The sequence below is a fragment of the Moschus berezovskii genome, chromosome 1 (genome assembly GCF_049115385.1).
Source record: "Moschus berezovskii isolate FMDL1 chromosome 1, NW_MosBer_1.0, whole genome shotgun sequence".
NCBI classification, from domain to species: Eukaryota; Metazoa; Chordata; class Mammalia; order Artiodactyla; family Moschidae; genus Moschus; species Moschus berezovskii.
In genome coordinates, this window is record NC_142460.1 from 87912698 (window position 1) to 88040718 (window position 128021).

Here is a 128021-nt window from a genome sequence, read left to right on the forward strand (position 1 = left end):
TTCGCATGAGGTGGCCAAAGTATTGCAGTTTCAGCTTTAGCATCAGTCTTTCCAATGAACACCCAGGATTGATCTCCTTTACAATGGACTGGTTGGATCTCCTTGCAGTCCAAGGGACTCTCAAGAGTCTTCTCCAGCACCACAGTTCAAAAGCATCAATTCTTCAGCGATCAGCTTTCTTCACAGTCCAACTCTCACATCCATACATGACCACTGGAAAAACCATAGCCTTGAATAGATGGACCTTGGTTGGCAAAGTAATGTCTCTACTTTTTAATATGCTATCTAGGTTGGTCATAACTTTCCTTCCAAGGAGTAAGCGTCTTTTAATTTCATGGCTGCAATCAGCATCTGCAGTGATTTTGGAGCCCAAAAAAATAAAGTCTGACACTGTTTCCACTGTTTCCCCATCTATTTCCCATGAAGTGATGGGACCAGATGCCATGATCTTAGTTTTCTGAATGTTGAGCTTCAAGCCAACCTTTACACTCTCCTCTTTCACTTTCATCAAGAGGCTTTTGAGTTCCTCTTCACTTTCTGCCATAAGGGTGGTGTCATCTACATATATGAGGTTATTGATATTTCTCCCGGCAATCTTGATTCCAGCTTATGCTTCTTCCAGCCCAGCGTTCCGCATGATGTACTCTGCATATAAGTTAAATAAGCAGGGTGACAATATACAACCTTGACGTACTCCTTTTCCTCTTTGGAACCAGTCTGTTGTTCCATGTCCAGTTCTGACTGTTGCTTCCTGACCTGCATACAGGTTTCTCAAGAGGCAGGTCAGGTGGTCTGGTATTCCCATCTCTTCCTGAATTTTCCAGAGTTTATTGTGATCCACAAAGTCAAAGGCTTTGGCATAGTCAATGAAGCAGAAATAGAAGTTTTTCTGGAACTCTCTTGCTTTCTCCATGATCCAGCGGATGTTGGCAATTTGATCTCTGGTGCCTCTGCCTTTTCTAAAACCTGCTTGAACATCTGGAAGTTCACGGTTCACAGATTGCTGAAGCCTGGCTTAGAGAATTTTGAGCATGACTTTATTAGCGTGTGAGATGAGTGCAATTGTGCAGTAGTTTGAGCATTCTTTGGCATTGTCTTTTTTGGGGATTGGAATGAAGACCTCTTCCAGTCCTGTGGCCACTGCTGAGTTTTCCAAATTTGCTGGCATACTGAATGCAGCACTTTCACAGCATCATCTTTCAGGATTTGAAACAGCTCAATTGGAATTCCATCACCTCCACTAGTTTTGTTTGTAGTGATGCTCTCTAAGGCCCACTTGACTTCACATTCCAAGTTGTCTGGCTCCAGGTGAGTGATCACGCCATCGTGATTATCTTGGTCGTGAAGATCTTTTTTGTACAGTTCTTCTGTGTATTCTTGCCACCTCTTCTTAATATCTTCTGCTTCTGTTAGGTCCATACCATTTCTGTCCTTTTTCGAGCCCATCTTTGCATGAAATGTTCCCTTGGTATCTCTAATCTTCTTGAAGAGATCTCTTGTTTTTGCCATTCTGTTGTTTTCCTCTATTTCTTTGCATCAATCCCTGAGGAAGGCTTTCTTATCTCTCCTTGCTATTCTTTGGAACTCTGCATTCAGATGTTTATATCTTTCCTTTTCTCCTTTGCTTTTCACTTCTCTTCTTTTCACAGCTATTTGTAAGGCCTCCTCAGACAGCCATTTTGCTTTTATGCATTAATTTTCCATGGGGATGTTCTTGGTCCCTGTCTCCTGTACAACGTCACGAACCTCTGTCCATAGTTCATCAGGCACTCTATCTATCAGATCTAGACCCTTAAATCTATTTCTCACTTCCACTGCATAATCATAAGGGATTTGATTTAGGTCATATCAGAATGGTCTAGTGGTTTCCCCTACTTTCTTCAATTTAAGTCTGAATTTGGCAATAAGGAGTTCATGATCTGAGCCACAGTCAGCTCCTGGTCTAGTTTTTGCTAACTGTATAGAGCTTCTCCATCTTTGGGTGCAAAGAATATAATCAATCTGATTTCGGTGTTGACCATCTGGTGATGTCCATGTGTAGAGTCTTCTCTTGTGTTGTTGGAAGAGGGTGTTTGCTATGACCAGTGCGTTCTCTTGGCAAAACTCTATTAGCCTTTGCCCTGCTTCATTCCATGCTCCAAGGCCAAATTAGCCTGTTACTCCAGGTGTGTCTTGACTTCCTACTTTTGCATTCCAATCCCCTATAATGAAAAGGACATCTTTTTTGGGTGTTAGTTCTAAAAGGTCTTGTAGGTCTTCATAGAATCTTTTAATTTCGGCTTCTTCAGCGTTACTGGTTGGGGCATAGGCTTGGATTACTGTAATACTGAATGGTTTGCCTTGGAAACGAACAGAAATCATTCTGCCCAAAGAAACGCAATGCCAAAGAATGCTCAAACTACCGCACAATTGCACTCATCTCCCACGCTAGTAAAATCATGCTCAAAATTCTCCAAGCCAGGCTTCAGCAATCTGTGAACCGTGAACTTCCAGATGTTCAAGCAGGTTTTAGAAAAGGCAGAGGCACCAGAGATCAAATTGCCAACATCCGCTGGATCATGGAGAAAGCAAGAGAGTTCCAGAAAACCATCTATTTCTGCTTCATTGACTATGCCAAAGCCTTTGACTGTGTGGATCACAATAAACTCTGGAAAATTCAGAAAGAGATGGGAATACCAGACCACCTGACCTGCCTCTTGAGAAACCTGTATGCAGGTCAGGAAGCAACAGTCAGAACTGGACATGGAACATCAGACTGGTTCCAAATAGGAAAAGGAGTACGTCAAGGTTGTATATTGTCACCCTGCTTATTTAACTTATATGCAGAGTACATCATGCGGAACGCTGGGCTGGAAGAAGCACAAGCTGGAAACAAGATTGCCAGGAGAAATATCAATAACCTCATATATGTAGATGACACCACCCTTATGGCAGAAAGTGAAGAGGAACTCAAGAGCCTCTTGATGAAAGTGAAAGAGGAGAGTGAAAAGGTTGGCTTGAAGCTCAACATTCAGAAAACAAAGATCATGGCATCTGGTCCCATCACTTCATGGGAAATAGATGGGGAAATAGTGAAAACAGTGTCAGACTTTATTTTTGGGGGTTCCAAAATCACTGCGGATCTGATTGCATCCATGAAATTAAAAGACGCTTACTCCTTGGAAGGAAAGTTTTGACCAACCTAGATGGTATATTAAGAAGCAGAGACATTACTTTGCCAACCAAGGTTCGTCTACTCAAGGCTATGTTTTTTCCAGTGGTCATATATGGATGTTAGAGTTGGACTGTGAAGAAAGCTGATCGCTGAAGAATTGATGCTTTTGAACCGTGGTGCTGGAGAAGACTCTTGAGAGTCCCTTGGACTGCAAGGAGATCCAACCAGTCCATTGTAAAGGAGATCAATCCTGGGTGTTCATTGGAAAGACTGATGCTAAAGCTGAAACTCCAATACTTTGGCCACCTCATGCGATGAGTTGACTCACTGGAAAAGACTCTGATGCTGGGAGGGATTGGGGGCGGGAGGAGAAGTGACGATAGAGAATGAGATGGCTGGATGGCATAACCGACTCGATGGACATGAGTTTGAGTGAACTCCGGGAGCTGGAGATGGACAGGGAGGCCTGGCGTGCTATGATTTATGGGGTGGCAAAGAGTCGAACATGACTGAGTGACTGAACTGAACTGAACCATCCTTGGAGTTTGAACCAAGGGTGAACATTGCCCAAGTAGGGCTCATCAAAATCTTTCAAGAATTTAGAATGGATACAAAGGTTCAGGGATTCATATGGTGTAGGACACTCAAACTGAATGATGTGTAGGCTTTAGGGGGTCAGTCGTGGTGTCAGTATGGCAATTTTTGTGTGAGCAAAAATTACACAGCGGTGAGATTAGAATCTTGTAAAAAGAATGTGGACAGCTGAGAGGACAGGTGAGCAAATATAGAAAGAAAAATTCAAGCATCAAGACACACAGCTTAGAAGTGAAACAAAAAGAGCGAGAGAAAGAGACAAGAACAGAAAAGAGGACAGACATCCAGGCAAAAGATAGAATGAAAAGAGAACAGGATATCAGGAACACAGGGATTGTAATGGTCATTCTAGGAGAATTCAGATGACTCCGGGAATCTGTTAACTGCAAATACCAATGAGCTCTGTTGCCATAAGTGTAGTCCCTTTACCCTTGACTGATGGTGCCATCCTTGCCTGAAGATCCTGAAATGACCCCACTTGAGGTGATTACCACGAAAGTGAGGCCAGTTCATTCCCTGCCCAACTCTCCTTCACTGCCTCCATATCTTCAGTGAGAGGCAGATCCTAAAATGCTTGTGGTGCCAACTACCCAGTCAATTTTGGGAGCAAGAGCCTTGCATGGCAGACGAGTTATCAAATTCCACTATTGCTGATCAGCAAAACCCTGGTGGAATATACATGGAGCTGAATTATGAGGGTATTACACTAGAAATAGAGGGGAAGAATTTCAATTAGGCTAAAAATATATACTGGAGTGGGTAGCCTTTCTCTTCTCCAGGGGATCTTCCCAACCCAGGGATCAAACCCAGGTCTCCCACATTGCAGGTGGATTCTTTACAAGCTAAGCCACAAGGGAAGTCCAAGAATACTGGAGTGGGTAGCCTAACCCTTCTCCATGAGATCTTCCCAACCCAGGAATTGAACCGGGGTCTCCTCCATTGCAGGCAGATTCTTTATCATCTGAGCTATCAGGGAAGCCCAAAAATTATTATATAGGTGCACTTACCAGAGATTCTGCATTCAATGTACTATCAAAAGCAGTTGGTAGAGTTCTAATTATTTTATCATTTTGTAGATTGAAAATTACATTTACTTTTCACCTAGGCTGAGTTGAGATGCCAGGAATCCACAATAGAGGAAGGAATAGAAAGATTTAGGGAGATGAGAATGCCAGAGTGGATTTGTTACCCTCTCAGTTATCCCTACCCCGAGGACCTGGTTGTCATAAGAACATGGAGAAATACATTAATGAAGGCAATGCCAATGTATTTGAAACATACCACATCTTCTATAGATCTTATATAAACACACAACATCTTCTGTTAATCAAATTCATGTCAATGTATGGCAAAACCAACCAATATATCAATGTAAAGTAATTTGCCCCCAATAAAATAAAAAGAAATGAAGAAAATAAATAAAAAATAAAATATATTTTCAAAATACAAATTTCCCAAACAAACAAAGAATATAAATAAATCAGAGATGAAGGTGGAAAATACTGATATTGAAATAGATTCTATGATTTAAATAAGGAGGATGACAGCATGTAGTGGCATAGATGATACAGAGCATCAAATTACCAGAAAAAGTTTGCCCTGGTTATTTTAATAGGCAGAAGGGCTGGTATGTGTAATCATAATTGTTTGACCCATAGGAATTCTTGGTGCTGAATAACTGATCACAGGTTCCCTAGCTCTGAAATAAGGAGGGTCATCATTGCTTACCTGGGTAAACAAAAGTTTCTCTGAAGTAAAGGCCCGTTGGTGAGCATTTACATAGGACCTATCTCACAATCTGAGTTCATTCTGAGAAATCCCTTCACATACCTCCTTTGCCAGACCAAACTGTTACCAGTCATCAGTATCTTGTTCATGTCCCTGACTACCCTGCCAAGTCATTTGCCCCTGTCCATGCTTTAGTATGAGAGCTGCTCCATAGACCAGCTTTCCTGTGGGGAAAATGAGCAATGAGATGTCCTATTTAAAATTCTGTCCATTGGATGGAATTTCCTATTCTTTTACTGAAGGGCCGCTCTTTGGGGGGGCCTGCTGCATTGCAGAAGTCATCTCCAGCTTTCATGCAAACCTGTGTATAAATCAGGCTCAGATTTTTTTATTCTTCAATTAACTGGCCCTGGAGAATACTCCATGTGGCTTAAGCATAGAGTGAGGGCAGGATGGCAATGCAGGAGTGAGAGCTACCTGCTCATCCAATTTACACTTGCTCAAGCCCAGTCTCAAATATACCACGTGATTCAGGAGTGTTACTGGGCATGCCTGATTCAATGGCTTGGTAGATCAGACACTCAATTCATGTGGGGCAGCTGGTGTTCTACAGTCAAATGAGGATTCAGTCTCTACCACAGCCCACTAGCAAGTCAAGAGTTCTCTCTCAAAATGAGGATAATTACTTTTCAAAATAGGCACGATTTTGCTCAAAACCCCTATAAGCCTCTACTCTGAATCTCCTATCAGGGCTTTCATAGAATCCATACAGCATCTTGATCAGTCATAGGTATTTTACAAACTATTGGTCTCACTGATCATAAATAATCATCTATTAAGGAAACTAGGACAGTCTTGAGAGTAAAAGTGGGCACTAGTAATAAACATATTGGGATAACAGGCATATATTAAAACTATCTTGAGATATATGACCATCCAGTCATAAAAGCCAAGTGATTAATTTGTTTACTAGGTATTTGTGACCAGTCAGAGTACACACTGAAAGATGAATCCAGGAAATTTTGATAGCTTTCAATTCTAAGATGTCTTGGATTAGGGTATTGAATTTCAAGGTAAGAAATTTTCAAGTATTCAGGCAGAAAAAGGAAATAATTTAATTAGGTCCTAAACTTGGATGATTTGTTATAACAGATTACTGGATTTTATACACAAAGTTCCCAATTAGCAGCTATAAAACAGGGCCTGAAAATTTGTATTTTAACATATTCCCATGTGATGTTAATGCTGCTGATCCAGGGGCCATACGTTAAGAACCAGTGATCTACTGAGAAGAGAAAAAAAAAAAAATCCCAGATTGTCATGCTTTTCCACAGCAACACTCAATACCAGAAGATAATGGAGCAGTTGCTAACATATTCTAAAGAAAAAAATATACCAAAGTATGGTTGAATTTTTAAGACCACTGATAGCTTTCATAAATTTAAGGAAGACTCCCTGTTTGAGAGAGAACCTCTTGCAAAAGCTGTGTGATGATGAAATCCAGATAAGAAATGATGAATAAAAACAAAGAACTCAGGAATGGAGAAGCTCACTAATTATGAGAATGATGACTGTAAAGCAGATTATAAACTCTGATAAAACAATACTTACTTAAATAAAGATAGAATAATATATCTCATCTGTAAGTGTTGAAATATACAAACCAAAATTTGAGCCTCTCCTTAGGAAGGGCATCACTGTTAATTTAAAAGGAAACTAAACAAGATCAATAAAAGGTCCTAAAAGTACTTTCTTTATTCAGACACTACGTTGTAAATCACTTTTTATTCTGATAAAAGAATCTAGAGAGTATAGTATATTTAGGACCTGAGTGTCTATGGAACAGTTGTATTTACTAACTAATTGAGGTTCAGATGAGGTCTTCATGAATACAAAACCTGACTATGCCCTATCTTACCTACAATTTCTCAGCAGTATTTACCTGCTAGTCAAGATAAGAAATTACTTTTGTGCTGTCAAACTGTCTTAAATGTCTCATCTGAAATGTAAATCTTTATGTGTGTCAAGAATTGTGAAATATGTTTGAGATAATGAAAAGAAGTATGAACACCTGACTAGTTCCTATCTTGATGTATCAGATCTTAAAATGAACACTAAGAACTCTGTGTCCATGACACTATTCCAAGAAAAGTGCATCATTTTACTCTAGAGTTATTAAAGACCAGAATAGCTTTTGATTTTTTAAGATTTTAATATTTCAAAGTATATTCCCAAAATATTGTATGTAGATTTTTTAAAAATAAACTACAGCCATTATCTAACCTAAATAATCATGATTCCCTGATTTTATCAAACATCCAGTCAGTGCTCTCATTTCCCATTTTTTTGAACTTTTAAAACTTTATTTGAATCAAGATCTAAGTAAAAACCACAAATTGTAATTGGTTACCCTTTAAATTTCTTTTCATCTATGGGTTTCTACTCTACCTTTCTCCCCTTCGCAATTTATTGGTTGATGAAACTATGTCAATTGTCCTATGAACTTCCCATAGTCTAGCTTTGCTAACTTCATTCATGGGGTGGAGTTTAATGTTCTTCTGAGTTTCTACAAATTGGTAGTTGGTGATCCAGGGTCAAAATGATTCTTGCTTGAATTTTTGGCATATACATGTAATATGTGAGGTTATGATGAGCCATTATGATAAGGTACTTAATGTCTAGCTGTCTCTCCTTTTGATATGTTTACAGTGATGGATAATTTACTAAAGGTTGCAAAATGGCACTATTCTATCATACCCTTTTCATTTATTAGTTGGAATATGTTTATAAATAAAAATTTGCAGCTTCTACTCTATGACTGCATGAGGGGAAAGACCATGTCATTTAGCTCTCCACTACACACTCAGTGTCTAAAATAGTGCTGACACACAGTAAATGTTCAATTAGTATTTATCTGATAAATAAATGATAATTTCTCTGCTTCTTTACTTCTGGAAAGTAGGGTGAAAAATTATTCTAGATGAGAGTGTGTGTCACAATAGGAAATAAGAAATGGATTACATTCATAATTCTTTTACAAGCTATGTAATTTTAGGGGAAAGTTGTATAAAGGCCATTAATTTTATCCATGTTCTGAATATACTGTGGTATAAAAGTAACAATAACATCAAAAAGTTGATTGCTGTAGTTACTCTTCATAATAATGAAAGTATTTTCTTCCTATTATTCTAGTGTATGGTTAAATAGGCGCTTAAATAGACATGAACTAACAAATATAACAATGATCAAAAAAAAAAGTGTCACATTAGATCAACAGAATCCCTTTAGTCCAATAAACTACCTTGGCCAGTTTCACTGAAAGGGCATGTAATCTTCATTGCTCCAACCTCAAAGGATAGTGCTCCATTCCTATACTTATTACTTTCTTTTAAAAGCCCATTAGATAATGTCACCCATAAATTCATGGCCTCTGAGACTGGTTAAGAAAATTTACCTTTAAGTCACTACAAAATTCTGGCATAGGTGTTTTTCTATTCCTACATATAAAATATATATGTATGTGTGTGTGTACATATATATACACATGACTCTTTGAGATTGCCTTTGACAGCAAGAAGATCAAACCAGTCAATATTAAAGGAAATACACCCTGAACTCACTGAAAGGACTGATGGTGAAACTCCAATACTCTGGTCACCTGATGCGAACAGCTGACTCAGTGGAAAAGACCCTGACACTGGGAAAGATTGAAGGCAGAGGGGAAGAGGGAGACAGAGGATGAGATGATTGGATGGCATCACTGATTCAACAGACATGAACTTGGGCAAACTCCAGGAGATGATGAAGGATAGGGAGGTCTGGTGTGCTGCAGTCCATGGGGTTGAGAAGAGTTGGACATGACTTGGCGACTGAACAACAACATGGATGTATGCATGGATGCATGTATGTGTGTACATATATATACATTTGAACAAGTTTTCAGTTTAGGCCATAATATCTTCTGTATGGTTTTACCATACTTTTGTGACTTTTATGTAGTCAAGCATAACAATCTTTCCCTCTATGAACTTCTGCCTTTGGTGTCATGCTTAGAAAGGTCCTCCCTACCCCAAGAGCTAAAATATAATATCCTAAATTTTTATACTCTTTTTATGATTTTATTTTACTTATATCTTCATTTACTTACAAATTATCTTCATACATATGTAAGTTATTTTTCTGAATGGTATATGATAGGAAGCTATATAGTGAGACGAGGTTATAGACTGGTGAAAAAAGAACAAATGCACATAGCTGTCATAAATTCCTGAGGTAATTTATCATGAATGGATACAAGAGAAGCAACTTAAAATATCACTTCAATATATTTTGGATTTTATTTAGTTCATTATTTGTTTCTTCCCAGGCTAAAACAATATTGTTCATTTAAATATACGCTTAGAGAAAATTCACATTAGAAGGTAAGCGTCACAAGGGCAAAACTCATACCATTCCTGGTGGCTGCCCTCTTATCTCTTTGGTTCACTGCTATATTCCCAGAGGTTAGACTAGTGCTTGGAATGTGGTATGTACTTATTATTTACACAGGTTGAAAGAATGATTAAATGCACAAACTTGGGTATTCCAAAACCTCAATTTCTTGACGCTCTACTTTTCTCCTTGTTATAAAATGGAAACCTCAGATTTAAAAAGTTGAAAGCCTTTTTAAAGTAAAGTCGGGTTAAAACACTGCTCCTGCCCTCTGGCTACCATAATAAAACATCACTGAAACATCACCATCATCACCAAACATGCCTAGGGTTCTATGCTAGATGTAAAAGTCTAGGATTTTATATAGTACAGATTCCCCGCTCACATTCTAGTTAGGAAATAAAAGTGTCCGCACACACCCATATATACACATAGGTAAAATAAAATAGGCATATATATGTTAAATGCCAAATAGGTAACAATAATGACCAGAGAGTCAGAGGACTAGGCTTCCATGAACAAGTTTTCTTACCTGTAAACAAAATCATAATTCCTACCTCATAAAATAATTCAAGATTTAGAAAAGAAAGCAGCCACCAAAGATGGTTTTTAATGTTTCATGACACTAAAGTCTCAAAAGTAATAACCATTCAGAGCTTTTACTTATGGCACAAACTATTTTAAATGCTTTCTTGTACTAACTCATCTGGGCTTCTCTGTTGGCTTAGAGGGTAAAGAATCTGCCTGCAATGCAGGAGACACAGGTTTGATCCCTGGGTCAGGAAGATCTCCTGGAGAAGGGAATGGATACCCACTCCAGTATTCTTGCCTGGAGAACTCCATGGACAGAGGAGCCTGGTGGGCTCGAAAAGAGTTCTCTGGGTCGCAAAGAGTCAGACACGACTGAACAACTTTCACTTCTTCGCTAACTCATTTAATCCTCTCAACAACTGTAAAGTATAAGTGCTATTATTTTTCCCCCAATTTTAATGATGAGCATACTAAACTTTGGTTTGCACAAGTCACGCTGTAGAGTATGAGGATAACGTTTCAAAGATTCTGGCTCCAGAACCTGAGTGCTTAAACCCACAGGAAACAATCTAAGTATACTTTAAAATAGCAGAATTTAGAGAAGCAGATAGGCTGAGGGAGCCACATTCATCTACCTGCCTGGAACAATAAATGAAAAATCTGGCGAAGATAGCAGTTAAGGAAGGAAGTTTTCTGAGTACACAGATCAGATCAGTTGCTCAGTCGTGTCCGACTCTCCGCGACCCCATGAATCACAGCACGCCAGGCCTCCCTGTCCATCACCAACTCCCGGAGTTCACTCAAACTCATGTCCACAGAGTCGGTGATGCCATCCAGCCATCTCATTCTCCGTCGTCCCCTTCTCCTCCTGCCCCCAACCTTTCCCAGCATCAGAGTCTTTTCCAGTGAGTCAACTCGTCGCATGAGGGGGCCAAAGTATTGGAGTTTCAGCTTTAGCATCAGTCCCTCCAAAGAACACCCAGGATTGATCTCCTTTAGAATGGACTGGTTGGATCTCCTTGCAGTCCAAGGGACTCTCAAGAGTCTTCTCCAACACCACAGTTCAAAAGCATCGATTCTTTGGCGATCAGCTTTCTTCACAGTCCAACTCTCACATCCATACATGACCACGGGAAAAACCATAGCCTTGACTAGACGGACCTTGGTTGGCAAAGCAATGTCTCTGCTTTTTAATATACTATCAAGGTTGGTCATAACTTTCCTTCCAAGGAGCAAGCGTCTTTTAATTTCATGGCTGCAATCAGCATCTGCAGTGATTTTGGAGCCCCAAAAAATAAAGTCTGACACTGTTTCCACTGTTTTTCCATCTATTTCCCATGAAGTGATGGAACCAGATGCCATGATCTTTGTTTTCTGAATGTTGAGCTTCAAGCCAACCTTTTCACTCTCCTCTTTCACTTTCCTCAAGAGGCTTTTGAGTTCCTCTTCACTTTCTGCCATAAGGGTGGTGGAGGTTATTGCTATTTCTCCCGGCAATCTTGATTCCAGCTTGTGCTTCTTCCAGCCCAGCGTTCCTCATGATGTACTCTGCATATAAGTTAAATAAGCAAGGTGACAATATACAACCGTGATGTACACCTTTTCCTATTTGGAACCAGTCTGTTGTTCCATGTACAGTTCTAACTGTTGCTTCCTGACCTGCATACAGGTTTCTCAAGAGGCAGGTCAGGTGGTCTGGGATTCCCATCTCTTTCAGAATGTTCCACAGTTTATTGTGATCGACACAGTCAAAGGCTTTGGCACAGTCAATGAAGCAGAAATAGATGTTTTTCTGAAACTCTCTTGCTTTCTCCATGATCCAGCGGATGTTGGCAATTTGATCTCTGGTGCCTCTGCCTTTTCTAAAACCTGCTTGAACATCTGGGAGTTCACGGTTTACATACTGCTGAAGCCTGGCTTGGAGAATTTTGAGCATGACTTTACTAGCGTGTGAGATGAGTGCAATTGTGCGGTAGTTTGAGCATTCTTTGGCATTGCCTTTCTTTGGGATTGGAATGAAAACTGACCTCTTCCAGTCCTGTGGCCACTGCTGAGTTTTCCAAATCTGCTGGCATATTGAGTGCAGCACTTTCACAGCATCATCTTTCAAGACTTGAAATAGCTCAACTGGAATTCCATCACCTCCACTAGCTTTGTTTTTAGTGATGCTTTCTAAGGCCCACTTGACTTCACATTCCAAGATGTCTGGCTCTAGGTCAGTGATCACGTTATCGTGACTATCTTGGTCGTGAAGATCTTTTTTGTACAGTTCTTCTGTGTATTCTTGCCACCTCTTCTTAATATCTTCTGCTTCTGTTAGGTCCATACTATTTCTGTCCTTTATCGAGCCCATCTTTGCATGAAATGTTCCCTTGGAATCTCTAATTTTCTTAAAGAGATCTCTTGTTTTTCCTATTCTGTTGTTTTCCTCTATTTCTTTGCATTGATCACTGAGGAAATCTTTCTTATCTCTCCTTGCTATTCTTTAAAGCCACCACTGTTAAGGCAACCATCTGTAAACGTTCTCTTGTGTTTCTCCTCTACTATAGCACATTTCTCTTCTTTACCCTTAAAGTCATGAACTTTTGACAGGGGGAAAAAAGACAATTAGTTTTCAATGATTAATGCTACTACCCTTCTGCCAGAGCACACGTTCTGGCCTTGATCTTCTGAGAATCTTTTCTACGAGGCCATGTCCTTAATGCCGCCAAGGATCTCTGTGAAGGAAAGAAATGAGGAAAGCAGGCAACCCAATGTTATCTAGCAGCAACTGATCCTAAGCATCTTCAGATCCTAACTCTGAACCTCTTTTACTCACCTTTCTTAACACCCCCTTCCCCACTTCAATCCCTTCCCCGATCCAAATAACAACTGCTGAGGTAACAGCCTCGCCTCCAGTCAGGTCCAGAGGCGCTCTGAGGTCACGGGCTCCTTTACTCCGGATTCTAGACCCGGCTTTGGCGCTACCAGGCTTAGGACATCAGACCTCGTGCCCACGCTCCGGCCCTCCCCCTCCTCAGTTTCCACACCACATCTTCTCAAAAAGGCCGGTGCTCCCTCTGCTGCTGCTAAGTCACTTCAGTCGTGTCCGACTCTGTGTGACACCATAGACGGAAGCACACCAGGTTCCCCCGTCCCTGGGGTTCTCCCTCTAAGAGCTCCCAAAAGCCCGGTCACTTGGTCCAGAAGCCTGTGATCCTACCCTCTGGGTATCCCGGGGCTTCCTCCTTCCCCAGACGCCACTTCACGCCGGCAACGTCATTCCCGCCTAGCGTAGCTCCACGAAAGAACTCGGCTCCAAGCGCGTACCTCAGAAGCACGGCCTCCCGGGGGCTGCGTAAGTCGCAACGGGTGAACTCGGCGCAGGGACCAGGAGCCTCGCGGCCAAGGGGCGGGGCGCTCTTCTCCAGGAAGCCAATCAGCGCCCAGTGGGAAGGCGCTCGGCGGGCGCGGGGCGGAGTCCGTAGTGGCCGCACTCGCAGCAGCAAGCGCAGCTGGTTCGGGCTGAGTTGGCATCTGGTAGTTGGAGAAGGCCGGAGAAGGCAATGGCAAGCCACTCCAGTACTCTTGCCTAGAAAATCCCATGGACGGAGGATCCTGGTAGGCTGCAGTCCATGGGGTCGCTACGAGTCAGACATGACTGAGCGACTTCAGTTTCACTTTTCACTTTCACACATTGGAGAAGGAAATGGCAACCCACTCCAGTGTTCTTGCCTGGAGAATCCCAGGGATGGGGGAGCCTGGTGGGCTGCAGTCTATGGGGTCACACAGAGTCGGACACGACTGAAGTGACTTAGCAGCAGCAGCAGCAGTCGGAGAAGGCAATGGCAAGCCACTCTAGTACTCTTGCCTAGAAAATCCCATGGATGGAGGAGCCTGGTAGGCTGCAGTCCGTGGGGTCGCTAAGGGTCGGACACGACTGAGCGACTTCACTTTCACTTTTCACTTTCAAAAGGTTGGAGAAGGAAATGGCAACCCACTCCAGTGTTCTTGCCTGGAGAATCCCAGGGACGGGGGAGCCTGGTGGGCTTCCATCTATGGGGTCACACAGAGTCGGACGCGACTGAAGTGACTTAGCAGCAGCAGCAGTCGGCGCTAGCGGCAGAGGCAAAGTCAGAGCTGCAGGAGAAGGATGAATGGAGCAGCTGGACCTTCGTATATTGACAGCCGCGAGCGAGTTCTCAAGTTAGGGGGCAGTTTTGAGAAACAACCGCGCTGCGCCTTCCACACTGTGAGCTGTGAGTGAGGGCACCCGAGGGGAAAGGGAGGAGTTCTGGTTTTGGGGGTGCAGAAGCACAACCCTCTCGTGTTCGAACAGATCCCCTTATTCTGTGGGAGAATGGGGTGCGCTGTTCAACCCGCTGTCTTATCCGGAAAGTGCGAGGGAGCCGGTGGAAGCGGGCGGATGGAAGCAGCAGGTGTGGGTAATTCTAAGTGAAGTGATTTAAGGGAGACCAGCAGGGCTTCCCTGGTGGCTGAGACGGTAAGGAATAGGCCTGCAAAGCGGGAGACCTCGGTTCCATCCCTAGGTTGGGAAGATCCCTGGAGGAGGAAATGGCAACCTACTCCAGAATTCTTGCCTGGAAAATCCCCATGGACAGAGGAACCTGGCGGCCTACAGTCCATGGGATCGCAAAGAGTTGGACACGACTGAGCGACTAAGCACAACAGCAGGTAGAAAGGGACGCTATGTGGGGTAGGTCTGCAGAAGCCTCTATGGATGGAGTCAGAGCTGACTGGTGGACGATTCAGAGGTGGAAAGGAAGGTACAGTTGAGCCTTGAACGACGCAGGGGTTAGGGGCGTCGACCTCGCGCAGTGGAAAATCCATTTACTGCTGTCTCTGCCTCAGAAACCAGGGAGTCGATACACGGCTCACCCGAGGTCCAGAAGCTGAAGCCGTTGGGTAGAATCAGACTCAGACTCTAGAGTTGTGATTCCATGTGTGTGACCTCTAATGGAGCACATACTTGTCCTCACACTTCATTAGTTTGAAGATCTGTAAGATGAAAATACAGGTATTCTGTTTAGTGGGGGGAAATTCCGCATGTAAGTGGACCTGTGAATCTCAGCCCCGTGCGTGTGACTCAAGGAACAACTGTAGTAAGGCACAAGTGGATGGGGGGGGTGAAGGGAAATGGGAAGGAGAATGCCTTTAGGTTGGTAGGGAAATACTCGTTCCTGTCTTCACTTTTGGTGTCTCTGACTGATGGGGGCTCTTATTTAGTATATTTCTGGGGAAAGATTCTGGATCATTCTTAGATCTGTATCTCTTTTGGACCCCTGATTTCATTCAGTCATTTATCAAATAGTGATGATCACAGTATTGAAGGGTGCACTGTTAGTTTATTAGAAAGCTCTTTTGTCGTCTGGAACTAGTTTTGATACATTTTTCTCTTTTATGTTGTTGAGGTAGGAAATAGAACTCTTGCTTTAATAGTTGGATGTTGTAGATTCCAGGAAGGAAAATGTAATATATTATGATTACATTTATGTAATTATTATGGTATGCAAAACATTCATTCTTTGCACAATAGCCCTCATAGAATTATAGAGAGGGAAGGAAACTTTGAAATTATTGAAGCATAACCTTTTATTTTTCTGTGGCAAAATTGTGAAGTAGGTATTTTTTCACTCCCTCTTACTAGCACTGCCTTTCCTTAGTGTCTCATCACACCACCTTTCTCAGTCGTTATATCCTTAGACTGTTTAGAGATTTTTAGTTTTTGCTCTGAAGTGTTCCTTGCTTCAATTAAAACTCACATTCTCCAAAAGTTTATTTAAGTTGTACACAATCTAATTACAGTAACTCACAGTGAAGATATGAAGAACCTATAGATTTAACTCTCTAAGGGTATATTTACATTTTATGAAAGGGTTTTTTATTAAGCAAAATTAATATCCAGTTGCTAGAATAAATAAGGGAGATATTTGCAAACAGATCTTCAACACTGACCCTTCTTTACCACACTTTGTGGTCCAAGACTTACCACAGTGAGATAGCGAGTGCTAGCTGTGTAGTTTCTTTCCTTGAGTCCCATTTTCCAGAAGTATGATATAGTTCTTACCTGGTTTCACCACACCTTTCTCTCAAATAACTTCCCTTGCCTTTCCTTTTCTTTCTCAGGTATTCAATAGCCTTAGTATTGATATTAATTTTTATAATTATAAGATTTAAGATTATACAAATGTCTTTAAAAATCTGCTTTCATGAAACTTTTGTATATATTCTAAGGGCATAAGCCCCAAATTAAGTGAATAAGAAAAAGGCTTCAAAAAGATCTTTGCTCGTGCTTCAGAGAATGTGCCAATTTATAAAAGTTCTCAAAATGCTGGAATTGTGTCTTCAGAATCAGAGTATCTATGATCCAGTTACAAGAATGAAAATAAATAAAACACTTCAGTCGTGTCCGACTCTGTGTGACCCCACAGATGGCAGCCCACCAGGCTCCCCCATCCCTGGGATTCTCCAGGCAAGAACACTGGAGTGGGTTGCCATTTCCTTCTCCAATGTGTAAAAGTGAAAAGTGAAAGTGAAGTCGCTCAGTCGTGTCCAAACCTTAGCAACCCCACGGACTGCAGCCTACCAGGCTCCTCCATCCATGGGATTTTCTAGGCAAGAGTACTGGAGTGGCTTGCCATTGCCTTCTCCGAAAACAACAGTAATAACCACAATAAACTCAGATGTTTGAATATACTTTTAGTCCTGTGAAGACATTAGAAAAGTTTTCTGCACTTAGTTTGTTCTTGTTAGAGCAGACAGAGTCTTTCTATATTGATTAAAATAAAACTAGTCATTGTCTTTGATGACATGTTCATTTCCCATATGATTCTCATCTTAAGGACTCAGATTGAGGGAGAGAAACTATAGACTTTCATAGAGGCAAGTGGAGTTGGTTTATTTTTTAAAATGGTATATTTTGCCTTCTGAAAGCCAAAAATATTTATTATTTTTAAATTATCATTACTATGCATAAAGATATATTTTTTCCTCAGGGAAAATGAAGAAGAACCTTTTTTCTATTTTTTAAAAAATATATTCATGTTTAAATCGCCAGTTCAGGGTCGATGCATGTTACAGGATGCTCGGGGCTGGTATGCAGGGATGACCCAGAGGGAGGATAAGGGGAGGAGGGAGGTGGGAGGGGGGTTCAGGAGGGGGAACTCATGTACACCCGGGGCAGATTCATGTCAATGTATGGCAAAACCAACAAATATTAAAAAAAAAAAAATATATATATATATATATACATGTTTAAGCTCTGTAATGAAGTAGAACAAAAATACACAAAATAATATATTAATTTCAACTTTTGTATTCAACTATGTAACAACACAATTCACCTTAAATTGCTGAGCTCATCTATAGAATGAAGCAATAAATTCAGCCATTCTATCATTTTTTATTAAAATTATGAAATGCCCTTAAATTGATAAGTATGTGAAAAATATATTTTCAGCACCAGTTTTACATAATGCTCAAAGCTTTTATTCATTCACTAAATGTAAAATTTTTATAATCTTCTAAATGTTTTTAACAGGTAAGGCTGTGAAAGTATAAATTGAAAATATCAGTTAGTTTGTAATGATGTTTCAAATATATTTTAACAAGACATTTATTTAAAACTTTTACTGAAACATAGTTGCATACAATACTATGTTAGTTTCTTGTGTGCTTTACAATGATTTGACATTAACATTCATTATGAAACGATAATAATATCTTGTTGTTGTTCATCATTTGGTCATGTCCAAACTCTTAATGACCCCATAGACTGAAGCATGCCAGGCTTCCTTGTCCTTTACCATCTCCTTGAGTTTGCTGGAAGGAAAGTTATGACCAACCTAGATAGTATATTAAAAAGCAGAGACATTATTTTGCCAACCAAGGTCCGTCTAGTCAAGGCTATGGTTTTTCCAGTGGTCATGTATGGATGTGAGAGTTGGACTATGAAGAAAGCTGATCGCCGAAGAATTGATGCTTTTGAACTGTGGTGCTGGAGAAGACTCTTGAGAGTCCCTTGGACTGCAAGGAGATCCAACCAGTCCATTCTAAAGGAGATCGATCCTGGGTGTTCATTGGAAGGACTGATGCTAAAGCTGAAACTGCAATACTTTGGCTACCTCATGCGACGAGTTGACTCACTGGAAAAGACTCTGATGCTGGGAAGGATTGGGGGCAGGAGGAGAAGGAGATGACAAAGAATGAGATGGCTGGATGGCATCACCGACTTGATGGACATGAGTTTGAGTGAACTCCGGGAGTTGGTGATGGACAGGGAGGCCTGGCGTGCTGTGATTCATGGGGTCGCAAAGAGTCGATCACGACTGAGCAACTGAACTGAACTAAACTGAACTGAGTTTGCTGAAACTAATGTCCATTGAGTCAGTGATGCCATCCAACCATCTCATCCTCTCTTGCCCCCTTCTCCTCCTGCCTTCAATCTTTCCCAGCATCAGGGTCTTTTCCACTGAGTCAGTCCTTTGCATGAGGAGGCCGAAGTATTGGAACTTCAGCTTCAGCATCAGTCCTTCCAATGAATATTCAGAACTGATTTCCTTTAGGATTGACTGGTTTGATCTCCTTGCAGTCCAAAGGACTCTCAAGAGTCTTCTCCAGCACCACAATTCAAATCAGTTTTTCAGTGCTCAGCCTTCTTTATGGTCCAACTCTAAAATCCGTGAGTGACTACTAGGAAAACCATAACTTTGACTATATGGACCTTTGTTGGCAAAGTGGTGTCTCTGCTTTTTAATATGCTATCTAGGTATGTCATAGCTTTTCTTCCAAGGAGCAATCTTCTTTTAATTTCATGGCTGCAGTCACTATCTGCAGTGATTTTGGAGCACAAAAAATAAAGTCTGTCCCTGTTTCCAATGTTTCCCCATCTATTTGCCATGAAATGATGGGACCAGATGCCTTGATCTTAGTTTTCTGAATGTTGGGTTTTAAACCAACTTTTTCACTCTCCTCTTTCACTTTCATCAAGAGGCTCTTTAGTTCCTCTTCTCTTTCTGCCATAAGGGTGGTATCATCTGTATATCTGAAGTTGTATATATTTCTCCCAGCAATCTTGATTCCAGCTTGTGATTCATCTAGCCCAGCATTTCCCATGATGTACTCTGCATATAAGTTAAATAAGCAGGGTGACAATATACAGCCTTGGCGTACTCCTTTTCCTATTTGGAACCAGTCTGTTGTTCCTTGTCCAGTTCTAACTGTTGTTTCCTGACCTGCATACAGGTTTCTCAAGAGGCAGGTCAGGTGGTCTGGTATTCCCATCTCTAATGTGTATATGAGGAGTGCAAATGAATGTCATTTACTTAGACTTTCAAAAAGCATTTATCAGGGCTTGGCAATACAAGCTATCAAAAAGATAGTCAGTCATGTGTTAGGGAACATGTGACCTGTTATATATGAGTCTGAGTGAACTCCGGGAATTGGTGATGGACAGGGAGGCCTGGCATGCTGTATTCATGGGGTTGCAAAGAGTCAGACACGACTGAGAAACTGAACTGAACTGAACGGACCTGTTATATAAATGATAAACTAGGAACTTCCCTGACAGTCAAATGGTTAAGACTCTGAGCTTCCAATGCAGGAGGCATGGGTTTAATTCATGTCAGCAAGCTAAGATCTTATATGCCACATGGTTCTGCAAAGAAAAAGAGTATGCAGGTAGACTAGATGTGGTAGATGTCCTAAAATATTACCATTCAATGAGGAAGATGGGCTTCCCTCGTAGCTCAGTTGGTGAAGAATCTGCCTGCAATGCAGGAGACCCGGGTTCAGTTCCCAAGTTGGGAAGATCCCCTGGAGAAGGACATAGCAACCCACTTCAGTATTCTTGCCTGGAGAATCCCATGGACAGGGGAACCTGGCAGTTTGCAGTCCGTGGGGTCATAAGAGTTGGACACGACTTAGCGACTAAATCCCCAATGAGGAAGATAGGAGACAAATTAGTAGTGTAAGGACTGTCATAAAGGTATACACAGAATATTATGGGAGTACAAAAGAGAGGTAATTCAGCCTGGAGAGGGAGAGGAGACATTAGTAATGCTGTCCTGAAGATGAGCTGAAATTACCCAGGTGAAGGAAAGAGGGAAGATTCTTCCAAGATGAATGTAGTCTGATTGTTTCCTTTGCATTTGATTAGCTCACGTGGGAAAATAGCCTACCACTTTCTTGAGACTTCAGCTTATTTTAGGACTAGAGTTCTATTTTAACACCCTATTTTAGTTTTAGTTTTAAATGAATTAAAATATTTATCATTGTAAACTTTTTTTACCCTGTTTTTGTTTTTGTGATTTTAAGCTTAAGTACCACCTTGTTTAATACTAATTTTGCCACCTTTGCTTTCTTTTTGTTTGCAAGTTCACAAAATCTAGTGTCTCTCACTTTTCTTTTTAGCTTACATTGTTTTAACTATATCTTTTGTTAACAGTGCATTTTGTGTTTCATTTTTAAACAGTTTGACACTTTCTATTTTTATTAGAATTCTATCCACATTTAGTTCAAAGTTGATACACTGGGTTTTTATTTCTCTTATAGTATGTGTTATTAGTTATTTTAATGTTTTTTTTTTCTTTTTTGTTCTTTGTTTTATAAAGCATCTCTTCTTTCTTTTCTTTTTCTTTGTATTCCCTTGTGTTTCTTTGGAAGTACTCTTCCATTCCATTACTGATTCCTTTTCTTTCTGGTATTCATTCTAATAAACTGTAGAAAGCTCTTAAAGAGATGGTAATACTATACCATCTTACCTGTCTCCTGAGAAAGCTGTATGCTGGTCAAGAAGTAATAGTTAAAACCCTCTATGGAACAACTGATTGGTTCAAGATTGAGAAAGGAGTATGACAGGGCTATCTGCTGTCACCTTGTTTTTTTTAATCTATATGCTGAACACATCAAGAGAAATGCTGGGCTGGATGAGTTACAAGCCGGAATCAAGATAGACAGGAGAAACATCAGCAACTTCAGATATGCGGATGATACCACTCAAATAGCACAAAGTGAAGAGGAACTAAAGAGCCTCTTGATGAGGGTGAAGGAGGAGAGTGACAGAGCGGGCTTAAAACTAAATATTAAAAAAACTAAGATCATGGCATCTGGCCCCATTGTGCCATCCTGTGCTTAGTCACTCAGTTGTGTTCAACTCTTTGCAACCCCATGGACTATAGCCCACCAGGCTCCTCTGTCCCTGGGGATTCTGGAGTCGCAGACTACTGGAATGGGTTGTCATGGCTTCCTCCAGGGGATTGTCCCAACCTAGGTGGGAATTGAACCTAGGTGTCCCATATTGCAGGAAGATTCTCTACTCTGAGCCACAAGGGAAGCCCAAGAATACTGGAGTGGGTAGCCACTCCAGTAGCCAAGAACACTGGAGTGGAACACAGGGAGTAACTCCCTGACCCAGGAATTGAGCAGGGGTCTCCTGCATTGGAGACAGGCTCTTTACCAGCTGAGGTACCAGGGAAGACCATATGGCCCCATTACTTCATGGCAAATAGAGGGGGAAAAGATGGAAGTAGTGACAGATTTCCTCTTCTTGGGCTCTAAAATCACTTTTGTAGCTGTAGCAATATATATCCTTGACATACTCCTTTCACAATTTGGTGACTGCAGCCATGAAATCAGAAGACATTTGCTACTTGGCAGGTAAGCTATGACAAACCTAGACAGTTTGTTGAAAAGCAGAGACATTACTCTGCCGACAGAGGTCTGTAGAGTCAAGGCTATAGTCTTCCCAGTGGTCACATACATTTGTAAGAGCTGGACAGTAAAGAAGGTGGAGCGACAAAGAATTGATGACTTCAAACTGTGGTGCTAGAGAAGACTCCTGAAAGTCCCTTGGACAGCAAGGAGATCAAACCAATCAATCTGAAGGGAAATAAATCCTCAATGCTCATTGGAAGGACTGATGCTGAAACTGAAACTCCAGTATTTTGTTTATCTGATGCAAACAGCTGACTCATTGGAAAAGTCCATGATACTGGGAAAGCCTGAGGGCAGAAAGAGAAGAGGGCATCAGAGGATGAGATGGCATCACCAAAGCAATGGACACAAACTTGGTCAAACTTCAGGAGGTGGTGAGGGATAGTGAGGCCTGGTATACTGCAGTCTTCTGGGTCGCCAAGAGTTGGACACATAAACAAAACAGTTCATAATCCAACATGCTAGGTTTGCCTGGCAGCAAATGGGAAACAAAACCAGAAGGAGAATAGGGAAGAGGATAACAGTAGTCTAGGTGAGCTGATGACTGGGTGCTGAAGTTGGGTTATAGCAGTGAACATGGAGGTGGCGGAAAATTCTTAAAGAGATGGGAATATCAGACCACCTGACCTGCCTCCTGAGAAATCTGTATGCAGGTCAAGAAGCAACAGTTAGAACCAAACATGGAACAACAGATTGGTTCCAACTTGGGAAAGGAGTACATCAAGGCTATGTATTGTCACCCTGCTATTTTTAACTTATGTGCAGAGTACGTCATGCAAAATGCTGGGGTGGATGAATCACAAGCTGGAAATCAAGATTGCCAGGAAAAATATCAATAACCTCAGATATGCAGATGACACCACCCTTATGGCAGAAAGTGAAGAAGAACTAAAGAGCCTCTTGGACACAGATGTAAAGAACAGACTTTTGGACTCTGGGAGAAGGCGAGGGTGGGGTGATTTGAAAGAAAAACACAGAAACATGTATTACCATATGTGAAATAGATCACCAGTCCAAGTTTGATGCATGAAACAGGGCACTCAAAGCTGATGCACTGGGACAACCCTGAGGGATGGGATGGGGAGGGAGGTAGGAGGGAAGTTCAGGATGGGGGACATATGTACACCCATGGCTGATTCATGTCAATGTATGGCAAAAACCACTGTAATATTTAAAGTAATTAACCTCCAATTAAAATAATTTAAAAAATTAAAAAATAATAAAGAGTCTCTTGATGAAAGTGAAAGAGGAGAGTGAAAAAGTTAGCTTAAAACTCAACTTTCAAAAAACAAAGATCATGGCATTTGGTCTCATCGCGGCATGGCAAATAGATGGGGAGAAAATGGAAACAGTGAGAGACTTTATTTTCTTGGGTTCCAAATCACTGCAGATGGTGACTGCTACCATGAAATTAAAGGATGCCTGCTCCTTGGAAGAAAAGCTATGACAAACCTAGACAGCATATTAGAAAGCAGAGACATTACTTTGCCAAGAGAGGTCCATATGGTCAAAGTTATGGTTTTTCCAGTAGTCATGTATGCATGTGAGAGTTGGACCATAAAGAAGGCTGAGTGCTGAAGAACTGATGCTTTTGATCTGTGGTGTTGGAGAAGACTTTTGAGAATACATGGGACTGCAAGGATATCAAACCAGTCTATCCTAAAGGAAGTCAGTCATGAATACTCATTGGAAGAACTGATGCTGAAGTTGAAGCTCTAATACTTTGGCCACCAGATGCAAAAAACTGACTCAATGGAAAAGACCCTGATGCTGAGAAAGATTGAAGGCAGGAAGAGAAGGGCACAAGAGAGGGTGAGATAGTTGGATGGCATCACCGACTCAAGGGACATGAGTTTGAGCAAGCTCCGGGGGTTGGTGATGAACAGGGAAACCTGGTGTGCTGCAGTCCATGGGGTCGCAAAGAGTTGGACACGACTGAACGACTCATCTGATGGATGGAGGTAGTAGTTCAGTTCAGTCGCTCAGTCGTGTCCGACTCTTTGTGACCCCATGAATCACAGCACGCCAGGCCTCCCTGTCTATCACCAACTCCCGGAGTTCACTCAAACTCATGTCCATCGAGTCGGTGATGCCATCAAGCCATCTCATTCTCTATCATCCCCTTCTCCTCCTGCCCCCAATCCCTCCCAGCATCAGACTCTTTTCCAGTGAGTCAACTTGTCACATGAGGTGGCCAAAGTATTGGAGTTTCAGTTTTAGCATCAGTCCTTCCAATGAACACCCAGGATTGATCTCCTTTAGAATGGACTGGTTGGATCTCCTTGCAGTCCAAGGGACTCTCAAGAGTCTTCTCCAGCACTACAGTTCAAAAGCATCAATTCTTCGGCGATCAGCTTTTTTCACAGTCCAACTCTCACATCCATACATGACCACTGGAAAAACCATAGCCTTGACTAGACGGACCTTGGTTGGCAAAGTAATGTCTCTGCTTTTTAACATGCTATCTAGGTTGGTCATAACTTTCCTTCCAAGGAGTAAACGTCTTTTAATTTCCTGGCTGCAATCAGCATCTGCAGTGATTTTGGAGCCCCAAAAATAAAGTCTGACACTGTTTCCACTGTTTCTCCATCTGTTTCCCCTGAAGTGATGGGACCAGATGCCATGATCTTAGTTTTCTGAATGTTGAGCTTTAAGCCAACTTTTTCACTCTCCTCTTTCACTTTCATCAAGAGGCTTTTGAGTTCCTCTTCACTTTCTGCCATAAGGGTGGTGTCATCTGCATATCTGAGGTTATTGATATTTCTCCCGGCAATCTTGATTCCAGCTTGTGCTTCTTCCAGTCCAGTGTTCCTCATGATGTACTCTGTAGGATGTATTCAATAGTTAATCAGGGGCAAAGACAGTTCATATGCTTAGGAGTTTCCTGGCACCTTAGTAGTTTAAGACCGCTTTGGGGGTATATGAAATAAGAGACAGGCAGAAATGGAAGTTTAAAATAAGATGGTTCTCAGTTTAATGAGGAAAATAATTTAATGAAAAAACTTGTTTAGAGTGTAGAAGACAGATACAGGGACTGCGGTGGCTTATTTAAGTTGTTTATGATTTTAATATGTTCATATTGTTCATATCCAACTTTCATTGAGTATCTATGAAGAGCTTAGTACTTTAGTTTGATTGGAGTAATTTAGATTGGAGCAATAAAAATATTTCTAAGCCAGTTCTCCTTTTTTAATGTTTTCTATTCTAAGTAAGAATACAAGTATTTTTAATGATATATTGGATGAATCTCTTTAATGTAATTTGGTACTCTTGGGTTGCTTATTGGGGTACCTTACTCACTTGTTTTCAACCAAGACATCTGAAAAATACACTTGCCAGCCAAGTAGGCCCAACTTAGTTTTGTTATGACCATGCTTCTGGCTCTCTACCTTACCAGGGCTTCTCTTAAGTGATCCACATCTCAGTCTTGTAGGGCCACTCCAGATGTGTCCTCATCTATATGCTATGCATGTTTGGCTTTCTGTGGATCATTTTTGTTTTAGAAAATACTGTTCCTTTCTTTTGGTTTCATCATTTTGTGTCCCAAGCTCTCAAAGTTCTCTAACTTGCCCCCCTTTTTTTATGGCATCCTCAATTACCAATTTATCTCACACTCCTCTTTGTGGTCATGTGTTAAAGCTTTAGTGCTTGTCAAATTTCAAAATATATGATATGACCTTTAGTCTTTTCAGAAGTCACCCTTTTCTAACTCCTAATATTGTATTTGACAAAATTATTGTAATCAGAGCTTTAAAAATTTAATGTCCTTTATAAAAGTTCAAAACCAAGCATTTAGGGGGAGCCTGGTGGGCTTCCGTCTATGGGGTCACACAGAGTCGGACATGACTGAAGTGACTTAGCAGCAGCAGCAGCAGCATTGTTTGTTTAGGGATACACTTATGTGGGATAAAATAAGTGAATGAGAAACAAAAAATTCATTAGGGTTGAGAGAGACAGGGACAAAGGATAGAAGAGGAACTTGTAGATAGATATGTTATTAGTAATGAACCAGGATTCTTTAACTTTTAATTATGAAAAATACAATAGTATAATGAACTGCTGTGTACTTACTGAGCTGCAACAATTATCAATATTTTGCTTATGTTTTTAATATAGCTTCCTATCACTTTTTTCCTGACATATTTTTTTAATTTTACATGATTTTATTATCTCCTTGAAATTTCCATTCCATTTAACTTCCCTCACATAATTTATCCTAATCATCCGGTCCCATCATTTAATGGCAAATAGATGGGGAAGCAGTGGAAACAGTGGCTGACTTTATTTTGGGGGGCTCCAAAATCACTGCAGATGGTGATTGCAGCCATGAAATTAAAAGGTGCTTACTCCTTGGAAGGAAAGTTAAAACCAACCTAGACAGCATATTGAAAAGCAGAGACATTACTTTGTCAACAAAGGTCTGTCTAGTCAAGGCTATGGTTTTTCCAGTAGTCATGTATGGATGTGAGAGTAGGACTATACAGAAAGCTGATCACTGAAGAATTGATGCTTTTGAACTGTGGTGTTGGAGAAGACTCTTGAGAATCCCTTGGATTGCAAGGAGATCCACCCAGTCCATCCTAAAGGAAATTAGTCCTGAATATTCATTAGAAGGACTGATGCTAAAGCTGAAACTCCAATACTTTGGCCACCTGATGCGAAGAGCTGACTCATTTGAAAAGACCCTGATGCTGGGAAGGATTGAGGGCAGGAGGAGAAGGGGATGACAGAGGATGAGATGGTTGGATGGCATCACCGACTCAATGGACACGGCCTTGGGTGGACTCCGGGAGTTGGTGATGGACAGGGAGCCCTGGCATGCTGCGGTTCATGGGGTCACAAAGAGTTGGACACGACTGAGCGACTGAAGTGAACTGAATATATTTTTATATTTCAAGGCCTTTTGTTGGTCACCCATACATATCTGCAAAAATATAGGTTGAAATAAATTTTCCTATAATCCTAAGTAATAAATCTTTTATTATTAAATTATTAGTAGACAGTTTATCAGAAGAGTGTAAAGTATTACACATTTTGAAAAGTAATTATTAAAAATGAACACTAGAATTTGGTTGGCAATGCTTTTCTTAAGTGAATTTGATTTTTTTTTTTTCCCCAAATTAGTTCATGAGTTAGAGGATGACTCTTACTTATAATGAGACAGAGTACAGTATAAATTTTATTCCTATAAATAAGGAAAAGGGAATGGAATGAGTGTCCAAGTCACAGGTCAAAAATCACATGGTGACCAGTCAATAAAAATTTTAATGACAAAATTTTTATTTATTTATTTTATTAAATTAATTTATATTAATTGGAGGCTAATTACTTTACAATATTGTAAAAGTATTGTAAAATATTGTGGGTTTTGCGTACATTAACATGAATCAGCCAAGGGTGCACCTGTGTTCCCCATCTTGAATACGCCTTCCACCTCCCTCCCCATCCCATCCCTCAGGGTCATCCCAGTGCACCAGCTGGGAACACTCTGTCTCATGCATCGAACCTGGAATGGTGATCTATTTAACATATGGCAATATACATGTTTCAATGCTATTCTCTCACATTATCCCACCCTCGCCTTCTCCCATAGAGTCCAAAAGTCTGTTCTTTACATCTGTTTCTCTTTTGCTGTCTCAGATGTAGGGTCATCGTTACCATCTTTCTAAATTCCATACATATGCATTAATATAGTGTATTGGTATTTTTCTTTCTGACTTACTTCACTCTGTATAAAAGGCTCCAGTTTCATCCACCTCATTAGAACTGATTCAAATGCATTCTTTTTAATAGCTGAGTAATATTCTATTGTGTATATGTACCACAACTTTCTTATCCATTTGTCTGCTGGTGGACATATACGTTGCTTCCATGTCCTGGCTATTGTAAACAGTGCTGCGATGAACATTGAGGTACATATGTCTCTTTCAATTTTGGTTTCCTCAGTGTGTTTGCCCAGCAGTGGTTGTCCATAGGTGTGTGGATTTATCTCTGGGCTTTCTATTTTGTTCCATTGATGTATATTTCTGTCTTTATGCCAGTACCATACTGTCTTGATGACTGTAGCTTTGTAGTAGAGCCTGAAGCTAGGCAGGTTGATTCCTCCAGTTCCATTCTTCTTTCTCAAGATTGCTTTGGCTATTTGAGGTTTTTTGCATTTCCATACAAATTGTGAAATTATTTGTTCTAGTTCTCTGAAAAATACCATTGTAGCTTGATAGGGATTGCATTGAATCTATAGATTGCTTTGGGTAGCATACTCATTTTCACTGTATTGATTCTTCCAACCCATGAGCATGGTATATTTCTCCATCTGTTTGTGTCATCTTTGATTTCTTTCATCGGTGTTTTATAGTTCTATATATAGGTTTTTGTTTCTTTAGGTAGATATATTCTTAAGTATTTGATTTTATGATATGCCATTTTATTAAAATGAAAGAAAAAGATGGTACATTCTAGTTTTGACTTTAAAAGAGATTTAATAGTTTGATTCATGGGGTCGCGGAGAGTGACACGACTGAGCGACTGAACTGAACTGAACTGAACTGAACTGAATAGTTTGATTGCTCACTATTGAAAACTACATTTTCTGCCTCAGAACTGGACGGCACTGAGGTGGAAACAGTTTTCATGATCGTTGACTTCCCTTTAAAGGGAAGTATTACAGAATTTCAGCAGCGAACATTATCTGGTTCCTACTCAAACCCCATCTCCAAGAAAACGTGAGAGAGAATCTAAAAATTCTGTTCAAGGCAAGAAGAAATTCCAAACTTGAACATTTCACTCCAACAATTTGGATATACCAGTGGCTCCATCACTGGGTAGGAATGATTACCAGCAGCCTTGTCACTGCCATTGCTAAATCTTATGTCCTGTTGTATATCCAAATATATGCACATAAAATATGTGTACAGATAAATTAGTGTTAATTAAAAAACTCACGTCTATAAAATGTCCTTCCTTTGTTCTGAAATCTATGTAATTGTTTTCCAGACTGGAAACCTAAACATCTTGGCTACATATTAAAAACATGCTGGAATGTACATATGCTATGGAAAACTTCAGAACTGACCTCTTAAAAGCAAACAAACTTAGAGTGCTTTTGTTATATAGCATAATCCTCTAATGAGACCTAAATGGAGACCACTAGTACTAAATTCAGGTATTTACCAAACAAACAGTGTTGATATCTACTAGCCGAACAGCCCTAATAAGCCAACAGCTGAACTTCAGATAGTCTTTCTCAGCTCTTTGTCTATTAAGAAGTTGAAGCATTTTCAATTAAAGTCTTCATTTTTCCAGTAGACTTCAACATGTGTGGCCCAAACAACACTCTCTTGGGGGTGGCCTCTGATTCAGACTTTGGGATGCCTTTCTCAGCTTCATCTTGACTATCTCTTCGATACTGATAAGCAAACTTCTTTTTCAGCGCCTCTGCTATGAGGGCAGCAGGGTCAGCAGCATCTGCTGGCTTGGGCTTTGTGTCTTGTTCTGACCTTTTTACTGATCGCAGTTTCACGCTGTTCATGTCTTTTAGGATCTCCAGCAAGTTGGGCAGGTCTGTTTTCTTTGGACTGTTCTTGACTGGGGTCTTCCCAGCAGAGGCGTTTTTCTCTCTTAGCTCTTTTATCAGATCAATAGCAGAAGTGCTCTGCTGGAGCCCCAGCGGTGGGAGGGGAGGCGGCGGAGGAGGGGGCGGCAACGGGGGCGCTGGCAGGACCGAGGGTGGTGCTGTGGCAGCAGGCCTGGTGGATTCTAAGTCACCTGCACTGAGGTTCTGCTGTTCCTGGAGGGTCACGATCTTGGCAATCTGAGCTCTGAGGGCAGCAAGCTCACTTTCAAGGGCACAGATCTTCTGCAGTGCGTCCTCATTGGCCAGCGTCGAGGTCTGCAGCGGAGGCTCTTCTGGAGACAGGGTGGGTAAGGACATTTGCCTGCTGTGGGGCTTCTCAAAGAAAGAAAGATCATCCTGAAGGGTTGGCCTTGACCAAACCTCTATCCTTTGTCTTGTTGAACACTCTCCTTCTTCAGCTACCCATCCCACATCAGCAAAAGACACCACTGCATCCTCTCCCGGGGGGCTGGAGCTCCATTCTGTCATAGGGCTGGTCAGCTGAAACTGAACTCTTGGACACTGGATCAGAGATAAATTGGTACCAATTTTCCTTACAATACTCCGAGATGACCCATATGGCTTCCCAGACCAAAGAACCGATTGCATGCTTCCAACCTGTTGAAAAATCATCCTAATTGGGCGTTTAATCCAGCCAAGCATTTAGATGGCAAAGTCGCTCCAAATTTGCATTTCAAGTACTTCAGGCATACATAGCAGCACATGGTCCATAAAGCACACTTTGAATGGGATGGGTAACAGGTGCAAGACAGCAAAAGGAGTTTTCCAGAGGGCGAGCAACTTTCTAGTTCTTAATCTGGGTGGTCACTGCATGGATGTTTGCTCTCGGCCGCGAGGCAGCCAGGAGCCTGCTCCGGCCGCTCAGTCTCCCTAAGTATTTTATTCTTTTCATTGCAATGGTAAATGGAATTGTTTCCTTAATTCCTCTTTCTGTTTTCTCATTGTTAGTGTATAGGAATGCAAGGGATTTCTGTGTGTTTATTTTATACCCTGCAACTTTACAATATTCATTGATTAGCTCTAGTAATTTTCTGGTGGAGTCTTCAGGGTTTATTATGCAGAGGATTCTTGCCACCTCTTAATATCTACTGCTTCTGTTAGGTCCATACCATTTCTGTCCTTTATTGAGCCCATCTTTGCATGACATGTTCCCTTGGCATCTCTAATTTTCTTGAAGAGATCTCTTGTCTTTCCTATTCTGTTGTTTTCCTCTATTTCTTTGCATTGATTGCTGAGGAAGGCTTTCTTACCTCTCCTTGCTATTCTTTGGAACTCTGCATTCAGATGCTTATATCTTTCCTTTTCTCCTTTGCTTTTCACAGCTATTTGTAAGGCCTCCTCAGACAGCCATTTTGCTTTTTTGCATTTCTTTTCCATGGGGATGGTCTTGGTCCCTGTCTCCTGTACAATGTCACGAACCTCTGTCCATAGTTCATCAGGCACTCTATCTATCAGATCTAGTCCCTTAAATCTATTTCTTACTTCCACTGTATAATCATAAGGGATTTGATTTAGGTCATATCTGAATGGTCTAGTGGTTTTCCCTACTTTCTTCAATTTAAGTCTGAAATTGGCAATAAGGAGTTCATGATCTGAGCCACAGTCAGCTCCTGGTCTTGTTTTTGCTAACTGTATAGAACTTCTCCATCTTTGGCTGCAAAGAATATAATCAATCTGATTTTGGTGTTGACCATCTGGTGATGTCCATGTGTAGAGTCTTCTCTTGTGTTGTTGGAAGAGGGTGTTTGCTATTACCAGTGCGTTCTCTTGGCAAAACTCCATTAGCCTTTGCCCTGCTTCATTCCGTGCTCCAAGGCCAAATTAGCCTGTTACTCCAGGTGTTTCTTGACTTCCTACTTTTGCATTCCAGTCCCCTATAATGAAAAGGACATCTTTTTTGGATATTAGTTCTAAAAGGTCTTGTAGGTCTTCATAGAACCGTTCAACTTCGGCTTCTTCACCATTACTGGTTGGGGCATAGGCTTGGATTACTATAATATTGAATGGTTTGCCTTGGAAATGAACAGAAATCATTCTGTCGTTTTTAAGATTGTATCCAAGTACTGCATTTCGGACTCTTTTGTTGACCATTATGGCTATTCCATTTCTTCTAAGGGATTCCTGCCCACAGAAGTAGATGTAATGGTCATCTGAGTTAAATTCACCCATTCCAGTCCATTTTAGTTCACTGATTCCTAGAATGTCTACATTCACTCTTGTCATCTCCTGTTTGACCACTTCCCATTTGCCTTGATTCATGGACCTAACATTCCAGGTTCCTATGCAATATTGCTGTTTACAGCACCGGACCTTGCTTCTATCACCAGTCACATCCACAACTGGGTATTTGTTTTGCTTTGGCTCCATTCCTTCATTCTTTCTGGAGTTATTTCCCCACTGATCTCCAGTAGCATACTGGGCACCTACCGACCTGGGGAATTCCTCATTCAGTGTCCTATCATTTTGCCTTTTTATACTGTTCATGGGGTTCTCAAGGCAAGTATACTGAAGTGGTCTGCCATTTCCTCCTCCAGGGGACCACATTCTGTCACAGAAGAACTGTACAAAAAAGATCTTCATGACCAAGATAATCACAATGGCATGATCACTCACCTGAAGCCAGACATCTTGGAATGTGAAGTCAAGTGGGCCTTAGAAAGCATCACTACGAACAAAGCTAGTGGAGGTGATGAAATTCCAATTGAGCTATTTCAAATCCTGAAAGATGATGCTGTGAAAGTGCTGCACTCAGTATGCCAGCAAATTTGGAAAACTCAGCAGTGGCCACAGGACTGGAAAAAGTCAGTCTCCATTCCAATCCCAAAGAAAGGGAATGCCAAAGAATGCTCAAACTACCGCACAGTTGCACTCATCTCACACGCTAGTAAAGTCATGCTCAAATTCTCCAAGCCAGGCTTCAGCAATATGTGAACCGTGAACTCCCAGATGTTCAAGCAAGTTTTAGAAAAGGCAGAGGAACCAGAGATCAAATTGCCAACATCTGCTGGATCATGGAGAAAGCAAGAGAGTTCCAGAAAAACATCTATTTCTGCTTCATTGACTATGCCAAAGCCTTTGGCTCTGTGGATCACAATAAACTATGGAAAATTCTTCAAGAGATGTGAACACCAGACCACCTGACCTGCCTCTTGAGAAACCTGTATGCAGGTCAGGAAGCAACAGTTAGAGCTGGACATGGAACAACAGACTGGTTCCAAATAGGAAAAGGAGTACGTCAAGGCTGTATATTGTCACCCTGCTTATTTAACTTATATGCAGAGTACATCATGCGGAACACTGGAAGAAGCATAAGCTGGAATCAAGATTGCCGGGAGAAATATCAATAACCTCAGATATGCAGATGACACCACCCTTATGGCAGAAAGTGAAGAGGAACTAAAATTCTCTTGATGAAAGTGAAAGAGGAGAGTGAAAAGGTTGGCTTGAAGTTCAACATTCAGAAAACAAAGATCATGGCATCTGGTCCCATCACTTCATGGGAAATAGATGGGGAAACAGTGGAAACAGTGTCAGACTTTATTTTTTGGGGCTCCAAAATCACTGCAGATGCTAATTGCAGCCATGAAATTAAAAGACGCTTACTCCTTAGAAGGAAAGTTATGACCAACCTAGATAGCATGTTAAAAAGCAGAGACATTACTTTGCCAACCAAGGTCCATCTAGTCAAGGCTATGGTTTTTCCACTGGTCGTGTATGGATGTGAGAGTTGGACTGTGAAAAAAGCTGATCGCCGAAGAATTGATGCTTTTGAACTGTGGTGCTGGAGAAGACTCTTGAGAGTCCCTTGGACTGCAAGGAGATCCAACCAGTCCATTGTAAAGGAGATCAATCCTGGGTGTTCATTGGAAGGACTGATGCTAAAGCTGAAACTCCAATACTTTGGCCACCTCATGCGACGAGTTGACTCACTGGAAAAGACTCTGATGCTGGGAGGAATTGGGGGCGAGAGGAGACGGGAACGACAGAGAATGAGATGGCTGGATGGCATCACCGACTCAATGGACATGAGTTTGAGTGAACTCCAGGAGTTGGTGATGGACAGGGAGGCCTGGCATGCTGTGATTCATGGGGTCGCAAAGAGTCGATCACGACTGAGCGACTGGACTGAACTGAACTGATGCAGAGGATTATGTCATCCGCAAACAGTGAGAGTTTTACTTCTTCTTTTCCAATCTGGATTCTTTTTATTTCTTTATCTTCTCTGATTGCTGTGGCCAAAACTTCCAAAACTATGTTGAATAGTAGTGGTGAGAGTGGGCACCCTTGTCTTGTTCCTGACTTTAGGGGAAATTCTTTCAATTTTTCACTGTTGAGGATAATGTTTGCTGTGGGTTTGTCATATATGGCTTTTATTATGTTGAGGTGTGTTCCTTCTATTCCTGCTTTCTGGAGGGTTTTATCATAAATGGATGTTGAATTTTGTCAAAGGCTTTCTCTGCGTCTATTGAGATAATCATATGGTTTTTATCTTTCAATTAGTTAATGTGGTGTATCACATTGATTGATTTGCGAATATTGAAGAATCCTTGCATCCCTGGGATAAAGCCCACTTGGTCATGATGTATGATCTTTTTAATATGTTGTTGGATTCTGTTTGCTAGAATTTTGTTAAGGATTTTTGCATCTATGTTCATCAGTGATATTGGCCTGTCGTTTTCTTTTTTTGTGTCATCTTTGTCTGGTTTTGGTATTAGGGTGATGGTGGTCTCATAGAATTAGTTTGGAAGTTTACCTTCCTCTGCAATTTTCTGGAAGAGTTTGAGTAGGATAGGTGTTAGTTCTTCTTTAAATTTTTGGTAGAATTTGGCTGTGAAGTCATCTGGTCCTGGGTTTTTGTTTGTTGGAAGATTTCTGATTACAGTTTATTTCCATGCTTGTGATGTGTCTGGTAAGATTTTCTATTGCTTACTGGTTCAGTTTTGTAAAGTTATACTTTTCTAAGAATTTGTCCATTTCTTCTAACTTGTCTGTTTTATTGGCATATAGTTGCTGATAGTAGTCTCTTATGAGTCTTTGTATTTCTGTGTTGTCTGTTGTGATTTCTCCATTTTCATTTCTAATTTTGTTGATTTGATTCTTCTCCCTCCGTTTCTTGATGAGTCTGACTAATGGTTTGTCTATTTTATTTATCTTCTCAAAGAACCAGCTTTTAGCTTTCTTGACTTTTGCTATGGGCTCCTTTGTTTCTTTTTCATTTATTTCTGCCCTAAGGCTGCCTGTATTTTAATGCTCAGGGTTATGTTCCTGCATTGCTGGAGAATTAGCATGATATTCTCTTTCTTATGCAACTTGTTGGCTCTTGGGTGGAGCTTGGCTTCAGTGTAGATATGGAGGCTTTTGGATGAGCTCTTGTCGATTAATGTTCCCTGGAGCCTTTAACTGTGTGGATCACAACAAACTGGAAAATTCTTAAAGAGATAGGAATACCAGACCATCTGACCTGCCTCTTGAGAAATCTGTATGCAGGTCAAGAAGAAACAGTTAGAACTGGACATGGAACAACAGACTGGTTCCAAATTGGGAAAGAAGAATGTCAAAGCTATATATTGTCACCTTGCTTATTTAACTTATATGCAGAGTACATCATGTGAAATGCCAGGCTGAATGAAACACAAGCTGGAATCAAGATTGCTGATAGAATTATCAATAATCTCATATATGCAGATGACACCACCCTTATGGCAGAAAGTGAAGAAGAACCAAAGAGCTTCTTGATGAAAGTGAAAGAGGAGAGTGAAAAAGCTGGCTTAAAACTCAACATTCAGAAAACTGGTATCATGGCATCCAGTCCCATCACTTCATGGCAAATAGATGGGGAAACAATGGAAATAGTAAGAGACTATTTTGGGGGGCTCCAAAATCACTGCAGATGGTGACTGCAGCCATGAAATTAAAAACCCTTACTCCTTGGAAGAAAAGCTATGATCAACCTAGACAGTATATTAAAAAGCAGAGAGATTACTTTGCCAACAAAGGTCCATCTAGTCAAAGCTGTGGTGTTTCCCGTAGTCATGTATGGATGTGAGAGTTGGACTCATAAAGAAAGCTGAGCGCCGAAAAATTGATGCTTTTGAACTGTGGTGTTGGAGAAGACTCTTGAGAGTCCCTTGGAGTGCAAAGATAGCCAACCAGTCTATCCTAAAGGAGATCAGTCCTGAATATTCATTGGAAGAACTGATGCTGATGCTGAAACTCTAATACTTTGGTCACCTGATGTGAAGAACTGACTCACTCGAAAAGACCCTGATGCTGGGAAAGATTGAAGGTGGGAGGAGAAGGGGACAGCAGAGGATGAGATTGTTGGATGGCATCACTCATTCGATGGACATGAGTTTGAGTAAGCTCTGGGAGTTGGTGATGGACAGGGAAGCCTGGCATGCTGCAGTCCATGGGCCACAAAGAGTGGGACACAACTGAGTGACTGAACTGATTTGAGAGGAAGGTCACAGTAGCAAATAGTAGCAAAAGTTCACTCATGTTTTCTTTTAGAAGTTTTATAGCTTAAATTTAGATCCTGGCTTCATTTTGAGTTGATTTTTGTGTATGATACATGATGTGTGTCAAAGTTGCATGGGGTATTGAATTACTTCACCACAATTTGTTGAAAACCTGTCTTTTCTCATGTATTTGACCATTTGTGAGAAAAAAAAACCCAACTCTCCATAAATGTGTGCATCTGTTTCTGGACCTCTTATTCTAGCACACTGATCTACTTGTTTATCTTTATGCCAACACCATATTGTCTTGCTAGTTTTATAATAATTTTTGAAATCAAGAAGTTTTACTCCTACAACTTTTTTCTTCTCTTACAAAATTGTTTTGGGTATTCTAGGACTCTTCCATTTTCACAAAAATTTTAGAATTAGCTTCTCAATTTCTTTAAAAGCCTGTTGAAATTTTTATTTTGATTACATTGAATCCATAGATCAATTTGGGGAAAATTGATATCTTAAAAATATTGATTGTTCTGCTCTATGAAAACAGTATCTCTCTCCCTTTATTTATATCTTTAATTTCTGTCATAAATGCTTTATGGTTTTCAGCATATAGGTATATCAAATATTTTATCATAATTATCTGTAACTATGTAATTTTTGGAAGCTATTATAAATTCTCTTGTTTACATAATTTTAATTTCTAATTGTTGGTACATAGACTGAGTTTTGTATATTGTTCCTGTGTATTTAACCTTGCTAAACTCACTATTCTTGTGATTTACTGTAGATACCATCAGGTTTTCTACATTTACAATCATGTTATCTGTGAACAGTGACAATTTTACCTCTCCCTTTCCAATCTGATGGTTTTTATTTCTTTTTCAAGACTTACCACACCAATTAGAACCTTCAGTACAACATTGAGTAGAGATGATCAAAGTGGAAAATGTCTTGTTTCTGATGCTAGAGGTAAAATACTCAGTTCTTCACTATTATGTATGATTTCAGTGGTAGCCTTTTCCTAGATGTCCTTTATCAGGTTAATTTCAAATTTCTATTATGCCTAGAGTTTCTATCAAGAATCACTGTTGAAATTTCTGCTGCTTTGAGATGTGTTTTAATTTTTTATTTTTAATATAGTGAATTATATGGATTGATTTTTGAAAGTTTGTATTTCTTGGAAAACCCACTTAGTCTTGATGTATTAGCCTTTTTATGTATTAGCATTTCTCAACCTCAGTAATATTGGCCTTTGAAATTGGACAGTTCTTTGTCAGGGGCTGTCTTGTGAATTGTAGAGTGTTTAGCAGCCTCTCTAGCTTCTAGATACTAGATGTTAGTATCACTACTTGTCCCCAGTTATGACAACCAAAAATGTCTCCACACATTTCCAGATGTCTCCCTAGGTGACAAAATCATAGCTAGTTGAAACCCTCTGGTATAGATGATTAAATTTGATTGGCTAAAATTGTGTTTGTACAGTTCTTCTGTGTATTCCCGCCACCTCTTCTTAATATCTTCTGCTTCTGTTAGGTCCATACCATTTCTGTCCTTTATCGAGCCCATCTTTGCATGAAATGTTCCCTTGGAATCTCTAATTTTCTTGAAGAGCTCTCTTGTTTTTCCTATTCTGTTGTTTTCCTCTATTTCTTTGCATTGATCACTGAGGAAGGCTTTCTTATCTCTCCTTGCTGTTCTTTGGAACTCTGCATTCAGATGCTTATATCTTTCCTTTTCTCCTTTGCTTTTCGCCTCTCTTCTTTTCACAGCTATTTGTAAGGCCTCCTCAGACAGCCATTTCGCTCCTTTGCATTTCTTTTCCATGGGGATGGTCTTGGTCCCTGTCTCCTGTACAATGTCACGAACCTCCGTCCAGAGTTCATCAGGCACTCTATCAATCAGATCTAGTCCCTTAAATCTATTTCTCACTTCCACTGTATAATCATAAGGGATTTGATTTAGGTCATATCTGAATAGTCTAGTGGTTTTCCCTACTTTCTTCAATTTAAGTCTGAACTTCGCAATAAGGAGTTCATGATCTGAGCCACAGTCAGCTCCTGGTCTTGTTTTCGCTAACTGTATACAGCTTCTCCATCTTTGGTTGCAAAGAATATAATCAATCTGATTTCGGTGTTGACCATCTGGTGATGTCCATGTGTAGAGTCTTCTCTTGTGTTGTTGGAAGAGGGTGTTTGCTATGACCAGTGCATTCTCTTGACAAAACTCTATTAGCCTTTGCCCTGCTTCATTCCGTGCTCCAAGGCCAAATTTGCCAGTTACTCCAGGTGTTTCTTGACTTCCTACTTTTGCATTCCAGTCCCCTATAATGAAAAGGACATCTTTTTTGGGTGTTAGTTCTAAAAGGTCTAGTAGGTCTTCATAGAACCGATTAACTTCGGCTTCTTCAGCATTACTCGTTGGGGCATAGGCCTGGATTACTGTAATATTGAATGGTTTGCCTTGGAAACGAACAGAAATCATCCTGTCATTTTTAAGATTGCATCCAAGTACTGCATTTCGGATTCTTTTGTTGACCATGATGGCTACTCCATTTCTTCTAAGGGATTCCTGCCCACAGTAGTAGATATAATGGTCGTCTGAGTTAAATTCACCCATTCCAGTCCATTTTAGTTCACTGATTCCTAGAATGTCAACGTTCACTCTTGCCATCTCCTGTTTGACCACTTCCAATTTGCCTTGATTCATGGACCTAACATTCCAGGTTCCTATGCAATACTGCTCTTTACAGCACCGGACCTTGCTTCTATCACTGGTCACGTCCACAACTGGGTTCTGGTTTTGCTTTTGCTCCATCCCTTTATTCCTTCTATAGTTATTTCTCCACTGAGCTCCAGTAGCATACTGGGCACCTACTGACCTGGGGAATTCCTCATTCAGTATCCTATCATTTTGCCCTTTGTTACTGTTCATGGGGTTCTCAAGGCAAGTATACTGAAGTGGTTTGCCATTCCCTTCTCCAGAGGACCACATTCGGCTGTGGTCCATGTGATCAGATTGGCTAGTTTCCTGTGATTATGATATCAGTCTGTCCGCCCTCTGGTGCCCCCTAGCAATACCTACCGTCTTATTTGGGTTTCTCTTACCTCGGTAGTGGAAAATCTCTTCACAGCCGCTCCAGCAAAGTGCAGCCGCTGTACCTTACCTTGGGTGAGGGGTATCTCCTCGAGGCCGCCCCTCCTGACCTTGAATGCGGAGTAGCTCCTCTCGGCCCTCCTGCGCCTGCGCAGCCACCGCCTGTTGGACGTGGGGTAGCTCCTCTCGGCCGCCGGCCCTGGCCTCAGGCGTGGGGTAGCTCCTCACGGCCGCACCTCTTTGCGTGGCTCGTTGCGCCGGGGTCGGCGTCTCTCGCGTCGCGTCTGCGCCGCCGGGGCCGGCGTCTCTCGCGTCGCGTCTGCGCCGCCGGGGCCGGCGTCTCTCGCGTCGCGTCAAAGTATATTAAAAAGCAGAGACATTACTTTGCCAACCAAGGTCCGTCTAGTCAAGGCAATGGTTTTTCCCGTGGTCATGTATGGATGTGAGAGTTGGACTGTGAAGAAGGCTGACCGCCGAAGAATCGATGCTTTTGAACTGTGGTGTTGGAGAAGACTCTTGAGAGTCCCTTATACTGTAAGGAGATCCAACCAGTCCATTCTGGAGGAGATCAATCCTGGATGTTCATTGGAGGGACTGATGCTAAAGCTGAAACTGCAATACTTTGGCCACCTCATGCGACGAGTTGACTCACTGGAAAAGACTCTGATGCTGGGAAAGGTTGGGGGCGGGAGGAGAAGGGGACGACGGAGAATGAGATGGCTGGATGGCATCACCGACTCTGTGGACATGAGTTTGAGTGAACTCCGGGAGTTGGTGATGGACAGGGAGGCCTGGCGTGCTGTGATTCATGGGGTCGCGGAGAGTCGGACACGACTGAGCGACTGAACTGAACTGAACTGAAAATTGTGTTTAAAGTTTTCAGGTCTATGTTTATATGGGTTATTGGGTGTTTGGTTTGTTAATGTCTTTGTTGGATTTTGCATCAGTAACTCTGGCCCTAAGGCATGATTTAGAAAGTATTCTTTCCTCTTTAATTATACACAAGAGTTTCTATCAAACTCCTATTATTTCTTCCTTAAATAACTGGTAGAATTCACTAGTGAAATCATCTATTTCTGGAGATTTATGTGGAGGGTTTTAACTATAACCTATACTTTTTAGAAGATTTGGGATATTCAAGTTAATTATTTCTTCTTGCATGAAACTTAGTAGTTTGTGCCTTTCAAGTAATTGATACATTTCATCTGATTTATTGAGTAAATGGGCATAAAGTACCTCACAATGTTCCTTCCTATTCATTTAATGCTGTAAGATCTGTAGTGCTGTCACCTCTTTCACTCCTGATATTAGTGACTTATATCTAGTATCGTTTTTTCTTGATAAACCTAGTTGAGTTTTATCAACATTATCTATCTCAAGCTATCAATTTATGATTCATTTATTTTCACTTTTTTCTGTTGTCTTGTTTTTTGCTTTTACTGTTTTTCCTTCTGCTTGCTTTAGTTTTCTTTGCCCTTCTTTCTCTAGCTTAAGGCACAGCTTAATTCCTTTAAGACCTCCTTTTTCCACCAATATAATTATTTAATGTTTTAAATTTCTCTCCTAACTGTACTTTATTTGCACAGATTTTGATAAATTCTGTTTTCATTTTCCTTCAATTAGATATATTTTCTGAAATTGTTTTCATTTCTTCTTTGACCATGGGTTTTTTTAGAAGAGTGTTTACTTCTCAAGTACTTGAAGATTATCTAGCTTCCATTTATAAATTTTAAATTTTGTTTTGGTAAAGAACATACTCTGTATAAATTCAATGTTTTAAAATGTACTGTGAGAGAAGATGACATAAATTTAACTATTTCTGCTCTTCCCCATAAAGTAAAGCTATAAACCCTGGAAATAATGCAAAGGATAACCAAAGGAGAACTCTGAAAGATGGAAAGAGGAAGGTAATTTGGTTAGAGACCCCGAAGGGCTAGAGGAGTAATAGCATAGTCAGGCATCTTATAACTTCCCCCTTCAGAGGATGACAGTTCATGCCCAGGATGTCCTGACCCCTAACTTAGCTACAGAAGGCATCTCAGATAGGCTTATCCTTCTCTCTGATTGAAAGGGATTTATAGCAATAGGCTAGTGCAGACAAGTATTGCTACCAAAATACACATACACACAGAATGTGTGTTTATAGGGAACTGTATGAGGTTATATGTTAATTAACTTGATGTGGCAATCATTTTACAATGTATACATAAATCAAATCATCATGTTGTGTATTTTTGATATGTGCAAGTTCTTTTGCCAATTATACATCAATAAAACTGACAAAATTCATCTCTCTATATTGTATTACATGTATTTGTGTTACATGCATTGGAGGAATAAGAAAAGAATTGTAGGATGGTTTCCATCAAAATAGATTTTAATTTTCACAGTTTAAAAGTCCATATTCTTTTTATATTTTGAGTTAACATGTGTATTTAAGTATAATGGTATAAGTAAATATGGTATTTAAATTTATATATTGCCTATGTCTTTTAATTTTCATAATCCAAACATTGAATATAGCTTGTTTTGATGGTAGAGTATCTTTTTATTTGGGGAGAGGTGGTATCCATGAAGTATGTAGTTTCACAGGTGGCTCAGTGGTAAAGAACCCACTTGCCAATGCAGGAGATGTGGGCTCAATCCCTGGGTTGGGAAGATCCCCTGGAGAAGAAAATGGCAACCCACTCCAGTATTTTTGCCTGGAAAATTCCCTGGACAGAGGAGCCTAGTGGTCTACAGTCCATGGGGTTGCAAAGAGCTGGACACAACTTAGTGACTGAGCACACATGCACATGGACTATGTATGTTGTCCATAGAACAGGGAAAAATAAGTACTACCAGAGAAGAGCTGGGAAAGAAAGGTTTGGGTCCAGAGATGCAATCCATTTATGCTAGAAAAGTTGTCATTTTGAAAAAATTCTTGGTTAAGTAGTGACAAAGACCACAGTCAAGCTCTAACAATAGGTGAGGTGTGTGTCAGAATCAAGAATGCTGGTTTTGAAGCAGAATTTTAAAACATATATGATGACAAGAAAGTGTTAAGAGTGGTTATTCTTGGAGAGTAGGGTTAAAAGAACTTGAGGGTAGGAAGAGGTATTATACATTAAATGCTATGAAAGTATGTTTAGTCTTATTTATTCCTCAACAAGTTCATTAGGAACTGACACATTTACATTTTTATCATATTTATTTAACCTAACTATGCTAAAGCTGAAACTCCAATACTTTGGCCACCTCATGCAACGAGTTGACTCACTGAAAAAGACTCTGATGCTGGGAAGGATTGGGGGCAGGAGGAGAAGGGGACGACAGAGAATGAGATGGCTGGATGGCATCACCGACTCTGTGGACATGAGTCTGAGTGAACTCCGGGAGTTGGTGATGGACAGGGATGCCTGGTGTGCTGTGATTCATGGGGTCGCAAAGAGTCGAACACGACTGAGCGACTGAACTGAACTGAACTATTAACTTGTTTAATTTTCAGAACTGAAAGCATAAGCTAGTCTAATGGACCAGAAGAGTAGTTGTGATAGTTCATCAGATTCTAAAAGTTCATCATCTTCAAGCAGTGAGGATAGTGCCAGTGATTCAGAAGGTGAAGAATGCGCATCCTCTCCTTCTGATCCAGGGAACTATGTCTGAGAACATCCTATGCATGTCTACTTTGCCACAATGCAGGATTCCTGAGATAGTGGCTCGTCAGAATAAGCATCATGACAACAATGGCCTGATGAATGCTCTAAGTAAGTATACATAAGCATGAGTAATTGAAAAACTAAGAATTCACAGTGGAGCCATACTGATTATGGTCTAAAATTTGGATAAGGAGAAAGATTTCTTTTTTTATTCGTCTAACAGTATTCACCATTACCTTATTAAATTATTCATTTTCTTTTGACTCTGTGACATAATAATGCCTTATTGGCTTTTCTCTTATCTTTCTAGATACTTTGCTGCCTTTTCTTTGCTGGTTTATAATCTTCTACTCAGTCATTAGAGCTATGTTTCTCAAAGCTTAATTCTATGTCTTTTTTTCTTTTTATTCTATTTTCTTTCCCCAGGTAATCTCCATATTCCAGTAACAATCAATACTTATATATAGGTAACATAAATTTTGCATCTTTGACCCAATAAATTTTCCATCTTTGACCCACACCTCTGAGCTGTAGATACAGAAGTCCTACATATCTCTTATTAAAAGGTATTTCAAATTCACCTTGTATAAAACCAGGCTATAATCTTTGGCTAACTGTGCTTCCTCTCAGAGAAAGGCAGGATTCATCTAATTAGGCGAACCAGAGGTGTGTGGGACTTATCTGTCTACAGCTCAGAGGTGTAGGTCAGAGATGCAAAATTTATAAGTATTTATAAGATTCTTGAGAGTCCCTTGGACTGCAAGGATATCAAACCAATCAATCCTAAAGGAAATCAGTCCTGAATATTCATTCATTGATGCTGAAGTTGAAGCTCCAATACTTTGGCCACCTGATATCAGTGAAGAACTGACTTATTGGAAAAGACCCTGATGCTGGGAAAGACTAAAGGCAGAAGGGGAAGGGGATCACAAAGGATGAGATAACGGTTAGATGGCATCACTGACTCTATGGACATGAGTTTGAGCAAATTCCAGAAGTTGGTGATGGATAGGGAAGCCTGGCGTGCTGCAGTCCATGGGGTCGCAAAGAGTTGGACATGACTGAGAAACTGAACTGAACTCATATACTTTTACCTATCTCAGGGACTTTACACAGACTGTCCATTTAGCTAGAAATCTGTCTTTCTTTTCATGCAGTTAACCTTTTCTCCTTTAGTTCAAGGTTTACTTTATCAAGAAAGCCTTTCCTGATTTTTCTGGAAAGATCACATCCCTTTTGTTATAGACTTTCGGAGCAATATCTTTTTTTATATCAATTGTCATTTATAAATTTGTATTTGGTTTGCTCTCTTCCAAAGTATAAGCTCCAGGAAGACAGTTATCTTGTTTAGTTTTCTTATCACTGAATACACAGTAGATGATACACAGTAGATGCTCTGTACATTCTTTTTAATAAAGGCATGCAGGTTGATACTCTCTGGGGGAAAATGGGACTTTCTGTATATTTAAAACTAATCTCACCATGTTAGTAACAATAAAGTAAGCATCTGGTAAAGACTGACGTGCTCTAGCTTTTTAACAGAACTAAATAAGGGAGGAGCTAAAAATGGGTGGTAAAGTAAAACTGTGGTTATGGTTGTGTAAAACTAGGAATTAATTAGGGACCAGGAAAGCTTTTTTGAACTTTAAGTTATTTATGTCTCTAGTGCTATTATTCCTAACTTCAGAGGTGAAATTGTAGTATCTGATTTCTTGAGTGGCCAAATAATGACAAAGTTTCAATTTTTAGGAGGATACACTGGTCTGAATTTGTATGCCCATAATAGTATACCTTCATGATGGATGTATGTACATATATTAAAATATGTAGTTACATATATGTATTTGTATAAATGAAAGATGAACAGAAATAGGTGAAATTGAAGTCTCTTGTAATGGTAGATTTAATGCATCTATAATCAAGGAGACAAAATTTATTATGGGGATGAAATCTTTTAACAACACAATTAACATGTCCATTCTTGAATAACGGAATTTCATTAATGTTATAAAAGTTAAATACAAAAAACAAAACTACTGCCAACATTATACTAATATATAGAAACTCCAGAAGCATTTCCATTTCTATTCAATGTTGTACTGAAAATTCTAGAAAATGCAGTATAACAAGTAAAAGGAATGAAAATAGCAACTGGAGACAGGAAATAAAATTATTCCTATTTGTAGTAGTTATTTGTCTACATAGAAAATCCAAAGAAACCAACAAACTATATAATTAATAAAAGAATTTAGAAATATTTTAGATTCAAAACTGTTTTGGAAAAATCAGCATTAGTCTTGTTATACCAGTAACAACCACTTGTAATTTCTTTTAAAAACAGTGGATTTCTTTTCATGGTATATTTATCCAAACTAAGTTTTTTAATAAGAGGAAATACACTCTTTTTTACTGTGACTGCAATCATCCTATTCTCAGCCTTAGCCAACTCAACATCCTCTTTCAGATAACATATTTTAAGTCCTCTTTACTATCCTGCAATGAATTTTGTAGCTTAATAACATCTAGGTACATGAATATTTAAAAAAATTTAATGTAATATTAATAATAAAAATAATTTAGAGTAAATAATATGTATTCTACTTATGAAATATTCAGGCATGGCCAGAAGATATAAGAGAGTGTCATAACTTTACACTTACTTTTAATTAATACATTTGGAATTAAAAGAAGCAAGGCAATAATCAACTCATATGTCAATAATTTTTCTTTTCATTTAACTTTTTAAGATAAAGATTGGAAAAGTATATATATTTATATTCATAAATTGCATACACAGATAAGTTTTGAGGTGCTGTGTTACTGACCCAAAGACAATGAGCAGCATATCTAAGAACAGCATACGTATCACTGCATTTTCAAAAACAATTTAAAAAAATCTTTATTAAGTTCTGGAAACTGCAATACTTTGGCCACCTCATGCGACGAGTTGACTCACTGGAAAAGACTCTGATGCTGGGAAAGGTTGGGGGCGGGAGGAGAATGGGACGACGGAGAATGAGATGGCTGGATGGCATCACCGACTCTGTGGACATGAGTTTGAGTGTACTCCGGGAGTTGGTGATGGACAGGGAGGCCTGGCGTGCTGTGATTCATGGGGTCGTGGAGAGTCGGACACAACTGAGCGACTGAACTGAACTGAACTGAACTGACTGAAGTTCTGGAAAAAAAGTGAAGTCTTCTTTCAGTTTCCATGATAGTTGCATCCTTATAAATTTCAGAGAATTTTAAATCTGTACAGAAGACTACTTTTAGTGTATAAAAATGCAATTAGTTCTGGCCTTAAAATTATCAACAGATCTTATAAGAAAATGAATATCCCACTGGATTTTCAGAAGTTTTGCAGAATGTAGAAGAGTTCTTTATTGTGCACGATTAGTCCTTGCATTGTAAGACATTTAAAATTCCTAAATTCCCCTTCTACTATATGTCACTCAGTTCAGTTCAATTCAGTTCAGTTCAGTCACTCAGTCCTTTCCAACTCTTTGCGATCCCATGAACTGCAGCACGCCAGGCCTCCCTGTCCATCACCAACCAACTCCCAGAGTGGAGTTTACTCAAACTCATGTCCATTGAGTCAGTGATGCCATCCAACCATTTTATCCTCTGCTGTCCCCTTCTTCTCGTACCTTCAATCTTTCCCAGCATCAGGGTCTTTTCAAATGAGTGAGTTCTTTGCATCAGGTGGCCAAAGTATTGGAGTTTCAACTTCAGCATCAGTCCCTCCAATGAATATTCAGGACTGATTTCCTTTAGGATGGACTGGTAGGATCTCCTTGCAGTCCAAGGGACTCTCAAGAGTCTTCTCCAACACCACAGTTCAAAAGCATCAATTCTTCTGCGCTCAGCTTTCTTTATAGTCCAACTCTGATATCCATACATGACTACTGGAAAAACCATAGTTTTGACTAGATGGACCTTTGTTGGCAAAGTAATGTCTCTGCTTTTTAATATGCTATCTAGGTTGGTCGTAACTTTTCTCCCAAGGAGCAAACATCTTTTAATTTCATGGCTGCAGTCACCATCTGCGGTGATTTTGGAGTCCTAAAAAATAGTCTGTCACTGTTTCCACTCTTTTCCCATCTATTTTCCATGAAGTGATAGGACCAGATGCCATAATCTTAGTTTCCTGAATGTTAGAAGTTTTAAGCCAACTTTTTCACTTGCCTCTTTCACTTTCATCAAGAGGCTTTTAATCTGCAAATCACCAAGACAAGCAACCCCTCAAGGTACATTTCTGTAACATCTCCTAGGGGGCAGTATTGCTCTCATTGAGAAACATTGGTTTAGGTATCGGAATGCATTTACCATGGGTAAAAACTCTTTTATTCTAAGTTATAATTTTGATTGAAAACCCATTTCCTTTACTAAGCATCTCATATTAAAAGGCTAATCTCATATCCTTAAAACTAAATATTTCAACTAACAGCATTATAATACTGTGCTTAGAACTTCCACAGAATGAAATCTATTAAGAAAAGTGGAACTCAGAATATTTGGGTTTTTGTCACTTGAGAAAGTTATTTTACAACCATCACATCAAGTTGAACATTCTTATGCCATACTATGGTTGTATAATAAGTAGAAACTTGAGCCTTGGAAAATGATAAAATGGTCCTGTGAACCACATGCACAAAAGAAACTTTAGCAGGTTTCCTTATCAAATAATGTAGTTAGTTCTGGAGTTCATGCAGGGGACTAAGGTATCTTACAATGACTTAATATGTGTCCTAAAAACTGCTCCTACTTAATTGGATATTAACTTCAAAATAGGCCAGCTTTTGTTGATTGTATAGTTTAAAAATACAGGAATTTTTTAACCACTGTGATTTACTACCCAAAAGATTTATCCAGTCCTATAGCTCCAAATAAACCCCCTGTAAAACTGCAATACTTTGGCCACCTCATGCGACGAGTTGACTCACTGGAAAAGACTCTGATGCTAGGAAAGGTTGTGGGCGGGAGGAGAAGGGGATGACAGAGAATGAGATGGCTGGATGGCATCACCGACTCTGTGGACATGAGTTTGAGTGAACTCCGGGAGTTGGTGATGGACAGGGAGGCTTGGCGTGCTGTGATTCAACTGAGCGACTGAACTGAACTGAACTGAATATGACTCCCAGATAGTTTTCAGGTCTAGCCTCTACCTTGAGCTTCAGACCTCTATGTCCAACTGTCTATCCATGCTGCTAAGTCACTTCAGTCGTGTCCAGCTCTGTGTGACCCCATAGACGGCAGCCCACCAGGCTCCCCCATCCCTGGGATTCTCCAGGCAAGAACACTGGAGTGGGTTGCCATTTCCTTCTCCAATGTGTGAAAGTGAAAAGTGAAACTGAAGTCGCTCAGTCATGTCTGACTCGTAGCGACCCCATGGACTGCAGCCCACCAGGCTTCTCCGTCCATGGGATTTTCCAGGCAGGAGTACTGGAGTGGCTTGCCATTGCCTTCTCCGTAGGACCTGGCATGCAATAAATATTAGCTGAGTCACTCCCGGAAGAGGCAGATGGGGCAGCGGGACACAGAGCTGGGCTCCAGTCCCAGCTCTTCCCCTGTGTACGCACGGCTGCACCCTTGGGTCCCCATTCTCACCACCTGCCACAGGGGATCGCTCGGGAGTTAAACAGGGGTGAGTGTGATAGTGTGTTTAGTAATGCTAAACCATGGCCATGCATTAGAATCACCCAGGGCACTTTCTTAGTAGTTCCTAAAACCCCCCAGATGACTCTAATATGGCCAAAGTTGAGAACCACGTGCAAGTGAAAGTGACCAGCACAGCACTCACACCAATCAACGTTCATGTTTTGAAATTTAAGAGTAGAGAAATATTATAGAGAAAACCAGAGAACCTGGCCCTGTTTATCACCAGTAGACCCAAACCAACTGCATTTTGTTGAAGTACCTCCAATTTCCTAGTAAAATACCCAAATCACTGGCCAAAGTGCAGCAGAGTCATATCTTCCTCTGAGGTTTGAAGGGTCCTTCTAAAGCCTCCCCTGAGCAGCCAGGACTGTTTTCTCCGGGTCTCAGCACCACTCCAAGGGCTGGGTCGGAAGGGCTGCTCCTCAAGGGGTCGGCCAAGGATCCTCAGTGAGTTTCCAGCAGACACGGAAAAGGCTGAGGATGGTGTCCAGCCTAGCATGTGCCAAATACTTACTCCAGCTCGATTTTCCATACATACCTGAATATTTACTAGGTATTTCATATGTACCATGTTAAAAACTGAACTTGTGATTTTTCTTACACAATCTTCTAATCTGGTGCTTCTCATCTCAATAAATGATACCACCATTTATCCAGTTGTTTAGATCAGAAAAGTTGGGGGCTTAGTCTTCACTTTTCTCTTTCTCTCATGCACTAAGTCCAATACTGTTAATAGTTCTGTAAGCTCTGTCTTCAAAGCAAATTATCAGTCTGGCCACTGAGGACCAACTTTACCTGAACCACCCAAGTGTAAGCCGATATTATTTCTATTTTCCCCCAGTTTTATTGAGATATAATTGACATACAGTAATGTGAAATTTTTAAGTGTACAACTGTTTGACTACATGCAACCTGAAAAGATTACCATAATTGAGGGAAATGATAAATATTAGACTATAGTTGAGAGTCACTAACCAGCAGCAAGTATTTTTTTAAAAATAATAAACTTTATTTTTAAGAGCATTTTTAGTTTCACAGAAAAATTGAGCAGAAAATACAGAGACTTCTTATATACTCCCTGTTCCCACACATATACAACCTCCCCTACTATGAACATCCTGCACCAGAGTGGTACTTTTTAAAAATAATTGATGAACCTATATTTACACACCATCACCCAAAGTCCATATTTTACCTTAGAGTTCATTCTTTGTGTTGTACATTCTTTGAGTGTCAGTTCAGTTCAGTTCAGTTCAGTCGCTCAGTCGTGTCCGACTCTCCGCGACCCCATGAATCACAGCACGCCAGGCCTCCCTGTCCATCACCAACTCCCGGAGTACACTCAAACTCATGTCCACAGAGTCGGTGATGCCATCCAGCCATCTCATTCTCCGTCGTCCCTTTCTCCTCCCGCCCCCAACCTTTCCCAGCATCAGAGTCTTTTCCAGTGAGTCAACTCGTCTCATGAGGTGGCCAAAGTATTGGAGTTTCAGCTTTAGCATCAGTCCCTCCAATGAACATCCAGGATTGATCTCCTTTAGAATGGACTGGTTGGATCTCCTTGCAGTATAAGGGACTCTCAAGAGTCTTCTCCAACACCACAGTTCAAAAGCATCGATTCTTCGGCGATCAGCTTTCTTCACAGTCCAACTCTCACATCCATACATGACCACGGGAAAAACCATTGCCTTGACTAGACGGACCTTGGTCGGCAAAGTAATGTCTCTGCTTTTTAATATACTATCAAGGTTGGTCATAACTTTCCTTCCAAGGAGCAAGCGTCTTTTAATTTCATGGCTGCAATCAGTATCTGCAGTGATTTTGGAGCCCAAAAAAACAAAGTCTGACACTGTTTCCACTGTTTTTCCATCTATTTCCCATGAAGTGATGGGACCAGATGCCATGATCTTTGTTTTCTGAATGTTGAGCTTCAAGCCAACCTTTTCACTCTCCTCTTTCACTTTCATCAAGAGGCTTTTGAGTTCCTCTTCACTTTCTGCCATAAGGGTAGTGTCATCTGCATATCTGAGGTTATTGATATTTCTCCCAGCAATCTTGATTCCAGCTTGTGCTTCTTCCAGCCCAGCGTTCCTCATGATGTACTCTGCATATAAGTTAAATAAGCAAGGTGACAATATACAACCTTGACGCACTCCTTTTCCTATTTGGAACCAGTCTGTTATTCCATGACCGGTTCTAACTGTTGCTTCCTGACCTGCATACAGGTTTCTCAAGAGGCAGGTCAGGTGGTCTGGGATTCCCATCTCTTTCAGAATGTTCCACAGTTTATTGTGATCCACACAGTCAAAGGCTTTGGCATAGTCAATGAAGCAGAAATAGATGTTTTTCTGAAACTCTCTTGCTTTCTCCATGATCCAGCGGATGTTGGCAATTTGATCTCTGGTGCCTCTGCCTTTTCTAAAACCTGCTTGAACATCTGGGAGTTCACGGTTTACATACTGCTGAAGCCTGGCTTGGAGAATTTTGAGCATGACTTTACTAGCGTGTGAGATGAGTGCAATTGTGCGGTAGTTTGAGCATTCTTTGGCATTGCCTTTCTTTGGGATTGGAATGAAGACTGACCTCTTCCAGTCCTGTGGCCACTGCTGAGTTTTCCAAATCTGCTGGCATATTGAGTGCAGCACTTTCACAGCATCATCTTTCAAGACTTGAAATAGCTCAACTGGAATTCCATCACCACCACTAGCTTTGTTCGTAGTGATGCTTTCTAAGGCCCACTTGACTTCACATTCCAAGATGTCTGGCTCTAGGTCAGTGATCACATTATCGTGACTATCTTGGTCGTGAAGATCTTTTTTGTACAGTTCTTCTGTGTATTCCTGCCACCTCTTCTTAATATCTTCTGCTTCTGTTAGGTCCATACCATTTCTGTCCTTTATCGAGCTCATCTTTGCATGAAAAGTTCCCTTGGAATCTCTAATTTTCTTGAAGAGGTCTCTTGTTTTTCCTTTTCTGTTGTTTTCCTCTATTTCTTTGCATTGATCACTGAGGAAGGCTTTCTTATCTCTCCTTGCTATTCTTTGGAACTCTGCATTCAGATGCTTATATCTTTCCTTTTCTCCTTTGCTTTTCGCCTCTTTTCTTTTTACAGCTATTTGTAAGGCCTCCTCAGACAGCCATTTCGCTCTTTTGCATTTCTTTTCCATGGGGATGGTCTTGGTCCCTGTCTCCTGTACAATGTCACGAACCTCCATCCAGAGTTCATCAGGCACTCTATCAATCAGATCCAGTCCCTTAAATCTATTTCTCACTTCCACTGCATAATCATAAGGGATTTGATTGAGGTCATATCTGAATGGTCTAGTGGTTTTCCCTACTTTCTTCAATTTAAGTCTGAACTTCGCAATAAGGAGTTCATGATCCGAGCCACAGTCAGCTCCTGGTCTTGTTTTCGCTAACTGTATACAGCTTCTCCATCTTTGGTTGCAAAGAATATAATCAATCTGATTTCGGTGTTGACCATCTGGTGATGTCCATGTGTAGAGTCTTCTCTTGTGTTGTTGGAAGAGGGTGTTTGCTATGACCAGTGCATTCTCTTGACAAAACTCTATTAGCCTTTGCCCTGCTTCATTCCGTGCTCCAAGGCCAAATTTGCCAGTTACTCCAGGTGTTTCTTGACTTCCTACTTTTGCATTCCAGTCCCCTATAATGAAAAGGACATCTTTTTTGGGTGTTAGTTCTAAAAGGTCTTGTAGGTCTTCATAGAACCGATTAACTTCGGCTTCTTCAGCATTACTGGTTGGGGCATAGGCCTGGATTACTGTAATATTGAATGGTTTGCCTTGGAAACGAACAGAAATCATCCTGTCATTTTTAAGATTGCATCCAAGTACTGCATTTCGGACTCTTTTGTTTACCATGATGGCTACTCCATTTCTTCTAAGGGATTCCTGCCCACAGTAGTAGATATAATGGTCATCCGAGTTAAATTCACCCATTCCAGTCCATTTTAGTTCACTGATTCCTAGAATGTCGACATTCACTCTTGCCATCTCCTGTTTGACCACTTCCAATTTGCCTTGATTCATGGACCTAACATTCCAGGTTCCTATGCAATATTGCTCTTTACAGCACCGGACCTTGTTTCTATCATTGGTCACATCCACAACTGGGTATTGGTTTTGCTTTTGCTCCATCCCTTTATTCCTTCTATAGTTATTTCTCCACTGAGCTCCAGTAGCATACTGGGCACCTACCGACCTGGGGAATTCCTCATTCAGTATCCTATCATTTCATATAGGATAGTTTCACTGCCCTAAAAATCCTGTGCTTGCCGATTCATTCTTCCACACCCCAACCCCTGTTAGTCAGTGATCTTTTTTCTGTCTTTTCCAGAATATCTTATAATTGGAATCATACATTACATAGCCTTTTCAGATTGCACTTAAATTTCCTAATAATATGCAGTTGAATTTCCTCCATGTCTTGTTCATGGCTTGATAGTTCATTTCTTTCTAGTGGGAATAATTATTTGTATGTATTATTATAAATCTACTAACTTACTGAAGGAATCTTGGTTACTTCATCAACATCAGTTCTTCCAATGAATATTCAGGACTGATTTCCTTTAGGATGGACTGGTTGGATCTCCTTGCTGCTGAAGGGACTCTCAAGAGTCTTCTCCAACACCACAGTTCAAAAGCATCAATTCTTCGGTGCTCAGTTTTCTTTATAGTCCAACTCTCACATCCATACATGACCACTGGAAAAGCCCACAGTAGTTGTGCAGTAAATGGCAGCTCTTATCACCCTGAAATCGATTTTAAAATCTGTGCTCCAGGCTATGCTTCAGGCATTGTATTCTTAACTATTTTCACTCATTTGCAATTCTCCAGCATTATAGTATCTCATTCCCTGATTTGTTAGTCTCACTTTCCTGACCTCTACCTTTTATGTAAACATTCTCTTGAATTAGTCTTTAAGACCCAATCCTTTCTTCTCCTATAAGAGGGACACTCACTGGGCACAGGGTTAAACCTAGTGCTCCTTTTTCACAGTAGCTGGCAGCTGTCCCAACTGCCTACCAAAGCCATATGCTTGAAGAGAGAGGGAGTGAAGAGCCAACCATGAATCCCTTCCAGAAAAATGAATCCAAGGAAACTCTTTTTTTACCTGTCTCCACTGAAGAGGTACCACCTCAATCCTCCAACTTTCCAAAGAAACCATCTCCGGTAAGTCCTGGGATTCATCTCTGCCTCTGACAGGAACAGACTTACTCTGTTGGTTCTCCTTTTTGGCCCCAGGAACTTCAGGTTGAGCTGTATTAGATATTAAAAACTTTTCTCTCTTGGAGCTAGACTGAATCTGTAAACCAGATCTAAACAGGACTTTCTTTTAACTTAGGAGAGGAAGCAGCAACAGGAGGTGGTCAGAGTTCTTCAGTGTGTATCCAACTTGGCTGTATTTCATTGTATATTCTGAGTTTCTAAGAAAAAACAATTTGCATGTCCAGGGAAACTTGGCAAGTACTCCTTTCTGGAGGAGTGTGTGTGGTTGTTCTTTCTTTACCAAAAAAACCTCCAAAACTTCAGCCTTTAGTTTCCCCTGTACACAGAGTGTATGCTGGACACCAAGAGAAGTTTTAGAATAGATCTGGCCTCTCTTACTGTGTTCCAGTGTACAGTAGGCAAAAAGAAAGAGAAACAAGGAAGTAACAATAGTGTTTTACTTTATACACTTGGGATTTAATCCTCATATCAAAATTCTGTAAGAAGAGAGCCTACAGCTAGTATTATTGCGTTCTTAATACTTTGGCTACCTCATGCGACGAGTTGACTCACTGGAAAAGACTCTGATGCTGGGAAAGGTTGGGGGCGGGAGGAGAAGGGGACGACCGAGAATGAGATGGCTGGATGGCATCACCGACTCTGTGGACATGAGTTTGAGTGAACTCCGGGAGTTGGTAATGGACAGGGAGGCCTGGTGTGCTGTGATTCATGGGGTCGCGGAGAGTCGGACACGACTGAGTGACTGAACTGAACTGAACTGAACTGAACTACAAGCAAAGAAGTAGTATTAAGTAGTATCTGAGATGTGGTAGTTTTTTGGAATAACAAAACTAAAATAGAAAGGCAGGTGTAGTGACGATGACTGGATCAGTATCTAAGTACCACCAGTGTTACATAGCCAGTAGAAGCGTGTGAAGTAAACTTCAGGTGGCAGGATTCTTAAGCTGTGAACTGGAAAAATAAAAAGACTATTCATTATGTCTTTCAAGCGATTTTTATTATATATTAATATATATTCATATTTTGGAGGGCTGTTTATATATCCATATGGATAAAAGAATGAGTACATTACTTTATCATTTAGTTAGTCATATATCTTCTGGTCCCAAAGAATTTAAGTCTGCTTACAAAGATGTATGTACATATACATCTTATATATGTACATATACACACATACATCCTATGTATATGAAAAAGCAATTAAAAGGAAATCTCATGATAAGATTCAGTTGAACCAAGGATACATACCTCCATCTCTCTCTCATGTTGGTTGGACTATCATAATGGGTAGGGATTTGAAATAAAACATGATATTCTTTTTATTCTGACTGATAAAGTCCATTGAAAAGCATAGTCCTTTTAATGCCCAAAAGGATAAGTGTGAAAATGTTACAGAACCTCTATTTCATAGAAAGAATGGACATTTAATTTGACCAGATTTAGGAATTCTCTGCCCAAGGTCAAGGGGACCAATCATCTTACATTTAGGAATCTGTATTGGGTTCTGTGCCTGGCAGGAAGTCTTCATATTGCTAAGATTCTTCCCAGCACAATGAATGCGCAAGTGGAGACAGATTAATCTACACAGCGGAGCTAAGCAGGGTACTGACATCTGAGTATAACTACCTGGACATCACGTGTTCCAGAGGCCAACTCTTTGTTCTGTTCCTAGAAATAAGGATGATTATTCTCTTGCCCAGTGCCCCAGGCTTTCCTTGTGGAAAGTGCTTGTGGAAAGATGAACAAGTCCTAGTGTCTAGTGTCAAGAAATGCCTGAGCAGTTCCATATTAAATGAATGATAGACAAAGAAATATTCAGAATGGTTTCTCTGACTGCTAAATCAGCAATGCAAGCACTTTTAGTAAGATACTGGCTGTTTCATGAAGAGTAGGGACCATTGCTTCTTCACATGGCCTATCATGATGACTTAAATGTTTTTTTCTGTTGTGAAACAGTATAATGGTCTAAATAGGGAAATATTGTTCACGCTTGAACCAGTGCCTTTTTGTTTCCTAGAAAATCTGTGGCTCCAACTATCCACTGAGTATTGTCTTCATTGTGGTGAATGAATTCTGTGAGCGCTTTTCCTATTATGGCATGAAAGGTAATTTTGTGTCTCCAATCCTACTTTTCTCCACTCACTCCCACCCCATATTTGTAACAACCTGTCTTATATGCACTTATTTCCCTTATCTATTCTGTCTGCCTTCATCCAGTTTGTCCTTCCTTTGGTGAAGATGTCGCCAAAAATACCTGATGGAATTTCACCTACTAACTCATAAAGACCAAAAACAGAAAGGAATATTGAAAACCAGAATACAGCCTATGAGAATATAAGTGGAAAAACTCTCATCAATGGCATTCCATTCTTTATTTCTGTTCTTCAGGTCTATGGATGATACTGTTGCTGGGAAGGAGAGTGGTGGTTTAGTCACTAAGTCATGTCCGATTCTTGGGGGAAGGAGAAGGAAGGGATATTAGAAGCCCCATGTTATCTTTCAGATTGACCTAAATGATGATATACGCACAAAGACTGAAGGCAGTATTGCATTTATAGACTAAACATCGCCCCTTTTACTACCACAACTCCCAAGGGCCCTTCTACTGCTCAACAGTCACTCCTCAGTTGCTTCACTGATTGGACTGTTGAAGGTCAAGATCACCCTCAAAGATCTTATCAAATGTTCTTTTCCTCCATAAATATTTTAATGTATCTATTTTGTTTTGGCTCTCTCTCTCTCTTTTTTTTTTTTTGCTTAGCTGTGCTGACCCTGTATTTCCTGTATTACCTGCACTGGAGTGAAGACACTTCCACATCTGTGTACCACGCCTTCAGCAGCCTCTGTTATTTCACTCCCATCTTGGGAGCAGCCATTGCTGACTCATGGTTGGGAAAATTCAAGTAAGGACGGTGGGAGGTTATGTTCCAAAAAGTTTCATCGATTAATCACACAGAGACTATCACACCTAGCCTCTTGATTCCAAGCAAGAATATACTTGTGTCATCCATGACAAATAAGAATCTGTTAGACTGACAATACAGAAAAGTTTTGTCTCTTCATAATCAGTGTTTCCAATATTTTTATCCCCTTTTCCATCAGGAGGCGTTTTTTCTTGTATCTAATTTTAACCTTCCATTCTGAAGTTTAAGACCAATTCTTGTTCTGATCTCAGGTGACAGAGATAGTTGACAACAAAATGCAAAATTCAATGTATTAATAGTAATTTGATACACTATCCATCTCTCCTCCAGATTGAGTCATTTCAACCTTTTTAGTATCTTCTTATAAGTCCCTCTTTGCAGCTCTTTTACCGTCTCTGTTTCTCTTTTCTGACTTCCTTCAATAGTTTCTTAAGAATACAATAAATATTTTCATGAGTTAGACTAATGGTCTATTCATTTCAATATATTTTAAGTCTCTGAAAATAGTACCAAGAGATGTTTGGGGATAATGTTATAGTTGTCTCCTGTAACATCATCCTCATGGATCAGAGATGGATCTCAGGTATCCATCACTCAGATATTTTCTGTGGCGTTGTCTCTCTGGAATTGTCTAAATTAGCATTTATCAAAGTCCATTTTGTTGAAAATTGGTTGCATAGGATCTGATGAATGGTATGTAGGAACATAAAACTCTCATAATCAAATAAGTTTGGGAAAATGTTAGGTTGAATAAAGCTAAAAAGTATCTTTACTGCATGATTTCTTGTAGCCTTGAACTTACTAATAAATATCAAAAATTTCTGAGAGAAAATCTGTTCGCATTTCTCAGATAATTCTTTTCTCCTCCAACTCTTCCTCCTCCTGCTTCATTTATCCTGGCACTGAGAACAGTATAAATTCTGAGTCTATATTACTCAAATATTTGAATTCTGTTTGTAGATTGATTGATTTCACTCTTTCAACAGGACAATCATCTACCTCTCCTTGGTGTATGTGCTTGGCCATGTGATCAAGTCTATGAGTGCCTTACCAATACTGGGGGGACAAAATTTACACATGTGAGTAAAATCATGGAATAAAACCTGAACCATTTTTTCTCCACTGGACAGGTAAATGTCTCATGCATTCATTATAGATGTTTATCTTCTTACCAGAGATGTCCCTTTATTTCTAACATACTGTTTTATTACCAAATTGATTAAGAAAAAAAATTGATCAGTTGAACTCTTTCCTGCATTATCTGAGCTCATTTGTTTTTATTAAATATTTGGGGACTTGTCGGATGCCCAGTTAGTATCCTTTCCATGAAAACTATTCGTATGCTTGAAGACATGAAAACTTTCATGTCTTCCATATTCCCTCACCTATTCATCCATCCACACTTTGTACTTTGAGACAGTCAAAAAAATATGCCTGTGATACTTCCTTATAATATAGTGTAGAATTCACATTCAAAGCTCAGATTATTTCTGTTTCTGTATAGTCCATATATTCCAGTTGCTCTGTTCCTCTTTATTAAGCTATTGATGCTTATGATGCCAAACTGTTGATAGGTCCTGATTTCTGTTGGTTCAGTTAGTAGAGAAAATTAGACTTGTCCAAGAAGCAGACAATATTTATTCTTGTTTATCATATGCTTATATGTATATTTTCCAATGAGTTAAGAATTTTGTTTGAGATTTTATGGATATTAGATACCTTATTATTGTTGTCCCAACAGAAATCACTGACAATTCTTCCATTAGTTATGACTAACTTAAGATTTTATTTTGTGTTTACTAAGAATATGTGGGACAAAGGTTCACAAGGACTTTCTATTGAAGTGTCCCTTTGACTATGATGATATTGAGAACAGAGTCTTAACTCTGGAGTTCCTTGAGTATTGGCTTTTATATGTTGCACACATGAGGTAAATGAAACTATCGGGGATAAAATCTTCCCACGTAATGATACTTTCTGGCAGAAACTCAAGGATTATGAAGATTGTAAATGCTCCCGAGTCTCTCCTAGGCGGAAGCCATTGGGAAATGCCCACAGTATAGAAATGTGAAGGAGGCCGTGCCCTTGTACACATATTTTTTCTCTTATAGCTCTATATTCCACATCTACAGTTGTGTTTAGTATCAGTATGGTTAGTACTCTCACCTTTCCATTTCAGAGTCCTGTCAATGGTCGGCCTGAGTCTAATAGCTTTGGGGACAGGAGGTATCAAACCCTGTGTGGCAGCTTTTGGTGGAGACCAGTTTGAAGAAAAACATGTAAGAGTCCTATTATTTCTATGTTTTAAAAAAGTAGAGCAGGCATTAAACGACCGGTGGCCGTTTGCCAAGAATGAAGTAACCCACTATCAGATCATATCTGAAGAGTTGTGTTCAGTGCTGGGTATTGGTCATTAATAAAGAGAAAAACAGAAACATTTCAAAGGACAGTGACCAAGGTGGCAAGTGCACTAAAAGGCATATCTTATGAGGAAAGGTTGAGGGAAACGGAGCTATTTAGTCTGGATAAGATAAGATTAAAGAGAATATTACAACTGTCTATAGATATTGGAAGAAAGTCATTAATTAATCCAAAGATCAATAAGAGAAAGCTATAGACAATCAGCTTTTTGCTTTATGGAAAGAAAAACTTCAAATAGCTATAGGTAGTGAGTTTACTCTCACTTGAGGTGTTTTAGAGATACTGGTCATCACTTTGGGAATGGGAGGTGGTGAGTACTGTGGAGATGATTTAAGCATATCTAGCTTCAGGATTCTATGAAAGGGGAAAATGGCCATTTGGGATAAAACAAAATGAGTTTCTCTAGATGAACATGTCTGGATGATCATTTCTTCTTTTCCTAAATACTTTCCACTGTCAGTGGGGAAAAAGCAGTGTGAATAAATGTAAAAATGGGTCTGTTAAGGAAGCAGTGACAACCAGGCAAGGGAAGTAGTCTATTCTTGGATCAGACAGCATTTCTAACTTCTTTTTACCTCTCAGTTTTCCTTTTTGATTCTCTTCATGTATTATTTCCTCTCTGGTGGCTCAGAGGTTAAAGCATCTGCCTCCAATGCGGGAGACCCCGGTTCAATCCCTGGGTCGGGAAGATCCCCTGGAGAAGGAAACGGTAACCTACTCCAGTATTCTTGCCTGGAGAATCCCATGGACAGAGAAGCCTGGTAGACTACAGTCCACGGGGTCGCAGAGTCGGACACGACTGAGCGACGGAACGGAACGGACAGATGGCTATTTATCATGTATCTGTTTTTCTGTTCTTTCTCTGTGATTTGTCCTCCTTCTTTCCCCTAACCCATCAGAACATTTGAGTTATTTTATATTCTTCATCTGCCCGAGAGTCCATAGAATATAATTGCTTGCTAACCTTGGAGAAATAACCAGCCTGTGGCAAGTGGGATTCTATGCATAATAAACTATACAAATGGGTGAGTAGAACAGATTTAAGTGGGGACCAGAAGAGGAAGCAAAATACACCATATATTGAAAATGGAGATTGTGCTGATGTGTCAGGAAAAGATATGGAAAGTCAGAATGAAGCACAGAAGTACATAATAAGGTGTCAACAACTTTATTTGAAAGCTACTTAATTTTGTAAGCACTCCACAAAGATATTCCAGAAATAGGACCATCCCACCTTCAAGTTTCCACCAGTCACTTCCAAGCCCACAGACTTCCTTTTCTACTCTCTGGCAGACTTCCCGTAAGTATTAGGGAAGCATTAGGAAAATTATCCTGTTTGATTCGGTTTACTAGAACCATGTTCTAGTCCTATTGCTACCATACATTCCACAAAATCTATTGAATTTTTATCTCAGTTATTCATTCACTTAATTCCATTAAAAAATATTTACTGAGTCTGTAACTCTGGGAGTTGGTGTTGGACAGGGAGGCCTGATGTGCTGTAGTCCATGGGGTCACAAAGAGTCGGACGCAACTGAGTGACCGAACTGAATTGAGTCTGTAATATAAATTAGGTGCTATAGTAGTAATGCTAGTTGAGATTCCAGAAAATAGTAAGTACAATTTCTGGCTTCTAAGAACTCTCAACCTACTGAAAGAAACAGACATTTAATGCAAGGAAACTAATATTAGAATAAATACATATGCAACACAATGCATAGATTTAGTATACAAGATAGGACTTGCCTGGGGGCTCAGATGGTGAAGAATCTGCCTGGAATGCAGGAGATCCAGGTTTGATCCCTGGGTTGAAAGATCCCCTAGAGAAGGAAATGGCAATCCACTCCAGTATTCTTGCCTGGAGAATTCCATGGACAAAGAAGCCTGGTGGGCTATACGTAATCCATGGGGTCGCAAAGAGTGGACACAACTGAGCTACTAATACTTTCACTCACTTTCATACAAGATAACCATTTTTGCCAAGATAAAGTGATAAAAATATTAAAGATGCTTGCTTGTACTAGTGTTTGAAAGATAGAGAAATATTTGTCTGGGGTCAGCAAGATATGTGTTAAAATATCTAATATGATAGTCACAAACTATGGAGGCAGTATCTGAATCAGTGTATGTACCTCTCACTTAGTCTGAACATGAGGTGGGGATGGACCGAGTAGGCACATTGAACTGATGATTTGTCCTTTTTATTTATTTGTTTTTTCAGGCAGAGGAACGGACTAGATACTTCTCAGTCTTCTACCTTTCCATCAATGCAGGGAGCTTGATTTCTACATTTGTCACACCCATGCTGAGAGGTTGGGATCTTTTCTGAGGACCTCTGTATAAGCTTTATTCTGGCCAGCCAGAAATCTGTTCAAGGCTTCTTACTGTCCATTCTCTTTTATAAGGGCTTGAAAATCTGAGTGTATTTCTTTTAATCTTGAATTGTCTACCCTAAAAGAAGGATTATAGATTAGGTGATGGGAGGAAAGAGGATGGCTATGTCTATGACCTCAAAAACCTGAGCTTATAGAATAGAACATCAAAGACTTAAGATTCAGGAATAATTTGTCTTTGTTTTTTCCTGTAGGAGATGTGCAGTGTTTTGGGAAGGACTGCTATGCACTGGCTTTTGGAGTTCCAGGACTGCTTATGCTGATAGCTCTTGGTAAGTGCAGTGGGGCAAAGAAACTAATAACCACTGATGCCTTCCACATGGAAAGCATGATGTAAGCACTTCGCACAAACTGTTGCATTCAGTCCTCATACTAACCTATTAGAATTTTTGATGATGGCCATTGTCAGGTAAATGTTATTTTAGGGGTTTCACCTAGACGTTGTAGATAAATTAACTGAATAAAGTCAGAAATCTCAAAAAAAAAAATACTGAAGTTTACATAACTAATAATTTTTCTAGAGACCTTTAAAAAGGACTGATCCTTGGATGCCATGTAGGACCAATTAAATGAGGATCTCTGTAGAATACAGCCTTGGCATTTGTAAATTTTTAAGTATTTAGGTGATTCTAATTGCAGTCATGGTTGTGATGTACTGATCTATATACTGCAGTATATAGTGAAGGAAAGAAAATAATCCTTCCACTCAAACTAGCTTATTTTATCTGATAACTATTTATCTAGTAATAGGAAGATATTTTAAATTCTTTGGGCCTTTTAAAGCTTCTAGATTTAGCTGTTTCTGCCCTGCTCTGCAATGCTCCCAAGAAGTTTCCTTTTGAGCAAAGAGAATAAGAGTAGTTGGATAAGTAGAGGAAACAGGTCAAAATGGCCATCAACAAAATATCTACAAACGATAAATGCTTGAGGGGGTATGGAAAAAAGGGAACCCTTTCACACTGTTAGTGGGAATAGAAACTGATACAGCCATGAAGGGGAACAGTATGGAGGTTCCTTGAAAAACTAAAACTACCATAGGACAAAGCAATCCCACTACTAGGCACATACCCTGAGAAAACCACAATTCAAAAAGATACATGTACCCCAGTGTTCATTCCAGAACTATTTACAATAGCCTGGACTTGAAGCAACCTAAATGTCATTGACAGATGAATGGATAAAGAAGATATGATGCATATATACAATGGAATATTACTCAGCCATTGAAAGGAATGAAACTGGATTATTTGTAGTGATGTGGATGAACCTAGAGTGTGTCATACAGCATGTAGTAAGTCAGAAAGAGAAAAACAAATGTTGTATATTAATGCATATATATAACATATATATGGAATCTTGGGAAAAAATGGTACTGATGAACCTTTTTGCAGGAATAGAGACTCAGACATAGAAAATGGACTTGTGGACATAGAGGAGGAAGGAGAGGGTGGGACAAATTCAGAGAGTAGCATTGAAACATATATAGATACTACCATGTGTGAAATAGATAGCTAGTGGGAAGCTGCTATATAGCATAGGCAGCACAGCTCAGCCCTTGGGGATGACCTAAAGGGGTGGGAGTGGTGAGAGGTAGGCTCATGAAGGAGGGGTATTGGTATGCACATAGCTGCATCACATTGTTGTATAGCAGAAACTAACACAACACTGTAAAGCAATTATACTCAAAAATAAATAAATAGGAGTTGTTTAAGTAGGGGGAAACTGATGCTGCATAGATCAAATGGCATTCATTCTCTTTACCACCAAGAACCCAACAATGGAAGAGGAAGAGGAAAGTGTGTTTTGCTTAGTTTACACAGTCTAAAGGAAAACTTGGACATGATTGTTTCTAATTATTGACCTGGAGACTTGTTCTTACACTGAGCCTTTGGGTGACATCACCCCTGGAGGATATCCAGTCCAAACACATAAAAAGCTCAATAGAGGATAAAAAGCCCAAAAGCTCAATGTTCCATCTGATTATTTTCAACCAAGGGAGGGAGCTAATAGTATTACTCAGATTAAAATTTCAATTCCAAGAAATTTATGCATTATTCTAGGAGCCCTGTGATAATACATTCTCTGTTTCCTTCTCTCTTCAAAGCCAAATTATCTTCCTGGTTTTCCTCTGATTAGTACTATGCCCTTTTCTTTGGATCATTGCACAATAATATTATTTATATATCAGAGTAATTATGAAGATCAAAAGAAATATTATAATGGAAATGTTCTATAAATTATGAAATATTAAACCAGTACTTATTGGCTCAGATTGTAAGGAGTCTGCCTGCAATGCGGGAGACCTGGGTTCAGTTCCTGGATGAGGAAGATACCCTGGAGAAGGAAATGGCAAACCACTCCAGTATTTTTGCCATGGAGGGAGGAGCCTGGCAGGCTATAGTCCATGAGGTCGCAAAGAGTTAGACACGACTGAGGAACTTCACTCACTCAAACAGGTATTAGCTGTCATTGTTAGACAACTACTTCAGTTTTCTGGGTACTAATTAGCCAGTTCTCTGACTTTTCACTATAATTTATTCATTAGATTTTTTCACTCATTAATTCAGTCAACAAACATTTATTTAATGAGCCTTTATGTGTTAGATTCTGTTCTAGTTATTGGGGTCACGTTGGTGAATTAGATAGCTACAGCATTCATGCTTTCAAAGAATTTATGTGGTCTAGCAGGAGGAGCGGAGAAGGCAATGGCTAGCCACTCCAGTACTCTTGCCTAGAAAATCCCATGGATGGAGCAGCCTGGTAGGCTGCAGTCCATGGGGTCGCTAAGGGTTGGACATGACTGAGCGACTTCACTTTCACTTTTCACTTTTCACTTTCCACTTTCACACATTGGAGAAGGAAATGGCAACCCACTCCAGTGTTCTTGCCTGGAGAATCCCAGGGACGGGGGAGCCTGGTGGGCTTCCGTCTATGGGGTCACACAGAGTCGGATACGACTGAAGTGACTTAGCAGCAGCAGCAGCAGCAGGAGGAGGGAAACAGACATGTAAACAGGAATTTTCAATATAGTATGATTACTGTCACAACTGGGGAAATACAGAGGAAGCTATAGGAATAAATAGGAGGGATATTTAAGGCTTTGAGACTCAGAAAAGCTTGGCCTAAAGAAATGAAATGGAAGATAAGACCTAAAGAATTAAAAGCAATTAATCACAATTAATCTGGCCATCACCAGATGGTCAACACTGAAATCAGATTGATTATATTCTTTTCAGCCAAAGATGGAGAAATCTATACAGTCAGCAAAAGCAAGACCAGGAGCTGACTGTGGCTCAGACCATGAACTCCTCATTGCCAAATTCAAACTTAAATTGAAGAAAATAGGGAAAACTACTAGACCATTCAGGTATGACCTAAGTCAAATCCCTAACAATTATACAGTGGAAGTGAGAAATATTTAAGGGACTAGATATGATAGACAGAGTGCCTGAAGAACTATGGACGGAGGTTTGTGATATTGTACAGGAGACAGGGATCAAGACCATCCCCAAGAAAAAGAAATGCAAAAAGCAAAATGGCTGTCTGAGGAGGCCTTACAAATAGCTGAGAAAAGAAGAGAAGTGAAAAGCAAAGGAGAAAAGGAAAGATATACCCATTTGAATGCAGAGTTCCAAAGAATAGCAAGGAGAGATAAGAAAGCCTTTCTCAGTGATCAGTGCAAAGAAATAGAGGAAAACAATAGGCTGGGAAAGACTAGAGATCTCTTCAGGAAAATTGGAGATACCAAGGGAACATTTCATGCAAAGATGGGCTCAATAAAGGACAGAAATGGTATGGACCTAACAGAAGCAGAACATATTAAGAAGAGGTGGCAAGAATACACAGAAAAACTGTACAAAAAAGATCTTCATGACCCAGATTATCACAATAGTGTGATCACTGACCTAGAGCCAGACATCCTGGAATGTGAAGTCAAGTGGGCCTTAGGAAGCATCACGATGAACAAAGCTAGTGGAGGTGATGGAATTTCATTTGAGCTCTTTCAAATCCTATGAGATGATGCTGTGAAAGTGCTGCACTCAATATGCCAGCAAATTTGGAAAACTCAGCAATGGCCACAGGACTGGAAAAGGTCAGTCCTTTCATTCCAATCCCAAAGGCAATGCCAAAGAATGCTCAAACTACCGCACAATTGCACTCATCTCACACGCTAGTAAAGTTATGCTCAAAATTCTCCAAGCCAGGCTTCAACAATATGTGAATCGTGAACTTCCAGATGTTCAATCTGGTTTTAGAAACAGGCAGAGGAACCAGAGATCAAATAGTCAACATCTGCTGGATCATTGAAAAAGCAAGGGAGTTCCAGAAAAACATCTATTTCTGCTTTATTGACTATGCAAAGCCTTTGACTATGTCAATCACAATAAACTGAAAATTTCGAAAGAGAAGGGAATACCAGACCACCTGACTTGCTTCTTGAGAAATCTGTATGCAGGTCAGGAAGCAACAGTTAGAACTGTACAGGGAACAACAGACTGGTTCCAAATAGGGAAAGGAGTACATCAAGGCTGTAAATTGTCACCCTGCTTATTTAACTTATATGTAGAGTACCTCATGAGAAATGATGGGCTGGATGAAGCACAAGCTGGAATCAAGATTGCCGGGGGAAATATCAATAACCTCAGTGCCTTAGCAGCAGCAGCAGATACGCAGATGATACCACCCTTATGGCAGAAAGTGAAGAAGAACTAAAGAGCCTCTTGATGAAAGTGAAAGAGGAGAGTGAAACCATTGGCTTAAAGCTCAAAAGTCAGAAAACTAGGATCATGGCATCCAATCCCACCACTTCATGGCAAATAGATGGAGAAACAGTGGAAACAGTGGCAGACTTTATTTTTTTGGGCTCCAAAATCACTGCAGATGGTGACTGCAGCCATGAAATAAAAAGACGCTTACTCCTTGGAAGAAAAGTTATGACCAGCCTAGACAACATATTAAAAAGCGGAGACGTTACTTTGCCAACAAAGGTCCATCTAGTCAAGGCTATGGTGTTTCCAGTAGTCATGTATGGATGTGAGAATTGGACTATAAAGAAAGCTGAGTGCCGAAGAATTGATGCTATTGAACTGTGGCATTGGAGAAGACTCTTGAGAGTCCCTTGGACTGCAAGGAGATCCAACCAGTCCATCCTAAAGGAAATCAGTCCTGAATATTCATTGGAAGGACTAATGTTGAAGCTGAGACTCCAATACTTTGGTCACCTGATGCAAAGAGCTGACTCATTTGAAAAGAGCCCAATGCTAGGAAAGATTGAAGGGGAAAGGAAAAGGGGACAACAGAGAATGAGATGGTTGGATGGCATCATCGACTCAATGGACATGGGTTTGGGTAGACTCTGGGAGTTGCTGATGGACAGGGAGGCCTGGCAGTCTGCAGTCCATGGGGTCACAAAGAGTTGGACATGACTGAGCAACTGAACTGAACTGAACTGAATCACAGAAGAGATTGCAAGTGAAACAGAAATAGGACATGGTTATCTATAAGACAAGGGATTGAAAAATAGTATGATATATTTGAAGGCCTTGAAGGAATTCAAATTGCCCAGAGCATAAATGAGAAAGATAAAGAGGAGAAACTAACAGAAACCAGATAATGAAAGGCTTTTAACTTATTGAGGAATTAGAATTTTATCAGAATAGTAGAGAGCTTCAAAAGGATTTTGAACAGAGGAATGATTGTTAGATGTTTATTTTTCAGTGATATTTCTGACTGTAATGTGGAAAAAGAATGGATTAAGGGTGAGACAAAGGATACTCTTTGTCTTGATTACTGAATTTTTGGTACTTAAATTTTTACTGAAAGTGAATACCTCCCTTAGCTCACCTTCCTCATCCCTGACAGAATTGACGAGCTTGATATGTTACATTGTGTGAAAGAAAGGGAAAGGATAAGTCAGGATTGAATGTAGGGTTCTGAGTTGAGTAAACAAGGGAGAATAGGTTTGGGGGCAATACTAATGAATTTAGTTTGGGGCATGTTACATTCTAGATGTCCTTAGACCATATAATTAAGAGTATCAAATATTTATTTGGAAATGCACTTTTAAAATTCAGGAGAAATTTTTAGGCTATAAATAGTTGGGACTATTAGTATATGGATATCAGTTAAGCATGAAAATAAATGGAATAACTAAGAGATAGTAAGAATAGGATAGACAGAAAGGATAGAACCCTGAGGAACCCAGGTATTTAAAAGACAAGCAAATGAGCTAGGCACTATGCATTAGAGATAAACAGGTCATAGAAATTGTTTCACAAGAAATTTTGCTGTCCTGGTAAAGATACAGAAAAGTGAACAATTTTCTTCACTTGATAAATGCAGAAATAAACATATCTAAAAGGAGGTGCAGCAAAGGTACAAGTAATATTCAAATCAAGATTCACTAAAGAAAAGTTGGGGAAGGGCTGTCCAGGTAGGGAAAAAACTGCAAATGGAGAGGCAGAAAACAGAACCTGTTATTTTAAGAACCACTGTCATTTCAATAATGCCAGAATCAAATCTCTTGGGGACAACCTCTATGACATAAATCTTTAGAATAATGTTTCAAATTATGTTTCAATGTTTCAATCTTAATGTAGTGAAAATTTAATACTGATTATTTTCTCCAGTATATAGATTGTCAAGTCTTTGATATGTTTATATTATTCATATTAAATGAGATTATTCAGTATTAAGCATACCTTTATACAAGTCAGCCTTTACTTATAAGCTGTTGTATTGCCTTTACAACAAAAATGTATTGAGTGAAATTTTGTGTTTGAATTAGGTAAAGGGTTAAAAAAAAGACAAGCAAAGAGGAAAAACCCATAAATAAGACTGAAAAAAAATGGCCAAAATGATAGTAGTTTTACCTTGGATAACAAGATTTTAAGAAGGGAATCATTCAGAGTAACAGATGTTACTGACTGGGAAAGCAAGATACTGCTTTCCCAGTTTTAATGTCTATTAAATACAGGGACACAAAGATCATTGACCTGATGATATCAGTTATGGTAGATTGGTGGAGATTCAAGACTAATTAAAGCAGAATGGGAAGCGAATAGAGGGATGAAAGGGAAGATAGTAAGTATTTATAAATGAAAGTGACATGAAGTCAGGAGAGGATATTGAGAATGGTTGAATATTATTAGAAACACTCCAGTGAAGAAAGATGTTGAAGATGTAAGATAAGACAGTATAATCAGTATGAAAGCACACATGGCACAATTACCTTTATACAGGAGGAGGAACATCACCTTCACCTAACTAGAGAGAGGAGGGAACAGATGTGAATACAGAAATTAATAGATGTGGTGGCAAGAAGCTGAGGGAGTTTACATTTGAAGCCTTCTCTTTTGTGAAGTAAGAGGCAACAATGTCCGCTCATGGGAGGAGATGGTAAAGAAACTCAGCGTCCCTATTTACCTTCTTTGGTTAGTTGGTCTTGAAATTTAAGTGTGACCTTGTCAAGGTCTTCTTTTTATCAGTCCATTGTCACTTTTTAGACCAGAATTCCTGAGAATTTCAGCCCCTTTTTAGGATCATTCTTAGTTTCAAGAGCAGTCTACTTCCTGTCCATAAACTTCCGCTTGTCTAGATACCTCTTTATCTGCGGACATGTCTCACAGGATTAGCATTCTTTCTGGGAACTATTTTTTCTATCAACAATAAGAAGACTGTGGTAGGTAAAGCACACTATTTGGGGAAGTTTGGTGAAACTGAGAGGATGAATAAAGTAAAAGTGGTAGAGTGAATCTGACTGAGACAACTGGAGAAATTAAAAAGTTGAGACAGAGAAAAGTAAAATGATTCAGGCCTTCTAGATGTAAGGATATTGGAAATTGGTACTGGTCACTGAGGAAGGCATCTTTGGTAGAGTAGCTGCTAGAGAGGCATCTTGCTGGAGCTGGGAACTCCATTCAGGAGGAGAGTACATCAGAGATGGTACCATGGTGGAGGTTTCCCACAGATTTTACTTAAAGTTGATAAACATGAACAAAATTACTTTTTATAATTGTAAATGTAATTTCTTATTTTGGCAATTTGGAAAATAAAGGAAAAATTCAGAAAATTAAATTCATCTATAGATAGCTTTGGAGATGTGATTAAAGATGAGGGTTAAAGGGAAGAGAATGAGCTCAAGAGCAGAAATAAAACAGAATTGTTAGTAGGAATGATGAACAGTGGTTAGAGGACAGAGTACCAAATGGAGAGTAATGAGGGAAAAGGGGGAAGTGGTAAGTTGAGAGGAGCTCCATTGCAAATAGGGTCATGTCTTTTTATACCTTTATTCTCTGTTCAGTTCAGTTCAGTTGCTCAGTCATGTCCGACTCTTATCCAGCAAAGGGCTTACCCAGTGGCTCAGTGGTAAAGAATCCACCTATAATGTAGGAGACACAGGTTGGATCCCTGGGTTGGAAAGATCCCCTGGAGGAGGAAGTGGCAACCTACTCCAGTATTCTTGCCTGAGAAATCTCGGACAGTGGAGCCTGGTGGGCTACAGTCCACGGAGTCACAAATGAGTCAGACACGACTGACTGGCTAAACAACAACAAAGTGTCCAGCAAAGTATGTGATACAAGAGTGAATGACTGACATGCTTTATGTTGGTTAAGAGTATACATTTTTGAGGCAACAGGCCTAAGGTCAAAAATGCAGTTTCTGGCACTTCACAGTTGTGAAATTTTGTAGAAATTGTTTGACTTTAATCCTTGATTTTTTCATGTGTAACTTCCTTGTCAGGTTAAATCAGTACTATTATGTAAAATGCTTAACACTCTATATATAATAGTAAACCTTCAAGAGATGGTTGATGATAATAACATCCATCAGGATAATAATGAATTTGGGAAGGCCTTTCATATCAGGAGTTTGGGCTTATTAGATAAATCCTGGATACAGCATTTTAATTTGGCAGCAGATAAGAAGAAGGAGAAGCAAACAGGGATTGAGAAACTAGGTGATGGCCATTTTGAAAATGTAGGGTAGAAGTTGTGAGGTTCAAAATGAGTCATAGTCTTGGTGATGCAGAAGAGGGGTAGGCAGGAAATACACTCAAAAGAAAGTTGGTAGTGTATCAGATGTAGAGATGAAGAAGAATAGTGTGAATTCAGAGGTGATTTTCATTTCTGTGATTACAGGAAAGTCTGCACATTGACCATTTTATTTTTCTCTTGGCTCCCATAGTTTTTATGACTCCAAAGTCAGGGAGCACCAGTCAGTTTCCACCCTTTATGAGATGTGTCAATCATTCCTACATTTCAGCAGTGTGTCCTTAGTGTTGACAACTAAATGTGCTAAATGAGAAGCTAAGAACTTTGTTTCTACTGCAGTTGTGTTTGCAATGGGAAGTAAACTATACAGAAAACCACCTCCTGAAGGAAACATACTGAATCAAGTTGTCAAATGTATCTGGGTAAGTTCATGAATTGTTTGCCTGCCTTTTTGAATCACAAGAAAAGAAATGCTGTTCTGAGCCTACAGGCCTTCAAACATGGGTACACACTTTTCTCAATGACCTCTGCGCTGCTTCTGTGACTTTTGGAAAGTAGGATTGATCAAACTTCACTCAATGCCTCTATTTAACCTTTAAGCTGAAAATAATATAATCATTTTTAAAAACTGGCAAAAGTTTTCTGAAATGTGGTTATGTATGTTGAAATTATATTTCAAATATTCTGAAATTCAATGTGTGATGAAATCAAAAGGTTAGATTAAGTCACTCAAGAGTATGTGTGTCTAAGGGAAAATACAGTGAAATGGAAAAGGCAGGGGATGGGTTTTTTCTTTGTTTTTTTCTTCTCCTGTTATCTCTGCTCTGCCCTAGTTTGCCATTTCCAGCCGTTTCAAGAACCATTCTGGGGACAATCCCAAGCGAGAGCACTGGCTGGACTGGGCAGCTGAGAAATACCCAGTAAGTTGAACTTCAGAAACATCTGCTGCCTCCATAGAGCTTTTCCTGATAACCAAACTGATTCCCTCCTGCTGTATTTGACCTCTTCTCTTACTGTTCTGGGCCATTTCTACTCCAAGCAAGAAATCCTTAACTGCCAATTGAGCCTATTCTTTCTTTCTCCTCTTTGCAGAAGCAGCTCATTATGGACGTGAAGGCACTGACCAGAGTACTGTTCCTTTATATCCCATTGCCCATGTTCTGGGCGCTTTTGGATCAGCAGGTAAGAATAGTTCTTTTGAAAACTACCTCTTCTTCCAGCCCCTTGCCTCTCACAGGAAAGGGATTTCCTCACATAGCATCTGTTTGCCGTAGGGCTCACGATGGACCTTGCAAGCCACCAGGATGAATGGGAATTTGGTGAGTAGAAGATATTTTTCCAAAGTCTATCATTTTCTTTTTAATCCACACTAAGGAAAAATTTCTTTATGTTTTTGCCTGAAAAGTGACATAAAATTATAAGAGAGATGCCTTTAGCATGAAGATACTGAGTAGGTAGACTAAGTAAAGAGAGTCTGGAAATAAAAGACAGAATCTTATCTTTAGAAATCAGAAATGTAAGGATGGAAAGTTTTCAGTGTATACAGGAAGCATTGAGAGGATAGCAAATGAAGTGATAAAGCCTGGGCATGGATATTTTCTTTTATCTAGGCCTGACCAGGGCACAGCAGGTTTGATTGCTGCTACAACACAACCAGTTGGACAAAAAAGAAGGCTGAGTGACAAAGAATTGATGCTTTCAAATTGTGGTGCTGGAGAACATTCTTGAGAGACCCTTGGGCTGCAAGGAGATCAAACCAGTCAATTCTTAAAGGAAATCAACCCTGAATATTCATTGGAAGGACTGTTGCTGAAGCTGAAGCTCCAGTACTTTGCCCATTTGCTACAAAGAGCCAGCTTCTTGGAAAAGACCCTGATGCTGGGAAAGTTTGAAGGCAAAAGAAGAAGAGAATGGGACAGAGGATGAAATGGTTAGATAGCATCACCAAACCAATAGACATGAATTTGAGTCAGCTCTGGGTGATAGAGGTCAGAGGAGCCTGGCGTGCTGCTGTCCATTAGGTGGCATAGTTGGACACAACTTAGTGACTGAGTGATAAGAACACAACACAATTGACCCAACTCAGGCAGGGCTCACAACAGAGGATCCAGAGGTGGATATTTTGTACGTAGATACAGAAATAATGAAAAAAATTTTAACATAATTTTTTATTTTTCTAATTTCCATACATTGACAAACTCTTCCCTCATTTGTTCCCACTGTCTAGATTATTGTATGTTCTCCTGCCATCTCAGTTATGAAGAAGGCAGAGAGGAATAACCCCAGGGTTTTATCAACCGGTCTGTTTGAAGCTTCCCTAATATAATTTCACCTTTTCCCTTCCTCTGACTGTCCAGGACTTACTTGGTTGTCTTCTTTTTAGACCCTCTGGAGAACAACTTTAGAAACACTGTGTGTCGATAAGACATCACCCTAACCATCATACCTTTTTGTCCCTCACATTATTACCACCTATGACTGCAGTTACTGGGATTAATAAAAACACACTGACTCTAGTCTCTTTCAAGTTAAAAAAAGCATAGCTCACGGAAAATAAGATTCTCCCTTATGCCCATCTGCCTTCAGAAGCCATAGCCTTAAGCCATCTCTAGACTATGCCCCTACATACCCTTACAAGGATAATAGTGGTCCTGAACAAAATATGTTATGCTTCTCACCTGCTAATTATCAATATTGTTGATTTTGTTGATTAGACTTTGTTTGTCTTTAGGCCATTATCTTAATGTGATTTGTTATCATGTTTTAGGGTTTTTTCATGCTTCAGCCTGACCAGATACAGGTAAGGGACTTCTCTATATTGCCAGGTACTTATTTCTTCCCTCATCTATAACTCGACATGCAGTAGGAGGATTACAAACCATAATTTGATGTTTTTTTCCTTGTATACTGAGGAGAGCTAAACAATAGGAATGAAAATATTCTTAAGCCCCACACTTCTCTTTTACATTCTCTGTTAGTAAGTAGCTCCTACTCAACTCCAAAGAGACTGAGTTTTGAGCTCACAAGGAAAGTGTAAACACTGGATTTATTTCCATGTCAAGTATCATGGAAATATTATCAAAGAAAGTATACAACTTAACTGTGTGAGCAACAAATTCAGAGTCTCTACTTGCTGGTGACTCCTAGTTATTTTTTAACTGCTTCTTCAACAATCCCCAATTCTTCTTTCTTTCCTCCCTTTCTCCTGACTATGACATTTTCCTTTTGGCTGTGGAACTGGAGGAGATAAATGAAATGGGAGGGAAGAGCTCCTAATCAATTGATAGAAAAACAGGTTTAGAATGAAACTGGTTCCTTGGGATATTTGGAAGCTAATGTGTTGTGCAGGGGAAATAGAGTCTTGGGTGTAAAGGGACTGAAAGATGTGGAGTCATTCTGTACATCGTTGATGAAAGTGTGTTTGGGTGTGAGAGTGTGCACACATGTGAATGAGAGCACATGCTCACACTCATAATAGAAAAACACTTGGAACTAATCTTTTTACCATGGCATTACAGGTGCTAAATCCCTTTTTGATTGTTATTTTCATCCCACTGTTTGACCTTGTCATTTATCGTCTGGTCTCCAAGTGTGGCATTAACTTCACGTAAGTGCTCACTATGCCTTTGTTGCTCCAGCCTGACTCAATATTTGTCCAGTTTGATAAAGAGTCAGTATCTTTTCTGATTAGTGATGATTTGTTTTGATCTATCATTTTTTTGCTTCTGTTTATCCATGATAGATTAAATGCCTATTAATGCCAGAGAACAGGGCTTCCCTCATGGCTCAGCAGGTAAAGAGTTTGCCTGCAGGCAAGAGATACAGGCGCAGTAGGTTCGATTCCTGAGTCAAGAAGATCCCCTGGAGAAAGAAATGGCAACTCACTCCAGTAGTTCTTGCCTGAAAAATCCCATGGCGGGCTACAGTCCATGGGGTTGCAAAGAGTCGGACGTGACTGAGTGACTAAACACAACAATACTGGAGAACAGGAATTAGATCTAATACTTGTCACAGAGAGTCCAATCCATTACTTCAGACTTACATACATGATGTTGAAGAATTAGGGCTATACTTTATGAAAAGTCAAAAATATATGGGATTAGGCTCCTAAACCAGTTTGTTGCTTTGTTCTTGAAAGTTGCCTCTTCAAAGAAGTCCAAAGTCTTTGATGAAAACTAATCCCCTTAAATTTCCTACTGTCCCTATGAAACAAATGAGGGACCTCAGAAGAGGACAGAATTGTCCCTAATTACTGCTTTCCCCCTATTCTAAATAGAAGTGTTATTCTTTGGAAAGTTTGACCGAGGAGGATCTTAAGTCTTCTATATTTTCTGATTTAATAGCAATTTCCTTTTGATAGCCACTTACCATATTCAAATGACCTTTTGTCATTTACTCATTCATTGAGCAGTTTATTGAGTTCAGTACCAATGGCTGCGGAAATGTAGAAGCACAAATCTTGCTCCTTACGAATTTACTTTTTAGTAAGGGAGCTAGAAAATATGCAAGATTAATTATTGAAAATGATGAATTATGTTAAGTGCTCTAAGAATGGAAGCAAAGTGCCAGGGAAATTCAGAGATGAAAAAGAGTGGCTAGGGTCAAGAAAGTCTCCTGAAGAAGAGGAAAAGAAGGTAATAATATACAGTGACAGGTATATGGTAAATGTTCAATGAATCTGGTTATATTACTATTATTTTTGTAATTATGACATAGTGGATAGAAAAAAACAATCATAAAGCGGGAAAAATTGGTGTGTTACAAAGAACAGTTCAGTGTGACTCAAGTAAAGGTAGAAAGGAGGATATATGAAGGGGAGTACTAAGAAATACTTTGAAAGTAATTGAGAACAAATTAAGTAAGCTTAGGAAGTTTAGCTTTTACTCTTTATAGTCTACAGTTTAGCTTTGACTGCCTCTCTGTTTCCTCTTCAGATCACTTAGGAAAATGGCTGTCGGTATGATACTAGCATGCCTGGGCTTTGCAGTTGCTGCTGCTATAGAGATAAAAATTAATGTGAGTACAGTAAATCTTAAGCTCCATGAGGGCAGGATGAAATCTGTTTTGTTCATTTCTCTGACTTGTTCAATCTTGATTCACTGGGCCCTACCACAGTAGCTATTTTTAAAAAGGTGCATAATAAGTGTTTGTGGCAAATGAGTAGATATAGAGGTAGAGCGAGGAAGAGGTAGATCGGAGAAGGCGATGGCACCCCACTCCAGTACTCTTGCCTGGAAAATCCCATGGGCAGAGGAGCCTGGTAGGCTATAGTCCATGGGGTCGTGAAGAGTCGGACATGACTGAGTGACTTCATGTTCACTTTTCACTTTCATGCATTGGAGAAGGAAATGGCAACCCACTCCAGTGTTCTTGCCTGGAGAATCCCAGGGACGGAGGAGCCTGGTGGGCTGCCGTCTATGGGGTCGCACAGAGTCAGACACGACTGAAGTGACTTAGCATCAGCAGAGGTAGAGCAGCAGTATAAAATGCAGCCCACCTCCCACCTGAGTGATGTAGAGTACATTGTTTAGGAATTTCCAAACACCAGTATACAAGATATAGAACCATTTCTTTCATACCTACCAGACATTCAAATATCTTTTGGCAGATTGAATAGCCACTATTGGGGAGTGATGTATGGGGCCACAACTGAGTCAAAAAGCATGGAATTTGTTACCTGGCACCAGTGCTTGCTACACTGAGCTGGAATTTCCTCCTCCAAATTGCCTTCAGAGCCTTCAAAGCCAAATGCTCTTTAGAAATAGAAAACTATGTACTCTTGACTAGATAAACTTGGCTATTGAAATAGGACTGAAGTATGTGTTCTCACTGTATTTGAAGGGTTATTTTCTAGTAATTCTAACACATGTTCTCTCTCCTAAGGAAATGGCCACATGCCAGCCAGATTCCCAAGAGATTTTCCTAAAAGTCTTGAATCTGGCAGATGATGAGGTCAAAGTAACAGTGCTGGGTGATGAAAATAATACTCTGTTGGCAGAGTCCATCAAATCCTTTCAGGTGACGTATGGACTTGAGTGAATTAGAAACACATTCAGATTATGTGCCAAAGCAGCAGCATATACAGTGGTTTACCACATGCACCTATGAAGTCAAAGTGCCCCAGTCTCTTTCCTGGTTCTGCCACTCCCTAACTGTAAGACCCTGAAGAAGTTGTTTTATCTATAAGTCTCAATTTTCGCATCTGTAAAATGGCAATACTTTTTATGTCATAAACTGTTGTGAGGATAAATATTATATATAAGGTGTTTAGCATAGTGTCTGGAACATTGTAAGCTCTCAATAGGTTGTAATTTGTATTGTTATTTCAAACTACCTCCTAACACACACCCTGTTGAAGAGTTTGGCTTACATATTTTCACTGCTATACTATACATATTCTGAAATATTCATTTAAAAATATTTTAAATAATAACAGTAATATACATTTATTGTTGAAAATTGGGGACTGTGTCAAAAGATCAAAAAATCACCTATAAATCTATCACACAGAGATAATCATAGTTAGCTTTAGCATTTTTTTAATAAATGAGTAAACTACTTTTTAAAAAGTCTTGAAGCACTATATGCTGTATTGACTTTGATTTTTTCCTTAGCATGATCATTATCAAAAGGATTTTCCCATGTCTTTAGATAAACTTTGAGAATGTGAATTGAACAGATACATAATATTCCATTCTATGGATATATCATAGTTTAGTAAAATATTTCCTTAATAGGCATTTAATTTTTTATTATTATACATATTTCTATAATGAATATCTTTACTCATAAATCTTCATTCATGCCTCTAATTACTCCTATAGTATATTCCTAGAAATGGAATTATGAGGTTAAAGGGTAATGTTGAAAGTATCTGAGGTCACCTGCCTGGGGTACTATGAGACTGCAGTGTTCAAGGTGGGGAAGAAGATGAATGTGACAGGCTCTTTATTCTGCAGAATATGCCACACTATTCCAAACTCCACCTGAAGACAAAAAGCCAGAATTTCCACTTTCAACTGAAATATCACAGTGTGTCTGTCTACACTGAGCATTCTATGGAGGAGAAAATGTGGTACACTCTGATCATTCGAGAAGATGGGGGAAGTATTTCTAGCATGATGGTAAGTTGAAGAATGGCCTAGTTTCTAATTATCTTACAGTATGAAGACTGATTCATCAATATCTTACCAAGGATATATCTGATGATCAAATTTTATGATTATCACTTCCTTCTAATCACCTGTAACTGATTTTTACTTCCCTCTATTGTAGGTGAAGGATGAAGAAAACAAAACAACCAATGGGATGACAGCCATGAGGTTTGGATATCAAGGAGACCTAGGCCTCTCTGTTCTCTTGAATCTAGGGTCTCTTCTGAGCTGTGGGGCTTCACATGAAGAAACTTCACGTTCTGCTTGTCTTGTACTAGGATGCTCTCTCCTATAATATCAGGAGCATTGGTGTCAGAACACATTTCCCAGGGAAGTGAGAGGCATAGATTCATAACCAAGTCTTTTGGCTTGCTTTCTCATGTGGTACTCAAAGATGACCCTATATCTATGAATGCCCTCGGTGCTCTGCCACATTAAATTGCTTCTGCTGCATGTTATCCACTTATCTTGCTCTTAAGAAAATAATTGAGTACTTTCCTCTCTGTGATCACCAGAGAGAAATTTAGAAGTAAACAAATAATCCTACCTTCATTACTGGTAGTTAAACATCTTTTATAGTTACTGTGTTTTTAAAGTAAAGTTTAAAATAAACATATACAAGCATCATGGTTTAGTAAAGGTAACATACTTGGATTCAGAAGACTTGGTTTTGAATCTAGATAAAGCTGAAGGTTAGGCACTATGGGACAGTTACAGAGATGGAGCCCTGAAGAGGTTATCTGCTCACTGGGGCAGGAATCTGACGTGATATAGATGCATGTGTCTATGGCCATCAAGATTAGATGGTTGCTGTAGAGAATAGCATTTTAGAGGAGAACTTTTAATGAAAAGGTGAATGTCATTGAAGGCTGGAACAGTCATATTAATCTGCTTTTACATATGCTTCTGGGAGAAGGCAATGGCACCCCACTCCAACACTCTTGCCTGGAAAATCCCATGGACAGAGGAGCCTGGTAGGCTGCAGTCCATGGGGTCGCCAAGAGTTGGACACGACTGAACGACTTCACTTTCTCTTTTCACTTACATGCATTGGAGAAGGAAATGGCAACACACTCCAGTGTTCTTGCCTGGAGAATCCCAAGGACAGGGGAGCTTGGTGGGCTGCCGTCTATGGGGTCGCACAGAGTCGGACACGACTGAAGCAACTTAGCAGCAGCAGCACATATGTCTCAGAAAAAGTAAACAGATCCAAAGTCATACAACAGTGAGGCCAGGGCTTCCCTGGGTCAAAGAGCAATAGGAACCTCCAGGAAGGATAAAGGAAGCTATTTCTGGGTTAGTGCGGGATGATTGAAAGCCCAGGAATCAACATCAAGGGTTTTAGAGGGAAATGCCCTTCTAATCCCATTTGCCAGGTACTAACTGAGGGAAAATGCTACCGAAAACCCAAACTGAGGGACCAATTTAAGGGCTGAGGTTCAAAAGACTAGAAAAATGGTTCTAGAAGATTTCAAGTTTGTCTGAAGACTCAAAACAATGAAAGCTCACCTGCTATGAGCTGGAGTCTGAGTTTTGCATAAAGCAAATCAGACTTCATTTATAAGAGGATGAAGTATCAGTTTTATATAAATACTAGTATATATTTATATATACATAATTATTTTTCTTATGGAGTCTCAATTGATGAATTCCGTCATTAGAAAAGGGAAAGAAATTGGTTGCACCAGTGGTGAGTTGAGGAGATTCAGACTGCTGTGAGTGATCACAATAGTGTCATCCAAGGCAAGATCAGGTGAGAGTGTAGCAGACAAAAAGCTAACACCCAAGGAAAGAAAAAGATAGGAACAGCTAAGACTACTAATAACTTATGTGCGAGTTCATTTATTCATTCAGTTAACAATATATACCATGTACCTTTTATGTGCCAGCCTCTGTTCTAGGCACTAGGCATATAGCAATAAACAAAACAGAAAATGCCCCTGCCCATTTATCAGGTGGGAGATTTTGTCTGATCTCTAACAATGTCTCTATCCTTAGGTTTGTTAACACTTTGCATGAAGAAGTCAATGTCTCCCTCAGTACAGATGCGTCCTTCATTGTTGATGAAGACTACGGTGTGTCTGCTTACAGAACTGTGCAAAGAGGAGAGTAAGAGCACTACCCTGTGGACATTCTACTTTTACTAACAGCTGATTTTTAAATACTTTCTTTGTGTATAGGTGGGCAGATTAGGTATATCTCAGCTAATTGTAAATTACACATACTCCTGCTCTGTTTCAGCCTTTGCCTCCTTTCCTTGGTCTCTTGTTTTTCTGCACAGATATATTGAAACCATGCTTGTTGTGAAGGCCGTACTGAACACTTAACAAGACCATCTCCTGGAGGTTTGCCAGTTTATCATTGGCTCCCACTCCTACCCTTTGGTAACTCCTATGAACACCTTGTTACTTCAAGCTTTTCCTTTCAGATTCACTGTTTTATGCTGTTCCACTAATTCATAATACTCAGAAGAGAAAAATTCATAAGACTTAGATGAGAAGACTTAGAGTCTGAAGTTCACGATAGAAGGCAATTTGTGCATTTTGCATTCAGGTTTAAGGTTAAGAAAACATACCGAACAGGCAATGAAATCTCAGATCAGGCATAGAAAAGAACTCGGTATGAAAATTATTCACTGTGAGACTCCTGTCCTCAAAGAGAAAGGGTAGCTTTGCTGCTTGATTCACCATCAATAGAGAGATGAAATCACTCCCTCCACCAGAAATGGAAGTGCTTTTCTAAACTGTAATGTTTCTTATAATCTAAATTTGTCCTGTTCCAGATATTCTGTGGTGCACTGTCGAACAAAAAATGAGGATTTTTCACTGAATTTGGGTCTACTAGACTTTGGTGCAGCTTATCTATTTGTTATTACAAATGTAAGTAGCTCATGACCATTCTCACTCTATTCTTGCATTTATCTGTATCTATATCTATGTAACTATGCCATATCTAAATTTATATGTAATCTATATCTATCTGTATCTTACTCTATGGTAAGACAGCATCACATACTTAAGATGGCTTATGGTGAACAATGTTGGATTTGTGATCTCTGAAGAAGAAGATTTAGCTTCAGGGCCAGGGACCAGGCTTGATCACTCAAGAGCTTTAGTGTAGCAGAGTTTTATTAAAGTGAAAAAAGAGAAAGCTTCTGACATAGACATCAGAAGGGGGACGGAGAGTGCCCCCCTTGCTAGTCTTAGCAAGGAAGCTATAGATTTTTTCAATTGGTTATTACAGTAAATCAAAAGAATGTCTCAAGGTTGTGAAGGTCTTACCAGACCCACTTCTGCAATTTACATTTTAAGATAATGGTATTTGAACTAACAACAGAAAGATCTTACCAGACCCACTCCCATAATATACATTTTAAAATGACAGGATTAGTCAGAAGGTCTCAAGGAGAAACAGGTCCTCAAGCAGGATACATTGTTGTTAGAGTTTAAGCAAAAACATATCCTTGAGCAACATGAGTTGTTTTATAGTGCAATCATCAGCTCTGGGCTTAAAGAAAAAAATAAAAAGGTGTCCTTTTCTCCTCCTTGAGAACTCCAGACCCCTATTTCCTCCTTGAGAGACCCAGACCCCTTTCTCCTCCTTGGGGACCCTGGACATCTTATCAACCTACCTAGGAATTGACTCTCTCACTTATTTCTAGTGTAGGGTGATAACTTCTATAGTGAATTTAAAAAACTCCTAAGATCTCAATAAAGGACATAAAAGAGAGAACACTGGCAAGAGGCCCAAGGTCTTGGGGAATGGTATACATAATTTACCTTGAGTCATTGCTATGAGGTGACGTGGTCTGCTCCAGTCTCATATGGCACCAAGAAAACAAAAACTATTTTGGTCTTCTTGACTGACTCCACATGTGGTTTCCTTAGCTCCTAGAAAACTGATCTGCTAGCATATCACAGTCTGAAATACCAAGACTGGTAGCAAATGTCAATCTCTACACAAAGGTAACTATGGTCCCTCAAAAGCAATTGTGTCAGCAATTAGGCATGATACCTCTGAATTTTAATTCTGATGTCAACCTTGATTCCAATTTTATTTCATTACTTTTGACATTGTATTAAATATAAAAAGAGGATCATGAATAAGAAAAAGATGAAACTTCTCAAAGTGTGATGAGAATCATCTATAAAGTTTTATTAATTATAATTAGTTTAGCATATCTTTAGTATTCCATCTTTTTATTATAGTTTATTGAAATATAATTCATATCATACATTTCACCCACTTAAAGTATATAATGGTTTTAAATGATAAGGTAACATATTCAATATATATTATATATTCAATACACACAGAATATGTTTTTAATAATATATATTCTGTGGTTTTTAATAAATTCAGAGTTGTGTCATTTTAGAACATTTTCCTCTTTCCAAAAAGAAGCCACATACTCATTAGCAGTCGTCACTCAACATTTCCTCCCAAACTCCCCAGCTCTAGACAACCACTTGTCTACTTTCTGTCTCTGCTATTATTAATCTCATGATATATCCAGATATTATACCTACTAATAATAACATTTACTACATAATAACTTGGTTTTATCCAAGAAATATATATAATTTCAAAAATTCCATTTCATTTATTATAATAAATATTACTAAATACAATCTATATACAAGAAAACCAACTCAGCTAAAAACCTTCATATAGTGAAAGTAATTTTTTAAAAAAGATTGTAGAATCATGTATATTTGGTAACATTAATAACAAAATATTGACCCTGAAAAGATTCTTTTTGACCAAAATTTTATAGGACGATTTCATCTTTTTGACAAAATTTTTATGTGTGAGTTTAAAAATAATGGCCACTAAATAGAATACAAAATAGTAGATGGTATTTGATGTAGATGTTAAAAATTTAATCAAGAAAGTCTTCAGTGTAAGAGTTACCAAGAAAATAATTTCTGATATTATAATATTCGGATAAAAGTAATTTTAGTAAAATAAATATTTAAATAGAAAATGTGAGAAATATTTTAATTGTACTTAGAAAATTGAACAAAGAATTAAACTTTTTAAAGTACATGCTTTTTTGAAAATTCATTGTTTGTTTAATTCAGATGCCATTTTACATTTAAAAATGTTAGTCAGAATCAAAATACCCAGTAGGTAAAAATTATGGGATACTATAGTATCAAACAGTCTGCCATTTAAGGACTCTGCAATAATGGTATCTGATTGACTGAAGCCAGCCAAGTGAGTGGAGTGTTACCAAATGGAATTTCAAAAACCTGAAATTGTGTAGAAATTGTTCAATCTCTTCATGGTACCACAAGAATGACAATACAATGAGGAGATGGATGTAAGATCATAAATGCTATAGGCCAGGAATATTTACTTAAGACTCCTAACAAGCCCATTTCTTGTTCCCCTCACTAAGAGAACCAATCAGGGTCCTCAGGCCTGGAAGATGGAATACATCCCAGCCAACAAAATGTCTGTCGCATGGCAGCTACCACAGTATGCTCTTGTTACAGCTGGGGAGGTCATGTTCTCTGTCACAGGACTTGAGTTTTCTTATTCTCAGGTAGGTTTTTGCAAGTGGAAAGTGGAGGTGGAGCTATTGCTCAGAGGATGGAGTTTTAATCCTGACACTGTCTTAATTAGTTATGTGACTGTGGCCAAGACCTCCATTATTTGGGGCCTTAGACTTCTTATGATCTTAAGCAGAGAATCAGCTTGACCTCCAGGAACATGGCAGGCTGGATCCATGCTGTTTGGGATCCAGAAAGGGATACTTAAACGTTAAGAATAAGGACTGTGGAATCAAACTGCCCTTGTTCAAATTTTGGCTGCATACCTATTTTGTAACCTTTAGCAAGTAAATTATCATCTCTCTAAAGCTTTTGAACTGTGGTGCTGGAGAAGACTCTTGAGAGTCCCTTGGACTGCAAGGAGATCCAACCAGTCCATTCTAAGGGAGATCGATCCTGGGTGTTCATTGGAAGGACTGATGTTGAAGCTGAAACTCCAATACTTTGGCCACCTCATGCAACGAGTTGACTCACTGGAAAAGAGTCTGATGCTAGGAGGGATTGGGGGTGGGAGGATACGGGGATGACAGAGAATGAGATGGCTGGATGGCATCACCGACTCAATGGACATGAGTTTGAGTGAACTCTGGGAGTTGGTGATGTACAGGGAGGCCTGGAGTGCTGTGATTCATGGGGTCGCAAAGAGTCGGACATGACTGAGCGACTGAACTGAACTGAAAGCTATTTTTATGTGTAAAATAAGAATAGTAATAGAACTTTTCCCTTAGGGTTATAATGAAGATTATATGATATAATGAATTAAAATATTCAGTTAAGAGTGCCATCTTATTGTTACTATGAACATTTTTACCTAAATCATTTTACTATATTCAATTACTATAAACATATTCCCTGAATCAATGTGAATACCGAACTTAGAAGGGAAGTTCAAATCTGGAAGTTTGGGTGGGAGAACTTTTCTGGATAGATGCTTGGTACAGGAGGGTGGTGTAGAGAGTTTCTTTACTCACAGATTTGTGTCTTCTCTAGGCTCCCTCTAGCATGAAGTCTGTACTCCAGGCAGCCTGGTTGTTGACTATAGCATTTGGGAATATCATTGTGCTTATTGTGGCGCAGTTCAGTGGCCTGGCCCAGGTATGTACTAAGAGAAGCAGGAGCACGTGTCTACCCAAGGATTTCCCTCCATCTTCCTCTGCTGCCCTTCCCCAACCCCTCTGTTTCCCACATTCCCCACTGAGCCCTCTGTCTTAAACATAGACTTTGCCAGGAAAATAGACATGTAAGCTGCAATAATGGCCACCATAGGCCCATGTGAGGAGAGGCCAATTAGTCCTGTCTTTTCCTACCAAAGTTCTTCCAAAACTGGTGACCCTGGGTCAGTCTGCTCCTCAGTCTTCATCTTAGAAAGATCAGTTTAGTATCAGGTTCTCCATATTTTTCTTTTATATGTATTTCTTCCTACAGTGGGCCGAATTCATTTTCTTTTCCTGCCTCATGCTGGTGGTCTGCCTGATCTTCTCCATTATGGGATACTACTATGTTCCTTTAAAGCCAGAAGATGTTCAGGGATCAGCAGATAAGCAGATCCCCCAAATCCACGGAAATATGATCAATCTGGAAACCAAGAAGACAAGGCTCTAATGATTCCCTGGACTCTACCCAGACCCCAGTTCCTGACTCTGGTCTTGGCTATCACCATCTTCAAGCATTTTTATTCCAACTTGGTTGGAAGAGAAAAGTACCATCAAAATGAACTGATCTCCTTCACTTTTCTCCGATGACAGAGGTAGTTCTAGGACTGGGTTTTCCAGTACTTTAAAGCAAGGTCCCTGAGACTTTATGTCTTCCTATATGTCACTGAACTCAGTAAACCTTGTGTGGTTTTGCTGCAGCTGGCCTGGCATCTCCAAAAACACAAATGTATAATTGAGATTGGTCTTCATGGTTATAAAAGTTCTATAGGAATTCTTTTACCTGCCATTTAGAGCAGATGACCCCACCTTTTGAAGTGCTGATTTAGGGCCAAATTTCAGAATAACAGAGAAATGGTATTTTCAAATGTCTTCATTAACAGTGTATTTGTTGTTTACAAGGACTTCAAGAATTGGTATGTCTGGTGTGACCTCATCCAGGGCCTGACTTGTCAGCTATTCAGGTTCAGTAAGATTGTAGTAAATTTTTCAGTACAAATAATAAAAGACAAAATGATATTTTATTAACACACAGGATAAGATATATCTTTCTGATAATTACAGTATTTTATCTACTAATCCAAACACCCCTTTCTCAGTATTGATAGGTCCTTGGAAACCAAATTAAAGACCGTAAACATTGTTCTGCAAAACAGAAAAGTATAACCTGTAGAAGTCCTGATGAACAATTCTTGTATAGTATATGCTTTCCTTAGGGACTATAATGTTTTAACTCTAGATTATGCCCACCTGTGGACAGCTATATAGGTTCAGTTCAGTCCAGTTGCTCAGTTGTGCCCGCTTTGCGACCCCATGAATCACAGCACGCCAGGCCTCCCTGTCCATCACCAACTTCCAGAGTTCACCCAAACTCATGTGCATCGAGTCAGTGATGCCATCCAGCCATCTCATCCTCTGTCATCCCCTTCTCCTCCTGCCCCCAATCCCTCCCAGCATCAGAGTCTTTTCCAGTGAGTCAACTCTTCGTGTGAGGTGGCCAAAGTATTGGAGTTTCAGCTTCAGCATCAGTCCTTCCAATGAACACCCAGGACTGGTCTCCTTTAGGATGGACTGGTTGGATCTCCTTGCAGTCCAAGGGACTCGCAAAAGTCTTCTCCAGCACCACAGCTCAAAAGCATCAATTCTTTGGCACTCAGCTTTCTTCACAGTCCAACTCTCACATCCATACATGACCACTGGATAAACCATAGCCTTGACTAGACGGACCTTTGTTGGCAAAGTGATACCTCTGCTTTTTAATATGCTGTCTAGGTTGGTCATAACTTTCTTTCCAAGGAGTAAGCGTCTTTTAATTTCCTGGCTGCAGTCACCATTTGCAGTGATTTTGGAGCCCAGGAAAATAAAGTCTGACACTGTTTCCACTGTTTCTCCATCTATTTCCCATGAAGTGATGGGACCAGATGCCATGATCTTAGTTTTCTGAATGTTGAGCTTTAAGTCAACTTTTTCACTCTCCTCTTTCACTTTATAGACACTAATTATCATTTTCTATCACTTCATGGGAAATAGATGGAAAAACAGTGGAAACAGTGTCAGACTTTATTTTTTTGGGCTCCAAAATCACTGCAGATGCTGATTGCAGCCATGAAATTAAAAGACGCTTACTCCTTGGAAGGAAAGTTATGACCAACCTTTATAGTATATTAAAAAGCAGAGATATTACTTTGCCAATAAAGGTCCGTCTAGTCAAGGCTATGGTTTTTCCCTTGGTCATGTATGGATGTGAGAGTTGGACTGTGAAGAAAGCTGATCGCCGAAGAATTGATGTTTTTGAACTGTGGTGCTGGAGAAGACTCTTGAGAGTCCCTTGGACTGCAAGGAGATCCAACCAGTCCATTCTAAAGGAGATCAATCCTGGGTGTTCATTGGAAGGACTGATGCTGAAGCTGAAACTCCAATACTTTGGCCACCTCATGCGACGAGTTGACTCACTGGAAAAGACTCTGATGCTGGGAAAGGTTGGGGGCGGGAGGAGAAGGGGACGACCGAGAATGAGATGGCTGGATGGCATCACCGACTCTGTGGACATGAGTTTGAGTGAACTCCAGGAGTTGGTGATGGACAGGGAGGCCTGGCGTGCTGTGATTCATGGGGTCGCGGAGAGTCGGACACGACTGAGCGACTGGACTGAACTGAACCCTCATTTTCAAAGTTGTTGGCCCACCTCTTTATTATTATCTTATTTATTGCTGCTACTGTTGGTGCTGCTGCTAAGTCACTTTACTTGTGTCCAACTTGTGCGACCCCATAGACAGCAGCCCACCAGGCTCCCCCGTCTCTGGGATTCTCCAAGCAAGAACACTGGAGTGGGTTGCCATTTCCTTCTCCAATGCATGAAAGTGAAAAGTGAAAGGGAAGTCGCTCAGTTGTGTCTGACTCTTAGCCACCCCATGGCCTGCAGCCCACCAGGCTCCTCCGTCCATGGGATTTTCCAGGCAAGAGTACTGGAGTGGGGTGCCATTGCTTTCTCTGTTGCTACAAATATTTAATAATAACAGTATTTTTTATGAAAACAACTTCCTTTACTGGTACTTCCTTCAGCTTCAAAGTAGTGGATCTGTTTTGATATTTTTTCCTGTTTTACTTTCCCCCCAAATTTTAAATGTCCTATTTATTTAAAAGAAGTTAATACTCTAGTAAACCCAGTACTCTAGGTTTGAGCTTCTAAAATGGCAGTGCTCAGTGCAGGACATGGTCCCATATCAGGATTCTAACAAAATCCAGAGTTGAAGGAAGAAGTGATAGAATATGACAGGGTTTTGTTTGTTTGTTGCTGTCTTGGTGAAAAAAGTTGAGAAATAATACCTTGCACACAGTGAATGACTCAGTGGACAGACATGGGAATATAATGACTGCTAGGGGAAAGTATTGATGGGGGAAACGTTCAGAATAACTGTCCTAGATAGTCTCATTTCCATTGATTTTGCTCCATTATTCACATCTAGAACTGTTTTGAGTCAGTCTTACGTTGTAAACATAACAAGAAAAGTTTCTCCGTTTTCCTAAGCTTTAATACTCTGGTCCTGGTTACCAAGTTTTCAGAAGTGCTGAAGTGACAGCAACACTATCCAGTTTCCACAGATAACCTTTTTAAAATTATGTATGTTTATCTATTCATTTACTTGACTGGCCAGGTCTGAGTTACGGCACTTGGGATCTTCATTGTGGCAATCTGGCTCTTGGTCATGGCATGAGGAATCTAGTTCCCTGACTAGGGATTGAACCCAGGCCCCCTGGATTGGGAGTGTGTTGTCTTAATTGCTGGAGCACCAGGCAAGTCCCTCCACAAATATCTTGATGTGAACCTGACTTTGCTTCTTCTGAAAATACTCTGTCCCCATTTCAGCAGCTTTAACTCAATCTGTTCTATGAACTACTGTCTCAGAGATATTAACAGTGCTAATAGTTTCTCTGGACAAATATATTTTGGAAATGAAGAACATTACATCCTCTTCTTAACACCTGGATATCAGAGATTCTGAGAAATCCTTCAGCAGAGACATAAGACTCCTTGTTTAGCCTCATATGTTATAGTGTTCTCCAGAACAATGACTTGGGAAAAACTGGCAGACAGTTCTTTATGTTGAACTAAAAGCGTTCTTTATGAAACTGCCTACCACGGTTCTTCCCTTTATGGCTAACTAGAATAAGCATAAACCTCTCTTTTATGCAGTACTCTGTTTGCTATTTGGGGAGAATTTTCATGTTGCCTCAAGTAAGCATTCATCAAGCTAAAGATTCTCAGCTTTTTTCATGGCTCTTCACAGGGCATAGACCAGACCTTTCACAACTGTTTTTCCAATTCTGAAAATATTCTTTGCTTGATATGCAAAGTGGGTCAGAATCCCTCTTCATATGGGTTGCTGTTGCACACGTGCTCAGTTGCTCAGTCATGCCCGACTCTGTGATCCTATGGACTGTAACCCTCCAGGCAAGAATACTGGTGTCGGTTACCATTTCCTCCTCCAGGGGGTCTTCCCAACCCAGGGATCGAACCTGCAACTCCTGCGTCTCATGCACTGGCAGGCAGATTCTTTACCACTGAGCCACCTCGGAAACCTGAACACATTTTAAAAGAATTCTTATCACTCTATATATGCATAGAAAGCATTTTGTAATGATGCTGCTAAGTCACTTCAGTCGTGTCCGACTCTGTGTGACCCCATAGAGGGTATTGTAATGATATTCACCTACTAAAGATTTTTATTGAAGCATAGTAGATATATCATTGAATTCATTCCTTATAAGTGTACAATTGAATGATTTTTAGTACAATCATCGCCATAATCCAATTTTAGAATACTTCCATCACCCCAAAAAGGAACCTCTTGTCCACTTGTAGTCAATTCCTGTTCCACCGCTGGCTCAGGCAACCATTAATCTCCTGTCTGTCTCTGTAGAGTTACCCGTTCTGGATCATGTATGTGGTCTTTTGCATCTGGCTTCCTCTACTGAGCATGTTTTTGAAGTTTATCCATGTTGCAGCACCTATCAGTTATTTTTTCTTTTAACTACAGAATTCCATTGTGTGGATATACTATATTTAGTTCATCCATTCACCAGTTGAGGGAAATTTAGAATTTTTACTGCATTTTTAGTTATTAAAAATAAGGCCCCTATGACTGTTCAAGTATAAGTCTTCACACAAATAGTGTTCATCTTGGATATATGCCAGGGAATGAAACTGCTGGGTCACATGGTAAATTTATGTTTTTTTGATTGCCAAAAGGCATTTTAAAATGGCTACATCATTTTACATTTCAATCAGCAATTTCCATTTCTCCATGTCTAGGCCTTCACTTATTATTGTCTTTTATTATCATCATTCTAGTGGTTGTGAAATAGAGTTACATTGTCATTTTAATTTCTATTTTACTAATAGCATCTTTTCATGTGCTTATTAGCCATCTTTGTTTTCTCTGGTGAAATCTCTATTCAAATCTTGCCTATTTTTAAAAATTAGGTTGTTTTTCTTCTTCTTGAGTTGTGAGATTTATTTTGGTTAGAAATATTTTGTTAGAAATATGATTTGTCATCATATTCTCTAAGTTGTGAATCATATTCTCTAAGTTGTGACTTGTATGTCCATTTCCTTAATGGTGTCTTTTGAAGTGCAAAAGTTTAAAATTTTGATGACGTCTGATTTATAAATTTTTTTTTAAGGGTTATACTACTGGTGTCATATCTGCTGCTGCTGCTGCTAAGTTACTTTAGTCGTGTCCAACTCTGTGTGACCCCATAGACGGAAGCCCACCAGGCTCCCCCATCCCTGGGATTCTCCAGGCAAGAACACTGGAGTGGGTTGCCATTTCCTTCTCCAATGTGTGAAAGTGAAAAGTGAAAGTGAAGTCGCTCAGTCGTGTCCGACCCTTAGCGACCCCATGGACTGCAGCCTACCAGGCTGCTCCATCCATGGGATTTTCTAGGCAAGAGTACTGGAGTGGCTTGCCATTGCCTTCTCCGGGTGTCATATCTAAGAACTCTTTAATTAATCCAAGGACACAAAGGATTCCAACTAGTTTTTTCTAAATGTTTTAACTCTTACAGTTAGGTCTGTTGTCTATTTTGAGTTAACTGCTTGTGTATGCAACGAATCCACCTTTTTGCTTGTGGCTATGCAAATGACCCAGCAGCTATTTTAGAAGAGGCTATTTTATCTCCATTGAGTTGCCTAAATAGCTTTGGCAAAAAATCAATTTACCATAAATACAAGGTTTTGTTTCTGGGCTCTTAGTTATTTGCCATTGACCAAATGTCTGTCCTTATGTCAGTATCACACTATCTCAATTATGATAGCTTTATAGTACATTTTAAAATGAGAAGATATAAGTCTTCCAATTGCACTTTTCAAGATTGTTTTGACTATTCTGGTAATTAGTCTTGCATACCTAGAATAAATCCCAGTTGTTCATGGTATATTTTTGTGTATTAAAATACTTGGTAATATTCTGTTAAGGATTTTTGCACCTAAGTCCAGGAGGAATGCAGTTTTCTTTTTTTCAGTAGTGTTTTCCTATTTCCAATTTTATTTTCTGCTCCTTATTATTTCATTCCTTCTGCTTGCTTTGGGTCTATTGTGTTGTGTTTTCTAGTTTCTGGAGGAAAGAATTTATATTACACCTTTCCTCATTTTAAATGTAAGCATTTGGTGCTATAAATTTCCCTCTCAATACTGCTTTAGCTGCCTCCTACATACTTTGTGTTCTAATTTTTATTTAGTTCTATATACTTTTTAATTTTCATTGAGGCTTATTGTTTACCCATAATTATTTAGAAGTGTGTTGCTTAGTTTCCAAGTATTTTGAGAGTTTCCTGTTGTCTTTGTTACAGATTTCCAGTTTGATTCCATTGTAGTCAGGGCATATAAGCTTTATGATTTCAATTTATTTGTCAAGGTCTGTTTTATGGTATATTTTATGGGTTTTTTTTTTTCCTACTTGGTGAATGTTCCATAGAAATTGAGAAAACTATACTGTTGTTGGATGGTCTGTTTTATATGTTAATTAGATCTTGATGATTGTGTTGCTCAGATGTTTTTGCCTAATACTTCTATCATTTACTGAATGGGAGCAGTGTTAAGGTTCCCAACAATAATTGTAGATTCTTCTCTTTCTCCTTTCAGCTTTAACAGTTTTGCCTCATGTATTTGAAGCTCTATGGTTTAGTTTATACACATTAGTATATTGTGTCTTCCTGACAGACTGATCCTTTAACTATTATATAATATCTTTTATATAATATATATATATTATTTATATAATATATAATGTCTCTGATAATTTTCTTTGCTATGAAGTCTACTTTCAGTTCAGTTCAGTCAGTTCAGCTCAGTCGCTCAGTCGTGTCCGACTCTCCGCAACCCCATGAATCACAGCACGCCAGACCTCCCTGTCCATCACCAACTCCCAGAGTACACTCAAATTCATGTCCACAGAGTCGGTGATGCCATCCAGCCATCTCATTCTCCGCCGTCCCCTTCTCCTCCCGCCCCCAACCTTTCCCAGCATCAGAGTCTTTTCCAGTGAGTCAACTCGTCAAATGAGGTGGCCAAAGTATTGCAGTTTCAGCTTTAGCATCAGTTAGGAGATTTAAATACTGTTACTCCTTTTAATTTTTATTATTAATGTGTACACGGTGTATCTTTTCCATCCTACTTTAGGCTACCTGTGGTTGAATACAAAGTGAATTTCTTATATGGAACATATAGTTGGATTTAGTTTTTTTTTTTTAATATTTAAATCTACTCCGCTAATCTGTCTTTTGATTGGCATATTTAGACAGTTTACAACAAAGGCGATTAATGATATGTTAGTTAGCACTTTAGGATGCTATTATTTCCTACTTGTTTCTTTTGGATGTTGTTGCTCTTTATTCTTTCTTACCTATCTGCAGGTTCCTTGAACATGTTTTCGGATTTCATCTTGATATATTTATAGCACTTTTGAGTTCATCTCTGTAGTTTTCATACGGTTGCTCTGGATACTACTTCTAACTCTGTGCTTGGTATCACACTGTTTACTACTTAGAAACCTCACTTCCAGTTAGGTTTCTTTACCTTCCTCACCTTTACCTATTATTGTTAACTCACTGTATAACTCCCTTTTGTGAGATTTTTGTTTTCCTTTGGGGTTTTATAAATCATATTTTATGATTGAAACAAATTATAATACTCTCTAATACTCAAAAGAATGTCTATTGTATGGACTCATATTTCTAACCTATTTTTTCTTTTGCTTTCTGATGCTTAAGTTTCCTTTTATCTTTTTCTGTTTGAAGAGCTTCTATCTAGTCTTTCCAGGATTTATCTGCTAGTCACAAAATCTTTTAGTTGTCATTCATCTATGAATGTTTTTATTTTCCCTTCATTTCTAAAAACTCGTTATGCCAGATACAAAATTATGAGTCAATAGTTATTTTCATTCAGCACTTAAAAAATATTTTGACATTTCCTTTTTCATGATCTCACATGAGAAATCTGTTCATATGGTGTTTCCCTTCAGGGACTTCATTGTTTTTCTCTGGCTGCTTTCGAGATTTTTTGTCTTTAGTTTTCAAAAGTTTAATTATGAAGTGTATTGACATGGATTCTTGGGATTTATCCTGTTTAGAGTTTATTGAATCTCTATGTTGATGTTTTTCATCAAATTTGGCAAGTTTTCAGTCACTGTTTCTTCAAATGTTTATTTATTCTTCCCTCTTTTTCCTCTGCTTTCTTGGACTCCAGTGATATGAATGTTGGATATTTTGTTATTAGTCCATAGGTCCCTGAGGCTCTGGTCACTTTTTCCCAATCTCTTTTCTGTTATTCATATTGGGTGAATTCTATTGCTCTGTCCTCATGTTCACTGATTCATCATCTCCACTCTACTGTGAGCCCATCTAGTTAAGTCTTTAGTTTCTATTTTTCAGTTCTATAATTTCCTTTTTTTTTTTTTTGCATAACTTCTGTTTCTTTTCTGTGATTTTTTATACTTTAGCGAATTTGTAACTGATTAGGACTTCCCTGGTGGCTCAGAGGTTAACGCGTCCGCCTCCAATGCAGGAGACCCGGGTTCGATCCCTGGGTCGGGAAGATCCCCTGGAGAAGGAAATGGTAACCCACTCCAGTATTCTTGCCTGGAGAATCCCATGGACAGAGAAGCCTGATAGGCTACTGTCCACGGGGTCGCAAAGAGTCGGACATGACTGAGCGACGGAACGGAACGGAGTTGTAGCATTTCTATAATGCCTGCCTTTAAATTCTTATCAGACTAATTACAACATTTGATTCATCTTGGTGTTGTTGGCATTCATTCAAGTTGTGATTTTCTTGTTTCTTGATTTATATCCTGGACATTTTGTCTATTATGTTAGGAAAACCTGGGTTCTATTTAAATATTTTACAGGAAGTTACTCTATTTAGGTTTAACATATGAGTCTTAGCCTATTTTTGTGGGCTGATTCCAGTATTTGTTTAATTTTCAGACACTTTGTGACTGCCTGAGGGTTGAAATTTCCTCCGGCTGGGTTGCCAAGATACCTCTTGGTGAGGGAGGGGGGTGGGGAAAGTCTTAATTTAGTAACCCTCCCCCCACCTCCAGCTACCCAGGTTTCTCTGGGAAGGGAGGAGAATAAAGTGATTTCTTGGACCCAGCTGCTAGCTATAAGGCTGCTAGGTGTGGCAGGTTCTTTTTCCTGGTTCCACCAGAGAGCCCTCGTATCTCTGGGCAGAGGAGGAATGTCTCCAGCCCTTGGGGTCAACTGAGGCTTCTCCAGTTGGGCCACCTGCTTACTAGTTCCTCCCATCCACACCAGCATCTCTCCATAGAAAAGAGGAATCTCTGATTCAGCAGGGAAGGAGAGTGCTTCCCCTGGTCACTTATTTTTGACAGGATTCCCTGTAGGTCCCCCTTCCCTGAGGTTGTAAGAGGGGCTTCCACTAGATCCAGGGGAAAGAACAAGCTACGGGACTACTTTCTGTTGCCAGATGGAAAGTCAGAAAAGACTAGGTCTGGGTGGCTGCCTTCTGCTGGCTGGGGGACGTAAGATGCCCTGCCTCTGTGTTGTCATCTGGTCCTGGCTTCCCAAACCAGCTCACTTTCTTCTTAGCACTCTTCAGATTTCTTCTTTGTTTGTCTGTTGCAACATTTCTAGGATTTATAAAGTTGTGTTTAGTGAGGAGGAGCAGAGGAAAAGTCTATGTCAGCTTGTCCAGACCAGAAGTCTATCAGTTACTGAATTATCTATTAAAATTTTAATTTTTTTCTATTTTGCCAATTTAGACTCAGTTACATTATGGACATTAAAATAATCTCAAACATTTGCCCAGTGAAGGCATTTAACCAGTTTTCTCCAATATGTAATTAATGAGAAAAATGGATGGAGAAAAAATAGATATCAATATAAAAGGATCTAAAATGAGCCTAAGGCCATACACATAAAGATACTGTTGAGGAACACACATACATTCACACACACTTCATCTTAGGACATCTTATGGTCTGCTGGAGGCGAGTCTCTACATGAAGCACAAATGGATTCATGAAGACACCAGAGGGGGCTAAGGAAAATGAGAGAGATGTAGGGCCTGTTATAGAGAGGCACAGATCCTTCCTCCTGGGGCACCGAGTGGCAAAAAAAACACAAAACTATCTGGATGCCTTTACTTGGGAAATCCCCACCCCGCAAGGCTAAATGGTAGGTACCAAGAGAAAGGTGGTTCCACAACTTTTGGGTTGGTCTGGCTCTTCTCTGAGCCTTAGTCGGGGAAGGCTTAATTTCAAGTGCATCAAAATAGATATCTAGAACAGAATCCTCAAGCCAGTACCTTTCACTTCCTATTTATTTATGTACCATGCTAGTCCCCCAAAAGCATTTAAAGTGATTTTAATAGATACATAGTATATAAAAAAATATACAGACACGCAAAAAAAAAAAGAAAAAAGCAAGAATAAAACAAAGGAATAAAACGCACAAAAGTGCTTCTCTGTGACTTTGTACACTTGCAATAAATAGCCTGTGAGAGGGCACATTGCTGGAATATTTCCTGTGCCATCTCTGCGTGAACCCTCAAAGGCACTCAGGACCAGTTTTGGGGCAGTAAAGTGGACTTATAACATGAAGGGATCCTCTAGATACGCTATCAAGGGAGACAAGGTTCCATGGAAATTTCCCTATAGTACTCCATAGATTTCTTGCTCTGAGACATATTTGATTTCCTCTTAAAGATTCCTGAGTTCTCACCTTGAGAATGGCCACAGTTCTGAGCAGTGTGACCCAGTTGAAGACTCAGATTACTAAGTTCTTGAGGGATCACATCCCAGTTAGGATTCATTGCAAGTCTGACTACCTGAATATGCAGAGTGTGTACCAATGTTAAAACAACAGTCATTAACTCCTCAAACTTTGTTTATAAAATTCTTCCATCTGATTCTCAGAATCTAAGCCAAAGATGTTAGATACAAACTTGCGGTGTCCATCTCACGTCAGCTAGAAATCCAGATGATGCTGCTGACACATGGGAGCTGAGAAGTCGCCACAGAAGCAGTGTTGTGCCCGGTGACTAAATGACCATACTTCTCCCACTATGGGAGCTCTCTCTCTCCTGGGGAATATAAGAACACAAAAATCCAGTCAGCTGTGCTCTGTTGTCTATGTATACAGTACACAAGTGGGTTTGATTCGGGTGCAAATCCTTAGTGAGTGGTGGCTGCTGGGACAGCAGCTCTGAATCTAAAACATTACTTCTTGACTCTTCATGAAGCCAGTTTCTCCCCCTGGCTTTGGTTTCTTGCTTTTCCTACCTTTCTGAGCCTCCGTCAACCACCTTTAACTTCTGAAAACTTCTCATTCCCTCTGCCTCTTACTGATTTTTGACATCTTTAAATCTCTTATACCCTGTTCATTCATCAGCACCTCTCTCTATCATTCGTTCATGAAGACATGGCCCAGTTCTCTTTTCTCTATTTATATTCTCCTGAACCATTTGTTCTCAACCCTTGTCTAAAAAGTTCAGTTTCATACCATGGTATTTCTCTGAAGTTATTTTTTCAGATCACTAATTACCTCTTGCTGACCAAACTCAGTGATTTTTCTTCAGAAGTTATTCCACTTGATCTTTTGGTTTTTCATCTTGTGCTATGAGGGCTTCAAAGTGTATGGCTTTCATTTCTCATATTTCTTTATGTACTGGAGATTATTTTTATTCTAGTTTTGAATATCCACAGCTGTCATCAATGAATGTGACCTTCCTTGTTGAAATGGCAAGGTATCTGTCTCAAAACATACTGTTCAAAATGTACATGTATGTACTACATTCACGTTGCTTCTAAAATTTTGTATGTTTCCATTTTATCAAGAAAGTAAGTTTTAGGGGACAGGTTTTCTAATCAAAATGATGTGGGATGAGAGAGAATGGCCAAACTGGCAGAGTAGAAAGGCCCTGAGCTCACCTCCTCTTATCAGCACACCAAAATTACAATTATTTCCAGAATAACCACCAATAAGAAAAAAACCTATAAGAAAATATCTCCTGGAACCAAACACATAAAGAACTACAGTGAGACAGGTAGGAGGGGCAGACTTGCAATATGGAGGGGCAGACTTGCAATATAATCAAATCCCATACCCCCTGGGTGGGTGACCCACAAACTGGAGAATAATTATATTACTGAAGTTCTTCCACAGGAGTGAGTGTTCCAAGCCCCATGTCAGGCTCCCCAGCCTGGGGATCAGGCATCAGGAAAATCAGCATCTGAATATTTAATATTCTTAATAAGTATTTTGTAAAAAGTTATGGTAAAGTTGTATCTGCTTAAAGCCTAAGGGCTTTCCTGGTGGTCCAGTGGTTGAGAATCCACCTGCCAATGCAGGGGAGGTGGGTTCAATCCCTGGTCCAGGAAGTTCCCACATGCCACAGGGCAAGTAAGCCACTATTACTGAGCCTGTGTTCTAGAGCCCACGTGCTGCAACTACTGAGCCCAGGTACCCTAGAGCCAGTGCTCCACAACAAGAGAAGCCACGAGAAGCCCATGCACCTCAACAGAGAGTAGCACGTGCTCACGGCAACTCGAGAAAGCCCGGCACAAGAACCGAGAGCCAGCATGGCCATAAATAAATCTTTTTAAAAAAATCTTAAGAAAATAGTGATCCATTTTATCAACCTGAGAAACTTCAAGTTATATATAATTAAAGATCACCATCTAGTGGCCCAAATATATTATAACTTGTAAAATTAATTACAAGCTCCAAAGACTTTAAAGGTTAGAAGGTAACTTGAAAGCCTCCAGCCCCATCAAGGAGAGGAGCAAAGAATGAAATTTTGGCCCCATTAAAGGCATTCAAGGGGCTTTCCCTGATAGCTCAGGAATAAAGAACCCACCTCCTAATGTAGGAGGCACAGATTCAATCCCTGGTTGAGGAAGATCCCCTGGAGAAGGAAACGGCAACCCATTCCAGTATTCTTGCCTGGGAAATACCATGGATAAAAGGGCCTGGTGGGCTCTAGTCCATGGGGTCACAAGAGTCGGATACAACTTACTAAACAACAACAACAACAAAGGCATTCAAAATTCAAATTACAAACAAAACACGGAGACCTCCAAACCAATCACCCTTCTAAATCAAGCTCTGGTCCTGGACCTCTGGTCATTCAGAATATGAGTGGACAGTTGAATGTGATAAATTGAAGTGATAACTCTTTTGGAGATAAGCTCAGAGAAATCCAAAATAATGAAGGCCTTTAGAATTATCGAGTGACTTTTCCTCTCACAAGCAACTTCACAATTGAAAATTTGGTTTGCTCGTGATAGAATTATTGTGTGTACACCTTGATGAAAGGTGTACTAGAAAGGAAGCTGTAATACTTTCAGAAAATAAGGAAGAAATAAAAGTCACAAGAAAACATTGCTCCACAGATTTTCTTCTAATTAGGCAGCATGAGTTATTGAAAAGAGCACAGGCTTGAGAGTTAAAGGGCTTTGTTCAAATTTTGGTTTCACTCCCTCCTTTGGTCAAGGCTGAGTGACCTTGAGCGTGTTACTTAACCTTACCAAGCCTCACAGGGCGGTTGCAAGGATTAAGTGAAATAAGACTTAGAAATGGCTTATCCCAATATCCAGAACATAACTGGTACCCCACTTTACCCTTCTTTCACTTACAAGAAACCAGATAATTTAGAAGAAAATTAAGGAAAATTTAAATTTCTTCTTTAACTTAGAAGAAAATAGGATTTGGACTTGAAGCTGGATTTTAATTTTTTCTCTGTTACAGTGAAGATAAGAGACTATCAAGTAACCATATGACCAAAGTAACAGTGATTGTCTTGACTCTGATTGACTTTGTATTTTCTTTAAGGATGTAATTTTCTTACTGGTAACATGGAAGAGTTGTATCCACTGTAAATGAACAGGGTGTTGAAAGGATTAAATGAAACACTGCATAAATGTCCACAGCTCAGTGCCACTTAGTAAGGATATTACTAAGTTTCATTATTACTCTTTGCCTCTCTCGTGGGACATCTGTGAGAGTATAATTGCCATCGATTATTTCAGAAGTGCCTGTGGGCCTTCACTATCTTCCTCACAAATCACTCTTTCACCAAGCTTCTTCCCTAGAAAGACCAGCAATGAGGTGCTCACAAGGTGCCTGTTTCTTTGCACACACTACGCAGATGATTAATTTTAAAACAAGGCACAGCAGAACCTGCATTTCCAAATGAGAGCTGTATCAGTCAAAGTGCATGAGAGATTAAAATTCTTATTCCTATAATATCCCTCTACTCTGAGAACCTCCCTCACAACCTGCTCTGTATCCCTTTATCTCAACAGAAACAAAACAGAAAAAGGATTTTGAATGAATAAAGAAATAGATTTTTGTGGGTAGCTTGTAAGTTGGTTCTGAAGGCAATTCATGAATATTTTTGAGCAACAACCAGCATAATTTGCAAAAAGACAACATAGAAGGAATACTATCATTGGGGTATATTAATTATAAAATGACTTTTTAAAGTCACATCTTTAGTGGAAAAGGGTCTATATTCAGAGGCATTAAAAAGCCTACTTCCCTTTGTGCCCCTTTCAGGCTCTGACATTGGCACCTTGCCTGTTCACAGAAACCTAAAGTTTTGACCCATATTTGGGATATCAGGTTTTTGTTTTGTTTTGGGTCTGTTTCTAAATCATTTTAATGATACTTTCCAGAGGGGTCTCAAAGGGCTGCATCCTCAACTACAACAGGCCCTTGTACACTGTCAGGCCCACTGTTCTAATTTGGGGAATGGAAATTGTTGCTAAGTAAAGCAAGGCAGCTATGACAGGAAGTAAAGATTTAGCCTGAAGGCCTGCCCTGGAGTCCTAGCTCCACCACTCACAAGGTACTTAATTATTTTGAGCCTGGTTTCCTCACCCTGAAATGGGGGGACTCTTCCCGACTGGCCTCAGGGAACTGTAATGAAGGGTGGAGCCAGGCTGGGGGCGAGAAGCCCCTCCTGAAGCATCAAGCTTGCCCTGAGCGCTCACAGTTCCTTCCAGCTCTACAAGAGGTGTCTCATGGAGCCCAGAGGGCAAGCGATGCAAAACAGGGACCAGGGGCCCTCCACGGAGGCATATGAGGTGGCCTGTGTCAGCCTGGATGAAGAGTCTTACTGCCCACTCCCGACCCTCAGCAGGAAGCCCCAGGCTCACCAAGCGCCTCTTCACATTCCCTTTTTTCTTGTCATTCTTGCCTGAGCTGACATCCAGCGAGCGGTAGCTGGGTGGCTTCTCCTCAGGCCAGTTTGGGGAGCACGAGCGATGATGGCGGTGGGTCCCCCAACTCTGGGGCTGCCTCTCCTTCTCCTCCTCAGAGCTCCAGGAACTGAGGCCAGAGGGCAGGGGAGGTGAGTAGCTGCGGGGCCTGCGCCTCTGGTGCCCCTGAGCGCCTTCCTTGGGGCTGGGCCTGCGGGGATCTCTCTCTGGGTAGCGGCTCTGGAGAGGGGGGCAGTGGGGCCGCCAGTGGGCCTCATTGGATAAGGGGCCGTTGCCATCGCTGAGGCTGTCCCTGTCCGACCAGGGCCTGGGTGACCAGCGATGCCTGGAGCCACGGTGCCTCCCACGCCGCAGTTGGTCCAGCTCTCTTTGCTCCAACTCCCAGCGCTGAGCCTCCGGATCCCGGAGCTCCTGGTGGAAATCAGAGTAGCGGTGCTGCCTTCTCCCCTCCCTCAGATCCCAGGGTCTGGGGGGAGATGGCGGTTCGGGGAGCCACTGCTGGCGGGAGGAGCTGCTGGTCCTCTGCGAAGCCGGCAGGTCTCTGACCAGGGGAGGCAGGTGGATGACTCTGCGTTCCACAACCTCAGAGCCCAGGGAGGACAGGATGCTGCAGGGGTGGCCAGATATGGCCTGGAGGTCAGGCGGCAAAGGCTGGGCTGGGTTGAGGTTCCGCAGCTCCTTCTCCAAATACTCTAGGATACCACTGGGGATGGGAGGGTGAGCGATTGCCTGGGTCACTGGCACCTCCGGGAGGCTGGATCGCAGGGACAAATCTGAATGAAAATAAGAATATGAACATGCAGAACCGCTCATCCAAAACACACTCCTCAGAATCAGGGCCCCCAAGTGCCACCTTATTTAGTGTGAATCTACACCTTCCCATCCTCCATCACAAAGATGCCCACTATTTGGTCATGAAGGCCCCGATGTAGCCCATACTCCTACCCTTGCCCTTTACCCTCTCCCACCCCAAATCTCTGGCAGGGTTTACCTCGCTGCAGCAGTGGGTTCATTGGATAAGATGAAAACTGGGAGCTCCTGTCCGCCCCCCAGTACAGGGGTTTTTCCATCATCTGAGAGCCTAGGGCCTGAGCCTGCTTCATGTAGCGGTGGCGGGCCAGGGCTGCAGGGGAACAGGGAGAAACGCAGACCCTGAGCCAGGGCAAGGCCCACACGTCCCACTTCACTTCTCTCCACCCGGCAGCCTTGGCAAGAGACCACTTTCTCTCCTTGAAGTTTACTGTGTCCTCTCTTATATGGGTAGAAGAGTTAAGGGAAGTAGTGAATCCACTGTTCCTCTGTCAAAACGCCGGGAATAGATTCCCTGGCAAGAGTGCAGTTTCTGCACCCTAGGAAATAGCTTCCTGAAACTTGGCTTCCTAGTCTTGAAATCATTTCATCGTCCTGCCAATTTCCAAGGTCACCTAAAATGTATAGGTAGAAATGTAGATTTTAGCCGACAGTGAAACCTCAGGTTATAGGCCAAATATAGAAGGCACAGATGCAAAGGGTTTACAGGAGGCAGTGAGTCAGGGGCTTCTTGAGAGGATCACCTGCTCAGAGTGGAAAAAAAGGACACAGATGCTGAGGTCAATGGGCAGAATTACTGGTAAAAGGAAAGGGACTGATGAATGTTTCCAGCTTGTAATGCCAGCCCTGGGTGGGAGAAAACCACGGGGAAGAAGGCAGAGAATGCAAAAACCTGAAGTAGATCCTTTCTACGCTTCTCCTCACTTTATTAAATGTTGGGGTTTTCCCTAAGTAAGGGGAATCTCTAATGGGTGGGGTAGAGGCAGAGAAGAGAGAAGGGAAATACCATTTCCTTTCAGGGCAAAGAAAATAGTATTAAAAAAAAAAGCCCAAGAGTCCATAGAAATGTTTCTCCAGTCCCCTCTGCAGCTGATCTGAAGCACACAGCCCACAGCACATACAAATTAAAAACAAATGCATTTAGTTGTTTTGCTCATGTGTTTCTCTTTTATGACTGAGTGCACATGTCTCCAAGATCCCTGTGTATATATGCATGTAGAACAGTCCCATGTCTATCCTCTTGTGTGCTTAAGTGCAGGAAGTGCCTGCTTTAGGCCCCCAGCATGGTACTCTCACCTCTTCCTGGGTTCCCCAACCCTCTGAATGCCCCTAAAGCCACAGAGCTCTGCCAGAGCTTTCTCTTACTGCAGTACGAGGCAGCAAAAGACAGGCATTCTGGACCCAGAATAGCGTGGGGGATTTGCTGAGGCCAGCAGCTAAGGGTCATCTGGAAGGCTATCCAATGGCTCCAGTATAAAACCAACTTCCAACACAAAAAGAAGTGGTTGTAGCCAAGCCCCCAGACCTGTGTGGAACTCTGGCCCTGATGGTGAGTCATAGCCTAGCCTGGAGGAAGTCAGATGCAAACTTAGAGCAGCTCACCCACCTGCCATACCTTCATGCCTAAGGACAGCACACCAGACCCTCTGAAGACAAGTTCACCTACTCAGCACTTTCCTCTCCCTCTTGCTAACACGTGCCTCCCCCAATTCCATATAACATGCCGCCTTCAGCACACACAATGCCCTCCTTAATATGGGCCAGTCACTTTACAAGAGTTAACTAATCCTCAGAGAAATCTCTTAAATGTGAGCATCAGATGAGAAAGTCACAGAGGTTACCTTCCCAGCCCAGTGTCCCACAGCTGGTGACTGACCAGTAGAAGCAGTGTGTGACCCTGTGTCTGTCAAGCCTCTACTCTTTCTGCCAAACCGCAGAGTCCCCAGACTCCTTTATGTGATAAAGGAAAAAAAAAAACGAAAACCCTTTCCCAGCAGCACCTTCTCACATTATTTTTCTCTCCTCAGCACCACACCTTTCAAAACTCACTCCAGACTAATCTCTGCTTCCAGGGCCTCAGGACATCAGATCCCGTTGGGAACAACCTCCGCTGCCCCCTACTGCTCTGAACTGAATCTTGATCTCCTCCCGATGGTACCGCTCCCTCTTTGGGCCACTTTGTTGTTCAGCTCCTCCAGTTCAATAGGGAAAAGGAGAGTTAGGCTTCTCTTCTTGCTCTCCAAATGACTTCTTAATTAATGGCACCCTTTGCAGAGATGACTTCCTAGAGACTTTTCTGGATCTTCCATCAGGCTTCCTGTCAAATTTTCACACATTCCCAAGATTAACCCACCTGCTTCCTTCTTAACTGCCACCACCTCTTTCTAGGGTCCCTCCCTTTCCTAATGCACTGGAGTGAAAAAACAGAGTCTCTGAGCTTCTACCTTGACCTCCTGTCCCTAAAAAAATAGCTCAATGGGGAAGTCTAGACTATCAGGCTTTCTGTTGCTCACCTAATGGGGAATCAGGAAATAAAATAAGAAACATGGAGAAATTAACAAAGCCTTAAATGACTCCTAGTAAGTTATCTCTGAACCTCAGTGGTGTAAAATCTGTCTTAGTCACCTTTAATGAGATAGTTAAATATACAGACTCCCGGATCCCACTCCCAGACTGGCCTTCAGTCAAATACAAGGTGAGAAAATCCATGTTTTCAACAAGCTCCCTGACTTTACGGCAGGAGTTGGAGTTGACTATTGTGGATTCTCAACAATGTTCTGAGAATTATAGTCCTCAGGAATAGGTTTCCATAAACACAGGCTTTAAGAGTCACAGGGACTTCAACTGGAATCCCAGCATGTATTAACTGTGTAATTTTGATTGAGTCTCCACAGTATGTTAACTCAACCTCCTAATTTCTGAGCTGGGGATAAGAAGTAGTGAAGTGAAAGTGTTAGCCACTCAGTCATGTCTGACTGATTTGCGACCCCATGGACTGTAGCCCAATAGGCAACTCTGTCCATGGAAATCTCCAGGCAAGAATACTGGAGTGGACTGCCATTTCCTCCTCCAGGGGATCTTCCTGACCCAGTGATCAAACCCAGGTCTCCTGCATTGCAGGCAGATTCTTTACTATCTGAGCCACCAGGGAAGCCCCAGGGATAATAATACCTATTTCATAAAGTTGCTGCAGTTAAATGAGGTAATACATATGAAATGTCTAATACTGGCAATATTCAATGGGTTGTGGCTCATGTTGTTACAATAAATGGTTGATATAAGTCATTACTTTCACCTTGGATCCCACAGAAGACAAAAAGTACACATTTGGAGACTAAACCATCAAAAGCATATTCATTTTCATTTCTGAGGAAAACCCGGGGCATGTGCTTTAAGATGACCCTTTGTGACAGAAATAATGCTCACCACCTCCCTTCCACCAGAGACCCGCAGCCAGAATCTTCTGTGTCAATCACCCATGGTACCTGAATCACCCTGAGGACCTCCAACTTCTTTCCATTCCTTACCACCCCCTCTCCACTCTTACAGAGTGTTCTTCGCCCTTCCTGACCCATAGGTCATACAGTCCTTTTTCTTTTTTATATATACTGGCAGTATACATAGTATACTGGTTTGGCAGTCCTTTCAGGGACATCCTCAGAAGCGTCCTAGAATCTCATACCCCTTGAATCCTTGCCATTTCAGCTTTCGGGAACCACCAGTCCATGTTTCCTGGGCCCACGATGGCTCCACTGTCAGGCAACCAACCCCAAATAGCCCTTCTTCCAATATGTATAGATCTTGACTACAGGAGGTTGATCCAGAAACCCTGATTCCCTCTTCCAGAGAGGCAGTTTAAACATTCCCCACTTCTCATGTCTTCCCCTCCATATGAACTTTCAGCTGATGACATATCTTTGTTAAGGAAGAGGAACTAGTCCAAGGCTTACCACTAACAAGCTGTGTGTAACTGTGGAAATCTCTGTCTAGGCCCCACTTCTCTCAGCTGAAGTGGGGTCACTAAACTTTGGTGTCATTTTTGTTTTTCTCCTCCCTGGTCCTCTCACTGGAAAGTGGGAGCAGGTTGTGGGGGTGGCTGTGGTCACAGAAGCTCAAGAATCACTGACATCGTTCTCAAGCTGCCTTTTGTGTCTGGAATTTTGATTTGCTGAAATCGAGACAGGCTGGTGTCAACTCACTCCCCTAGCTTCTTCCCTTACACTTTAATCATATTCCTTGTGTTAACAACTTCCTCTGTTTCTCCAGAGGGCAGGCTTCCTTTTCCTTCCCTCTCTTACTCCTTTCACTGTAAGCCTGATGTCACTCCCACTGACTCCATCCCTCCTCAGTCACTGTCTCACTTCACAACGCTTCCTTTCTCTTTCTTTCTACTGGCCTTGGTTCTCCATCTACAAGTATGCTTAGGGTTACCTTATTTAAAAAAAAAAATGACGATCACATCCACCCTCTTCCCCATCCAAGAGCTTAACTTGACAAGTCCTGCCCCCTCCATGTAATCTCCTCTTGTCACCAAATTTCTCAGGACAGACTCCCCAGGTGACTCACTTTGAAAGTGATCTCATCTGCTCAAGTTCAAGGATCTTTCTTTGTGGCCCACATTTCCTTATCTCACCAGTTCTTCTAAATGAAATCTAACCACTTGGGAGAAACCACTTTCTCCCAGAACCTGTTAATCAGCTTACGGAGAGTGGACACATTGATCTCTGGTGCTGACTGTGTCCCTAGCCCTTGCCTGTTTTGAGTGCCCCTCAGACTTAGGGATTCTGAGAAAGTATTCTGGGAGAGTTTCTCTCATCTCAGTCTGCTTATTACAGCACCGGGGGCAGTGACTCCTACATGACTTCCTTCCCAGAGGAGGGATAGAAAGGCAAGGAGCTCCATGGCCCAATATTGAGTTCTCTGCTATTTCTCGTCTCTTGAAGGAGCTTATTGGCATCTCAGCCAATCCCATAGCGATCTACACAGGTTGTGGCAGCCTCTGTTGTGGGAAATTCACGTACTGTAAGTCAGATGAGTACGAAAGCAACACCGCATTGTTTCTGCTACTTACCTTGTGTGACTCCTCTGACCTTCAGTCTCCTCATTGTTAAGTAACAACGATACCTGCCTTCTAGGGTTGTGAGGATTCAAAAGGGAAATATATGCAAAGGCCCCACCCACCAGACATCCAATAAAAGTTAGTTCTCTTTTCCTGTAAGACAGCAACCTCAGAACACAGGCCTGAAACCAGACTCAGACCATTGAACTTCTTGACATTATAGATTAGGGTTTGTTTCTATCTTAAGAGCCCATTTCTGGGTTTCTTTTAATATCCTTCAAATGGACCAAAATGATAACAGTGGTTATATCTGGGTGCTCAGATCAGTTTTCTCATTTTCCTGAATTTCTCAAATTTTCTACGAGGTAATACTTTACTTATACCACCAGGAAAAGGAAATGCTACTTTAAAAACACAAAAAAATCCTTCCTTTAAAGCTGCTGGTTCTGCTCCATCCATTCAGTAAGAAAAGATCTTTATGGAATAATCTTTCTTCTTTTGTCTTCACCAAATGTTTTATGGCATGTCACAATTCTGTTTTATTAATAAAAGGCCAAATTCAAGCCCAAAGAAAGATCACTGTTAGAGCAAGATCTTCTGCCTTCTCTTTCCTTTGTCTAAAACAGAGACTCTCAAAGTGTGGCCCCTAGATCAGCAGTGTGAACTTCTGAGAAATAAAAGTCCTCAGGCCCACCCAAGACCGATTAAATCAGAAACTCTGAAGATAGAGCCGGCAACCAAGTTTTAACAAGCCCTCCAGAAGATTCTTAAGTTTGAGGATGCCCACTCCAACACCTCTCTTTCTTCTGATTTGTTCTTTTTCAAGTCATCTATAGGATGTGGCCTTCTCTCTCACTGTTCCATGCAAACGTCTCCCTCCAGCCACCTCATGTCCAAGCAAGGTCAGAGTTGGGGGCACATACTGGAGCACAGGCCTATCAGGGCTGCTGAGGAAGGGACATCAGTGGGCAGACCCATCTGAAGGGGGCCTTAGGCAGTCTAGAAGGTGAACAGGCATAAGTCTTCCTGCCTGGCTCTATGGCTCCCCTAAGCATCATTTTCTGAACTGAGGCCAAAGACCTCTGAGCCTGTGATGAGAAGAGCATGGAGAAGAACCTGGGAGAATGCAAGGTTTCGACGTGGTCATGTGAAATCGATATGTCTGGGGCACTAGGCTTCCGTACTGCCCCATCCCACTGCTCATCCATCCCCTCTCACCTTCCTGGGGGCAACAGCAGCGGTTGGGACAGCAGGGGCAGCGGAGGTAGCAACAGCAGTACTGGGGACAACACTGGCACCAGCACACTCCAATCAGCAGCAGAAGGAGGAGGGCTCCCAGGATGATGAAGATGACGGTCAGCCAGTCTGCAGCGGGGAAGCCAAGCAAGGGTTGAACTGAATCTGCAGGGGCATGCTTTAGCTTTAGCTTGTAACATGATCTACACAGCTCTTGACCTATAGGTTAAGGTTGAGCAATATACACGTAAAATTAAAAATTTAGATTTGGTAAGGTAACTTCAGAGGCTGGCTACTGACCACAATAACCTAGGTTTGCTTGTTTCTGTTTTTTTTTTTTTTCTTCCTGTATGTAAAAGTGTCCCAGTGGGGGTGGCCAAATAGAAATCTCCAAGAGCACTTACGCAGGACGATGAGCTTCACTTCCTTATCTGGGTCTCCTGACGTGTCCCCTGGGGCCTCAATGGTGCAGTAATATACTCCATGGTCCCACCACATCACTTCATTAATCACCAGATCTGCTCCTGCAGTGAGGGAGGGGAAGGTGCTAGCAATTAAAGGAGAGGGCATGGGTTTCTGACTTTTGGTAGCTTCAGGTCCCCAGTATTATACCTCCACATCCTAAAAGGGCCTCTCATAGTTACAGAAAGGCCTCTATTCCTTCCTTTGAGATTTTCTTCTTTCTCCAAACAGTATAAAGGTGGTAAAACTGACCACTTAGTGAGCTCTACCAGGTACCCTGAAAGGAGTTAGGATACATCACCCCGCTTCCTTCCTCCCACAACTCTCTAAATGGGTGAGGTAGAGGTTTCCAGCTACCTCCCAATGTCTATTCTCCCTTTCTCTCATGGTCATAGAATTTTTGGTCATGTATCAATACATAGCTATCCAGAATAAAGTCACTAATTGTCATCCTCTCTTACAGATGGACATGGACATGTGACTTGGTTCTGGTGGACAGAATATAAACAGAAGTGTTACAAGATGGCTCTCAGGAACCTTCTTGAAAACAGTTTGGGAACGCGTTTGCTCTTTTCTTCTTCATTGCTTCCTCCACTCTGTTATCTGGGAAGCAAATGTGATGGCTGCCATCTTGGACCGTGAGGAAAGAGATGACATTCTCAGTGAGTGGGAAGGAGCTTGGGTTCTTGAGGAATTAATGGAACAGAGCCACCACACTAGTTCTGTCTGTCTAGCCCCAAATTTATACCTGTATGCGTGTGTGTGTGCTCAGTTGCTGAGCCATATCTGACTCTCTGTGACCCCATAGACTGTAGCCCATCAGGCTCCTCTGTCCATGGAATTTTCCAGGTAAGAATATTGGACTGGGTTGCCATTTCCTCTTCCAGGGAATCTTCCTAACCCAGGGACCAAACCCGAGTCTCTGGCATCTCCCGCACTGGCTCTTTACCACTGAGCCACCAAGGAAGAAATTAACTTTTTATTGTTTGAGTCACTAATATTTTGGGCTTTTGCTTACTCACAGTCAAATTTAATCCTGATACAATGGGTAGGGTTATTAGTTGCATATCAGATGAGGAAACTAAGACTAGAGGAAACTGGAACTGAGAGAGGTAACAGAGGTAGGTTCAAATTTAAGTCTGGCTTCAAAGCTGATGCCCTCAACCACCAAGCCCTAATGGCTTCTCCAAACTGGGTAGGAAAATCCACAGCTTGGGTTCCTCACCAGCTGTGAACATACACTTCTGAATCTTGATGGGACAGTTGAGATGAACTTGAGGAATAAGTAAGGATGAAATGCCAATATTTTCAGAGTAAATGTTACTCAAGAAAAGAATGAATTTTTGTGAGCACCATGTATCTACCCCATTAAAACAGATGAAGGTTATGTTCACATTTAATAAATGCAAATGTTCTCTAAAGACCTTCTGTGGGTCTAGCACTATGTCAGACTCTGTGGAAGATCAAACAAGACCTGTGCTGTGTCTGTCCTGAAAGCGTTTAACGTCCAGTCAGAGACATCAGGGTAGCCCCCATGTCCAAGCTACTTCAGCCACACAAAGTACCAGAGGATACCTTCAAATTCTTAAAGACCTTAGTTAGAGATTAGCTCCTGCTTACTTGGCAGTTCCATAGTTGCAATTCTTTTCTATCTGTCAAGAAGTATTTATTGAGGAAACGAAACAAACATGCAAGGTCATGCACCACTGGAGCTAACTCTGACTTCTCTTTCCTTCTCTTTCTACGTCAATCCCTATGGTTTTTTTCCTACTCATGATTTTCCAACCTGCTGCCTTTCCCAGAAACAAGCTTACCCCAGACTTGGAAAAATGGTGAAAGTGCTTTGGAGGAAATTCCCCGTCCAAGGTTAATGTGTATTATAAACCTCCCCCAATTTTACTAGAGACAAAGATTATTTCAGGGATGTCAGAATAATGAGGACATTCAGATATGTTAATATTTCAAACAATCGAAGAACTGATTTCACAGGGTCTTCTCAAATGATGCAAACACAGGCATAAAAATTTCAGGAACACAAGGGCTCCAAGAAGTCACAACCATCCTGGAGATAGAAATTAAAACCAAGGGGAAATACCACTTTCCCATGGGAATAAGGAGGCGGACTTTGACCCAAAGGTGGGTGGGAGTTGGGGTAGTGGACAATGTTATTCCCTTAGAAAGAAAAAGACAGAAAACCAGAGACTATCACCTATGGGGACTTTCGTCCTTCAAAAACTGTAAAGGAGACTTTAAACTTTGGGGTCAGATCAGAGTTAAGTTTCTGGGCTCTGGAAAAAGTAGTCACCCTGAAACTCTGAAGATGCACCTAAAAACTGGAAAAGGACAGATGTTCCCTAAGGCTGACCACTCAAGGGCTGATTTGGGAAGGTCAGAGGTTGAATATAAACAGATCAGACTTACCTATTGCAGTCAAAGTATTATATAAAAAGTTGGAAGCTATTTTTAAACTAGGTTGATCTACCCCTAAACAGTCATAGAATATTCACTGATTTCTTCACATTGTTGCTATGGGTACCCTGAGTAGCCTGCTAGGTGTATTCTCCCACTTTTTTCCCCCACTTTTAACCAGTCAATATTTATTTAACACTGTACATAAAGCTCATTGAAATAGGCTCTGAATTCTGTGCCAATAATCCATTGGATGTGGAATCCACTCCCCCCAGTAATGGGGGAGCTGACCCTTCATTCACAGGTGTGCTGAGTGGTCATAACTAAAGTGTTCACTGCACACTTGTGTGGTTTGCTAAGTGCTTTATACATATCATCTCACTCAATCCTGACAACTCTCCATGAGACAAGTACTATGGCAAGTCCCACCTTACAGAAATTGAGGCTTAAAAAATGAAAGGGACTTGCCCAAGTTCACAACCCCTGTGAGTGCAGAACAGGGGCCTACACCTGAGTCTGACACCTGAGTATACTCCTTGTACTCTCACAAAGAATGCATATGCTTCAGATGTAGCTCTCAGATGTCATATTTGAGGTTTACTTCAGTGTGGGGAGACAGAGACCATTATGCCCATCTTTCAGATTTGATAACAGAGGCCAGAAAAAAGAATAGGTCACTAAACAAGGGGGTGGAAGCATGGGATCACCACCCTGTCTTTTGATTCTACACCCAGTGCTCTTTCCTCTACCATTGGAGGGCAAGGGTTCATAAGTGGCCATCAACTTAGAAACCCCCACTCCATAGATTTGGGAAACAGGGGTACCCAGAGAGGAACTCAGGCATCTGGGGCTCGAGCAGGCCTTGAGAGCACTTTGTGGAAGGAATCAAGGGAGCCTGAGCCACATGTTAGCCGTGAATCTCAGGAAAGTGAAGGAAAACACCCACTCCCAGACCTTTAGCCAAAGCTGGAGGCCGTCCTCTTGTCTGAGCCCAACTTCCAGGGTAGTGACTTCAGATGGGGCGGCGCATTCTGTGCATTTGGCACTTTTCTCAAAAAATGAAAGTGACCAAGTAGACCATCAAGCAACAGAAGAAAAGGGAAATCCCCACAATGACTCAGCCCGCGGGGCCTGGTGTCTACACAGCTCTCAACCCCCAGTCCCCAGCTGCCTCTGAACTCACGATTCTGGATGGTGATCTTGCGCTGCCGGTAATCCACCCCCAGCACAGGTTCACTCTGCCCCCGCCGCTGGGCCACGATGCGAACCTCCCGCTGGCTGTCATTGCAGTCATTGGACGGGTCCTGGCCCAGGGATAAAGCCGCCTGGTATGCTGGAGAAAGAGGACATGGGCAAGTCACACAGCAGTGAGGAATTCCCATCAAGAAAGGTGCCCTCAGTGGTCCCTGGAGCAGTGAAGGTTCTCTGTGTTTCCTGAGTCTCTGCATCTCCTAGGCATCTTCTCAAAGATGGGGATCTGAGAGTCTATGTTTCTAATGAGCTCCCGGGTGAAACCATTACTCATACTTTGAGCAGCAAGACTCCAGACCCCTCTACTGGGACAAAATTTCCAAATCCTGAACCGCAGCACCATCTCCCATCCAAACGTCCCCTGCCTCATTTTCAAAGTGACTCCAGAACCTGCTCCCAAATGGTTCCTCTAACCTGTCCTCTCAATAAAAGTTTTGAGAGCTGTTAAATCTGCTGATGATAAATGCCTTCTACCTGGTCCCTCCTACATTCCCACTTAATGCAGGCATTTTAAGAGTAGCCCCCAGGAAACAATGCCTCAATTTAGAAAGGGGGTGTTCTGGGAACAAGGTGAGGCTCTGTGGGTGGCTCAGTAAGTTAGGTTTTGGAGTTCATACTGCAAGATACTAGTCAGGGCTAAAAATGGTAAAGCTGATGCCTCCCCCTCCTTTGCCTCATCTTGGGAAGCTCAGGGTGAACAGGGTCTACTTCTAGTCTCCAAATTTCTAAAGGTCGGTTGTCCCAGGCCAGAGGTGGGAGCCTGGGCTCTTCTGTTTCTTGAGAGAGGCAGTGGTGGGCAGTGAGAGAAGGACTTAGGTTCAAGACAGCAAGACTGACATGAGTGGGGCAGTTGTTACTGAGAGGGAGGACTTGGCTAAGTGTAGGGGAGAGCAGCGCAGCATTCAGAGATGCCCAACAATGAGCAGACTACCTGTGGCCAGTGCGCTCCCAGTCACTGAGAGAGGCATGACTGTCCACAGAAGGCTGGCCCTAGAAGGGGATGTGGCGGTGGGCGGGAGGCTCACAAATGACCGTTCCTCATTTATCCTGTGGCTGGTGGGTCGGGTATAACTAGGATGCAGGACTTGCTCTGCCTTTTTACTTAATGTCTAAGCTGCCTTCATTCCTTTTAGAACAAGGCAGAACAGAAATTTTAAAATAAATTAATGGTATGTGACCCTGAATAAGTTATGTTATCTACTTGGCCGCAGCTTGTCTATCTATAAAATGAGGGAACTGCAATAAGCAATCTTTCTGGCTTCTCACTATAAGCATTTGTGATCCTAAATAACTCCTACACCCTAATGGCAGTACTTCACAGAGGGGCCTTGGGAGAGTGGGGAGCAAGAGTGGGGAGGAGGGCACTCACATGCAGAGTAGTAGTCAAAGATGGGGTCCTTGCAGAAGGACTTGAAGCGCCATGTCACCACCACATCCTGGAGCTGGGCAGAGGTGGTGTAGTCACACTTGAGGATGACCGAGGCAAACAGGGTGACATAGCGCTCCGTGTGCTGGACCGTCACCAGCAAGGACATGCAGCCTGCAGCCAAGAGCAGAAGACAATGCTGAAGGCAGACCAGGACTCTAAGGGCTGACTTCCTTCTATTCATGGGGCAAGAAAATAATGCCCATAAGCAAACACACTGCCTGGCTGGTTGGGAGCAGCTCACAGGCAATCGTCTTACTCAGCGTGGGTGGGGTTGGGGTAGCTATTGCACAGACACCCTGGAGAAGATGGAGGGAAAAAAGAGGAAGAACCATTACTCCTAAGTTGGTCACAGTCCATATGGAGTGATGACACATCCAACAATGATAAAGAAACAATAATAAAAGAAGGCCATAAAAGAATGACTTTGCTAGTGTAGATATTTTTTTCACGTCACTTCTCTTCTTAAAATGTTTTCCCATTTCCCTAAGGATAAAGTTCAACCTCTGTACCCTGGCCTAGGAGACCAGTCAGGTCTGCTCTCAGACTCTCTCTGGGGCCTCATCTCCCTTCATGCCCCACCCTAACAGAGGGTTTTGAGCACTCCAGACTTGCCTCCGTCCTTCTCGTGCTAGGATCGATGTCTTCCCCAGGTGTACAACTCTTGGCTGGAGCACTCTTCCACATCACCAGTTGCTACTCCACTCCCTTCACCAGGCTAAGCGAGATTTATTTCTTAGGTTTTCAGCTGCACCCTTGCCTCCTCTGACTGCAAGTCTGGAAGAGGGGGCTTCCTCTGTTTTCCCAAAGTGCCCTGTCCTACCTCTGGCAGCACTTTTCACACTTCTTGGGGATGGCCTGGCTACTGTAGGCTTGGAGAAGGCCTACTGGGCTTGCTTCTGGCTCACTGTTCAAACACAAGAGCCTCATACTGGCACCCATCACCTCCTTAAAAAGTGAAGTCACTCAGTCATGTCCAACTCTTTGCAACCCTATGGACCGTAGCCTGCCAGGCTCCTCTGTCCATGGAATTCTCCAGGCCAGAATACTGGAATGGGTGCCCGTCTCCAGGGGATCTTCCCAACCCAGGGATCAAACCCAGATCTCCCACATTGCAGGCAGAACCTTTACCTTCTGAGCCACCAGGAAGCCCTTAGCACCCAACAAGTGTATGTTCATTCATGTTGAATACATGATGGAATGAATGACAGTGAAAATTGGCAGTACAACTGGTCCAGCATATAAGCACAAAACAAAATTTTTTTTAAATGATCAGACTGACAATTTTTTTCACAAAAGATTTGAAGGAACGAACAATTTTTCTTTTACTTTTAAAATCTTTCTCCCCTTACCTCCCAAATCTACAGATATACTTAAAGCTCCAAGTCTGTGTTGATGAGGAACCATGTGGCACAGAAATGTCAGGTGGGACTTTGACATGGTCAGAGGCCCACACATTACCAGCATCTTCAGATGTTCCTATGTCAATACGGATTCTAGGCCCAGTTATAGGGGCCTTCTTATAGCAGGTTTAATGTGGAGAAATAGTACTCAAACTTGAGCATACATCCCCATGAGGACTTGTGACAGCCCAGATCACTGTCAGTGGGAGTTTCTAATTCAGTAGGACTTGGGTGGGACCCAAGAACTTACATCTAATAAATTTCCAGGAGATTCTGATACTACTTCTCTGGACACCATACTTTGAGGACCACTGGTATAGACTAGCTAAACTAAACTCAGGCTTTGGACTCAGATACAGTTGGGTTCACAAACTGCACTACTCGCTTGGACATTGGAGAAGTTATTTACTCTCTCTGAGCTTGTGTTTCCTCAGCTATGAACGGAGATTGTATCAGTACTAACGTCATCAGGTCCTTGCAAGAATGCAGTGAAATAATCCACACTTCTGGCACCTGCCATGGTAACTGGCAAGGTGCTCGCATATATGCTGCCATGTTGGTGACAGTGTATGAGTCTTTTTCCTTTTCCCTTTATTCTGAGGGCCATGGAGAAAGGGGTTCAAGTTAGAAGTCTCTCCAATAGAATTCTCAAGTGGAGCTGTGTTCATTTTGACTGAGTTACTCCCACAAACAAAATAGTCAACCCCCACCTTTCAGAGCCACTGGGTGGGCCTGGCTCAATGGCCAGAGCCATGAGCATGGTGCTGGGTCCTGGCTCACCCTCTAGACACAACCCTCCTAAAACAGAACACCATGGTTTATGATGGTATCAGCATCCACTTTCCTCATGTCTACAGAGAGACAGCAAGATGCTGCGCTGCTTGGGACAGACTCTGGTTCCCAGAAATGACCTGAGCCATCTCCAGGGCTGAGCTGTAATGAGGATGTGCCAGTGACAGCCATGCTAGAGAGGGTCTGCAGAAGTGTGTGGGGAGACCTGTGGGTGGGGAACCATCACAGAAGGAAGAGAGAGTTAAGCTAGATCCTAAAACCAAGGTACGATTAAGATGATATGTGAAAAACAGGAAGAGGGCAGAGAGATTCATTGTGTCAGGATGGAAGAAAGGAGTGTGCAAAGGCCCTTATCATGAAGAGGCCTTTCCTTGGGGAATCTGAAGGAACCAGTCCAGCTGGGGCCTCTGGCTTTATGGGAGACAGATTATAAATAAGGTGAGATGATGGTGGGGAGTGGGAGTAGGCAAATGGGGTGGTGTGTAAACTGCACTCCAGAATCTGTTTCTAGTTAATGGATAATCACTGAAGGCTTTTCTGAAGAAGAATGATAAGGTGAAAGTGGTGTTTTTAGGAAGATAGATGACTTCCTTATTTAGCTGTGAATGGAGAAAGAACATCATTTTGAAAATAAGCCTTGAGGAGTTTTGAGGGGGAAAGAGTTGCTGTCTCTACTAGTTGTAGGATTCCTGGAAGTCAGTCCAGTAAGAATCAAGAGCTAATGACTAGTATCTGAAGCTTAACACGGATTATTTCATAATCTGATTTTTTTACTTTTGCTTCTCCACCTTCACCACCTCTTTTTTCCCAGAACTGACCTGGATTAAACCTTGGAGCTTTTACCCAACACAGCTTTAACTGAACAGCAGAAGCAGCTGCAGTAAGATCTGACAACAAATAGGATGGTATTGTCAACATTAGCTTATTTTGATCAGTCACATACATTGATTGAAACAGAAAAACATTGATTGGCAATCTAAACAAAATCCTAGACTCACAAAGCACTTTCATATATTTCCTTCTACTCACTATCTTAATGGGCCCTGGGGAGAAACAAGCTGTGCCACTGCATACACAGCAAACCTGAGACTGGACAAGGCAAGTGGCTTGTCTGTGGTCATGCATTTTCTAAGGCGGTTGGAACCAAGACTCTGCCCTGAGCAGAACTGGGCTATTCTTTAAATAGAGGAAGATGTTTGGTATTCAATACCTTGCAAATAATCAGAGCATGGGGCCAAGCTACACAGGCAATAATTAATATACTACAGGCAGCAGTTACTCTAATACCGTCATTAGTAAACTATGTGTTCTTGATTTTGTCAAATGGTAATCTGATACAAACGATAGTTTGTTCAAAGGACTCCAGTCAACATTATTTGTATAGAGGTGGAATATATGCGGGTGTGGGGAGTGGGGGTGGTGGTGGATAGTACAGGTGTTCCAGGAGTCAGAGACAAGTATTGGGTTGGAGCCAGAAATTACTCTGAGGTAACTTTGAAGATGGCTGAATCTGACACTCTGAGGCAGAAGAATGGGGACAAGGGTGATAACCTTCATTACCAAATGTTCACTCAGCTTCTCTTCCATGAATGCCCTTATTATGGACAAACCACACGTGGGGTGACATGACTCACCTTTACCGTCAGAACTGGCTTTGCTGCTCTTTTATCCTTTCTTTAATTTCATCCCTTAATTTCAAGCCTTGAATTATGCCAGGTTGCCATGTATTTGACCATATCGCACTCACTCACACTCCCTCCAGGGGTCTGTTAGCCCCACAGCACCCTGCACAGTTCCCAGACCTTCACCCCTTGCCCAGCCCCACATGGAGAGCGAGGGCATCTCTCAGGACAAAGGTACTGAGCGACCAGCAAACCTTTCTCCCTTCTTCTCTGCTGCTGCTCTGGATCTCAGCATCTACTGTGTGCCAGGTGATAAACATACACTGTCTCCAGTCCTCACAAAGACCCCTAGGGTGGGGTCAGCCCTGGCCATAGCTGTGGGCAAAAGTTCAGAGACTATAATAAGCCAAGCCCTCTCAGCCTCAGTATTTTGAGCTGGAGTCTTGCTCACACCAAAACTCAATCTTTCCCAAACAAGCACGCCTGACCTTCCAAGCAGAAGTCAGGAACTGTACTCTCAAAAAGCAGGAGGAATTTCCAGATTGGAAGGAAGAGGAGGGAAGTAGCAAGACAGCCCATTTCAAAGTCAGAAACTTCCCATCTTCTCCTTTAGCCTCTAATTTCTCTGTAAAATTAACCACATTGGGCATGCACGCTACCAAGCAGGTAAAAATTTTAAGAAAAGACTAAGGGCAGCAGAATCTGGGCTGAAAATATGAAGAGATTAAAAATGATAAGTGTTCTGTTTATACATGTCCTGGTTGCATCTTTGTTCTTTTAAACTTAGTTGTATTGAGTTATCAAATTCTTAGATTTTCTTTCTGTTCTCATTCTCTTCATCATGTGGCATCTCCTCCCCAATTCATCACCATCTAATTTCTAGTTGTATCTATAATTTTCTCTTTAAATTCTGGAAACTGATTTTCTGGGTTCAGATTTTGCCTCCACTCCCCCACTAGCTAAAAGACCTGATAAGTTTTTTCCAAACGAAAGTTGTTTCTTTACATGCAAAATTAGGATGATGATAATATGTGTTCGATAAAGTAGTAGTGAAGACTAAAGGAGATAAATATGTCCAGCATTTAGCAAAGAGCCTGGCACATAATAGACACTTGATAAATGTCAGTTATTATTTGTATTGTTTTTTATCTTGTCCACTTTAAGAGGCTGAGATCAACTGAGAATAGCATGTAAAAGCATTTTTGAAAGAAAACAATACAAATGTAAGCAGTCATTACTGCCTTCTCTACAAAATGAGTTACTGCATTAAAAACTTTTAAAGCGGTGTCTTACCTGGCAAACCCATTCAGTTGGTCTCCTCTGTGAAAGAGGAAGAGGGATCTGTCATGTACGGGTGGAAAGGTGACTTCAGATGAGATAACGGAGCCCATGGGAAAGAGAGAAGGGGGAAGGGGATTCTTGGTTTCCCACCATGAGGTACTTTCCAAGACTACGCTGATGCGCAGAGTGGGGACTATGGTTCTATGTTAAGGTGGAAGGAGAATATACCAAAGAAAGAAGAGTATCTTTACAACTAAATGCCATGTGTTCCCAAATAGATGCATATCTTTGCACATTTATTTATTCAGCCTGTTTTCCTCATGTAGTAAAGTGGGAAAGATGTTTAATAAGCTTCTAGAAATTATTATCCATACAGCATAGTGATCTAGGAACAAGTTTTTTTTTTTTTTAAACTATCATTTTCAGGGGACTGGTTGGCATTTCCCCTCTTCACACGAAGGGTCTTGTTTGGAAGGGAGTAGCAGGCAGGGCGGAGGGCAAAGTCTTTCCCAGCAAGGGGCAGTAGCCTACTGCTGCCACAATGGAAGGTCTTGATTCCTGTTTTTCAGGCCCAGGCACCTCTGCTCCACTCAGCAGGTTAACAAAAGTACACAGATTTAATCCTATCAGAGTTTATGTCAGGGCAAGCTATCTCCCCAAGTATATTTGCCATCGGTACTTGTCATATTTCCTTAGATAACAGTGCAAACAGAAAAGAATCCAGAGGAAGAGGACCTGGCAATGCATGGACAAGAATTAAGGGACAGAGAGAGCTAGGACAGGACAGAAGGGGAGAAGAAACCAGTTAGGGTGGAAAAGGAATTACATCTATGAGCTACACGTTTAACAAAGGTCTGGGTGCACTTAACAGTGTTAGGCTTGGAGTGGTAAAAGCCGATGTCTGCCCTGGGGAGGAAAATGGTAACTACTGAGCATTTTGATGTTGGTCAGCATGGTATTGAGGGTTTATTATACAGTATGTCATTTAACCTTGGCAAATTGCTATGAGATCAGCCTTATTTTCATCTCAATTTCATAGATGAGGAAAATCCTCAGGTAGATTAAATAACTGGGTTGAAGCCACACAGCTAATAAATAGCAAGACTAGATTTACGCTTATTCCTCTAAAATCCCAAATCCTACAATTTCCACCGTACCGCTTGCCTTCTAGGTAAGTTTCCTAATGGCAGAGGTTTAACCCTTTAAGGGACATTTACAAATTTACTTCAATCATTTTATAGAAAAATCCCTTTTTTTTTCTTTTTTGCTTTATAAGATAAATAATAAGAAACTTGAACAATAGAGAAGGGTATAAAGTAAAAAGTTCCTCCTTGCTCACCATGAACTCTAGTCTCCAGAAGCACCATAATTTAGTGTCTATCCTCCACATCTTTTCCTACACTTTTTTTTTAAATTAATCATATTATGTGCATTGACTCACAACTTTTTTTCTTCAAACTAATGAAATATTGTTATATTATTTATGAGTATAAATAGATCTAATTTTTTTAGTGACTGCGTGAAAATTCACTACATGGATGAACCATAATTTACCCCTTTTGCTAATGATGGGCATTTAGGTTGTTTCTAAATTTTCACTATCACAAACAATGCCGAAATAACTTATTGAAATTAATACCTTTATGTTATATTAGGTATCTCTTCACAAATGTGCTTTTTTATTCCAGTAGGATGTATTTCTCAAAGTGAGATTGCTAGGTCAAAGGGGATGACGCTTTTAATAAATAATTCAGTAAAGAAATTTATATTCCCATGAACAGTGTGTGACACTCCCATGTTTTACCACAATCTTTCCAACAGGGGAGAATATCAATCTTAAAAAAATTTTTGATAACCTACTAAGCGAAAAAAAATAGCTTCTCGGGGGGTTTGAATTTGGTATCCTTTAGTTATTATGGGTAAAGGACAACAAGCCCTGAGAGGCAGATGCACGGGGTTTCCCAAAGCCATTCGCTCAGGCCAGTGACTCAACCGTGTACCCACATGCTAATCTCAGAGCACATGCAAATTTAAGTCTCACCAGAATGACAAATTTCTGTGTGCCCTGGGCCTCCAGAGGTCACTCACTCACTCACTCATTTATTGAATACCTACTATGAGCCCAGCGCTGTTCCAGATGATGGGGGTAAAGTAGCTGATAAGAGAGACAAGGTCCCTGAACTCTTGGAACTTATACTCTTGGTGGGCAAGTCAATAATAAGCAAGTAAATGCATAAACAAGATACCTCTGGTCATGGCTAAGCTTTATAGGATTCCTTAGAAGCTGGTAGAGCTTTGTATAACAAGTCCTACTACTCTACAACAAGAGCCAAGACAGACACCCAGGCTCAAATCCTCCTCATAGCTCTTCTTGGCTGTTACAGAATCTAAATTGGGCCCCAAATCTAAATCCTCCTCCTCCTAGTCAAACTTGGGTTCTTCCCTATTTACCATCTCAGTAAGTGGGCAAGACTGAAAACTAGGTATTGTCCTTGACATCTCTTTCTCCCTCACACTCCATGCAAAATCTATTATCAAATTGGGTTTATTTGGTGTTGGAGAAGACTCTTGAGAGTCCCTTGGACTGCAAGGAGATCCAGCCAGTCCATTCTAAAGGATATCAGTCCTGGGTGTTCATTGGAAGGACTGATGCTAAAGCTGAAACTCCAATGCTCTGGCCACCTCATGTGAAGAGTTGACTCACTGGAAAAGACCCTGATGCTGGGAGGGATTGGGGACAGGAGGAGAAGGGGACGACAGAGAATGAGATGGCTGGATGGCATCACCGACTCGATGGACATGAGTTTGAGTGAACTCCAAGAGTTGGTGACGGACAGGGAGACCTGGTGTGCTGTGATTCATGGGGTCACAAAGAGTCAGACATGACTGAGCGACTGAACTGAACTGATCTCCCTAGTATTTCTGGGATCCCTCTCTCTCCATTTTCACCATCACCCCAGCACAGGCTCCATCACTTCCAGGCTGGATACTGCTTCAGTTAACTGGTACCTGCACACACTCTGGTTTTCCTCCATGTGGATAGCACACTGCTGTCCATCTCCCAACTCTTTCTCTTTAAATATCTCCAAAAGCTGTCCACTGTTCTCAGGATAAAGACAAAGCCTCCTACCGTGATCCGTGAGACCACGCTGTCTGGTCCGACCCCACCTGCCTCCTTTCCACCACGTGTCCGGTGGCTTCCTCCTCGCAGTCATGGTGACATTCTTGCCATCCTTCATTCTCACTGAGCTCCCAGTCAGCAGCCTTGCACATACTATTCATTTGCCTGGGATGTTACACCTCAGCTCTCAACTCAAGTATCATTTCTCCAGAGAGGGCCTCCCGAATGAGCAAAATCCATCTATTACAACCTCTTGTTGTACCTTGTATCTCCTTCTCATGGGCCCTGTCATAGCTGTAAACACTTCCTTGTTTGTCCTTGTTTGTCCTTCGGACCATAAACACCATGGAGTCCAAGGCCATGTCTACTTTTGTTTGACAGCACGTCTTGGCACGTGGTATACATTAAACATCCAGCAAACAAACAGATTCATACAAGAAAGGGTAAACTGCCTGGAACAAATTTTAAGTGCTCTGAAAGTACAGACAATAAATGGTTAAAGTTAACCATTTGTAATATGGCCAGACAAAAAGCCAGGAAGAAGCAAAAAGCAAGGAAGAAGAGAGTATGTTGGGGGTGGGAAGGGTACAAGAGGATGCTCATAGCAGTGGAAACATAGCTGTCCAAGTTAGTGAGGCCAGAATGAATGGGTCTTGAATTCCAAATAGCTTTAATTCACTCATACAGACTATGGGGATCTAGTAGGGGTTCTTAGAGCATTAAAGTGAAGGTGCATGCGTGCTATAAGTTGCTTCAGTCGTGTACGACTCTTTGCAACCCTATGGACTGCAGCCCTCCAGGCTCCTCTGTCCATGGCATTTTCCAGGCAAGAGTACTGGAGTGGGTTGTCATTTCCTACTCCAGGGGATCTTTCTGAACTAGGGATGGAGCCCTTGTCTCTTAGGTCTCGTGCATTGGCAGATGGATTCTTTACCACTAGCGCCACCCGGGAAGCCCACTAAAGTGAAGGTGGAAAAAATTAAGCCAGGTAGGTTAACCTATCATCTGTGTGGAGAATGGTTGGAACTAGACAAACAAGTAGCAGGCCTAGAGGTAAGGAGATGGTTAAGCTGCTGGGATTAAGCAACAGAACATGGTACTGGGTTTGGGAAATGAAGGAAGTGTCAAATCCTTTCCTTGACCCCACCTAAGATTTTTATTTTGGAAGATCTAGAAATGAGTACCAGAGAAAGACATGATCAGTCTTTTTAGTTCTTAAAACACACAATTTTATTTCTCCCCTAAGGACTTCAAATAATGAAATAAAGTATTAGGCTGAAAGAAACCCAGGCAAACAGTACAGTAATTACCCGCCATCTCATCCCACTGCATTGCTGTTGGGGCAAGATGTTTAATAATTAACATCTGGTTAGACATCCCAGGGGCTTCCCAGGTGGCGCCAGTTGTAAAGAACCACCTGCCAGTGCAGGAGACATAAGAGATATGGGTTCGATTCCTAGGTTGGCAAGATTGCCTGGAGAAGGACATGGCAACCCACTCCAGTAATTCTGCCTACGGAATCCCATGGACAGAGGAGCCTGGTGGGCTACAGTCCAAAGGGTCACAGAGTTGGACACGACTACAGTGACTTAGGACACATACATGCAGACATCCCAGAGGCAGTCAATTTCCATTTCTACCAGGATTCAATGAGACAGAACAAACCTGCTCCACAGTATGAAATAGATGAAAGAGCGATGGACTAAGAGTGAGGACGCCAGGATCCTCATCCCAGCCCTCAAGTCAACTCTACTGGGTCAACCTTAAACACCTGACTTCTCTGCACAGATTTCCTTATCGGTAAAATTGGTTGGGAGGGGAAGACAAGGACTGGGGGTGATTTCTACTTGTGTTCCCAGAGCACTGCATTCTGACAGGTACTTCAGGGAGCCTCACAGGAGGTGAGGGGTGGAGCAAGGGAGAGGAGCAGTAGGCCGTCCCTTATCCACCACCTGAGAAGCTCCACTTTACTATATCAGGGACCAAGGCATATTAGGGCTTCCTGGGTGGTAAAGAGTCTGCCTGCAGTGCTGAAAACCTGGGTTCAATCCCTGGGTCAAGAAGATCCCCTGGAGAAGGAAATGGCAACCCATTCCAGTATTCTTGCCTGGAAAACCCCACGAAGAGAGGAGGCTGGCAGGCTATATAGTCCATGGGGTTGCAAAGAGTCAGACACGACTGAGCAAGTTCACAAGGTATATTAGGTCTTCAGTATGATTCCAACCTTCACAACCACCACCAAAGGAGAGCTACTGGTTTAGATGCTAAGAATCTTGTTCTTTAGAAGTCAGCTGTCTGATTTCCCAAAGAATGGTAACACAAGTTGATAGCTACATGGATCTAGAAGTTAACACCCCTCTAAGATCTTTTTAAAAATTCACAAAAGCACAAATGACACACCACCTTTTAGAATCTGGGGAAAAAACTAACTTTTCATTCCAGAAATAAACTTTGACGTTGGATGATGGTAACAAGTGCAATTAGCCATTAATGAAAAGGGCTGCAGGAACTTAATTTAGCCTTATCTTAATAGTCTGTTTTAAGAAGCAAATATTCAGTTCAGTTCAGTCACTCAGTCGTGTCCGACTCTCTGCGACACCATGAATCACAGCACAAAGCAATTATTACTTGTGTGATAAAAATTTCTTCCTTTTTAAAGAAAAAAAGTTTGGAGAATTACACACACAAACCCTCTGATCTCACCACAGCTCCCAACATAATGACTATGGTAACTTCACAGGACTTCCTGACCTCAGAGGCTTCGTCAGAGGTCCAAGCCACACTGACTAGCCAGTGTACCCACATCTGACATAATCTCATTACTGACCCACACTTTGCAACTGCAGAAACTTGGATGCTAATCAGAGGGCTGGGTTGCCTCTTCTTTAGAAACAGAAGACAAAAAGGTGATAGACCAAAATGAATACATTCTAGTGCAGGGTTTTCCAAAGTTCATACCTCAGTTTGCAGTGGATCTTGAAAAAAATCAACTTACTGGATTTTTCTATTTAATGCCACTAATTTGGGGATTACTTTCTATGAATTTAAATGTTATTAAAGCAGTATTTATTGTTAACTTGATACTTTTAATCCAACATGGTGACTGTTTTTTTGTGTGTATACCTCTTGTTCCTATTTTATAAATCTCATATATGTGTGTACATGTCACAATGCAAACTATATTTCTTCTGGACTTAGAACTTTTCCGTGTTTAGCGTTCTCTGGTTTTAAAATATGTCAGGCAGGCAGACTTCCATTTAATGAATACCAGGCAAACACGGCAGTCTGTATTATTTGACCACCCTAGCATCCTGGCTACTCACACAGCATGGCTGGTTCATGAACACTTGGAGCTCTACTTTCCGAAAACTTTGTTTAGCAATTTGTTTACTTTAAGAATATACCCTTTGGTTATGGTCATTGTATTTGAAAAATGTTCAGTGTTCAATATTCCTCACAAAAACAGAACAGCTTTTAAAATATGCTGGTGATTTAAGGATTGAGGTTTATACCTTAATGGGATTTTTATCTGTACAGCTTCTTTCCTTATTCTTTTTTCCTAAATGACTGCTGGCTACAAGCCCTAATTCTGGGGATGGCGTGCCCAGGGCCAGAGTGAGAATAGACTTCAACTTTCCTAAAAAGATAGCTCAAGCAGCTTCAGAAATCCCTAGCTGCTATGGAGTTTGAGCTAAACATGTGAGACACAGGAGAGAACGGATTTGTTTTCACAGTCTAAGCTGGTGACTGCTCTGGTGGAATTTCGGGCACTTCCATGCCGGTTCAGTTTAGTCCAGTTCCTAGTCGAGCGTCCAACATTCATCCTCCTCAGCTTCAGACAATTTATAGGACCCACATCCTACAGAAAATGTGGTAAGCCAAAAGACCTTAGGGATAACAGTTTTCTAGCCTTTTGCAACTCTCCCTCCCTTTCATTCTCAGCATTAAGCTTAAAAAGAATTATAGAATCTTGTCTGAATGAGATCTGATTACATCTGAGCTATCTTCATGTCCTCTCAAGCTTGTAAAAACAGAATTCTTCCTGTACCTTCACATTACATCTTTACCCGCAGAGAAATACAAGACTCAAACTGGTCTGTGAGCAAACTGAGCTGACCTCCTACTAAGAGGTGAGAGGGTAGCTAGTCCTAAAAGAGGGAAGTAAAAAAGGTAAAATGAAATAGAATAGGGCAGAACTTCCAAGGGAACTCAGGTTCTGGTTTGCAAGGTCACACCTACATCTCAATTGAAAAGGGCTGAAAGAACCTACACATTCTTTCACTATGCTCTCTCTTCCCACCTGATTTCACTCATGCAGATCACGGCCTGCCATTTCCCCAACTGATACGCTGAGACACACAAAACCATGCTTTCAAAGCGCAGAGGATTGGCCTGGAGGTTAAGGAAATGAAAGATGGTATGGATGGATGAGCACTTGATGGGGAGACAATGATCACGGGGTAAAGTTAGGGAAGTGAGTGGATACAAAGTAGAAAAGTGACACTGAACACCGTTAGCAAAGAACCTCTGTTGTGATCCTATAAAATATTAATAGATCCTGAATCATATCGAACTTTCCATCATATACTGAGGATACATATACCTCTCAGGAAAGAAATAAGTGTTATTTCTGAGCCAATATGGTTGTCACCGTATCTAAAACCTATGGCAAGTATCAGATGAAAGGAAAAAGTAACTAGGAATTGAAAGAGTGGCGTTTCTGCCTCTATCAATCCGACTTTAGAGACCAAGAAGTGCCTAGAGAGCAGGAGGGGGCCAGAGGCTCTGAGTTTCTTCCTTAGTTGCCACCTGTTTCCTAAAGGCCTAAGCTAATAAAAGAAAACAGGTTCCCACAGGCAGAAACTCGATCCAGTCTCCGCACATCCTGGCGCCCGTGCCAAGTGCCACCAGAGCGCGGCCCAGGCCTCCACTGTCCGCCTGAGGCCAACTCTGCTAGGCCAGGCAACAATGGCTTCCTCTCTCCTTCTGCCTGGCTAGGACCCATTTTCCTACGGCTCACCTGTTGGGAGCCAGGTGAAGAGCAGTAGCCAAGGTGCGGGCAGCTCGGAGCCCATGCCGGCGCTTTCCCGCCCCTTTCAGCTCAGGGACTGCGGGGACACTGTGTCTTTCTTCATCAGCGACCCGTCCACGACGCACCACTTCTCCAAGGAATCCCTCCACTTTGCCCTTACTCGGCGCAGCGCGGCCGGTGCACCGACCCTGGGCTCCCGGCAGGTACCGCCGCCTCCTGCCCACCTGGGGCGCTCCTCGCGGCTCCGCCTCCCGCTCCTAGCGCCGGGCTTCCTGCTCCGCCCCCGGCCCCAGCCCGCGGCCACCTTTCATACCTGCCTCCGCCCCCAGGCAGACTGCCAGGTGATTCTCCTCAGTGAAACAGCGTTTCCTGCCACTCTCCGCTTTGTCTACGGAGTCTGTTACCATATTTTCCAGAAGTTCTCGGGAAATCTCACGCCTAGCAAATTTCTCCCCCTCTGTTTGTAAAATTCTGTGGATATAACTTTTTAGGGAATATTTCCTGCCGTATGTTTCCATTCACTCATACATGCTTGGGAAATTCTTTTTTTCCGCACTAAAACCACACTTATAGCAAGTTTACCTGCAATGATTGTTCAGATTTTCTCGAAATAAAGATGCGGGGTATGAACTAGAGAAATAGACTTAATCTTCCAAGCTGCAAAAGAAAAGGATGTTCATGATAGAAAAGTTAGAAAAATAAGAATTAATGGAAGTATGAAAATAATCCTGCTCCCACCACCCATAGTTAGGCATCGTTAATATTGGTTTAGTCCTTTTTATTATTTGCCATCCTGCATGCAGCTCAGCAGCCCCTTGCAGACCTCAGCCACGGATTCTAAGCCTCTTTGCATCAGGCCACTTAGGATGTAATCCCAGCCTCTCCTTCCCTGGTAGGAAACCACGTGTAGGGATAAAGCAAAACAGAGAGAAAGGCAGCTTGCCTTCAGGAAGCAGCCAACCAGTGACATTAATTTGGAAAGTAAAATAAACATTGGCCAATACAAATAGACAGCCATTTTATACACCTCTCCTTTATTGGGGATTTCTCGCTGTGCTCCTCATTATGTAAAGAACACAATTCTCCGTTATGCTGCTGCTGCTGCTGCTAAGTCAATTCAGTCGTGTCCGACTCTGTGTGACCCCATAGACGGAAGCCCACCAGGCTCCCCCTTCCCTGGGATTCTCCAGGCAAGAACACTGGAGTGGCTTGCCATTGCCTTCTCCATCCGTTCTGCTAGCCACCACCTTTTACCTGAAGAAAATTGTTATAAAGATCTGTTAAACATGGTTTCTGGGCTTCCCTGGTAGCTCAGACTGTAAAGAATCTGCCTGCAATACACAAGACCCAGGTTCCATCCCTGGATTAGGAAGATCCCCTGGAGAAGGGAATGGCAACCCCTTCCAGGATTCTTGCCTGGAAAATTCCATGGACAGAGGAACCTGGCAGGCCACGGGATTGCAAAGAGTCAAACACGACCAAGTGACTAACACTACCACTACAGATGGCTTCTGCCCTCAGGGAACTGCCCTTCAGCTCACCAACCTTAGAAGTCAATATTATTTCTCCTAAAGTATATCTCATGTTTTACTTTGCTGGGAAGGTTCCTCTTCTCCTGGCACTACTGGAGTCCCTCCTCTTTCCTCCACCCAGAGGAGCATCTTTATCCTGAATCCGATTGGAGGTTTCAACCCAATCTCTTCTCTCCAACTCTCCTCCTTCCCCTCTACTCCTGGGTCTGGCCTCTGGTTCCCCAATAGGGCCTTTCCACTTTAAATGTTTTTCTTGTAGCCTTTTCTCTTCTATAAAGTAGGAAGTAAAATCAGGAAGTGCATGGCTAAAGGCAGATAGGACAGGATGTTTAGAAGCCCACAGTGGGATCCCAGAATATCAGGAGC

At 41.0% G+C, this 128021-nt stretch overlaps 2 protein-coding genes, 1 long non-coding RNA gene and 1 pseudogene across 4 annotated transcripts; 2 read left to right on the forward strand and 2 right to left on the reverse strand.

Moving 5' to 3' along the window:
* Positions 1-13995: 13995 nt before the first annotated feature.
* LOC148778761 (uncharacterized) lies at positions 13996-53708 on the forward strand. The gene is made up of 3 exons (XR_016037712.1): positions 13996-14676; positions 42822-43080; positions 53649-53708. It is a non-coding gene; the product is annotated as an uncharacterized LOC148778761 (long non-coding RNA).
* LOC129550632 (mitochondrial fission regulator 1 pseudogene) lies at positions 29308-30501 on the reverse strand (annotated as a pseudogene).
* A 9-nt stretch (positions 53709-53717) lies between the features above and the next one.
* LOC129564616 (solute carrier family 15 member 2-like) lies at positions 53718-84924 on the forward strand. The gene is made up of 22 exons (XM_055438754.2): positions 53718-53822; positions 55897-55984; positions 56641-56782; positions 57790-57882; positions 58983-59082; positions 61446-61536; positions 61812-61889; positions 70950-71032; positions 71444-71530; positions 71703-71792; positions 71885-71929; positions 73378-73410; positions 74129-74217; positions 75545-75626; positions 76494-76628; positions 77570-77734; positions 77886-77932; positions 79763-79873; positions 80547-80643; positions 83169-83315; positions 84313-84417; positions 84748-84924. Exons 1-22 carry the CDS (start codon positions 53718-53720, stop codon positions 84922-84924), a joined length of 2190 nt encoding a protein of 729 aa, XP_055294729.2.
* Positions 84925-93414: 8490 nt separating this feature from the next.
* On the reverse strand, positions 93415-126364 carry ILDR1 (immunoglobulin like domain containing receptor 1). 2 transcript variants are annotated; one of them, XM_055393307.2, is made up of 8 exons: positions 126112-126364; positions 112816-112986; positions 111379-111528; positions 107729-107848; positions 107307-107453; positions 101211-101342; positions 100157-100992; positions 93415-96078 (listed from the first exon to the last, which is right to left on the reverse strand). In XM_055393307.2, the coding sequence occupies exons 1-8, from the start codon at positions 126164-126166 to the stop codon at positions 96037-96039; spliced, it is 1653 nt and encodes a 550-aa protein (XP_055249282.2). In that variant the 5' UTR covers positions 126167-126364; the 3' UTR covers positions 93415-96036. The 2 variants fall into 2 exon arrangements, with proteins under 2 accessions (XP_055249282.2, XP_055249422.2); XM_055393447.2 differs by lacking the exon at positions 101211-101342.
* Between the last annotated feature and the right edge of the window lie 1657 nt (positions 126365-128021).

Coding starts and splice junctions, on each gene's coding strand:
- LOC129564616 (XM_055438754.2), top strand. CDS start 53,718: ATGAATCCCTTCCAGAAAAATGAATCCAAGGAAACTCTTTTTTTACCT. Junction 71,531..71,702: donor GGGCAGCTGAGAAATACCCA/GTAAGTTGAACT, acceptor TCCTCTTTGCAG/AAGCAGCTCATTATGGACGT. Junction 74,218..75,544: donor AAGTGTGGCATTAACTTCAC/GTAAGTGCTCAC, acceptor TTTCCTCTTCAG/ATCACTTAGGAAAATGGCTG.
- ILDR1 (XM_055393307.2), bottom strand. CDS start 126,166: ATGGGCTCCGAGCTGCCCGCACCTTGGCTACTGCTCTTCACCTGGCTC. Junction 112,987..126,111: donor CTTCACCTGGCTCCCAACAG/GTGAGCCGTAGG, acceptor TCTTGGCTGCAG/GCTGCATGTCCTTGCTGGTG. Junction 100,993..101,210: donor GAACCCACTGCTGCAGCGAG/GTAAACCCTGCC, acceptor ATTTTCATTCAG/ATTTGTCCCTGCGATCCAGC.